General features: G+C 48.0%; 4 protein-coding genes, 1 long non-coding RNA gene and 1 pseudogene across 13 annotated transcripts in view; 3 read left to right on the plus strand and 3 right to left on the minus strand.

Moving 5' to 3' along the window:
* Window positions 1-12,792: 12,792 nt before the first annotated feature.
* On the minus strand, window positions 12,793-14,728 carry LOC143443622 (uncharacterized). The gene is made up of 3 exons (XR_013112757.1): window positions 14,128-14,728; window positions 13,410-13,634; window positions 12,793-12,965 (listed from the first exon to the last, which is right to left on the minus strand). It is a non-coding gene; the product is annotated as an uncharacterized LOC143443622 (long non-coding RNA).
* Window positions 14,729-28,505: 13,777 nt separating this feature from the next.
* Clec4f (C-type lectin domain family 4 member F) lies at window positions 28,506-39,203 on the minus strand. 2 transcript variants are annotated; one of them, XM_034512403.2, is made up of 7 exons: window positions 38,983-39,201; window positions 38,086-38,202; window positions 37,700-37,783; window positions 36,325-37,266; window positions 30,273-30,424; window positions 29,366-29,484; window positions 28,506-28,866 (listed from the first exon to the last, which is right to left on the minus strand). In XM_034512403.2, the coding sequence occupies exons 1-7, from the start codon at window positions 39,056-39,058 to the stop codon at window positions 28,701-28,703; spliced, it is 1,656 nt and encodes a 551-aa protein (XP_034368294.1). In that variant the 5' UTR covers window positions 39,059-39,201; the 3' UTR covers window positions 28,506-28,700. The 2 variants fall into 2 exon arrangements, with proteins under 2 accessions (XP_034368294.1, XP_076796085.1); XM_076939970.1 differs by lacking the exon at window positions 28,506-28,866 and adding an exon at window positions 28,868-29,066 and having other exon boundaries at window positions 38,983-39,203.
* Window positions 39,204-40,486: 1,283 nt separating this feature from the next.
* Cd207 (CD207 molecule) lies at window positions 40,487-94,735 on the minus strand. Of its 8 annotated transcripts, XR_013112471.1 has the most exons (16): window positions 92,431-94,405; window positions 84,731-84,967; window positions 80,429-80,728; window positions 80,091-80,216; window positions 77,759-77,839; window positions 74,341-75,618; window positions 72,011-72,126; window positions 65,250-65,366; window positions 65,041-65,157; window positions 63,045-63,419; window positions 61,938-62,089; window positions 60,457-60,575; window positions 59,277-59,667; window positions 51,336-51,490; window positions 47,594-49,272; window positions 40,487-40,744 (listed from the first exon to the last, which is right to left on the minus strand). XR_013112471.1 is itself a non-coding variant. In XM_076939975.1 (14 exons), the coding sequence occupies exons 9-14, from the start codon at window positions 65,332-65,334 to the stop codon at window positions 59,517-59,519; spliced, it is 999 nt and encodes a 332-aa protein (XP_076796090.1). In that variant the 5' UTR covers window positions 65,335-65,366; window positions 72,011-72,126; window positions 74,341-75,618; window positions 77,759-77,839; window positions 80,091-80,216; window positions 80,429-80,728; window positions 84,731-84,967; window positions 92,431-92,520; window positions 94,434-94,735; the 3' UTR covers window positions 58,873-59,516. The 8 variants fall into 8 exon arrangements, 7 of the variants coding, with proteins under 7 accessions (XP_076796090.1, XP_076796089.1, XP_076796087.1 ...); XM_076939975.1 differs by lacking the exons at window positions 40,487-40,744; window positions 47,594-49,272; window positions 51,336-51,490 and adding an exon at window positions 94,434-94,735 and having other exon boundaries at window positions 58,873-59,667; window positions 92,431-92,520; XM_076939974.1 differs by lacking the exons at window positions 40,487-40,744; window positions 47,594-49,272; window positions 51,336-51,490 and adding an exon at window positions 94,434-94,735 and having other exon boundaries at window positions 58,873-59,667; window positions 92,431-93,992.
* Window positions 94,736-94,797: 62 nt separating this feature from the next.
* Vax2 (ventral anterior homeobox 2) lies at window positions 94,798-120,911 on the plus strand. The gene is made up of 3 exons (XM_034511385.2): window positions 94,798-95,242; window positions 116,476-116,663; window positions 120,459-120,911. Exons 1-3 carry the CDS (start codon window positions 95,002-95,004, stop codon window positions 120,900-120,902), a joined length of 873 nt encoding a protein of 290 aa, XP_034367276.1. The 5' UTR covers window positions 94,798-95,001; the 3' UTR covers window positions 120,903-120,911.
* LOC117715912 (U6 spliceosomal RNA) lies at window positions 104,867-104,967 on the plus strand (annotated as a pseudogene).
* A 4,679-nt stretch (window positions 120,912-125,590) lies between the features above and the next one.
* Window positions 125,591-132,388, plus strand: part of Atp6v1b1 (ATPase H+ transporting V1 subunit B1) — a 17,029-nt gene continuing 10,231 nt past the window's right edge. The window contains exons 1-2 of the mRNA XM_076939977.1: window positions 125,591-125,823; window positions 132,136-132,191. Coding sequence (XP_076796092.1) covers window positions 125,706-125,823; window positions 132,136-132,191 — 174 coding nt within the window. The 5' untranslated portion in view covers window positions 125,591-125,705. The remainder of the gene's footprint in view (window positions 125,824-132,135; window positions 132,192-132,388) is intronic.

Here is a 132,388-nt window from a genome sequence, read left to right on the forward strand (position 1 = left end):
TGGAGCCTCCAGAAGAGTGGCCCTGCCCTTTCTCTGCAGGTCCCCAGGACTGGAAGAACTCCACACGTGGCAAAGGAACTTAAGCACGTTTACCCTCTCCTACTTGATGCTCTCGCAGAATTTGAATTGAAGTTTGCCCTGAAGAATGCTCTCCTCCTTTGGAACGTTTTAACAAAGACAGAAATGACGAGCTCCGACTGCTAATTGACTTCACTTGTGTGAAGTGCTGTTATGAAGCTTTGCTGTGACAACTGTCATGTGGAAACGTCCCCAAAGTTTTACTGTGTTTAAAAGTGTAAGAAATAAACTGCTTGATGTCAGACTCTGGAAGATTTGGCCCAGGGCTGGCTAACTAACGTAAAGCTGAACCTGAGTTTCATTTGACCTTATCCAGACTGTTTCTGCAGGCTGTGATGTGCAGGGCACCCACAGTGCGCGGCACGTGCAAACACTTGGAAATATGCACCGAGGAGCACTTTGGGTGTGCACAAAGGCAAGTGCTGTTCCACAGAGATAAAATACAGCCGTCAGAATGACTCCCTTGGCTCATTTAAAAGTTCCTCTCATACAGGACGTGGTCTCTATACCGTGTTCTCACACATCCCGGGCCAGCTACTTTCCACCACCTAGACTCACAAGGAATTGCAACTTTGAAGAATCACTTTGAGTAACGGATACAATTAGGAAAGCTGTAAAAGCACTAGGAAATGCTTCTCTGACTCAACACTGGAGCACTAGTGACTGCATGTGCTCAGAGACGATGATCTGGAATGGATTGACTCTGTGCAGAACTAGCCAGTGTACTGCTAAGACACCCGCAAGAGGAGTCCGCCACTGGGAAGGTCGGATTTGCTGATGTGGATCCAGCCTAGGGTAGGAGCCCCAGTTCCTGCTGAATGAAGAAGAGCTCTTCCTTGTTCAGTATGTGACAATAGTCAGGCCCTCCGTTCTGTGTGGGAATGACCATGTGTGTTATGTGGCACTATTCTCACCTGCAAAGAGAAAATGACTTGTCACAATTCCCAAGGGCTCTCAATCCCACTCTCTCAAACCACGTCAGTGAAGCCCCACCCACAGCAATGAATGACTCCTCCTTCTCCCTCCCTCAGAGTTTCACAACTTTGGCTGCTCCTATGCTTTGCTGGGTATTGTATAAAGGCACAGATGCTGGGATGGGTCTGGGATGTCCCTCGGCACATTCTGGGCCTAGGGTTGTCCCTGCAGCAGTCAGCAGCCAGCAGCTTGGGGGTCTTGAGGTGCTGCGGAAAGAACCCCATCCCCCCCGCCCCCCCGCTGCCTGCTCCTGTCCCCTCATCTCCTAGTGGACACATGGCTTAGCGCTCTTTTATCCCATGGTCTCTTCCATCTGCAAAGGACTGCATACATTGTGGACACATACGAAGACCTTAGATACATTCAGGCCCTCCACTGAGGAGCTCAGAACAGGACACAAAGGGAGTTGAGTCTTCCTCTGCTAAGAATTAGTTAATGAGTCTGGCTCCTTGCCTCATGCCAGTCTGCCTTCTTTTCCTGTGTGACAATGTCTCACTCCCTAAGGCTGGCCATGAACTTGTAGGAGGCCTCCACCCTCAGTTTGCAAATGGCTGGGATTACCACCATAAGCTATCACTAGAATGAATATTTCTAACTATCGCATCAAAACAAATCATTCAATTCAAAGAACCCCTGAAAAGCAACCAAATATGAAATCATCAAATTCAAGGTCACCAGGCCTTGCCAAGCACTGTTTCCTCTGTGCAGTGAGATGGACAGATGCTGACCCTGGATATGTTCTCGGAGTGTCATGGGAAGCCAAGGGGGAAGACGCAGTCTCAGATCAGGGAGGAGTTCTCATTCTTTACCAGTGTTCCACACAGGACTCTGCATGCTTCTGTCCCATGTCCTTTCACATAGGAAAGGGGAACTGACTGCATAAATGCTGTGGAACAAACACTGGGCAAGAGAGGAAAAGTCTGAGGTGACAGGGTCTGGTGTCCCTGAGCAGAACTCAGCATCATAGCCAGGGAGAGAAATGCAGTCACTGGGATTTTCTTCATGAGCCCCGTCCGTCTCCATGATGGAACCACAAAGTGGGCGTGGAGTTTCTTCTCCAAACTCTGGCTACAGCTGACTGGGAGCTGAGGCCATGGCCTTTGCTGTCAGCTTAAATTCATGGAGCAATATTTCTAGATATGACCATGTGGTTATTGTAAAGAGATTTGTGTGGGTTCACAGACTGAGTTGGCAAAGTCCCCGCTCAAATCAGGTAAACATCTGGGAGCTAAGTCGGAGCTAAGCGGGACAAACAGAGGAAAAAAAAAACCTTCTGTGTCTTTCTCATGAGACAGACATGTATTCTTTATTCTTAGTTCAATTCTCCAGGTCAGCTGGACTCTGGACTCTAAGGTGTGGTGGACATGTCTCCCTGTGTCACCTGGGGCTCTCACCTCAGACTAAGCCTCACACACGTGGCTTGTGGAAGTCTGTGATTTTCAGACAAGGACTGAACCAAATTGCAATGCTCGGCTTCAATTAGATACAGATGAGGCAGCTTTCCAGCACTGTGAGCCTGTGCAGCCAGTAATCCACACACTCCCACAATACAATGAAGGATCAGAAGTAACCTGTTTATCTGGGAGACATAATCAGCTAAGTTGAGGACCTGCCACTGTGGCTCTGCTGGGCTCAGTGCATGTATGCCTTCACAGCTGGAATCTGCAGCTGCAGCTTTTCCAGGCTGCGTGTGCACACAGATTGCCCTCCAGCTCCAGGGCCTCAAGGGTCTCTGTGAGAGCACTGCTATTTGGTTTGAAGCCCTTCCTTATTCAAGAAGAGGTTTTCATTCATGCAAGTTGGAAGAGAAGGATCAGCCAATACTTAGAAACTTCCAAAAAGGCCGGCCTGCTGGTGCACATGTGGGGTTCAGCATTTGCTTGTTAAGGCAGCAGGAACTCAGGTCGGGTCTATTCGGGTTACAAAGCCAGCAGTTACAAATGAACAACAATTTGGCTGAGATATTTAGGAGCTTTCTTTTTTTCTGACACAGTTGCAGGATTTCTCTTTTAAATCCTTTACATAAGATCTGGGTGTGTATTTGTGTAAACCTTTACATAAGATCTGGGTGTGTATTTGTGTAAGTCTTTACATAAGATCTGGGTGTGTATTTGTATAAGTCTTTACATAAGATCTGAGTGTGTATTTGTGTAAGTCTGTGATCTGTATGCATCGTGAGGATGTGTGTGTTCCTGTGTGAGCAAGGACACACAGGTGCTTGAGCACACCTGCAGATGGGAGCACACCGCCTGGACTGCTGTCCTTCCCTGGCCCTTTGGTCCAACAGTCTCTTCTGTGCTGCTGTGTCTGCCCAGCCAGCTGTGCCGTGAGAAGCTGGGGCTTCTCCTGTCTCCACAGCCCGTCTCACTTAACAGAACTTGGAATGTACAGGTGGCCAACCACACCCGGGTTTCATGTGCTTTCTGGAGGTTCCACCTCAGCTCCTAACAAGGTCGCTGCCAGTGCTTTACCCACGGGGTCTTCACCTCCCTAGCCCTATGTGAGATCTTCCTGTGAGGGTCTGCCAAGTGCTGAAAACATGATCTTATTTGACTGGGATTCTCTTGACTCTCATCTCTGTTACCTCAGAAGATTATCCGAGAGTCCGGCTTCCAGAGAACAACAGCACAACACCTTCCTTATGACGGGAGAGGGTTCAGTGTTTCCTTAATGTGCTGAATGTGATTCTTTACATTTCCACAGAGCTCTTAGAAGATGAGGGTCTGACTTCCAGCAAGTTCTGAGGAAATGGACTTGGCTTAACCTAAGTCAAAGGTCATTTTTACAAGACAGTCAGGGTGGCAGGACACAAAAGGACAGCACTCATCACACGAGGCTCTGTACCACAGCAGAGTAAGTGGGACCGTGGAAGCAGACGAGACTGAGGACATGGACAAGGGGACACAGCCTTCTCTGTGGTGCTCGGGGCTCCAGCCTTCAGATGCCTGTCAGCACTGCCTCACCTTACCCGTGAGCTCCAGTCTCACTCCTGTGTGGCTGACCCAGATGCAATGGGGACCACTTCTACACAAGTCTTTTCCAAGTCAGGATCCCCGTGGTGACGTACCTGGCCTTGTTGCCATCACACTTTCCCCAGGCTGAGTGGCTGATGCTGATGTGCTGGGGGCTAAGTCCTCAGAGGCTTCCTCTGGGCCACACCCCAGTGGTGGCTTGAAAGGTGTGGTTCCTACTGAAGAGGATTCAACCTTTGTAGATGACCATGCTGCACCAGGGCCCCCTCCCCGCTGTAATTTTCTTCACCATCATCCACTGGCCCAGCTGGATGAGAGCCCCCTTTGGCAAATCCTTCTGAAGAATGTTTTTGATATCTTCCCAGAAGTCAGCACTCAGTGCCACTGCATCTTCTTTCTTCTACAGAGAGAGAAAAGGATTTAGGCTAACACTTCAAATCTCAGGAGGAAAAGTCTAGTCAGCACAGAGATGACCAAAGTACAGTTCTGTTTGAGCTCAACATCTCAGCATAGAGTCTACGCTCGCATCTGTAACCCTGGTGCCATGGAGCACAGTCCCCAACCCCTTACTCAGTCAGTAACAGTAACTCAGTCTTCCCAGTACCCCACTGTAGTTTTTGGGATGGTCCTTGAAGTGGCTTGTATGTGTACATATGTGTGCAAGTGAGTGTGGAGCCTAGCCATTGAACCACAGACATCATTAACAGAGCACAGCACAATCCCAGGGTACAAACCAAAAGTGCCCAGCAAGCATCCTTGTCTCTGTGCTCCTCATACACTGACCTTCTCTGCCGGTTGTTCATATTCTATGGTGTACTTCTGTAGAAATTGGTACCTAAGGTTCTCAGCCCTGTTAAAAATGAAATTTACAATCTGCAACACAAAACCAAAAAGGATCAGACTCCACAGCCTCCATTACTACGAGTCCTCACTAGGCTCAACCATTTTTCCAGGAAGTTTTCACTGCACTAAGTTTTCAGATTACTCCCTAAATGCCCACCCATCTTAGTCATCTCTCCACATCCTGTCTCCTGCCATCCCTCTCTCCCCCACCTTCCGTTCCCATGCCCACCCATCCACCCACACCATCTATTCTGATTCCCCAAGGAAACCCATGTGTGCCCCTTAGACCTCTCCTCTTTATCTAGCTTGTCTAGATCCAGAGATTGTGGAATGATCATCATTTACTTAACGGTTAATATCTACTTATAAATTACATGTTTGTTTTTCTGGGCCTGGGTTGCCTCCACTAGGATGCTTTTTTTTCCCGAGTTCCATCCATTTGCCTGCTTATTTCGTTATGTTACTTTTCCCAAAATCTGAGTAATATTCCATTATGTAAATAAATGTACCATATTTTCTTTATCGATTCTTCTGTTTAGGGGCATCCGGGTTGCTTTTAGTTTCTGGTTATTATGAGTAAGGCTGTTATACACATGGTTGAGCAAATATCCTTGTGGTAAGATGGAATGTTTTTTGGGTATTTGCACATAAGTAGTGTAGCTGGGTCTTGAGTAAGATCGATTACCAATATCTGAGGAACCTCCCTATTGATTTCCTCAGTGGCTGTGAAAGTTTGCACTCCACCAGCAATGGAGGAGTGTCCCCTTGCTCCATATCCTCCCCAGCCTGAGTTGTCACTTGTGCCTTGATCTCAGTCATTCTGACAGGTATAAGATGGAATCGCAAAGTAGTTTTGACTTCCATTTTCCTAATGGTTGTGGGTGTTAAATATTTCTTTACATGCTTCTCAAGACTTTTCAGATTCCTTTAATGAGTCTGCATCACATTTTTAAAGTGGATTGTTTGGTTTGTTGGCATCTAGTTTCTTGACTTCTTTATGGAGTTTAGGTATTAGTCTTCTGTTGGATGTGGAGTTCGTAATAATCTTTCCCCTTTGGTAGGCTGTCACTTCCTCTAGCAGCTGATGGGAGCAGAAACAGAGACCCACACCCAGACATTGGGCAGAGCTTGGGGAACCTCACAGAAGATGAGGAGGAAGGATTGTAAGAGCCAGAGGACATCACAAGAACATGGCCCACAGAATCAACTAAGCAGGGCTCCTAGAGGCTCACGGAGGCGGACGCAGCAGCCTCTGAGCCTGCATGTGTCTGCACCAGGCCCTCTGCATACAAGCAGAGATGCTTCCATTTGGGTTTTTTGTTAAACTACGAACAATTGGAGTGAGGGCTGTCTCTGACTCTTTTGCCTTCTCTTGATACCTTTTTCCTCTTGCTGGGTTGCTTCATCCAGCTTGACAGGAGTACATAACCTAGTCATATTGCATCTTGTTATGGAAAGTTCAGTTGATATCACCTGCTCTTCTCTGAAGAGAAAAGGAACAACGGATGTAGGGGAAAGGGGAGGTGGTGATGGAGAACGGGATGAGTGGAGGGAGGGAGGCTGAGCTTGGGATGTATCGTATGAGAGAAAATATGAAAACTCAAAATGTAAGTAGAGAATTGGAACAGTTATAATGTCAGAAGAGAGAGAAAGAAAAAAATTCAGGAGAGCAGCAGCTCCTGCCATCACTCTCCTATGTATTGTTCGACAGAGGCAGTGTCCGCCCTGCTCCCACACAGTGCTCGCGATTGTGGCTTCTCCCTGAGCAGCTCTGTGGTGCTCTGGAGATATTAGGTCGGCCACAGACACAATGAAGACCCACCTTAAGGATGCCGGCTCCATGAAGATGCACCTTGTCCTTTCTTCTCCCAGTGGCAACAGTGTTTCCATATTTTCCGCCATTTGTCTGTTTTTCCAGAGTCTAAGGAAATAGAGCAGAGTGACTGAGATGTACAGAAAGTTTCCAAATGTCTGAATGAGGCCCCGGGGAAATGGGGCCTCTGCATGCAGGGTTCCAGAGATGCCAGAGTGAGAAGAGGCACAGCCTGAACCGCTCATCCCTTCCATCCTGGTGCCTGGAGAGAGGAAGGTCCACATTCTTCTATCAATGGGCACATTCAGCAAACACCAGCTGTCAAGAGGCATAGCTAAGCTGACATGGTTGCATCTTGTCATCCCAGCACTGGGAAGGCTAAGGATAGACTTATTGGACCTTCACACCCTTGAGGAAACATGAGGCCATGCTGCTGAACTTCAAAGCGGATCATAGAGACCATGAGTGGTCCCTCTCTTCCACTCCCAATAACAAGGTGGATCTTTGCTCGTACAGCTTCTCAGTGTATTGTTTCTCAGCAGGGAGCAACGTCGTCTCAGAGAGGATGAGGTAATCACTGGAGACACTGGGGGTGCTCGGTGCCAGGAGGAAGTGTGCTGTGGGTGCCTGTGGAATGCTGCACCCAGGGATCCTGCTAACCAGCTTCAACCCTCGAGTCAGCTCAAGAACCAAGAAAGACTGACGACCTTCTCACTGTGTCAGAAACTGCTTGAGAGTAGGGTGTGACCAGAAACTCAAGTGTGACAATCTGGTGCCTGGGAGGACCCATGGGTCCCAGGTGAGAGGGATTGTCTCTGGAAGGGGGAAGAAATGGGAGGGAGATGTTCTATGATTCAAGAGACTGCCTTCACCTTATAGAGTCCCAGCAGTGGAGAACAAAGCGTCCTCCCCCGCCACCTGGGAAATGAGCTGAGGAACCCGAGCTCACCTTCTCCTCCTCTGTGGAACAGGAAGGTGGTGAGCACACTGAACCCACACAGCCTTCTGAAGATCAGTGATCTCATGGCCAGGAAACCCCTCCCAGCTCCTGGGCATCTTAGGTTCTGTTTTAGCAAACTCATGGCTACCCATTCCCTTTGCCAGTCGCATAGCGCTCTTGTCATGGGGGCTTAGAGCTCGTTTCCTCGTGCCAGCTCTGCAATCTTGTGTTTACTCTGCTCACCCAAGTATGAACAGCTTGGAGACAGGCCTTACTGTGCTGAGCTACAAGGAGCACAGGTGGTCCACAGTCCTCTGGAGACAGTGTAGCTACAAGGGAGGCTAACCTTGTTCTTATACCACTCAGTATAGGACGAAGAGAAGAGGGATCTGGGCTCAGCCACACACCAGCATGAAGCCCGAGACTGGCTGCCTTCTGAAGGGAGATCGGGCAGTCAAAACACACACCAACACATACAACACCCTGCTCCCCTGTCAACTCTTGTCTACCAGGTGGGCCACGTGGGCACAGACAGAACTAAGTCTCATACTTCCTTATTTGTGACACCACCACCTTGGGTCCCCATGTCTTTGAGTAGCGAGGACAAGTGTGTGTATGAGAGCCCTGGTTAATACACTGACACTGTCAAGTTCCGTGCTGTCAGCAAAGGTGAGAAGCATGGACAAAAGCAGATGAGTGAGGGGTCAGTCATGGGAGGGAGATGAAACTGCAGGCTCTCACATTTAAATGCTTTATGTAAGGGGAAGTCCTCTTCTGTGCCACCCTTTATGACGGCTGGTAACTTGCAGATGATGGGCATTTCTATGGCTGACACAGCAAACACAAGGACAGTCTTGGTTGAATTCGAGTTGGTGGCCAAGTTCAGTTGAATTCTTCATTCACTCTCGTGGTGGGAGACTGAGACTAGACAGCTCTGAGAGGGGTGGGGGAAGAGGAAGGAGATAGCATTTAACCCTGCTCCAGCCATGCCAGTGGTCAGCACAGACGTGTGTGTCACAGACTGCTCCTCAGGATATCAGAGAAGAGAAAATAATGCAGTGACAACTCAGATGAAGTCAGTGAACAAATCCAGCCGGGGACAGTAACACGAAGGAAGCAGAGTGATGGAGCAGGCACTAGGGACATCTGTGACCTGGGGACCATAAGGCAAAGTGGCTCCTGAGGAGAGTTTGACTTAAACAAACAGCTTAGACACTGAGATCATCACAGAAGACTTGAGGTAGCTTGTTGGGCCTAACACGAGGTCTAATCTCCATTCCACCTCCACCCTTCAGTCATGTACACAGGTGGAGGGCACAAACAGGCCCTAGAGAGATTTACATACTAATGAGGTACCTGAAGGCCAGAGGTGGAGCCGATTAAACATTCCTCCCCAGCCCCTCCCCCCTTCTCCCCTCCCCTTTTAACTCAGGTCGATCCTGGGTTTGAGGGGATATGCATCCAGACCCATCCACGATCCGCCATGTGAATAAACCAGTTTTAGAAACCCAAGGGCTTCCTCGTGTGTTGGGGCTGCGCCACTATGAGGAACAGTGAGGAGCCAGAGAGAGGCTTTTAGTTAATGAACAGCCGGGCCCAACTTCCAGCTGGAGGAACCCAGAGCGTTCCCAGCCGACTACCCACAGCATGGCAGGAGGAACCCTGGGATCCCCAAGCCTTTTTCTCCACAATAGCTATGAGTGAGACACTTATCAGAGGTCTGCGCATAAACACAAACCCAGCAGTCACCACACACAGCCTTCTGCTGTCACCAAGGGAAGTAGGAGGCAACTCGGCTCGGCTGGATCCCAACTCATGCCTTCTACAATGCAATAGGAGATGGAAGCAAAAGGCATCAAGGCCAGATACCCTCATTAATTTAGTAAGTATCCATCATATCCAAGTCTGTCTGGGCACTTGAGAGACATCAAGGAAGGAAAACTCGGCTCCTGCTGTTTAAGGATGTCGGGGTGTAAGGCTGAGAGGCAGCAGAAGGAAACAAACCTTCGAGAGCTGTGAGCTCTGTGTACCAGAGCACTGCACAAGCCTGTCTTGACCTTTGCTGGGAACTCAGGGTGTTGGGAGACGTGTGATACATTCTGAAGACAAACTGGTCACAGCATTGGCCAGTGTGCTGTGAGCCCACTGGGGATGCAAAGGACGAGAAGGTGAGACATGAACCGGATAGGTTTCTGCCATTGCGAAAGGCCAGATCACACTGGATTGAAACAAATAAATGCAGGTTTATTTGGTGTTGCTCCTGGGCAGGTTCACCAGTCCCCAAAAACAGGGCAGAGACGTTGTCTGTCCTGGCTAAGGCAGGGAGATTTTATAGACCTTAGTTGAGGGGTGAAGACCTGTCAGCCAGGAACCGGGACTGTGCCCAACTATGGTCAAAAGCTAAGCCCCCAGGCTGGCTCTTGGGTGGGCTGGCCATGTCAGAAGGGTGGTTGCTTTGGCTGCCAGAAATGTGGAACTGGGCTTTTGGTGCCATTCCTTTGTTCAGGGAGCTGAGGTTGGGAGGAGGAGGGCAGACAGGGATTCCTGGCTTGTGCAAGGGTGAGCAGGAGTCCCAGCTGAAGAGAACCTGGGAAACTATGACATTATCAGGTAAGGGTGGGTGATATACAAGACTGAAGGGAGAGGGAAGTATGGTAGTGAGCGTTCTGTTGTGTAAAACAGCAAGGTGAGCTACTACTGAAGAGAAAGGTCTTACTTCAGCTCACAGTGATAGAGGTTTCAGTCCACAGTCCACAGTCCACAGTCCACAGTCCACAGTCCACAGTCCACAGTCAGTCCACAGTCCACAGTCCACAGTCCACAGTCCACAGTCAGTCCACAGTCCACAGTCCACAGTCAGTCCACAGTCCACAGTTCCTATGGATTTTTGTCCAGTGGTAAGTGTTATGCAAGGAACCCATAGACTGGACAAATGAGAGAAAGAGGGGTGCCAGAGATATATAGAGTGCTTGTCTAGCATACACAAGTCCCTTAGTTCCATCTCCCACAATATTTGGCATGGTGATACAGGCTCATAATCCCAGTGTTGGTGAAGTGGAGGCAAGAGGATCAGAAGTTCATGGACATCCTTGGCTACATAATAAGCTCAGGGCTGATGGGGGTATAAGAGACCTTGTGTTTAAAAAGATGGGGGGGGGTTACATTGTGCAGTAAGTTTCAGGTTCCTAGCTTTGTGAGCTGTCACTCATGCTGGAGTGAGCTTGGGCGATACAGCTGTCTTAGAATCATTTTCACTCCTGTAAGAAACCCCTTCACCCATACTCCTTTAAGTAACACCAATAACACTCATTTGTTCACCAAGTTGGACTTTGGTAGCATTAATATTTGGATCATCTATCTATCTGGGGTGAATAGGTGTGAGTGTGTGTGTGTGTGTATTAGTTCCCCAAGAAAACGTTGTTACATAACAAAAACCAATTTGGCTACTGTAGTTTCTGATAAATTTGGACAATATTTGCATATTATAATACTTAATGACATTTCTACTATTTGTTCTTTGGGTCACAAGCAAATACTTGTTCATAATTTCCAAAGTGCTTTTGTTTTACTCTTCTAAACACACACACACACACACACACACACACACACACACACACACACACACACACATATCAGGGTCTTACAATCTTTCTGCCTCCTCTGCCAAATTGCTCCCTGAGCCATGAGGGGAGAGTTTAGTGAAGAGATTCCATTTAGGATTAGGTTTTCCAAAGTCTCTCACTCTCTGCACATTGCCAACAAACTATTCTGTCAGTCAGTTTCAATTTCAATGTGCCTAATTTGTTTATCATCTCTTCAATTGAAACAAACGTTGCTCTGTTAACATAACTTTCACCTTTCCAATTAGTAATAAAAGGAATATTGACCTGTTTTCCATTATGGGAGGATTTTCAAAATGGTCAATACATATTGGTTTAAAATTGATTAAAATATGATCATCCCCTCAAAGATTTAACTAGTGATTGTTTGTTCACTCATCCATTCAATACTTCTGAATTTCCTGTCAGCTTACACAGGTCTACATTGCTGTGAATATCCTAACAGTGGATTTGAGGTATGCCCAGAAATTACTGTAGTCTCTGAGCAGCACACCACAAAAGCTGTCAAAGCAGTGGCAGCAGGCCCCTCTTTCCCACCACAGCCAATGGCCACTGCAATAAAATGTCTTACAGGAGCTGTCCAAAATGGCAGCTCCTGTCAAAATGGTGGCATCTCAGCCTGCAGCCATCACAGGCATTGCAAAAGCTGTCCACCGTGGCACATAGCCTTTCCCGCCTCAGTGGGAGCTGCCCCTCAGGAGCTGTCAGTGGCGATAACACCTTTCTTACCTCAGCCTATAGCTTTTCATGAAACACCACCGCAGGAGCTGTCACACTAGAGGTGTCCACAGTGGCAGCACCTCCTCTCCAGCCCCTCACCCTGCCCCCAGCAGCCTCACAGAGATGGTGCCTTGACAAAAGCCGACTGCATTGAGGAAGGACTTCTCACCCTAACCCATGGGCCCAATGCTGGGAAAGGAGAATGAAAAAAAAAAAGGCCACCAATCCCTGAGCTTCCCACAAAACCCCACCAATCTCTGAGCAGGAAACCCACCAATCCCTGAACAGAAAAAGCTCATCGATCCCTGAGATCTCCCAAGCTCAGAACTTGAAATCTCACCAATCTTTACTCTGGAAATGTCTGTCCTGAGACTCTCTGCCCCTCAGAAATCCTATATAAGCATTGTCCCTTTGTCCAGTTCCCTGCTGTATTCTCCCTGGAGCAGAGAGGGCATGCATCCTGGATTCCTCTCTTCATACCGTGGACCCTCCAATAAATCTCTTTCCTGAGATTTTTCTGCCTGGTGTTGATCTTGTTGGGAGAAGCCAAAAAGAAAAGAAGCAAAGAGAAGGAGCGGGGCTGAGGCTCCTGAGCTGCTCGGCTCAGCTAGGGATAACCTCCCCTGTGAGCGGCAATGCCTCTGCTGAGAAGGCTTCCTTCCTCTCAGAGCTGTGTGGTTCCTGGGCCTGTGTCTCAGGATGCCCTTCCACTGGGATACCATCTCCCCTCAGAGCTGTGTGGTTCCTGGGCTTATGAGTCCCACGATGCCCTTCCATACAAGCAGGAACACACTTACAAACCAGTGTAAAACTGATTTATTAATGGCTGCCATAATTACCCACAGTCTTTATTGCAATTCAGTCCACTACTCTGACCTCAGATGTCCTGTCCTTTGGTTGCACTTGTAGGTGAATCAGAGATTTCCTAGCAGGCACAGGAGGCTCTCCCTGAGTGCTGTGGCAGAAGTCTCGGACTTGAGTAGCTCTTTTCTCTTTGGTGTTTACTAGAACAAAATGCCATCCTGTCCATAGCTGTCACGACACCTGTTCCGTGATGCCAGTACAAATGGCTGCCGATGGATGGGTGTATTGATACTATTTTTTGCAATTGGCTGGGATTGTTTAAAATGTTAGCATGTATTGTCGGGTAAAAAGGCCAACAGAAAAATACCGACTCTGACTTGACGCCAAGTCCAAGACCAGGGCTAAGAATCCTATTGATCCCTGAATACAAAACCCCACCAATGCCTGATCTTGCCACAGAAACCCACTAATCCCTGAGCTTGCCCCAATCCCATCAATCCTCACCCTGGAAATCACCACTCTGGAACACCCCCCACACCAAAAGAAACCCTATATGTACTTTTCCTTCTGCTCGGTTCCCTGCTATTTCTCCCTAGGTCACACCTTCCCCCAACCCCCGACACACACACCAATAAATCTCTTACGTGAAGTTGGTTGTGAACTTTTGAGTTTGTGGTGATCCTTGACTCCGGATTGCTGGGTTACCTCTCCGAGTAGAGCTCTAACACTTCCACTAGGGAAAGCATTTCTTGCCAGACAGAACCGTGACACTTGCATTGTGGAAACCTTCCCCACAGCCAGAGCCTTTCCCTTCAGAGCTTCAACACTTAACGTCCTTCCTTCATCCCGTCACAAGCACATCCGTGTCTCTGAATTTAGATAAATTCTACAGTCATAAGGATGTTCACACAGTTGCAGCATTTTCTGTAATAGAAGATCAAAACCACAACCAAAACAAAACCAACTCCCAAACAGGCAGAGGTGTGTCACTATTGGACAGGTTATCAGTGAAATTCCTTGAGGCTTTTAAAACTAGAACAAACAAAAATGTGTGTATACATGCACCCACATATTGCATAGATATTCAGGAGATAAAGGGATTACTGAAAACTCTGAAAGCAGAGTCAGGAGAAGTAAAGGACTCATTAGTACCTGCGAACACAGTTGCAAAACCATCAATTGGGTAGGGCAGAGGGGAAAATGTCCTAAATGCATGCTTTTGAACAGAAAGAGAAGATAATCTGTGAAAGTAAATACATGAACAAGATATAAAATCTACATGATATACTACTTCATAAAGAATACACAGGAAGGTGTCTGGAGCAGGGTTGAGGATTTTTTTCTCCTTGTCCTGAGCATTACCTTCCATACCGGCGCTACCGGACTCCAGCTACAGAGGGCGCGGTGGTCCCACAGGCCAGCTGACAAATCAAGCAGTTCTGCAACACACACGCAACACTGTGCCGTTGATGTAGAACCTGCAGCGATTCGAATGTTCCTGAAGTCGTTGCTCTGACAGTTGGTGGCCGTGCCCGCGTGCGGGAGCTGGGCTGGGGGGCGGGGAGGTGTCAAGTCGCCCACACGAGCCTGGGACACAAGTGACCAAGCTAAGTGACCAAGGTGGGGGCTTGGACATAGTTGGCTGTGCCCCACCGAAGAAAGAGGGACAGAAACCACATCCCGGAATGGTAAGGCGCTCTGTGCCAGCCTCCGCAGCCGTGGGTCTCCATGGATCCCTTCCACCTCCCAGAGTTCTTTGCAACGCGCTCATCGCATTCTGGGGTCTCAGGTCTGTCCCGACAGGGCTCTTGTCTGTGGAACCCTGGCCAGAACAGAAGGACGCCATGGGGTGCGGCTGTGAGCACTGGGTCTCCTCTTGATCACAGGGACCCGCAGTGCTCAGGTTGTTATTTAGACACAGACTGCATGAAAGATCAGTCTGAGTTGTTAACTCCCCCCTATTCTCTGTGTCCTTTGCAGCTATGATTTTCTTCCCTGAATTGTCAACTTATGTGTTCATTCATATATATGTGTATGCATATATGTATGTATATGTATAAAGTGTGTATATATACACACACACACACATATACAAATACATGTGTGCATGCATATACATACATATATATGTGTATTATATATAAGTATACAAGTATATACATACAAATATTATATAGTCATATATATACATACATATATATATATATATATATATATATATATAGAGAGAGAGAGAGAGAGAGAGAGAGAGAGAGAGAATTCAGGGGAAGGAATTCAGTCAGAGCTGCAAAGGACACAGGAGAATAGCAGGAGAGTTAACAAGCAATGTTTATAACATGATTATATGCAAGAAAATATAATGAAGCCCTGTGTTTCGTATGCTAACTCTCTATATACATACATATATAATATATATACATACACATATATACCTATTTCACACGAGAGAAAATACTGCTTGTCTTTTCTCTGTCCCCAGTGCCATCTCTTGTTGCCCCTCCCTCCTTTTAGACCCTGTCTTCTTGTGACAGAATGCCCCATCTGCTGTTATGTCCTCTCTGTCACCTTAGGATTTGAAGCCAGGCTGTTTCACCCAGGATACAGAAGTAATGTCTGTCTCTTGTTTGAAGCATTGCTTATTGGTGGAGATTGCTGTACTGTTTTAGTGCTTTATATCTATTTTCAAGGCAAGGAAAAAGAAGTATAGGTTGTTTTTAGAAGGAGGTGTGTGCACTGAGTGGCAAAAGGGCAAAGCTGAGAGAAGGGAAATGTCATTCTGTTTTGGCTCCAACTTAAAGGCACCTTTGGTCACTGAAGAACACAAGGGCAACAAGCAAAATGGCTGACCACACTCCTCTGTAACAGGTGGGAAGACTGTCTCCAGTGGGCAGACCACACTCCTCTGTAACAGGTGGGAAGACTGTCTCCAGTGGGCAGACCACACTCCTCTGTAACAGGTGGGAAGACTGTCTCCAGTGGGCAGACCACACTCCTCTGTAACAGGTGGGAAGACTGTCTCCAGTGGGCAGACCACACTCTTCTGTAACAGGTGGGAAGACTGTCTCCAGTGGGCAGACCACACTCCTCTGTAACAGGTGGGAAGACTGTCTCCAGTGGGCAGACCACACTCCTCTGTAACAGGTGGGAAGACTGTCTCCAGTGGGCAGACCACACTCCTCTGTAACAGGTGGGAAGACTGTCTCCAGTGGGCAGACCACACTCTTCTGTAACAGGTGGGAAGACTGTCTCCAGTGGGCAGCAGATGCCTGAGGCTCAGTTTGCTGTTTTCAAAGTTCCTTTGTAAAAGGTGAGTGAAAGTTAATTCAGGATTCTTTCAGGAATCTAAATTCCCCTTGTAGAATGTTCTCAACCACGTGGCCCTTCGTTTTGGTTTTGTTTTTTCTTATAGCAAATGATTTGTAATGTCACTTTACTAACCTGAAGTCAGATTCCCAGGTCAGTATAATCTACATTTTTATAATTTCAAGGAAAGACCATAAGTAATTGCCCTATGATATAAAGAATAAACCAAATTTATAAAAATGTGTTTCAGTGTGTATATGTGTTGGCTACACTAAAAACATAAGTAGCATGTATTCTCTGGGTCAATAAGGTGGTCACTACTGCAACTCAATGAAAGTTAAAGTTGTGGGGAAGAAAACGTTCTGAATTTTTATGAAACCAAGTTATATGTTCAGTAATAGATACATAAGAACTTTTCCCCTGTACTGGCTAGTTTTGTGTATCAACTTGACACAATCTGGAGTTGTCACAGAGCAAGAAACCTCAGTTGAAGAAATGTCTCTATGCGATCCAGCTGTAAGGCATTTTCTCAATTACTGATCAAAGGGGCAGGGCCCAGACCATTGTGGGTGGTGCCATCCCTGGGCTGGTGGTCCCAGGGTTCTATAAGAAGGCAAGCTGAGCAAGTCAGGGGAAACAATCTGGTAAGCAGCACCCATCCATGGTCTCTGCATCAGTTCCTGCCTCCGCCTCCGGTTCCTGCCCCATGTGAGTTCAAGTCCTGACTTCCTTTGGTGACAAACAGCAATGGGGAAGTGTGAGCTGAATAAACCCTTTCCTCTCCAACTTGCTTCTTGGTCATGGTGCTTCATTGCAGCAACAGAAACCCTGACTAGGACAGCCCTGTATTAATGTTCACATTCTGAATTCATACAGGAGTGGAATGCAAATGAGCACAGAAATATATAGATGAATGTATGTTTCCATGTGTGCATGTGTATTAGGGAAGGCATTGGGGTGCATGTGTGTAATCCCAGCACTTCTGAGGCATGTCAGAGATTAGAACACCTAAGCCAGCCTGGTCTGCAAAGGAAACTCCCGACAACATGGACTACAGAAAAGAATCTGTTTCAAAGAATCCAAAATTCAGGCTTGGAGGGAGTAAAGGGTAAGAAGTGTAGAGAGCTCAGTGTGAATATCCAGTGCCTGTGTAAATGGCCAGGCATGGTTGCATGTTCCTATAACCCCAGTATCGTGGCTGAGGGGGAAGACAGGCAGGTTCTGATCGTTTGCTGGTCAGCTAGCCTAGCTAAAATGATGCCCTTCCCTTTCAGTGAGAGACCCTGTAGCAAAGTCACAGGTGGAAAACAGGAGAGGCAGACACTCAGTGTATTACCTACTTCATATACATGTGGACAACTGTGTGCACCCACTCGTGTGCATGACATACACACACACACACACACACACACACACACACACACATACACAACTTCCCCCCAAGTTACAAAAGACATTCACACTTACCTCAAAGTGAGTTTTCTTTCTTCCCAGCCTGGAAGAGAGATTGGGATGGAGCTTCCAGAAGTGTGAAACCTGCCCTTTTTATGAGTCTCATTGTGTGTTCATCTCATGGATCTGGAAGAACTGCATAATGTGGTCAGGGAGTTTGAACATGTGTTTATTCTCTCTCACTTCATTCTTTGACAGACACTTGAAGTGAAGCTTGTTCCTGAAGAGTGCTTTTCACCTTCGAATCTTTTTAACAAAATCTGATAATTGGTTTAACATGTATGAAACACTATCATGAAGCAGAGTCAAGTGGAGCACTTGCATCTTCTAAGAATTTTGGTTTTTAGTGTACATGTCTATATTTACACACGCGTGTGACTATAGTGTGTATGTGCGCAGATCTGCATGTACACATATATAGACTGAGTGCAGATTGAGTCTCTTCTCTCTCACTCTTTCCCTGTTTGAGAGGCCTCCTTTGAGGCAGGGTCTCTCCTGGAACTTGGAGTTGATGGGTTTTTCAGCTAGGTTGGAATTCAAGATGTCACACAATCTTCCTGTCTCCCTCCATCTTGGTCAGGAGCGGGCTCACAAGCACGCAAGGACACTGGGATTGTTCTCTGGGTGCTGAGGTCTGAACTCTGGTCCTCATGCCTGCATAGTGGGTGCTCTAAAGCACCAAACCTTCTCTTCATCCCCAGAACTCTGTTTTAGTGTTCTAAATGGTTCCACTGCTTTCCACATTATGCGATGTGAAGTCTGGCCTTCTATCATGGACGATTTTGATAGGGAAACTGATGGTTTCCATATTTTTATGGTTTTTGCTTGCCGTCTCAAATGGAGGTTAGGATTTTGAGACTGAGACAGGAGGATCATGAGTTCAAAGCCAGCCTGGGCTATATAGTGAAATCTTTTGGGGTGAGGAACAGGATTGGAGAGATAGCTAAGTCAATAAAGTTCTTACACAGTTCAGGGAGGAGTCTGGGTCAGTTAGAGATTTGTGACTCAAAAAGCAAGGTGAAGCGCTCCTGAGGAAGGACACTCAAGGTTGACCATAGGCTTTTCTGTGCACACTAGCACATGCACGTGCATGTGTACACACCAACACACACATACATGTTTACAAGCCAGCGCATGTACATGCATGTATACACACCAGCGCATGTACATGCATGTATACACACCAGCGCATGTACATGCATGTATACACACCAGCACATGTACATGCGTGTATACACACCAGCACATGTACATGCGTGTATACACACCAGCACATGTACATGCGTGTATACACACCAGCACATGTACATGCATGTATACACACCAGCACATGTACATGCGTGTATACACACCAGCACATGTACATGCATGTATACACACCAGCGCATGTACATGCATGTATACACACCAGCACATGTACATGCGTGTATACACACCAGCACATGTACATGCACGCACTCACAAGATCCTGTAGACACAAACGAGATGTTGGAGAGAGAAATGGAAATGTAATGTTTACTCATTGTGCCTAAGTACAGTCCCTTCTCCTCAAGTGACCTTCTGTGAGTATGAAACATTGTTCTCCTTCCCCCCAGCACCAGCCCCTAGTAACCTCCCATTCTTAGACTTTCTGTGTTGAGTGAGTGAATTACACCAAGTAAGCACTGAGGGTTCCTGAGGATTCTTTCCCCCAGCGTCAAACAATATAAGCACCATTTCCCTATATTGTAGGTCCGAGTGTTCTGCTGTTCACAGCAGAAAGTGCACAGTAAGTAAAACAAAGCACTTTTTAAAGAAGGAACAAGAGAAGTCTCACCTCGCTGTTGAAGGTGACGGACTTCCAGCCTGCTGCCTGGGTTCCTTTGCTGTGCATCTCTTATGACTGGGGTGACCCTGGGTCTATCCATCTGTGGGCATGTTACTGTGTGGGTTCTTTGCTGACACAGGCCCTTACTGTTAACCACGGGCTGGCCTAAAGCAGCAGAGCTTCTGCCTGTGCTTCTGAATGTCTCACCTTTTTTCTTTTTAACTCACTGGTGTAGCTAAACATTGAATGTTGTCAGGGCCTTCTTGTCATTTTGCAGTTGGTTCTTTCTTAAGTGTTTGTCCTTGCTCTTGAATTTTCTGTTTTCAACTGATGCTGGTACTATCTAAATTTTAATCATATATATGATTTGTGTGTGTGTGTGTGTGATATGAATATAAACATTTGTCACAACAATCAGATATAACTTCAGCAATCCAAAATAAGTTTGTGATATGTTTCCTTCTCAGTATTCTGCCTGCTTGCCACTTGTTAAAAGTTCCACAGTTAGACCAGTCACCATGGTTGAAATCCCAGCGCTTCAGAGAAAGAGATAAGAGGATTCTGAGTTGCAGGCCAGCCTGGGTGTGTGGCGAAGTGCTGTCTCAGAATCCCCTCATGATATATAATCCTATCTTGTAGAGGTACAGAGAATACGTGGCAGCTGAGTGCCCGGCCCTACAAGAGCATCTGTGTCAAGAGTGCATCACTCTGGGCACTCTGGTGAGGAGGTGACAGGCACACAGCGAGAGCTGAGGGTGGGAGGAGAGCTGTGACTGCCATGCTGGACACGGCAGGGCTGCACTCATGAGCTATGGGCTGACAGGGTCACAGGGCAGGGCCAAAGGGTCTTAGACCCTCCTACTTTCTTCTTGAGCTCAGAAGGCCAGGGCAGGACTCACCGGGTGTCAGGAGATGCTGTAGGGAGGAAGGAGATCTAGGTTCAGGATGGCACACAAGGAAACCCATGGTCTATACCCCTTTTACCCTTTCAGGAGGCCTAGGCAGGGCCCCATGAAGAAACAGGATGTGTGAAGGGTCAGACTGTGTGAGCAAAGGTCCTTACACCTGCTTCACCTTTTCCAGCTTCAAGGGGAGACAAAGGATGAGTCTGGGGGGATCGGGAGGAGGGGAGGACCCAGGAAGCTCCACCTCCTGCAGGTGTTGGCATCACCTAAAAACCTCCAGGTGCTGATTGTGAGCAGTGGGTCACTGCAGCAGTTCTTGGGTTATCCCGAAAGCTGGAATCATCAGGGAAGTCTGTTTCCTTTCACAAACATGGGCACGTGCCCACAGGCACATGAACACACACACACACAGAGAGACACACACTGAAGTGCCTGTGCCCAGGGTTCATGGCTCTGAGTTCCTGGATGCATGCAAATGTATACGTACACATAGCTACATATCCACGTTTACCCATGTTGTAAAGCTTTAAAAGAAATCTGCCAGAAGTGCTCACAGGGACATATGCCACTTCCCCAGCACCAGTAAAGTTCTGGGTTGATCTCCAGACAAACCTACCAGATCCGAGTTCACAGCTGCAGTAGCAAAGTGTCCCTGAGGTCCCTGGCGAGAGCTTCCCCTTGTTCAGGCCATACACTTTCTACTTGCTGTAACTTCTTTCTTTTCCTAGCTTGCCACTTTAATTGTGCTTCCAAAACTATTTTAACTATTTTTAACTTTTTTTTTAATTTCAACCTTCACTGCCTAAAGTAGGTCTGAATTTCTGGGCACAAATCATCCTCCTGCCTCAGGGTGCAGAATACGGGAGTCACAGAAAGGTCAACCCACACCTGCCGATAAAGAAATAAAAACTGAGATAAAATTAAGGGAGCTGCTCATCCACTCTGGGAGTTAGAAGGGATGCAGTAAAGAGCCAGCCTTCCTCTCTCTCCCTGGCTGCCCTTCCTGCACCTTCACCAGATGCAAGCTGGGGTGACTGTCTTGGTCACACCAGCAGCTTCACAGTGGGTCAAAAGTGCATCTCTGAAGGAACAGAGAAGGGAACAGACAGGCAGGCGCTGGTCCCTTCTCCCCAGGAAACAGCCAGAGATCACTTCCCTCACAAGACCCTTAGGTCAAACCCTTCTTGTTTTCCACATGGGCCCTCAGAGCCACGAGTCACAAGAATTTGCCAGCAGTGCATAGCCCTGTGTGTGCTTTGACCACAGAGGAGCTGTCACTCAGGCAGGGCTGGGAGACACAGCATAGGACGAGGACCAGGGAAGCCTGGACTAAACTGTGTGCACATTGTAAATCTCCGAAGCATCGTCTCCCCATCTGCTGAGGGCCAGGCTAGAGAGAACTCTCTGTGGAGTGAGTAGGGAGTCAGAAAGCCATCTTCAACAGTGAGCATGGGACAGGTACATGATGGGATCCATGGGATAGCTTGATTCTAAATCCATCCTGTATAGTAAATTGTCTTTAGAGAGAGGGTCTCATGTAGTCCAGGCTGGCCTTGAACTTGCTGCCCTGAAGGATGACTTTGAACTTCCAATTCTTCTACCTCCAACCCCCAAGTGGGAATCACATTCATGTACCCTAGGCCGGGTTCTATGCTGTGGCTCCAGTTCCCACAGAAGCCCCATGAGGGTCTTCTCTAGCTACTGCCATTCCACAGAGGAGGACACAGACATGAGAAGCTGGCTCTCCCAGCTACAGAGACTAGGGTGGAGCTGCACCCATCCTCCTTGCCTGGCACAGCTCCATGAGGTAAATTGAGTCTCTGATAGCAAAGACTGTTTCTGAAGCAGGTAATGTGGGAGCTGTGCTGTTGTCCAGACAGATGGACGGGGCCCAGGCAGAAGGTGGCCAGAGCACCTGAGCAGAAGGCTCTGAGAGCTGGGAGAGCCATGGCTGAGGGGCAGACTGTTCAGGTGACTTTTCCAGAGGTGCAATGAAAGGTGCATAGAGACTGCGTGAGGAGAACCTAGACTGCCACCTGAGATCTGCAGAAGACCTGAGAGGGAAAACTGCAAGAAAGGCAGGACTCTGGGGAGGCTCAGAAGGGAATTGGGGGCAGGGGAGAAGGCTCAGTCAGTAAAGTGCTCAGCCTCAGGAGCCTGAAGACCTGAGTCTGGATCTCTGAGTTCTACAGAAATTCAGGCTCCTTGTCTTCAACCCTAAGGATGTGAGGATGAGAGGCTGATACAGAAGGGTACCTTGGGTTTCAGCCTGCCTGGCCCACACGGCAAAGTTAGGCTACTGAGAGACCCTGGGTCAAACTGAAGGTAGAAGATGCCCGAGGGCTGACACCCATAGTTATCTCATGACCTCCACGCATGCACACATGCACACATGCACACACAAATGCATACTGGGGTGGGGGTAGTAGATACAGAACTGTGCCTTGGACACTGCAGATCACAGCCTAGTTCTACAACAGGAGAGCCACTAGGGCCTCCCTCTTCTAGTGCTCGTGGGCCTCACCATCTCCCAAGAGGATCCTAGGCCTCTTCCCTCCAACTGTCCCTGAGGCTTGCAACTTGGATTGGAGATTTGAGGGATAAATGGCAACTGAACTGCATCAGGAGCACCCTGTGGCCCACAGCAGAATCAGTAGTACTGGCTTCTATAACTGAAGGCAGGAAAGAGGGAAGCCACCTCTAATGGGTGTGTTGCCCACCCAGGCACTCAGGCAGGAGTCATCCTGAACCTAAATTTCAGGTTTGGACATTATGTATACAAACTTGCAGCCCACATTGTGAGGATGACTTGCTGGAGGATGGAGTTACTTCTTCCTCGTATTTGCTAACCTTCCCCCATCCTCTGTCACAGAGTCGGCAAGACGACTCAGTGGCCAAAGGCACTTGCTGTGCAAGCTTGACCCCAGTTCAACTCCTGGAACCCATGCAAAGGGAAAGAGAACCAGTTTCACAGGGCTCTCTTACTTCTACAAGCACACAAAGTAAATGTTTTGTTCATTTAATTCTGTTACGTTTTCTTTCAAAGTTCTCAATTTCTTAAGAAACTGCCCCTTATCCCCAGAAAACCAGTTGTGAGGTCCACAGCTTCTCTCTTTTAGAGTCATGTCCTCCCATCAATTTGTAGAACCCAAACTTCCATCAGTTGTGAGCTTAAGGCTGGGAGCCCTGGAATAACATCAGTACCACATAGGTGGTGGGCATTGCCACAGCCTGCTTGTACCCCCAAGCAGTCCATGTCCCAGACAGCATCTGAGTGGAGCTCCCACAGGACAGACAGGGTGGACAAGCACTTCGGAGTGACAAGCTGCCCACTTCCCCCAAGTCAGCTGAGGATCTGTCTCCTCAATGGCGCCAGTCAGTCTGGGAAGAATCTCATCCCTCTGCCTCTGTCAACCTCTGGAGGAGAAGCCAGCCTGGAACTGAGCACTGATCCTGGGGTATTGGCAACAGCCCTGTCCTCATTCCACCCCATTGGTTGTTGTTGTTGTTGTTGATGATGATGGTGATGGTGATGGTGATGGTGATGGTGGTGATGGTGGTGATGGTGGTGATGGTGGTGATGGTGGTGATGGTGGTGATGGTGGTGATGGTGATGTGTTGTTGTGGTTTGTTTTTCGAGACAGATGTTATCTACACAGCCCTAGCTGTCCTAGAACTCAGTATGTAGATGAGCTGGCCACAAACTCACCGAGTTTGTGACATTTTCTGTCAAAGTCCTCGATTTCTTGACTAATAAACTACCTCTCATCCTTACCAATTGTGAGGTCCACAGCTTCTCTCTTTTAGAGTCATGTTCTCTCAACAGTTTATAGAACCCAAGCTTCTATCAATTGTAAGCTTAATGCTTACAATTTAGGAGCCTGTCTCTGCCTCCTAAACTCTAGGATAAAGGTGTCCATCACAAAGCCCAGCTAGCCCCACTGTCTTTTGACAGTGAGTACCTGGAGTGATGCATAGCTTCTTGTACTCCAGAGTACCCTAGATATCTAGCTCACAGGGTCTTTCCTATGGGTCTACATCCTAACTCTCTTCTCCTCCCCTCCCTGCCACAGGACTGGCACAGTGAGAGCTGGGGTTGGTTCATTGTTGAGTCCCTAAAACTTAGGTACTTGGCCCACAGAACGACACAGTGAATATTTCTCAAATGAACGCATATCGATGTGAACTTCCTCAGAAGAATCGTTTAAAAGAAGTCATGGGCTGGAGAGATGACTCCGTAGTTAGATCATATACCTGCGTTTGTTACTGTTACCTAGCGGCCATGTGTAACTTCACCCTCCACGGGACCCAGTGCCCTTCTCTGGACTCTTCGGGCACTGCACTCAGAGGCACATAACCACACACAAACACACACATGTATTGAAAAAATTAAATGAATCTTTTTTTTAATTTACAGAAATTACTAGCTTGAGTGGAGAAAGCATAAATAAAGATGATGGGTATTTGCATAACAGAATGATAAGCTTAATCTAACTAATGTGATCATGGAACATCTATAAAAAATTGTTCATATGCTCAGAAAATGTCCCCGAGTCAGGACATTATTTAATAGTGACTCCTGATGCTACAGAGTTAGGAAAGCCCTAAAAGAAAGGATAGAAGTGCAATTAAGGGAAACTTCAGTTACTGAGAGAAGCGACTATCAGAACTCAAGCCTAAACAAAGCACCTGTCTAGCATCAGGGAAGAGGCACCAGAGAGAATCTAAGAGTCTGAAATGGGGAAGAGTGTGGGAAAATGCTGTCTTCTAGACTTGGCAAGGCCATTGTACTCACAAACCGACAGCATCTGTGGTTATCTGCTCAGGATCTACACAGGATCAAGCCATTCTGAGTTCTAGCATAGATGGGAGATTGTTTGGGATGCCCTCCTCACTGCTGAGGAACTCTCGGTAGCTAACGGCTGCTGGAGAACGGGAAGTCATTTTTACGGTAAGTCACCCATGATCCAGGAAAGAACCCCACACCCATATGCATGCAAGCTACCAGAATTTAAAAGACACGAAATAAGGTTGAGGGAAGAACTTATCAGTGTAAAAGATATAAGAAAAGATAACGAGGGGGGGGAATATAATCAAAATATATTATATATACATATGTGTGAAATTGTAAGTAATTATTTTTAATTAAAATATTGTGTGCAAATTTGGATGGATGGATAGATGTATAGAGAGGAATAAACAAGCCATTTGACTATGGCTATAGATGTGAAATATAGACAAATGAACTACTAGAAATTAAAGCTAGCAAAATATTGAAAGGATATTATAGCCAGGTATGGTGGTTCATGTCTGTAATCCCAGTATTGGAATCCTCAGGAGCCCGAGGCAAGAAAAGTTTGAGACTATACAGCTTATGGACTACATAGTATGACCCTGCCTCTAAAGAAAAAGGAAAAGCACATGACTATTCAAAATGGAAAGGATACTTCATCTCTCAAGAATGACTAATTCTGCCTACTGTGTACTGTCCCAGCAGGAGGGACAGAAGTTCAATGCCACAGCCACCTGCAGAAATCTGAGGAGGTCCCTTCATCTTCTAGGGAAAAAAAAAAAATCAGGTAAAACCAGAGTTTATGGCTTCAACACACACACACACACACACACACACACACCATGTCAGGTGAGCCAGTAGGAAGTAGAATTAGGCTTTATTAAAGCTAATAAATGCAATTATATGGATGTTTCAAAGAGGGACTTACCATCTATTAAAAGACAGGTGTCTAAGTGCAAAGAGTAAAAGAAAGAAATAGACAGTGTGTGTGTGTGAAACATGCCCAAGTGTGGATATGGGCTCAAGAAAGAATCACAAATAAGTGTGGCTGTCAAGTTACATCTCAAAGGATGGCTAAAATGTTGTTTTTCCTTTTCCCTTTGTACTGAGCGATATTAGAGGTTGTCTTGGATGGGGTTCCAACTTGATAAGTAGGACCACTAAGAGCAGGAGCCACTATGCTTCCACGAGGGACTTAGCAAGTTCCTTCATATAGAGGGACTTCGATGAGGTTTCTAGAGAACTGCAGGTGTGCAGCCAAGAACAGTCTTAAGCAAATGATAATCACGGTCCATTTCTTGATTCTCAACTGGCCTGGAAAAGGCTCCAATCAGACTCCTGAGTAAGAGGCTCCTGTCCCTAAGTTCCCTGTAATTTACTCTTTCTGCCATGTCTCAAAATGAAAAAAAAAATTATCATCATTTTGATAGGTTCTGCAACCCACCAAGAGTGATTGTTAAGTCCCAGGTTTAGTGAGAGACCTGGTCTCAGGGAACAAAGACAGGTAGAAGAGGACCCCTGAGGCTGAGCAGTGGTAGGGCACACAACTAATTCCAGCACTATATTTCCAACAACATGACATAGGATATGTGTTACCATTCCAAAAGGTAGGGAAGGGACCAAAAAGAAACTGCTTAAAATATATACATATAATTAGGTCACCAAATAACAAGGGAGATAATGCCCCAATTAGACAACTTTCCACCGAGTAAGACTTACCATGCCAGGAATGGATAACATCTGCTCAAGCCATTAACCAAAGGAGTCCAGTGGAAGCACCCAAACATCTCAGGCTATTGCCAAGGCTCTTAGTTGAATTTTACAAAACTGGTGATAAAATCCTATTGCATAACGCATAAGGAGAAAGACAGAAAGACAGACTTGTGGACCACCATACCACCCACAGACCTGTGGGTGCATGCACAGTGCACTGCACAGGTGGGTCATAGACACCTGCTTGCCAACATGCCATGCATCATGGATGGAGGATGTCACCCAGGGACCTGCCAGAGGGGTGGGCAGCCTGCAGCAGGAGCCACCACAATATGCAAGTGTTGAGTGGTCAGATGGGAGAGGGAGAAGTGGGCAGCTTGAGCATTGTGAGGAGAGATGAGACTGGAGACTTGAAGGTAGAGAGGAAGAGCTTGCTGTGAGTGGCCATTCCTGACAGCTGGAGCCATGGTGAGGTCCCATCAAGAACTGCGGCTGACGCTTATGTCTGAGTCCACGGCTAAACAAAGGGAGAGTTTGAATGCTGATGTCCTGACTCGTAACCATTGGAGAACATGGGATATCTCTGATCAGGGCAGTCACTGGGGACCACATGGATGTTCAGGGGCTGTGCAAAACTGGCACATCCGTCACTGAATGTGGCGCTCTGGGGAGCTGGTCTCATCTTTTACCTCTGGCAGCACACAAAAAAGCAAGTCCTGCACCTTGCCCAGGCAGCACAGTGGAGCTGACCGCGATGGCAGGGTTGTGGGTGAGCCAGCCCCAAGGCAGGAGTATGGGAGAGCCATCCCTGACACTTATCTGCTATGGATGGGGTGGCCCAGGTGTAGAGGTGATGCCCCCAGCTCCTCACTGCTTCTGGCAGTCAGGAAAGCTGCTCACAGGGTCATGAGCTCAGGAAAGCTAGCCCCTGCCCTTTATCAGCAGTAGCAGAGCAGGCCTGGGAGAGCAGGCCCTGGACCTCATCTGGAAAGCACAGCCAGGCTGACCCTAATGGTGGGGGCACAGGTGAGACAGCCCCCAAGGGTGAGAATGTGGGAAGACTGGCCCTGCCATTTGTCTGCCATGAGGTGGCATGGGTGTGAGGTGGTGCCTTCCCACCCCTTTCCCCTCACCTGACCTGCGGCCATCAGGAAAACTGACCACGGGCTCATGAGGGTAGGAGAGCTGGTCCTGCCCTTAACTGGCTGGAGCATTTGAGAAAGCAAGCCCTGTACCTCTCCTGAGCAGCACCGTAGTGTTGGCCCTGGTTGAAGTGGGTACGGGTGAGCCATCCCTGAGAATGAGAGTAAGGGAAAGCTGGCCCAACCACTTGTCTGCTGAGAGATGGCATGGGTACAGGGGTGATGTCCTCCCCGCCCCACCCCTTACCACCTATGACAGTCAGGAGAGCTGGCCCTGGGGTAATGAGAGCAGGTGAGCTGGCCCAGCCCCTCACAGGCTGCAGCACTTGGGAGAGCTGGCCCTGTACCTTGACTGAGCAGCACAGTGGAGCTGGCTCTGGAGGCGTGGGTGCAGGTGAGTCAACTTGAGGGCATAAGAGCAGGAGAGCTGACCCTGCCTCCTGCCAAAGGCAGCACTGACTTAGGAAGGGACTTAGGGAGGCCCTGTAGTTCCTGTGAAGCCCCAGCTGCTGTTGGAACTGTCACTGAGAAGTGTACCTGTAGGAACCGAAAGCACCTAGGGAAGGAAGGGCCAGTCCAGGGAGGTGTGGGTGTGAAGGCAGCTGCAGGGATTATCAAGAACCAAGTTTCTGTTCATTCAGTGAGTATTTATTGAGGGCCTATCTGGGCAGACATGTTGGGGCACTGAGGGGACACCAGCACGCAGGGCTTATCTTTAAGAAGGAGGGAAGCATATTTCAAATGGCAAAACAACAGGGCAACACAGGACACAAGAAGCCCTGAAGTGAGTTCAAGGCTGTAGGAGTCTCAGGAGGAAAGACTCAGTTCTGGCCCATCCTGGCCATAGACCAATCTGTGGACTTCTTGCACACCCAGGGGTAGGCGGACCCGCAGGCTATGTCGTTCCACAGTTTATGTATATGGACACAATCTTCAAACACCCCTCTCCCATTTCTCCAGTTGTCAGGCTGATTTTTCTCCCAAAACCTGGAAGAACATGGTTTTACTCTGCTGTACAGGGCAGTATTCTTTCCGCATGCATAAAGAGACCTCAGGATGCGGACAGGACTGAGACTAGAGGAGTCCTCAGAGTGGCCTGCTGGGTCTGCCCTCCCTCTGTTACTGACGATCTGGGGTCTGAAGGGGAGTCTTCCACAGAATTCAACACTTGGAGGAAACAAACGAATCTATGAAATCAGAAAAGCAGGAAGGCAGCTGGCCTGCTAACCCCAAGGCCTGTCCTTTCTAGAGGCCGTTCTACTGGCCTCAGAGGTCAACATACTCCATGTCATCTCAGATACCACAAACATTGCACATCACACACCATGCATGTCACACTCATCTATATGTATAAACACATGTATGTACCATACACACAACACACATACACTACTAACACTCACTAGACAGGACCATACACAAAGAACAGTGAATCCTGCCCAAGGCAGACAATGCCTGGACAAAGCTAGACAGAGGTTAGACTCACCCTTTGCTCTGGGCATAGTTGAATGATGTCCCATCCACCCAGCGCCAGTTGCCCTCTGAGCCCTGGTCAGTGAGCCCGATCCAATAGTACACACCATTCGTGATCTGTACCAGGAATGACTATGAAAAGGAGGCAGGGCTGTGAGGAGCTGACTCTTTGGACCATCCCTTCCCTGAACCCTAATCAGGGAGCCCATCTCAATTTAGGAGCTTCCAGAACCTTCCATGTCTTATCCAATCTCTAGAGCAGCAAGTAGGTCCCTCTGGGAAGGCCCCAACTTCCCCCATATTGACTTGTCTTCAATGGTCCTGCCCTCACATTTGAAAAGGGGTGTGACTTTGCTGGGACAGAAATCCTCATCCCAGTTTATTCTTAGGCGCACCTACAAGTCCTGGGAGAGCTGCAAGGAGTGGACAATTCTGCAGGTTAAGCCAAGCCAAGCTTAGCATTGTCCTCCATCAGCCTGTTGGACAGCATCTCCGTGGACAGTCCTAGATGCTTAGGAGTGAGCCTAGCTCCCAGAGGGCCAGGGTCTCCTCTCCTCCAGCCCGCCACAGCCACTGGGTATTTCAATCCAGACTGATGCCCAGAAAGGAAGGCTGGCAGGACTGAGGGAGAGTGACAGAGAAACACCGCCTACATTGAAGAGTGTCACGGGTGTCCTTTTTCTTCCCTTCCTGCTGACATCTGCTGGGGCCTGTAGGTCTTCCTCCTTCCCTGAGGAGGTGGCTGTAGCTGACTACATTTCTACCTCAGTACAGAATGCTCTTGGGAGCTCAGTAAATATTTGTTCCTTGCCTGATAGGAGCATGAGGGACTCTGCCACCCATTAGGAGGACAAAAGCTAAAGATTTTGTGCCCCTAACCATACCCCACTCTCAGCCTGCCCCAGGCCCTCAGCTCTGACCTGCTCCTCCTGAGAGGTCACTGAAGCCAGGTGTGCTCCCTGGGACACACAGAAATTCTCAGCCTCGTGCCATGACTTCTTGTCACGAGAAAAGTAATAAAAGTGTCCACTGAAGTACTTCCAGTCCTGCATGACAAGCTGGAGAACCTGATCTAGAACAAAGGTCAGGGAGAAAGGGTCAGGAGCACATAGTGTCCCAAAGCCAGCTCTGCTCTACCAGGTCTGACCTTGGAAAATCACAATTCCCAGTGCTGTGTTCCAGGAGCAAGGCTGGGACCCCACACCCCAGTCACAGGGCCCCATCTTAGCATCCCAGGGCACCTAGGTGTCCCAGTCACTCTGGGGAGTCTCAGCTTGGTCACCCATGGGCACTTTCTGAAGATGTCTGCTTTCTGATATTCAGCACTCGTCCTCTCAATGACTGTCACCAGCCATTTCCCCGTCTACTTCCAACGCTGCAACTTGTAACCTTTTTCACTTCCTGACTCCATCTCCATCCGCAGACTCCAATACACATCCACGTCCTCTGTAAGAATGTTCAAGCCGGAGAGAATGGAACAGGACGAAGGCGCCCTGGACATGTTTAAATTTGTGTATTAGATGAGGTCAGAGGACAGCGTGCAGGGGTCAGTTCTCTCTTCCCACCATTCGGGTTCTAGGGATCAAATTCAGGCTGTTGGGCTTCGTGACAAGCATTTTACCTGCTGAGCCACCTGGCCCACCCAGGAAGAAGGTACTTTTAATCAGGCAGAAACATCATGGCGACACAAGAACTGAGGTCTCAGAGAAAGATGGTGAGTGTGTGAAGTAGGAATTCTCAACACATGGTCCTCACCTGGCTATGCCAGCATCACCAGGAAACTGGACCTGACTATGCCAGCATCACCAGGAAACTGGCTCAGATGAACGTTCCCTTCTCTGTTCAGCCCTCAAACACCCTTTAGCACACACCATGGTTCTGCCAAGCCTGCGGGTGATTCTGGCACTGTCTGAGGTTAAAACAAGAGTGGACAAACTGCACCCCAGGAACCTCCTCTCAGAAAGTCTTACTGGACCACATCTGTGTGATATCCGTGGTGCTCCGTCAACACTGCAGCAGGAAGCATCTCTGTACGACAGAGACCCTACAACACAGAAGCCTAAAATACTGCCTATTTTGCCCTTAAATAAAAGGTTCAAGGGCTCAGAGATGACTGAATTAATGATGCTCCTGCTGCACAACCATGAAGGTCTATCTAGTTCAGTCCCAGTACCCACATAAAAGCCCAGTGTGCTCGCTGCATGCTGTGCCTATAATCTCAGTGTTGGGAGTGCGAGACAGCAATGTCCTTAAGTCCATTGACCAGTCTGCTTAATGGAATGGAATGAGAAACATCGTCTCCAAAAATAAGGTGGATATAGCTCAGTGGATGTGCTTGGCTGTTGTGCAGAAAGCAGTCGAGTTCTAGTCACAGTACAGCATAAACCACACTTAATAGGGCACTTCTGTAGTTCCAGAACCCAAGGAGGTGGAGGCAGGAAGATAAGAAGCTCAGGTCATCCTTGGTTAGATACCATGTTTAAAGACAGCCTGAGATATCTATCTCAAAGACAGATAGATGATGGATAGATGGATGGATGGACTGATAGATAGATAATAGATAGATAGACAGATGATAGATAGATAGATAGATGATAGATAGATAGATGATAGATAGATAGATAGATAGATAGATAGATAGATAGATAGATAGATAGTTGATAGATCAAGTGGAGAGAGGTTGAGGAAGACACTCTAGCCTCTATATACTATACACACTGAAGAAGGAAGGGAGGAAAGCTCAAAGCATGGCTGCTACTAGAAGCACCTAGAAGGTTTTCCTAAAGTTCTGGGGCCAGGCTGCATCCAGGTCAAAAGGTCTCAGCTCCAGAGTGTGGTTCATGCTGTACTGTGACTAGAACTTTTATGGTTCTTTTCTGGTGGGGGGAGAATGCACTTTCTATAGTATATCCCAAAGTGTAGAAGCGGTAGTTGCTGATGCTGTGGCAGAAAGCCAAAGGGAGTGTGAGGACAACAGGGCGAAGTGAGCAGAGGCGTGAAACAGGGAAGGCTTCCAGACGCCCATGTCATTCCCAGGACACAGACAGCAGAGCAGGTCCTGGGAACTGTCCACATAATCCCACATCGTCAGCTCTGCAGCAGCCACTCCAGAAATCACTTCCCTCCCATTCTCCAGTTCCTACAGCCTCTTTCACCTTGTGAGCTGCTGCCCACTCCACCCAGAGGAGGCACACCAAGTTTCCAACCCTCTGCTCCTGTTCCAGGTGACCAGCCTCCTCCACACCCAACCTCTGACAAGCTACCTACTCCACTCAGGCGCTCTCTCTCTCTCTCTCTCTCTCTCTCTCTCTCTCTCTCTCTCTCTCTCAATCTCTCTCTCTCCCTCCCCTCCCCCTCCCCCTCCCCCTCTCTCTCTCATCTCCTCTCTCTGTCTCCCTCTCTTTCTCCTCTCCCCTTCTACCCCTCCCTCACCCTCTCTCTTCCTTCTCTCTTTACCTCTCTATTTGCTGCTTCTCTGTCTTTCTCTCACTCTCAAACCAGATCTATCAGAATCTAGAAAGCCCATCTCAAGGGAGTTCACCAAAACGTTAGCAATGAATTTGAATGGAACACAGCAATATGCTGCAAGCTCTGTGGCTGTCTTCTCATATCTGCCTCTCCGTGCCTGCCACATGATCAATATTTCATATGGTCTCTTCTTCAGACACACTTCTAACCCCATGCGGCTTGGCTTCCCTTCCCCACCCACATCCTTTTCCTCATGGTGCACCTTGCTATACGCATGCAAACATCACCGTCCCATTGCTGCAACCAGAACCAACATCTCATGACCAAATCTATGTCCACAGCCTAGAACCAACATCCAAGAGCCTACAGCTCAGGCCTCTATCCTAGTCTACACAGTCTATGAATGACAGCCTTGAACCTCCACAAAGCATTCCAGATCCAGCAAGTGAGGTCTATACTTTCTTTTCCTTATCTCTGAGGGAGACTGGGAAGCCAAGCCTTGTAGGGAGTCTCCTTGCCACCCTTCAGCAGTTCCCAGCTTTTGGAAAAGGAGTTGCAGGCCCAGAGCCTTTCCCTGTCCACTGTGTGTCTCCCAGGCAGCCCGTGGCCTCTGGCACACTGTTCTCAAGGGGTCGTCTCTAATATTACTAGGTTGTAAGCAGCTTTTTATGGAGACTAGGTCAGAGCACTGCTGCAGCGTGTGTTTTTATTCATCCAGGTACTGTGTCCGATGAAGCCAACACTGAAGGCACATATGAATCAGCTGGAAAGCCAGGGTTCTGGCCGCCGCCGACTGCACACTGAGTCCACACCTGAGAAAGTTGCCCTCTTTTCCACAGGCTCCTCATCTGCTGGGAGCTTCCAGAACCCCAGATTCCTGTCCCCATGCCTATTAACGTGTTCTCTTGCCCTGTGTGCCTGCCATGCAGCTAACAGGCTTCAGAAGTCAGCCCCAGACCTTCTCATCTGATCTCTCTGTGCTGCACACGATAGAAGGGAAAGTCCTTCTCCTTTTCTTTGGCTCTTTTTTATTTCAGCCCCCGGTCCCTGCTTCTCCCCCTCATCCCTTTCTCTTGTCTGTGTGTCATTTCTGCAAGCCTGCCCTCATAGCCCACCAGGCTGTGATGGAGGGGACATATTTCTCTGTCTCTATGCCCTGACAGTAATGTGGGTCCTGGTGCACCATTTAAAGTCTTCTCATGTGTCAACCTGCTCGATCTGGATGTGAAACAATCCTGTTATCCTCATTTTAAATGTAGGATCTTACATATTCCAGGACATCCTCAAACTCACTGTGTAGGTGAGGTTAGCCTTGAACTCCTGATCCTCCTGCCTCCACTTCCTGAGTGCTGGGAACATCATGCCACCATGATGGTCAACCACTTTTTTAAAAAATTCATTCAGTTTTGTTTGTTGTGGGTTTTTTTAAATTTTTATGTGTTTGGGTATTTTATTGGCATATCTTTCTGTCCACCAAATAAATGCTTAGTGTCCTCGGATCTCCTGGAGCTGAAGTTGCAGATGGCCACCATATGAGTGGTGGGAATTGAACACTGGAAGTGTAACCGGTGTTCCCAACTGCTGGGTCATCTCTCTAGCCTTGTTTGTTTCTTTTTGAGACAGAGTCTAGCCAAATAGTCCAGGCTAGCCAGGAACTCACAGTGCTCCTCCTGCCTCCTCTGCCTCTCTCTCTGCCTCTCTGCCTCTCTGCCTCTCTGCCTCTCTGCCTCTCTGCCTCTCTGCCTCTCTGCCTCTCTGCCTCTCTGCCTCTCTGCCTCTCTGCCTCTCTGCCTCTCTGCCTCTCTGCCTCTCTGCCTCTCTGCCTCTCTGCCTCTCTGCCTCTCTGCCTCTCTGCCTCTCTGCCTCTCTGCCTCTCTGCCTCTCTGCCTCTCTGCCTCTCTGCCTCTCTGCCTCTCTGCCTCTCTGCCTCTCTGTCTCTCTCTCTGCCTCTCTGCCTCTCTGTCTCTCTCTCTGCCTCTCTCTGCCTCTCTGCCTCTCTGCCTCTCTGCCTCTCTGCCTCTCTGCCTCTCTCTCTGCCTCTCTCTCTGCCTCTCTCTGCCTCTCTCTGCCTCTCTGCCTCTCTGCCTCTCTGCCTCTCTGCCTCTCTGCCTCTCTGCCTCTGCCCCTCTGCCTCTGCCTCTGCCTCTCTGCCTCTCTGCCTCTGCCTCTGCCTCTGCCTCTGCCTCTGCCTCTCTGCCTCTCTGCCTCTCTGCCTCTCTGCCTCTGCCTTTCTCTCTGCCTCTCTGCCTCTCTCTCTGCCTCTCTCTCTCTCTCTCTCTCTCTCTCTCTCTCTCTCTCTCTCTCTCTCTCTGCCTCTCTGCCTCTCTCTCTCTCTGCCTCTCTGCCTCTCTGCCTCTCTGCCTCTGCCTCTCTGCCTCTCTGCCCCTGCCCCTCTGCCCCTCTGCCCCTCTGCCCCTCTGCCCCTCTGCCCCTCTGCCCCTCTGCCCCTCTGCCCCTCTGCCCCTCTGCCCCTCTGCCCCTCTGCCCCTCTGCCCCTCTGCCCCTCTGCCTCTCTGCCCCTGCCCCTGCCTCTCTGCCCCTGCCTCTCTGCCTCTCTGCCTCTGCCTCTCTGCCTCTCTCTCTGCCTCTGCTTCTTTGCCTCTGCCTATCTGCCTCTGCCTCTCTCTCTGTCTCTGCCTCTCTGCCTCTCTCTCTGTCTCTGCCTCTCTGCCTCTCTGCCTCTCTGCCTCTCTGCCTCTCTGCCCCTCTGCCCCTCTGCCCCTCTGCCTCTCTGCCCCTGCCCCTGCCCCTGCCTCTCTGCCCCTGCCTCTCTGCCTCTGCCTCTCTGCCTCTGCCTCTCTGCCTCTGCGCCTCTCTCTCTGCCTCTCTGCCTCTGCCTCTCTGCCTCTCTCTCTGCCTCTCTCTGCCTCTCTGCCTCTGCCTCTCTGCCTCTCTCTCTGCCTCTCTCTCTGCCTCTCTCTGCCTCTCTGCCTCTCTCTCTGCCTCTCTCTGCCTCTCTGCCTCTGCCTCTCTGCCTCTCTCTCTGCCTCTCTCTCTGCCTCTCTCTGCCTCTCTCTGCCTCTCTCTGCCTCTCTGCCTCTCTGCCTCTCTGCCTTTCTGCCTCTCTGCCTCTCTGCCTCTCTGTCTCTCTGCCTCTCTGCCTCTCTGTCTCTCTGCCTCTGCCTCCTGAGTGCTGAGCTTACAGCCAGCTGAGTAGCAAAGCCCAGGGAAGGAGCCTTGTCCAAAGTCTCATCATGGCTTCTGAAAGCAGCAGGTCAGATGCAGAGCCCTGCCCAGCTGGTGGTCCTCACGTCTTTCCTGTATATGGTTGTTTTGACGTTGGCTGGATTACAAGCCATCCTAGGCTACTCAGGCTGCCTTATCTCACTGAATGTGATCCTATCTCTAGTACCATCCTCCTCCCTAGATGGTTAGGTAAGCAAAGAGGCTAAAGGGTCAGAGGTCATCACCCTCCCCAGAGGCTGTCCCTCCCCAGACAGACACACACACACACACACACACACACACACACACACACACACACACACACACGTCTCTACTTACTCTGAATCATCTGTTCTTGCTTCTGTGCAGCCACAGCTTCCTGCAGGGACCTCAGGCCACTCTGTTCCCCCTGAATCTTGGCAGTGAGAGTTTTGGTAGCCTCCAGATCTGTTTTCAAACTCTGCATCTCTGCCTTGGCCTTCTGAAGATTGCTCTGTAGCATCTGGATGTTGGACTTCAAAGCTGAGACATCACTCAGGTCCCTTCTCAGAGTTTGTAACTCTCTGCTGGCATCTTTCAATTGGCCATTGACCACCTCAATCTTGGAGTTCAAGGAACCGGTGCTTTTCAGTTCAGCTTTCAACCCCTGGATCTGGGCATCTGTCTGCAACAGGTTGCCGTTTGCCTTTTGAGTCTGAGCAGTGAGTGTTTCCAGCTCTTTCTTTAATGAGTTCATCTCATCACCAGTCCTTTCCATATCATCTCTCACAGCCTGGATCTCAGCGCTAATGTTATCCATGCTGTGCTGGAGAACGCTCTGGGTCTGGAAGCTGAGGTCATTTGAACTCAGCAGACTTCCCCTCAATGCCTGGATCTCAGACTGGGCTTCCTCCAGGCCTCTGCCCAGCACGTGGAGCTCAGCGCTGGTGTTTTCTGTGCTGCTCTTTAAGAGACCTTGGGTCTGGGAAGTCATAGCATTTGCCTTTTCCAAATCATCTCTCAGACTACGGATATCAGCATTGGCCACCTCCAAGGAGTTTCTCAGAGCCTGGGTCTCCAAAGCCAAGGCTCCAGAACCCTCCAGCACATCTTTTGTCTGCTGGATGTCAGCACTGGCATCCTCCAGATGACCCCCGAGCAACTGCACCTGAGAACTAACATTGTCCATTCGGTACTTCAATATCTGTATCTCCTTGAGACAGCTGCTAGAATTCTCCTCATAGCCCTGAAGCCTCTGGAAAGCCTCTTGCAACTCTGCCTCCCTGTCAAATTGGGAATAATCTGAAAAGAAAAAACAGGAGGTACCATTGAGGTCTGTCATGTGGGGAAGCTTGGGTGGCAAATCAGAACATTCCTTAATGTTTCTAAGTATGGAACATCATATCTATCTCTATATATCTATAGACATATCTATAGATATGTCTATAGATATATCACATACATATATATGAGCACTGGTGTCATAGCTGTCTGCTTCCCAACTATTAACACAATGTGATCAACTACCTCAAGCTCCTCTGTTTCTATAGTGCTAGAACATTAAGGAATATTCCGATCAAAAAATAACTTTACAATATTTTTTAGGAGGAAGGTGGGAGCTGGAGCTAGGTGTGGGAACAGAAGCTGAAACCAGGGTCTGTGCCCCACACCCCACACCCACACCCCATGCCCCACACCCAGCTCCCTGCGGTGTGTCCTCACTGCAACTACTCACTGTCATGTCCAGAGTCGTTGGCTCCCAGAAATAGGGCTTTGAAGGAAAGATCTTCATTCTGCTCACGTCTCCAAGGCTGTGAAGCTGAGAAAGCCATTCCTGGGTCAGCTCAATCCATAACCCTGACATGATAGACTGCCCACACAAGCTGGGTTCCAGAGAGAGAGGAGCATCAAGGACCCCGTCTCCCCAGGTTCCCCTGAAAGCCTCTATTCTCCAGAGCCATCTCATAGTACAATAGGCTGTGTTGACTCCAGGTCTGGGCCTGGGTTGGTGTTAAAATGTTACTTCAGAGAGCAGAAATCTCCAGAAGACTGTTGTCTGGGTCCCTTAGGACTTTGGACAGAAGTAGAGTAAATTGTGGCTACAGTCACCTGAGAACTTACCCACCACAAAAAGAGCAAGGAGAGAGAAGAACACAGTCACCACCATTAATGCCATAATGGCCTGGACGTGCCTCAGTGTCCTGGGAGCCATGGGAGCGGCTGACATAGGCCCCAGTCCTGCAGGGGAGAAGCCAAGACTCGGGGTAAGAGTGCAAGGAGGGCCAAGACTGTTGCTCTTGACAGTCCCCCTGGCTTGTCCATTAGAGATGAGAACAACCACCATGCTTCTCACAGGGAGCTACAGGCAGGGAAAGGAAACATTCTCTCTGGACAGGCAACAGCTAAAGATCAAGGACTCACAACCTACAGAGGTTACAGTGGTGTCCTAGACACAGAACCAGCCACAGCGAGAGCATTGCTGTGGAAATGTGATCATAAATAAAGAAGAAAGTGAAGGAGGAGGCAAATAGGAAGGAGGCACATAGCAGGGGCCCAGACCTCCACGTTCCCGAGCCTGACCAAATCAAGCACTAGCATCCCTGGGGCGGATGGTTCCATTCCTGGAGGCTTCCACAGAGCTTGAAATGTTGTAGCTGTCCCGGGCCTTCTGGGAATTTTGTTAATAGCCAGGGAGGAGTGCACCCACTAATGATCTCAGAGAGCACCAGCCGCTGAGGATACAGGAGCAAGACCATATGCAAAGCTGGAATTCAAAGCCAGCCCCATCTGAACTCCAAGTGCACATTTTTCCTTACATTGGATTACTGTACCCAGTAGAGGGGCGCTGGGAGGTTTCATATAGAGCCTGGGGTGCTCAGAGTTCTGGTCCCCTGCTGACCCATTTATTCTGACCCATCTATTTACTACGGAACCAAGGCCTTGAATGATACAAATCTCTGGAGTGGCAAAGATGGGCTCAGAGGGCAGGGTATGGGCAGAAGCCCTAAATATCCTTACCTTGGGGCTGTAGGGAGACACACTGGTTGTCTGTCCAGAATCTAGCCATACCTCTGTCCAGCTCTGCCTCCTTCATCCTCCTGCACCCGTTCTTGCCACTGGTTTCTAAAGCCTGTCCTGCGAGCCCACAGCAGTGGGAGCCTGAAACACAGTGGGAACCTGAGATTTATGCTCTCCTGAAGTCATGACCACTTCCCAGCCCTGCCTTCTCCCTCTGACTCTGTAGAAACCCAATGTTACCACTGGCCCCTCCTCTTGGCGTTCCAGAGGCCAAGAGCCCAACAACCCTCTTCCCTTCTTCCCCTAGCTCCACACCAGCCTCTGCTTCAGAGCCACATAGCACCTAATCCCCTTCAACAGGGTCTGAGATCTGCACCTAGGAAGGGGACCATCAACTTCACAGAGGAAACATCCTTGTGGGGCTGAGGAGATGGCTCAGTCAGTAAAGTGCTTGCTGCCTAAACATGAAGACCAGAGTTCGGATCCCCAGCACCCACATCAAAAACTGGGCACAGCAGCATATGCCTGTGGTCACAGTGCTGGGGAGGTTGAGGCAGGGAGATTCTTACAGCTTTCTAGCCAGGCTGCCTCACTGAATCAGTCAGCTCTGGGTCCAAAGAGAAATTCTTTTTCAGTAAAGGTGGAAAGAGATAAATGAAGATGCCCAGCACTGGCCTCCGATTTCCAACAGGCTTGAGGTAGCGCACACCTTTAATCCTTGGGAGGCAGAGGCAAGCTGATTTTCATGAGTTTGAGGCCAAGCTAGTCTACACAGTGAGTTCTAGGCCAGCCAGAGCCACATAGTGAGACCCTGTCTCAAAAACCAAACAAACAAAAACAGTGCATGAGGTGGGAGAATTTGTAGGGGAGGCAAAGACCGGGTGTCTGCCCACTCTGAACCTTGGAACTTTACAGACTGATCACAGGAAAGGAGCTGACATGCTTCATATATGGTCGTTGGCTGGGTCCTAGGCCAGAGTTCCTACAAGGACTCAAGGACTCCTGGGTGATGGGGATCCTTGGTTATCATAACGAATTCTCTCTGAGCACACCTGAGTTCATTTGGTGAGATGACTCAGGTTCTCTCCAGGATAGCCACCTTATCCAGAAAGACCACACGTGATTAGAAGCCTCCATCCCCTTCCCTACTCTCAAACGTCCCTGTGAGAAGGACTTCACAGGGAGTCACAAGAGTTCTAAGCAAGGTAGGGTTCAGGCTGTAGCTCAGTTGGTAAATCACTTGTCGGACATACACAAGGCCCTGGCTTCCATCCCAGGCACTCTTTAAACAAGGTGTAGGTGTACACGTCTGTAACCATACAACTCAGGAGACAGAGACAGGCAAGGACCAGAAGTTCAAAGTCATCCTCAGATGACCCTGTCTCTCTCAAGCAAACAAACTTTAACAAGAAAATACAGAAGGGTCAATCTCACCCTCACTCCTCATGTACTGAAGTTTGCTGCTCAGGAGCTGCTAAACCTTCTTCCAGTCTTTCCATTGGCTCAGGCTATCCCTTCTAACAAACTCTAACAGTCTACCCACTGTTTACATATAGTTCTATGGTTTGTTCTAGGGAACCATCAAAGTTGAATGTCATGGCATTGGCTGTAAGACAGGCAGAAGAATGGGTTGCTTGGCAACCTACCAGTCACAGATTTCTGAAGTGGGGACAGTCTTGTAAGAGACTCGGAGCTCTCTGTCCGTGAGGTCTCTGCTATCTTGGGGAGTTAGCATCAGAACAATCAAATGATGGGTGCAAAGCTGCTGTTGGAAAGAAAGGATGTCAGGGGAATCCAGCTTGGTGTCAGAAGAGCAGTCAGGGAATAGAAATCAGGACCCACCTTCATCTAAGCCAATGCTTCTCACCCTTCCTGATGCTGTGACCCTTTAATACAGTTCCTCAGGTGGTGGTGACCCCCAACCATAAAACTATTGTTGCTACTTCATAACTGTAATTTTGCTACTGTTATGGATTGTAACGTAGATATTTTTTGGAGATAGAGGGCTGTCGTTGGGGTCGCGCCCCACAGGTTGAGAACCACCCACAAAGACTTCATTATTAGCAATTGTATCCATGATGGTGATATCTCCAGGTTTTCAGAACTAATTTAAAGGAAACAGAAAAGACTGGGTCCAACGTGCTGTTTCTGGATGAGAGCCGTAAACTTTTCCCAAGAGAGCAAACACCGCTTTGAGCCTGGCATTGCGTGGTGGTTTGAATGAGAATGGCCCCCATAGACTCACATATTTGAATGTTTGGTTTCCAGTTGGTAAAACTGTTTGGGAAGGAAGCAGGTATGGCCTTACTGGAAAAGGTGTGTCATTGGCAGTGGGCTTGGAGGTCCCAAGAGCCCATGCCATTCCTAGTTAGCGCTCTCTCTCCTGGCCTTATGTTTGCAGATCAAGATGTAAACTCTCAGGTACTGCTCCAGCACCACGCCTGCCTGCCTGGTGCTATGCTCCTCACCATGGTGGCCATGGTGTCATCTGCAACTGTGAGTCCCAATTAAAATGTTTTCTTTTACAAGCTGCCTTGGCCTTGGTGTCTTATTACAGCAATAGAAAAGTAACTAAGACACATGATACCACATGTAATTCCAGCATTCTGAAGGCTGAGGCAGGAAGATCACCAAGCTTGAGACCAACCTGGGCTACATAGTGAGATTGAGGCTAACCTGGGCTACAAAATGAGACTCTGTCTCAAAAACCCAGAAAAAGGAAATGAAAACAAATGCTGTTTGGGGGATTCTATTTGCTCATTGGACATAAGATGAGAAGGGAACTAACGCTTCCCAGGGGACAGTATATGGCAGTCTGCAGGGTGGTATTTCCGTCCCTGGGGGGAACCAGGAATGGAGCTAATCTTGCTACTTGCTAAGACACCCCTCCAAAGTCAAAGAGGAGCCTGACCCTACTCCCCTACCCCTGTTTGAGGGAGCTTACGACTCAGTTGATAGTGTCTGCCCCCCATGACGGCAGCTCTTGGTTGTCAATTACAAACTTGCAGATGCCTTGTCCCATGCAGACCGGGTGAAGCTTTTTGTTTTCATATTTAGTTCTGATAGCTCATCCCCATTTCTTTCCCCCAAATCTTAGAGAGCCACCCTCCTCCCACAGGCCCAGGGGCACTGACTGAGAACCCTGCAAGTCCAGTGTCTAAGAAGCCTCTCTGACGGTGGCAACAGAGATACTTTTGGGCAAGGACGAGTCTGTGTAATGGCACTGCTGTCCACTTAGTAGAAAAGCGGCCTGTGGAGGTGGATCTGATGGGTAGAGAGGGAATAGATGGCCTTCATTCAACTCTTTATGGGTGTGTGTGTGTGTATGTGTGTGTGTGGGTGTGTGTGTGTAAGTATGCAGGGAAGAGCAGAGCACACAGGATAGCCCAAAAGCCACTGCTGTTGACTTTTGATGTCCTGTCTATGAGGCTGGCCTTCTGTGTAGGAAAGACACCTCTTCTAGGTCTTTCATAAGTCCTGCCTGAACCCCCAGCCAGGTCTTTTAAGTCTCTGTCTCTTGGAGGTTAGAAGTCACAGGCAACGCCTTCCCAGGCATCACAGAGAGCGGAAAGGGCTGGTCTTGGTTTCTATTTCCCCACACACAAGAAAGGCCAAGCTGGACTCAACTCAAGAACTATTTCTCCTGACATCCTGAGAATCTGGGGAGACCTGAAAAGCAGAACTTTGGGGATCCCTTGCTCAGCAGCAGGGCGGAGTCTTGGCAGGAGAGGGGCATCGTCCCACAGGCTGTGACCACCAGGTGTCTTCTGCTTGCTCACCTTCCCTGTTCCCTCCCCTCAGTCCGAGGTTCCATTGATTGTGTTTTCTCCACAAAACCATCTGCATTTAAGGAACCCAGGATGCTGTTCTCTTCCTTGCTCAGAGGCTTCTCTACTCTCAGATAAAGTAAAGCGAGGGAGCCTTTTGCACATTAGTATGAAAAGCATCATCCAAACGTTTCCTGTTCCCCGTGCACGTTCCCAGAGGGCTTGCTGTTAAAAATACCTGAAAATTTATTCCAGTTTATTCATTTGTTTGCCTGTCTGTCTATCGGTTAGAAGTGCTGGAGATTGAATCCAGGACCTGTGCATAGGAAGCAAGTATTACACCACAGAGACACAGATCTGGTCTTAGAGATGGGTGAAGTCAGCAACCAGAGATGTGCAGCTTTGAACATCAACAATGCCAATACCTAACACATCAGAAATGGCCAGTTGGCCAACTGTGGCTTGGTCAATAGTTGATGAAGGACAAAGACCCACACAAGATTCCCACAGGTGCCTGTGCAGGCTGACATGGCTCCCTGGTTCAGGTTGCATGCTTAAGGTTTGCCTTGGCAACATCCTCCCCTCACCATCAGTGGAACTTGCATGACCAAGGCTGGACCAAGACCTGGCACCAGGAGTGAGAACTGGCTTGACCTATAGCACCCCTCGTCCTTACTTCCTCATAGCTTCCACATGGACCAGCATGTGACCCAGCCCTGGGCTTTTTTGTTAGAAGTCTTGGAAAACAGATCCCTTTCCCTCTGATGTTGTGAGGGACCAGGGCTGTGAGGTTCTAGTTTTGGGTCTCCATGATGCCCCCCAGCCTTGCTCCAATTTAAGACCATCCAGCATGGCTTCCACTTTTTGGTCACCTCACTCATCCTCCTATACTTTCTGGTTCACTTTCTTTTTCCAGAGAAACCCCTCCAGCTCATCTGATTCCCCTAGCTCATCTCTTCTCACCAGAAACAACCCCAGACCCCTTCATCCTGGTGTGCAACGTGTTAACTCTGCAAACCACACCTAACACAGTAAAGGCCAGCAGAGACTTACCACTCACATATACTCATAGTCTAGGGGAGAAGGGCACATCTGCTGAGCCCCACAGCATGACATCTAGGAACTCAGTCATCAGCAAGGCTTGGGAGGTGTATGGCAGTATCACATTGAGAGCGTGACACCCTGCCCTGGGTGAGCTTAGCCTGCTGAAGGATTTCCCAGCCTATCAAGGAAGGGAAACCCATAAAGTTGGTGTTATGGAGTTTGAGACCATGGAAAAAAGACCACCAGACTCAACTCAGATTATAATTAGCCAAATCTAATAAAACTGCTAGCAGAGCCTCAGTCTCTAACACAGATCAGAGATGGGCCACACAGAGGCAGGTGAAAGAAGGGCTTTTAATGGCAAAACCACAGGAAATCCTTGAGCATCTGCACAAGCAAGTTACAGAAGCCAAAGAGCTAGTAGTCAAGTTGGCCTTAACATAGTCCTCGAATGTTTGTTTAAGCAAGTTACAGAAGCCAAAATTAGTAGTTAGTCATATCATAGCATGCAGATGCTTATGTCACAGTGTACATGTCTGGGATCAAGGAGTCAGGGTTGCAAGAAACTCATCTCCCTGAGTTACATAAAAACAATATATTTTTTTTACCCAGGGCAGCACAAGAACTCCTTCCTTTAGGAATAACAAATCTAGTCCTCAACAGTTTTGTAAGACCATTTCTGCCAGAGAATCCACTTGCTTTTCAAACTGTCCTACGGAATCCTCGAGGCATTGTATATCTTAGTCTACTTTAGCACTTAGCTCTTGAATAGTCAAGGCTGATGTTCCCAAAGCAGCCACACCTGCAGTCCCTGCTGTCCCTAGGAAAGCTATAACTGTAGCTGAAACTGATTTTATTCTAACTGCCCCTGGACTTCACAGTGGAAGTATCCTCTGTATGCAGGCAAGTATTTTCTATCTTCCTCTTCAGGACACATGGACTGGAATACAGAGATTTTCTTCCTGTGGCCCTAATTCTAGAAGCAAGACCAAATATACAGGCCCTTCATGTCCCTAAAGAAGCCAGAAAATACAGCCTACTATGTTCAAATGTACTGGTTACATGAGAGTACTACAGGATAGGACTGGCCATAAAGGGAAGCTGAGTAATTCTAAGTTGAAGTGATTAAACAAGTACTTATTCCCTGCGGGTCTCCTAGGGTAAGCTTAGTAGTTTCCTCTGATTCACAATTTGAACTTCTTGGTGGGATTGAAGTTGGGGTGATAGAGAGATTGACCTCTACCCCCAAATATAAATGAGACTTGGAGTCTAGGCAAAACCAGCCATTGAAGTGGAAAATTAAGGGTTCTTTGGAGAGTCAGAGAATATGTTCACTCTGGATAAAGGGTGCATGGTTCCCTGGACAGTTCCCAATTTCAAACCTTTTTAGCTGGCCAAGCATAAGAGATATGTATCAAGATTCCCAATGTTAGTGTTAGCTGAGTCTAAGGTACAGAGGAGCTGTACATTTAGAGGCACTGGGGAGCTCATGTTACCCTGTTTTTCACCTTTTTTTTTGGCCGGTCTTGTTCACCTAGAGATGGGAATGGTGGATTCAAGCTACAGTAGCTGCTACCTTGACAGTGGGTTGTCAGGATCACAGGGTACAGTTCCTTCCAGGAAGGGTCCAAGGTTCTGTTGGGTAGATGGCAGATACACACCAAATCAACACACTGGGACTTTTGTGCTGGCTCAGTCAAATGTCATTCAGGCAGCAGGGGTGACGGATGACTCTGGATGTCTCCAGTTGTCTTCTGCCATGCCTCTAAGGACTTGGCAAAGGAATAATTAGACATTTCAATAGTCTGAGGTCTTCTCTTTTGTACTGTCTGGTTTTAAGTCAACTTGACACAAGCTAGAATCATCATAGAGAAAGAAGCCTCAATTGAGAAAGTGTTTCCATAATATCTGGCTGTAAGGCACTTTCTTAATTCGTGGTGGATGGGAGAGGGCCTAGGCCATAGTGTGTGGTGCCATCTCTGGCTTGGTGGTCCTGGGTTCTACAAGAAGGTAGGCTGAGCTACCCATATGAAGTAAGTCAGTAAGCAGCATCCCTCCATGGCCTCTGCATCAGCTCCTGCCTCCAGGCTCCTGCCCTGTTTGAGTTGCTGTCCTGACTTCCTTTGGTGATGAACAGCAATGTGAAAGTGTAAGCTGAATAAAGCCTTTCCTCCTCAGCTTGCTTGTTGGTCATGATGGTGTTTCATTGCAGCAACAGAAACCCTAAGATGCCATTGTAGGAATAAGTGGAGGTGGGTGGACAAACATTATTTCAAATGGTGTTAGCTTGTCCCAGTAGTAGGAGCACCAGATCATGAAAAGAACACCAGGAGCACCTCTGTCCACCACTTGCCAGTCTCTGTCCAGAATTTAATGTTTTTTAATGGTCCTGTTAACTCTTTCTATCTGTCCTGAGCTCAGCGCCTATGAATTCAGTGTAATTTCCTAGAGTTTTAACCACTTGGTAAGACATCTTGGCTGTGAATTTGGACCATTGTCCAATCCCAAAATGGAGAGAAGACTGAATTGGGAATGATCTCTCTTAGTAACTCCCTAGTAACTGCATTAGCTGTTTCTAGCCTACTGAAAAAAGTTTCTACCCACCCTGAGAAAGTATCTACAAAAACTAGTAAATATCAGGAGACTGAAGTTACTTGTCAGAGTAACTTCAGTAAGATCCAGTACTCAGTGTTATCAGAAATAAGTCCCCTTTCCCAGACATCCATAGGTTATGGGTTTCTTCCTCTCAGGTTCATCTGGGCACAGATAACGTGGTAATAGGTAATTTGTTCAAACCTCTCATATATATGGCCTAGGAAATACCTTTTTCTGATTAATTTATTCAGCTTGATTGACCCAAGTTATGTACTTTGATAAATTTGTAAGAGAGGGGATAGTCTCAGGGCTTCTGGTATGATAGGGCAGCTGTCTGGTAGAACCCACCAGTCTTCCATCTTAGTGGACCTCAGCTTTCTTTCACCTTGGTCTATATAAGATGCTCTTGCAGGTCTGACTCAGGCAGAAGGGTGAGAAACCAGGAGAAGCATAATGTTTACAGTGACCTCACTGGCTCTATGGCTGTTCTTTTTGCCATGGTATCAGCAAGTCTATTGCTTCAGGCTTCAACTGAGTCTCTGCCCTAGTCAGTGTTCTATTGCTGTGAAGAGGCAATTCTTATAAGAAAAAGTACTTAATTGGGGCTTGCTTACAGTTTCAGAGGTTTAGTACATTATCCTCATGACGGGGAGCATGGTAGCATCCAAGCAGATATGGTTCTGGAGAAGGAACTGAGAGCTCTACATCTGGATCTCAGGCAGTGGAACAGAGACACTAGGCCTGGCTTGGGCTTATGAAACTCCAAAGCCTCACCCCAGTGACACGCTTCTTCCAACAAGGCCACACCTGCCCCAATTAAGCTACATCTACTCCAACAAGGCCACTTCTAATGCTACTCCTCAAGCTTATATGTGAGCCTATGAGAGCCATTCCTACTCAAACCATCAGTCTCCCTTTTGGTGTCCTGCAGCCAAATATGTGTTAGGAGAGCAGAGACCTCCTCTTTGTTTTTCATCTCCTTTCCTGAAGAGAGAAACAAGACCCGTTCCTGGTAGAAAGCACCATGGGTGTATGTAGTGGCCAAGGCATAGTGGTTATCACTATACACATTGGCAGTACAGTTATTTCCTCATCTGAGTGCCTGGATCAAGGCTATCAGCTCTGCCTTTTAGGCTGATGTTCTTTGGGGCAGAGAATAGGCCCAGATTACCTCAGGGAGAGTCACCACACCCACTCCTGCATACCTGATCCTATCTTGTATGTAGTTGCTTCCCTTGGTGAATAGGGTCAGATCTTCCTTCCTGAGAGACTGGTCTCAGAGGTTCAATTGTCCATATTGCAGGTGGTCAATGCCCTGGGCACAATCATGAGCTGGCAGTTCTTCAGGGTCAGGACGGAAGGAGGCCAGGTTCAACACTCCAGATAAGAATCTGATTCTCAGTACTTGATAAAGGGTGAGGTATGTGTTCCCTGTCCAGGGCTCAGACACTCTCTGAAGGCGCATTCTCATAGAGTGAGGAGTGGTGACAACCAGCTCCTCTCCCATGCTCAGTTTATCAGTTTCCTTTAGCAATAGTGTTGTGACAGCAGTGGTTGGGCCACAGATGGCCATCTGCTGAAGCATGGCCTGGGCATTTAGATAAACAGGCCATAGGCCTTTTCAGGGTCTCAAAGCTTGAGTCAATACACCTTGTAGTCCCTGAGAGGAATACTGCAGGAGCTGTCAAAATGGTGCCTGTCAAAACAGTGTTGTTTCCTGCCTCAGCCTGCAGCCAGGAGCTGTCCACAATGGCAGCACCCCCTCTCCAGCCTCTCCAAGTAGCTCAGCAGTGCTAGCACCTCAGCCAAAGCTGCCTGCATCTAAGAAGATCTTCCCATCCCAACCCATGGGCCCAATGCAAGAAAAAGGGGTGAAAAAAGCCACCAATTCCTAAGTAGAAAAAAAACACTAATCCCTGACCTCCCCAGGAAAACCCACCAATCCCTTAGCTCCCCAAGCATAGGATTTGAAAACCCACCAATCCTCATTTTGGAAATATCTGCCCTGAAAAACTCCACACACATACATACCCCAAAGAAATTCTGTATAAGCACCACCCCTTTGTTTAATTTCCTTCTGTCCACTCTCAGGAGTAGAGGCAGGCTCTCCCTGGATTTGTCCTTCCAATCTCTTTTATGAAATTTGCTATCTGATGTGACTCTCTCATTGGAAGAACCCAAGGAGCAGTGAAGACAAGCAGGTAAGAAGGAGTGGGACTGAGGTCCCTGAGCCCCTCTGCTCAGCTGGGGATACCCTCCCTTGAGAGCTGCAACACGTCTGCTGAGGACACTTCCTCTCAGAGCTTTGTGGTTCCTGGGCTCTGTGTCTCAGAATATCAGGTACCACCCCAGAGCTGTAAGATTCCTGAGTACGCATGTCTCAGGATGCTCTTCCATTTTAAAAAGCAACATTTACACACCTTTGGTCATCCTGTGTCATTCATCTACATACAGACAGAAAGGCCTGGAAATGCCAGCCTGAGTGCTGGGGCTGATATCAAAACTCCATTGAGTTTTTTAAATGCCTCTTTTTCTTTGTTTTCCCAGCTTAGGATGCTATTTTCTCCTAGACTCTGGTATAATGGCTTTGTTATTTCTGCAAAGTTGGTTATCCAAACCTGCAGTATCTAACTGTACCCAAGATTTCTCTTCCCCACCTTTGATCCCATGACTCGGGAATATTCAAGATGACTTGGATCCTGCTCGAGGACAGAGTCCTGCTGCTTCTTTTTAAGCAATACCCCAGATATGTTACCTCATTGGAGCATAATTGGGCCATGTCAGATATATGGTAGACCAGCTGCTGAAGCATATTAGGCAGTTCCTTGGATTCTTGCTGACATTCTCTCAGGGTGCATTCAGTGATGAGGAGATCGTCCACATACTGAAAGAAAGTGACGTGTGGGTGCCCTTGTCAGTACTTAAGGAGGCTGGGTCTAAGGGCTTCATCAAACAGAATAGGGCAGTTCTTAGGCATCTATGATACTCAAGTCAAGATCAATTGGCCACTGGACCTTGATGGGGGGGGGGGGGGTCTGTCCATTCAAATGAGACTATAAGTTGGCTTACAGAGCCCTGGGGTAGAGAGAAAAAGGTATTTTTCAGGTACAGGACAGTGTGTACAGTTTTTCCTGGATCCAATAGGCAGAGTTAAGTGTTGTTGTTTGAAACAGTTGTAGTTTCTGCTCTCTCAGATCCTTCTTCTAACTCCTGAACGTATTTAATGACAGGGAACAGTGGAGTGTTCCAACTCCAACATGCCTGCATCTCTACAGAGGCTGATGTGCTTTCTAGTGCTTACCTCACCTTCTCTTGAGACAGGTACTGCTTTACTCTTACAGAGCTGAACAACAAGTGGTGGCCAATATAAGGCCAGTCTGGGGAAACTGGTTTTTGCCTGTACTCCAGAGAACATTAGCATTAATTCTGCTAGGAGGGGGTTGTCCACTCCCTGTTTTTCAGTATTACTTTTGTCATTTTATATTCTTCTGATAAGGTACAAGTAACCAGGATGCCTAAGTATGGACTCCCTAGGTCTGGGGTGGCTTTATTCTCACTGAATTTAATGGGGGCACCAAGTTTTCTCTGTAAGTCTTTCCAAATCAGAGGCTATGGACAATCAGGCATAACAAGAAAAGAATCAGTCACAATGCCTTATCCAATGTCCACTTCTCTGTTGCTGGTCCAAGTGTAGTTTCTGGTCCCTGTGGCCCCTTGGATGGTAATCTGTTTCTTATTGAAGGGACTGAGGGGTTGCATTAGCACAGAATGGGCTGCACCTGTATCCACCATAAACCAGAGTTTTGCCCCCTACCTGTCCTGTGACCCTGGGGTCCTGTCAGCTCATTAGTATGGTGCTCTGGCCCCATCAATACAATTCTGTCAGACTGAAGATTTACACTCCTTTCTCCTGTCTAAGTTGAAGACACTCATTCTTCCAATGACTGTTTTCTTTACAAAATTTACATTGGTCTCTCTTCAACCTGCCTCAAGGCTGATTTGATCACTTCTCTGAACATGGCCACCACTGTTTTGGCCAGCCTCTTGTCTCTCTTCTCATCTGGACCTCAATAGTTAAAATTCCTTTTAGCCATTTCTAACAACTATAACCAATTCAGCTTCTCAAACCCTTCTAATTTCTGTAACTTCCTGTGTATATCTGGGCCAACTGGGTGACAACAGCAATATTAACAGCCCGCTGGTTGTCTGGGGCATCCAGATCAATGGAATAAACTTCTGGTAGGCCTCCCAGAGGTGCTCCAGGAACCCAGCAGAAGATTCCTGATTACCTCAGATACCTTTAAGAATTAGTTGTCTTTGTAGCTGCAGCTCTCATTCCAGTCAGGAAGCCCCAGGAATAGGTGTCTAATGCCCCTGTACATTGATCAGTCCTGGGATCCCAGTTTGGTATTGCTGAGAACAATAGTCACTCAGCTTTTCTTTCTGCATTTTCCCCTGTTACCCTGCAGTTTTCCCTTTGTAGCCTTCCTGGCTTCAGCCATGACTCAATGCCTCTCCTCTGTGGTAAAAAGGATATCTAGAAACTGCTTAAAAATCAGCCCCCTTGGGTAAAGAAAACACTTCCCAACAGGCTGATGAGGTCCTGAGGCTTCTCAAAGGCAGAAGGGTTCTGGGTCTTGCAGTTATTCAGATCACTGGCTGAAAAAGAAACATAAACTAGAAAAGGAAGTTTGGGCCTCTGCTACCCATCAACCCTGTTGTCTGGCAGGGTGGGGGCCCACTAGGGAGTGCTACTCTAGGAGGGAGAAAAGCAGGGGTCTGGCTTCTCTCAGTTATAGCATAATCCAGCCCCTCTCCTGCTATGTGAAAGTAATGTCAAACCCAGAAAAATTCTTGGGACTGCAAAAGCATGGTCCCCTTAGACATCTGGGTCCTGGGCTGCCTGGATGTGTGGACTGTTAGGTACAGGATTCTCTTCAAACTCACCCCCTCCTCCTCTTCCTCCTCTTCCTCCTCTTCCTCCTCTTCCTCCTCTTGCTCCTCTTGCTCCTCTTGCTCCTCTTGCTCCTCTTGCTCCTCTTGCTCCTCTTGCTCCTCTTGCTCCTCTTGCTCCTCTTGCTCCTCTTGCTCCTCTTGCTCCTCTAGGACAAGAATAGAGAGTGCAGGCATTTTGCTTAGGTTTTTACTCAGCCTCTGACTCATTGACTTGACAACTAAAGCATAGGAGCCTTCTTTAAGGGCACAAGCCAAGGAGGTGGCGTCAGCAGTCAGTGTAATGCAGGGTATCCTTACACAGGGTTCCCTGTGACCACTGGTCAGACTCTCTTTGCTGTTTTCGGGTCAAATGACACTACATTGGGCCATCCCATATCAAAAGTGGCCCATTCTAGTTCACAGATAGGGAAGAGCTTCACAGGTGACATCTTAGCTCCATAGACCCCTTGAAGAGGTCCTTGAAGTGCATCAAATTAATTCTTGAAGACTTAGCTGTGTCAGTCTGGCCCCCATTTCTGCAACAAAAATTATAAACACATCAAAACAGGTCTCCTACTCTGTCCCTGGAGACTGGGTCTACAATTGCTTCAAATTTCCCCTGTATCTCTCCAAACATCCAGAATTCACTGATTGGCCCTGTTTTAGGAGCATGTCAGCCAGAAATTTTTACTTTTGCTGTGTTTTCATTTTGTAAATTGGTGGTAACCACAGGCTGGGGCTCCCCTCCTGGCCCCAAATCTATAAATGTGTTTGCCCCTGACTAGGGCTGTTCAACTCCAGGGCCTCAGAGTGTGGTACTTGCCCCTGCTAGGACCTATCCTGGACCCCAGGCCCTGAATCTGAGTTCTTCCTACATCTTGCTGAGGCCTCCAGATATTATGGAGCTTGAGATCACTGGGAAAAGACTATCAGGCTAAATTCAGGTTATAATCAGCCAATTTTATTAAAACTGTTAGCTGTGCTGTATAGAAGGGCATTCTTGACCTGCCAGAAGTTAAATAATGACACAGAGACTATTAATATTTATAGAAAGCGTAAGCATTTAGCTTGGACTACCACCTGGCTAGCTCCTCTAACTTGATTGTATTATTGAAGCCCATGACCCGCCATGTGGCTAGTTCTTTACATCTCTCAGTTCTGGTATATACACCCACCTCCCTGTCCAGGTGGTGAATCCCCTCACTTCTAACTATTCTCTTAGAGACCCCCTCTCAACCCAAAAGTTCCTCCTCTCCTTTTCTGCTTAGCTATTGTCCATCAGCTCCTTACTAAGCCAATATGTTAGTAGGTAGGGAGGAAGAGTGCTCACAAAATGCTGAGGCAGGTGATGAGCCATATGAAATAACAATACTGTCCTTCCAGTCTGGGCCCGAGCACTGAGCAGATCCCAGGAGGCAGCTCTGCCCCCAATCTCTAAGGACCCAGAGGAAGCAGGCCTCCCAGGAGCTCTAACCTGGGCAGTATCTTAGGTAAGCAGACAGCAATGCCTGCCCCAAACAGGGAGTAATTGGGACCCACCAGGACCCAGAAAGTCACTCCTGGCCAGGAGCACTGGTACTTTCCTGTCTGCACCTGAGCACTGAGCAGATTTTGGGCCCCAGCTCTTACCCCACCCCACAAAGTTCTGATACAACCAAGATAATAGGAAAGACAGGCTCCAGTCAGAGACAGGGCAGGTAGCACTAAGGAGATCCAGATGGCAAAAGGCAAGCACAAGAACATAAGCATCAGCAACCCAGAGTACTTGGCATCATTAGAACCTAGTTCTCCCACACAAGAAAGTCCTGAATTCCCCATATTACTAGGAAAGCAAGATTCAGATTTAAAATCACTTCTAATGATGATGATAGAGGACTTTAAGAAGGACATAAATAACACTCTCAAAGAATTTGAGGAGAACACAGGTAAACAGACAGAAGCCCTTAAAGAGGAAACACAAAAATCCCTTAAAGAATTACAAGAGAACACAACCAAACAGGAGAAGGAGTTGAACAAAACCATCCAGGACATAAAAAAATGAAAGTAGATACAATAAAGAAATCACAAAGGTAGACTACCCTGGAGATAGAAAACCTAGGAAAGAAATCAGGAGTCATAGACACAAGCATCACCAACAGAATACAAGAGATAGAAGAGAGAATCTCAGGTGCAGAAGATACCATAGAAAATATTGACACAACTGTCAAAGAAAACGCAAAATGCAGAAAGTTCTTAACACAAAATATCCAGGAAATCCAGGACACAATGAGGAGACCAAACCTAAGGATAATAGGTATAGATGAGAGTGAAGATTCCCAACTTAAAGGGCCAATAAATATCTTCAACAAAATTATAGAAGAAAACTTCCCTAACCTAAAGAATGAGATGCCATAAACATACAAGAATCCTATAGAATGCCAAACAGACTAGACTAATAATAATAATAATAATAATAATAATAAATAATAATAATAATAAAAAATAATAATACTTCCCATCACATAATAATCAAAACACCAAATGCACAAAACAAGGAAAGAATATTAAATGCAGTAAAGGAAAAAGGCCAAGTAACATATAAAGGCAAACCTATCAGAATTACACCAGACTTCTCACCAGATACTATAAAACCTAGAAGATGCTGGACAGATGTCATACAGACCCTAAGAGAACACAAATGCCAGCCCAGGCTACTATACCCAGCAAAACTCTCAATTACCATAGATGGAGAAACCAAGATATTCCACAACAAAACCAAATTTACACAATATTTTTCCACAAACCCAACATTACAAAGGATAATAGCAGGAAAGCTCCAATACAAGGAGGGAAATTATACCCTAGAAAGAGCAAGAAAGTAATCCTCTTCTAACAAATCCAAAAGAAGATAGCCACACAAAGATAACTTCACCTCTAATAACAAAAATAACAGGAAGCAACAATCACTGTTCCTTAATATCTCTTAATATCAATGGATTGAATTCCCCCAATTAAAAGACATAGGCTAATGGACTGGATACATAAACAGGATCCAGCATTTTGCTGCACACAGGAAACTCACCTCAGTGACAAAGACAGACTCTACCTTAGAGTAAAAGGCTGGAAACTATTTTTCAAGCAAATGGTCCTAAGAAACAAGCTGGAGTAGCCATTCTAAAATCTCCAGCCTGAGAACACAAAGAGAGGGACTCATGGCTCCACCTGTATAGGTAGTTGAGGGTGGCCTTGCCAGGCATCAGGGGAAGTGGATGGCCTTGGTACCTGAAAGTTTGGATTCCCTAGTGTTGGGGAATTTCAAGAGCAAGGAGGCAGGAATGAGAGGATGGTGGGCGCTCATACCTCCCTCACAGTAATTGGAAGAGGTAATATACAGTAATATATTACCCTCATAGTAATTGGAAGAGGGAGGATGGGGTAAGGGGTTAGGCATTAGTGGGAGTGGAGGGCCTTGGTGCCTGAAAGTTTGGATTCCCTAGTGTTGGGGAATTTGAAAGCAGGGAGGCGAAAATGGGAGGATGGTGGGAGCACACCCTCATAGAAACTTCCAGAATTATATGGATTAGACATGACAGAGTCAGGCTGCCAGAAGACTAGATTCTAGAGTTCAAACAAAAAATTATCTTGATACTAAAATTTGTTTGAGAATTGTATATTGCAGAATACATAGCCTTGGTGTATCTACTCATCAAGCAAGCTGAGTAGATCTGCTCGAACCTCTGATGTCCTGGAATTCCAGCTGGATGCAGTGAAGAAACAGCGTCAGAGGCTTATCAACTTACTCGTCCCCCCGCCCCTCTTCTAATATCTCAATGACCATAATCAGCTTGAAGAAGTTAATGAAGAGTTGGCACCCCTATTCCCTGGGCTAGGGGGCTGAGGTGGTTAATATTGAGCTCTCTTTCTAGGGGAAAGTAGTGGTTTTGTTGGAACAGGGAGGATTAGCTAGGATTTATTGCATAGCCATAACCTACTGGTAGAAATATGTATAATTGTTATTAAGATGAAGTTATAATTTCTTAAATGGTACAAAATTTACTTTGATTTCAAATTTAAGGTTTTCATTGGTATGAGCTTCTTATTGATATAAAAGTGAGGTGAATATTGTTACTCTCATAGGCATTGCGCCTGTATAACATATTTAGGAATACAAGGCTTAGACCCAGTTCTTCTTTAATTTTAACTGATTTGAGATGGTTAGACTGTGAGTTAAGGGCCTATAGCAAATTCATGACTTTGAGTTTATTGTTAGGGTGTTTTCTATATTTTATTTAGAAATAGCTGAGAGGAGTTAACAGACAACAGTTCAGATTACCTTACATGGAGAGTTGGTTTTCAAAACATCAGAAGTCCACAGAATTGATGTTACAAACATTTCTGTATTAATGTTCATTTTGATTAGAGACCTGTCTGCTCCTGACAGCTTCCTGTCTTGGATTCATAAGAAGAAATCGAATATCTTTGGAGTTATTCCAATTGTGGTGAGACAGCCTCTAGGCAAGAATTGCCTCTTTCCATCTACAGACAAATTACTGTCCAGAAAAGGACACACTTGTGGAATAGTCGACTGATTATATCTGCCAAGTCAAGAGTAATCAGCCCTTAATAATTCTGCATCACTAAGGTCTGTCAGATGATCCTGGGCCAGAAGGCTGAGGATTGGATGCTCCAACGTTTTGTAGCATAGGGACTGTCCAGGTGTTCAGCGGTCTGTATAAATTGGCTAAGTTTTAGAAGCTATGCTTTGTGCTTCCCATAATTTCAGTTAACTCAGTCATTCTGGATTTCTGATGGGGTTGAAAACTTATAGTCTCATAGCCAATCCTGGCTATTTACTTTGAGAGAAAAGATTTGAGAGGATGGTTTTCAGCTGACATTCATTCTAAAGCCAAGAAAAAAAGCCAGATTCAGAACTAAGTCTTTTAGTTAGGAGAGATGACAGAGGTTCTGCTTAGTTAACAAAGTGATGGACTGGGTATTAGGTCTATCTTGCACCTTACTGACACAAATTGGTATAGTTATTCTCTAATTGTATTTTGAGAGAAAAGTTTTATTTTAACAGGAAGGGTGATATGTAGGAGGAGCTAAGGTGGGAGGAGTATGGAGAGGAAGAAGAGGAGTAAGAAGTGGAGGAGGAGAAGGAGAGGAGGAGCTAGGTGACAAGAGAGAGAAAGGGGGGGACATGGAGGCAGATGTTCACATGTCTCTGCCAGTCAAAGATAGTTGATATATCTAGGTTGGGTATTGGGTTACACTTCTGATTGATATTGAGCATTACCAAACTTATAAAGCCATTGGTTAACATTTTTAAAAAATGTATAAAAGCAAAAAGGAGAAGGGGGCATGGGATAGGGGTTTTCTAGGGAGGAGAAATGGGGAAAGGGGATGGCATTTGAAATGTATATCAAATATCCAATAAAAAAAATAAATTAAAAAAAAAGAAATAACAATACCAAAATCTGGCCAGTACTCAGCTCTAAGCCAGTACACCAATCAACAACTAAATGTATAGAAACAAACTTCACATAGTGTACCCCAAATGGGCTGCAATCCCTAACCCAAATCAGAGACATGCCACATAGAAGTAGGTGAAGGAAGAACTTTTAAAGGCAAAAACCTCAAGAAGTTCCTGGGTGTCTGCTCAAGCAAGCTGCACAGGCCAAAACGCTAATCTGCTTGATCAAGACTAAGTGGTCAAGGCAGCCTTGAAATAGTCCTTGAATATCTGCTGAAGCAGGTTACAGAACCCAAAAATTTAGCAGTTAGACATATCCTATGATAAGAGGATAACAAACAGGTGGTCACGTCACAGCTGGACAGGGGTGAAGGAGTCAGTGTTGCAGAGATTTTATCCTCCAAGAGTTTAAGTCAGGGACAAAAAAGCTAACAAGCAGGCAGCAAAACAGATGCCTAGCACAAAATGGAGTTTCTATAGCCACTGAATGGAAGACAGCTGGTCCCATGGTGGGGTTCCATGGTGGGCTAGGTGGAGTACCTAGCTAGATGGGGAGTCTTTCAGCAGGTGGGACCTACTGGTAAAAGCAAGGGACATCAATCTGTAGGGTTCTGGGAGGATGAAAGATCTCCTGGCCCTAAACCCAAACCTATATCCTGGTGTTGTGGCACATAATTTTAGTCCCAGCATTTGAGGGGCAAAAGCAGAGACAGGCTGATATCTGTAGGTTCAAGGCCAGCCTGATGTACACAGTTAGTTCCAGGATGAAATAAAATGACCATGTGGAAAAAAAAAATCTTGTACCCTCTGTGTTCCCTCTTCTCACCAGCAGTACCCTGGTGATGGCTCTCAAAGGGGTTCTCTCTGCTGAGAATCCTCAGTGGAGGTCAGTTCATGCTTCCTGCATTCTCTTTGATTCCCCATTTGGTGGCCTCTATTTTCAGGCCTTTGACTCTGGCTTAGATTCTGGCTTAAATCTAGATACCCAGTCTTTGTAAAGAATGAGGACCTCAGGAAGGATCCCCTGGGAGGAGGGCTAGAGGACAGAAGTCTTGCTACCCAGAAGCCCCCTGAAGAAACTTATCAAACCTTACCTTATTTCACTCACATAGAAACTGAATATAAGCTGCCCTGCCTGCAGCCATTGGTTTTTCCAGAGACAGACTGCCCTTATTCTTCTTTTTTACCCTCTATCTGAGTGTACCCCGAGATTGCATGTTTTTTTCAGTTCACAGCGGTCACTGGGAATGAAAACAATCACTCCAAGGAAAGCTTTGAGCCAAGAGGTGTTTAAAGTAGACAAGGATGTCATAGCAAGAGGGGAACACAATGGAGAGGAGATGGAGATGACTGTGGTGGCCTGAGCATGTGATGGCCTGGTGGCAGGAGGGGAGCTGAGCCAGGCAGCTCAAACAAAACAGAGGACCTCAGCCCTGAACTGCACCAGATTAGCTCATTCAAGGAAAGGGAGATTCAGGCTCCAGAGAAAGTGGATAAAGAAGTGATGGAACATGGCAAGGACAGGGTGACCAAAAGCTGCTGTTCCCATGGAATTCAGCCAGACATGTGGGAATTGTGGTCTCCACTATGGAGAGCCTCAGAGCAACATGGAAAGAAGTGCTTGGTTATCCTAAAGCAAATTGCCTCCTCTCTCAAGATAGGATCTTCCATACCAGGCTGGCCTCAACTCACTGTGGATCTGAGGATAACCTTCAACTGGTGATTCTCCTGCCTCCACCTCCTCAGTGCTGGGATCACAGCTATGCACTAACAAACCTGGTCCTGTGGTCCTACAGATTAGCTGCAGGGTCACCAATGCCAGGTCACTTTACCCAGTGAGCCACACCTCCAGCCTTCCTATGTATTTTTTTTATACTTTGTTCTTTTGTCTTATAATTTAAATCTACAGGACTGAGGAGATGGCTCGGCAGTTAAGAGTATGCACTACTCTACCAGAAGGCCCGAGTTTGGATGCCAGCAGCCATATCAGGTTGATCATAAACATATGTAACTCCAACTCTAGGGGATTGGACACCCTCTTCTGGACCCTGCAGGGACACACGCACGCACACACACACACACACACAAACACAAGGAAATAGTAAGTCTTTACATTTATTTGTAATAGGCACATAAAAACAACATAATTTACATATTTTGAGAGTACCACGCAGTGTTCTAATACATGTTGTATAAATTGCATGATGGTTAAATTGGACATGTCTGTCTCCTCAAATACTGGTCACATTTGAATGTAGCTTTTTTTGTTTGTTTGTTTTGTTTTGTTTTGTTTTGTTTTGTTTTGTTTTGTTTTTCGAGACAGGGTTTCTCTGTATAGCCTTGGCTGTCCTGGAACTCACTCTGTAGACCAGGCTGGCCTCGAACTCAGAAATCCGCCTGCCTCTGCCTCCCAAGTGCTGGGATTAAAGGCGTACGCCACCACCGCCCGGCAAATGTAGCTTTTATATGGTCAATCTAAAGAAAATGTTTGGGGTACTGACCTGCCTCACCTGGGCAGCAAGGACTTCTACATCCTCTCCAGGTTCTCGTCCATTTGACTCAAGCTCCTCCAAGGCCCCCAGGAGCAGAGAATTGCCAGTCAAGACAGAAGGCCCCCAGGGTGTGTTTGGGACAATTTTCAAGCAAGAAAATCATAAGGTGCAGAGCAATCTTGGAGCATCAGAGAGAGAGACATCTCTTCAGCTGGGTCAGTTGCCCCACAGATGCTGATCTCAGGCCTGTCATGCGATTATTTGGATGTAGGGCCTCTTGCAGATGAAAAGAAATGTGTTGTCACAGGGAGAATCATTCCAGCACTTCAGGGCAGACACCCTGATATTGACACAGTGCTCATTGTTCCCTATGTTGTTGGGTTCACCGGGAATCCAGAACCTATCAAGTGAGAAAACAAAGAAAGACTCTGTGCACCAGGCAGGATGCTTGTGTAGGATGAAGGAATCCCTGAATCCCATCCACAGCGCCACACAGACTGGGGGAGAGCACATGCCTTTATGCAAGTACTCAGGAGGTAGAGGCAGGAGTATCAGAAGTTCAAGGTCAACCTAGGCTACAAAGCAATTTTCCAAGCCAGCCTGAGATACATGAGATGCTGTCTTTAAAATTGGTTATTTTAGAGGCCAGCAAGATGGCTCAGTGCGTTAGAGTGCCTGCAAGCAAAGCTGGTAACCCGAGTCTCAGCCCCAGAATCCACTGGTAGTGAAGACAGACCTGGACAAGTTGTCCTCTGACCTTTACATACATGCGACACATCCATCATGTACATAGTTAAATAAATAAATAAAGCTTTTGATGAGTTATTTTTACCCTGGTTTTCATCCTGGGTGCAATGTTTTGCTCCCAAACCTAAGAAGACCTAAGAGTTGAAGTCATCGTTTAACTCTAAACCCCCTCCTATGCCCCTGGCCCACATCTCTCACAGCTCTCATGAGTTTATACTGCATAGGCCTGGACTTGGGTCAGATCCTCACCCCAGCTAGGCAGAAAGACTTGCTGTCAAGCCTCATAAGACATGGAGGTCCCCAACAGACCCCAAGTACCCAATGAACAGAAACAGATCCGCTCCACTATGGTAGAGCCCCTGTGCTAGGATAAAGGCAAGGCAGAGCCCAGTGTTCAGCCATGGAGCAAGGCAGGCTGGGAAGGAGGGCACCAAGGACTCACCTCCCACTTTGCTCCCTATTGAATGACGTCTGGTCCACCCAGTACCAGTTCCCGTCACTCCCTGCCTTGGTAAGTCCAATCCAGTGTGAAATTCCGTCTGCTGCCTTGTAGAGAAACTCCTGTGGGGAACACAGAGTAAGTGAGCAGAGGCCCAGCTTCCACCCCCACCTCTGGTACTCTCTATGTATGCACAGTGGCAGCCCTGAACCTAATGATGCCCCATGAGAGTCGCAGATTTACAGGTGCACCATCTTCTCTCAGTGCTCTTCCTGGGCCCAGAGCCCACTTCTAATTCCTGATTGCTCTTAGCTTATCAGCTAATAAACTTGGAACTTGTGCTTTCTAGTGAGGGGCTGGAGAGCATGGGAGACTCAGCCTGCTGGGCACAGCAGCAGCAGATGCCTGCAATCCCTGCACTTTGGAGTCTGAGGCCAAGGGATCAAAAATTCAAGGCCATCCTGAGTTATACACTGAGACCCTGTGGAAAAAAAAAAAAAAAAAAAAAAAAAAAAAAAAAAAAAAAAAAAAAAAAACGCAGAAGATCCAGCTGAGCTGCAGACAAGGGGCATCAAGGGAATTGCCTAAATGTAATACCTAAATTACATGAGCCCTTAATTGTGCAACACACTAGAAGACCTTCCCTATCTTCCTGGGCAGGCACTATTTCATCAATTCACTTAAAGTTAGGCCTGGGAAATTTCCCTAAGGTTCCAGGGTAAGTTTGATTGAAAACTGTGACAGTCGGCTAGAACAGGCCCTGGACCATCATCTGCTTCACTCCTTCGTCTCTTAGATCTATAAACCTGTCTACATTCTGTATCACCAGGAAGGAGGTTTACGATCTCCTGGAGTATTAGTCACGGGGATTCCTATTTTCTGCCATGTGGAATGAGCGCCCCCTTCTGGCCCTCTTTGAAGTATGTGATCAGCTCTCCCTAGGGACATGGGAACAGAAATTACATTTTAGTTGAGGGCAGGAGCTCAATGCAGTTTGTTGTGTCCCCTTGCTTCAGCAACTTTGGATGTGTGTTGAAATAAAGCCTCCTTTGGCTTAGGTCATTGATACCCATATCAAGCAGACCCCTGCTATCCCTTGCAAGATGTACAGTATACATGAGAAATAAACTTTGGGCGGGGTGGGGTGGGTGGGGAGATAATAAAATGACCAAGTGGGTACGAGTACTTGCTACACGAGTATGAGGATCTGACTTCAAATCCCAGCAACCATATAACCCCAGCAGAGACAGAAGATCACTGGAGCTTGCGAGCCCATTAGGTGGTACTTGGGGAATGTGGGAGGACTAGAGCAGACATTTAGTATCTTCCTGTGGCCTCCACGTGTGCACTGGAACTCCACACACACATTCACGCACCCCCACAACACGCATCAGGTCATGCCCAGTTAAGGAATGGTTGTTAGTGCAGCAAGCTCCTGCCCAGGAGTGACAGACCGCTCCACAGAGCCAGATGCTTGCACTCACTTGTTCTGATTCTGAGGACACTGAGGTCAGGTGAGCTTTCCTGGAAATACAGAACTGCTCCGCACTGTACCAGGTCTTCTGGGTGCGTGAAAAGTAATAAAAGTTCCCCCTGAAGTATTTCCAGCCTCGAGCCACCATCTCCAGAATGTCACCTGGAAAACAGGGGCTGAGGTAACTGCGGTGCTCCGGGTTCTGCTTGGTCCTGTGTTCAGTGGGATCCTGGGGACAGCGGTGAATGAGTCCAGGCTCTAGAGACCTTGAGTTCCCAATGTCAGGGTTTGGGGTCCTCCCGTTAGGACCCTAAAAGTCTGAGACTTGTGGATAGAGCCTCTGAGGCTAGACAGGGACAGTGGCAGGGAAGGGAGATATGACAGGAACATGGGGACCCTCACCCGGGGCCCTGGCTCACAGCAATGAGCATCATGGGATTCAGCAGGGTAGAAGCCAGGTGTAACATGTGTTATATTAGTAAAATGTCTGTATGTGAGCTCAGTGAGAAGCTGCCCACTTTGTCTAGAGACAGGCTGGCCCCTGGCTCTGTGACAAGGAGGGAAGAGAACAGAACAGTCCACCCATGGGGAGAAGAAAGCTCAAGTTAGAACTCCAGCTGACTGTCTCATCTTCCCCAGTTTCTGCTGGATGTCTGTAAGCTCCTGATTTGATGACATCACCTTCCAGCTGCTGTTTGTTCCTTTACTTAAAAACCTTACCCTAAGGGACCCTCTGCTCCTCAGGGACTCTGTCAGAAAATCCATCAGAGGGCCTCAGTGGACCTTCCCCAGTCAGTTTCTGCTGGAAGTTTGTAATGCCCAATTTGACGTTTTGATATATCAATCTAACACCTATCTATCTGTCTCTCTGTCTATCAATCATTTATCCATCCATCACTTGTTTATTCTTTTATTTTTAGCTCACTATATATTTAATAAACTCACTCACTCAAAACCAAATGTGTGGCTATTTCTCAGGCCATACAGAATGCCAGAACAGACTATGTGTCCAATGCCTCTATGTTCTGCACCTTAGTGTAGAGACCCAAACTACTGCTCAAGACAGGTAGGGGCTTGTGGCCAGTGGTCAGCCTGCAGGAAGATCTCATTTACTTACTCTGTTCTTTGAGCAGCCTGTTGACATTCTCCAAGCTGGTCTGTAGTCCTTGGACCTTTGTGTTCAAGGCACTGGCTTTATCCAGATCTCTTTGCAGCTCTGGGATTTTGGCATTGAGGTTGTCAACCTCTCCCCAGCTCGTTGTTAATACCTGGAGCTGTTCATGGGCTAGTTTCATGCTGGTTTCCAAAGACAGAATCTGATAACGCACCCTGCTGAGGCTGGTGTTCACTCTCCGCATCTGAACCTCAGCATCATCCACACGGCCTCTTTCATTCTTAAGATCAGATCCCAGGGTGCTGATGTTGTCCACACGACCTTTCAACATCTGGGCATCACTCTTCACATCCAATATTTGGCCCAACAACCTGGGATCTGGATTTGAGACAGTTAAGGGGTCAGCTGAGGGGTTCCTAAGTCATGGAAGTGGAGTATAATCCAAAGAAAGGAGAAGATGAAGGATCACGCTTCATAAAGGACAAAGACAGTCCAAGGAGCTGCCACCTACTCTCCACCCATTCATTAACATACAGCAAGTGTGCATTGGGTGCTACCATGCATCAGGAACACTGGCTGGCACAGGCAGTGAGGAGACCAAGAGTCCCTGTGAAGAAGCAGAGGGAGAACCCAGCCCTGAAATTCCATAGTGTGGTCTGGGTAAACTTGGTAAAAAGGGTTCCTTTAGTCACCCCCTCATCACTCCATCTCTGGGTCCTCTCCCAGTCTATAAGTTAGTCCCCAGCCATCTCCTGTCAAAAACCCCACTACCAGATAGGGAAGTACACCCCTCCTTTGTCTGCCCACAGCCTGCTTTATGGCCATGAGTGGGGCCATATGCATGCAGACTCCAGAGCATATGGGAGGGGCATGAAGCTATTTCTGCTCTTCCTTGGCCCTATCTTTCATACTCTACTAAGATCATAGGCACAGGAACCAAAACTAACCGATAACTATCAAAGGAGTCCTATGGGTTGGAAGCTGACTCGGCAGGAAGAACATTTATCCTTTCAGAATACCTGGGCTTACTCCCCAGCATATACAGAAGCTCTGACTGACTATGACTTCAGTTCTAAGGAAGTCTAGTGTGCTCTCCACTCTTAGGGCACCAGGACATGTGGTGCACAAGCAAGCAAACAAAACACTCACATACATATATAAGATAAAAATTTTTTTAAAAAAGAGTCCTATGAGAAAAAAAGTATGAGAAGTCAGGAACAGTAGGGCCTGGTGGCACACACCTTCACTCCCCAGCACTCAGGAGGCAGAGGCGAGTGGATCTCAATGAGTTCCAGGCAGGCCTGATCTACTGAGTTCCAAGCCAGATAGGGCTACATAGTGAAACCCTGTCTCAAACAAAAAGTTAGAGGTGGGAAATAAGAGAAAAGACAAGACTAGTGGTCTAGGATAAGATCAAGGTCAATGACGTCCAGGAAGGGTGGGGCTGAGAATATGACCAGGCATGTAGGTCGTGAAAAGAGAAGACATGTCTCCCTATGCTCTCTAGAGACTTGGCAGAAGGAAGAAAGGTATGACTTCAGCAGAGGCCATGAAGCTTCTACAAGAGGAATAAGAAGGCTCCAGATATGAACATTTTCTTTGCCTGGACAAGGGAGTACAGAGACTGGGAGGTTTGCTGGTTTGGCTCAGTGCAGAACTAGTACCTAGTAAGTACCTAGTAAGATCACGAGAAGTCAAGCTCCCTGATGGGAACTAGTCACAAAGCTTTGACTCCAACAATCTGGGAGCTGTGAGTGGAAGGAGTCTCAGGAAGTCGAAGGCAGAAATAAAAACCTTAGTGATTATTTCCTGAAGACAGACAAGTACCCTGAGAACAGACACTTTCTAATGCCAGTTATAAGATCCCCCTAGAACCCAGGATGAAAGGGATAGCAGGCCAGCTCCTAAAAACATCAGGAGAGTTCCTGAAATGTCATAGACTTGAGACACCAAGGACTTTAGCAAAAAGGTTTGGAACCTCGTGGACCAGTTGACTTACAGAAAACAGCCTGAAGCACAATAGAGGCAACCAGCACCAATGCCAGACAGACGAAGGCCACGCAGATACAGAGAGGCTTCCTTAGAACTGGAGACAGATCTTGCTTGGGAGGAGGCTCTAGAAGGGGACAAAGAGGTCTGTTAAGGATCAGTGAAGAGCAGTGGTGGGCATGAGCACCGAGTGGGCATGGGGCAGTAGCCGGCACTTGCCTCGAGGCCAGAGAGAGATGTTCTGTTTGTCCACAGTGAAGTGCGCTTCGGGGGCCTCCCTCTCCTTCATCTCCACCTCTGGCATAGGAACTTCTCAATGCCAGTCTCCCCAAGGGCCTTTTATCCAGAAGAAACAGGAAATGAGTCAAGAAGCAGGTCACTTTGTCGTGCCCAAGTTCCCTGTTCTTGGCTTAGACGATTTGTCTGTCAGAGGCCACAGCTTCATTCTTTCGACAAAGGTCTGGGCCTTGGTGAGGAAGCCACCTGACTTCTTCCCTGGTACACATTTTAATCATCTTACCCGAAGGCTTTTCTTTTAAAGAGTCCTTCATGTCACCCATCATCATCATCTATCCACCCACCCTACAAGTGCACATTGAGTGCCTTCTGAGAGCTCAACCCAGGACCCCAGAGATGAATTTCTCAGTCTCTCACTCAGCAGCTTTTGCAACCTGACAGGATAATGCAGCCCGAGCAAGTAACTTACAGTACAAGATGGAGAACATAGCAGCGAATGAGCGTGCACTGTCAGCGTACACACAGGGAGCTGAGTGAGGGATGGGCACACTCAGGGTGTGGGAAACAGACTAACGGGATGCTAGCTTAAAGCAATGCTGCTCTGAACCTTCAAGAATGGAGCTGCCTCTTCCTGCTGCTCGTCTTGGTTCCCGCCATGTCTGTAAGGACCGGAATGTCCTGTCTCTGGACATTCCTGGTTAATTTTATCAACTTGGTTGAATTGATAAATGCCTAGAGAGTTAGTGAGGGGCTCCTCTGGGTGCAGGTAGGGGAGTTTCCAGAGAGAAGTAACTGAGAAGGGAAGACCCTCCCTGAATGCTGATGGTCCCATCCGATGGACCAGGAAACAGGCTTGGAGTAAAGGGGATGAAGGAGAAACCAGCAGATCTGGTACTCCCTTTCTCAGCTTCTATCCACCAAGATGTGAGCAAGCAGTCTTCTGCTGCCAGACAGGAGCCAGTGCCTCCTCATACATCTGGGTGGACTGTATCCTCTGAGCCATGAGCCACGGTAAACCCTTCCTCCTTAAGTTGCTTCTCGTCAGATATTTGACCACAGCAATGGGGAAAGTAACTAACAATCCAGTGCCCTGTGTAAGCTCAGTCACTCCAGCCCTCTACTCCAGGCCCTACAGCAACAACCTGGGGCCAGGGCCAGGAGGTGGAAGACAGTACAAGATCTGGACAGATGGTTCCAGGTATCCTAGGGCATTGGAAAAAAAAAAGAAAAGGCTGCCATCCAATGTGTAAGATGTCTGGTCCCTCCATCCTCTAGCAAGAAGTTGACTTGTTATAACAGAGACACAAATGAGGAAGGATAATGTGTCTATAGAGTGTAAAAATTGTATATATGCAATATAAAAATTGTATATGTAGAATATATTTTTAGCCATAAAGAAGTATAAAATTATGGCTACAGAGATGGCTCAGTGGTTGAGAGCGCTTGTTTCTCTTCCTGAGGGCCAGAGTTTAGCTCCAAGCACCCACATTATGTGACTCCAACCAATTGTAACTCAAGATTCAGAAGATCAAATACCTTCTTCTGGCCTCAGAGGATACCTATGCACACACACACACACAGAGGCATATGCCCAGTGATACATGAATAAAAACAATATAAATATTTTTAAAAGAATAAAATTATGTCATTGGCAGGAAAATGGATACACAACTACAGTGTATCCTATTAAATTAAGTTCGTTACAGAAAGCAAGTGTATGGATTCTCCCATTTGTGAATTCTAGATTTTATATAGCTACATAAAATCACATACATATATGCATACATGTATACAGACATACATATGACTTGAAAGTACAAGTAAATTTGGCTAAGAGAACCAAAGGTGACCCTCGCCTGCAGAAATCAGGGTCCCTAATGGTGAGGAGTGGGGTGGGAGGACCAGAGATCGAGGAATAAAAATGACAAAAACAATAGCTGGGACCAGGAAGTCTGACGTAAGCTGATGATTTATGCCAAGCAAGTTTATTTTTAAAAATGCAACATCCTATATGCTATTCACAGCAAAGTAAAACAGCAAAGGCTCGGTCAGACAGTGTTGGTGAGGAGAACATGGGATACCTCAGACACAGCTGCTCTAGGACTAATAACCACAGTCCAGGGGGAAGAGCTGGGTCTCCAGAAAAGACAACCTTGACTCCTTTGAGGCTCACTGGACCTTGAAGTCCACTCCTGGACAAGACACAGAACTAACACTTCCTGGTCCTTTCACCAGGGCCTCTGAGAAAGTCCTGGGTCAGTCTATCTGCCAACAAAAGGGGAGCAGTGGAAATGTCGAAGATCAAGAAAGGGAAGGATAAGAGGCTCTCGGAGAGTAGCCCAACACAGGATATACACACATACAAAAGCACTTGATTTCTTTAAGATGACTTTCTGTCGGGCATGGTGGCACAGGCCTTCAATCCTTGCACTCAGGAGGCAGATCCAGCAGACTGGAGCCCTCTTTATGGGAAGGGCAGGGTTGGAGACCTATTTATGGAAACAGGTTCATGGAGATGCCTTCTGACCTCTGAGCCAAAGGCTGACCAGCGTGAAAGGCAGGAAGCAAGGAATCCTGCTTGTGAGCCATCTGGGGTTTCAGGAGAAGTCCCAGGTCATACAGCTGGCCACCGGCTCCCCCAGAGGAGACAAACATGACAAGAAGATACCTCATCAGTTAGGAAACCAGTCCTCTAGCACTCTCAGGAGCAAACCAGCTCTAAGCAAAGAGGAACTCTGTCTTAACCTCAAGAAACTAAAAAATGACTCTGACGAGAGAAATAAACAACTGTGCCCATTTTCCTGTTCCCCTTTGCATATTCCTGGGGTTCTCAGACTTTCTACGGAGAAGGGGGGATCAGCCTGGCCACTTTTTCCCTTTTCAAAATGAGCCAGCCTTGTGCTTGGAGATGGAGGGTGGGCAAGGTTGACAAGAACAGAAACAAACAAGACTAAGGGTGTGGGAACAAGGCTCAGTTGGTAGAGTGCTTGCCTAGCCCTGGGTTTGAGCCCCAGCACTTCATAAACCTGACATGTAATGCCAGCCTTTGGAGATAGAGGCAGGAAGATCTCAGGTTCAAGGTCAGTCTTAGCTATGTAGCAAGTTCAAGACCAGCCTGGGCACATGAGACTTTATAGGGAGCAAGAAAGAAGAGAGAAGAGAAAAAAGAATGTGTGTGAGAGAGGGAGAGGGAGAGGGAGAGGGAGAGGGAGAGGGGGAGAGGGAGAGGAGGAGAGGGAGGGGGAGGGAGAGGGAGGGGGAGGGAGAGGAAGGGGGAGGGGGAGGGGGAGGGGAGAGGGAGAGGGGGAGGGGGAGGGGGAGGGGGAGGGGGAGGGGGAGAGAGGGAGGGGGAGGGGGAGGATAACAGTGCAATGAGAGGAGGTAATCAGACAGGTCAGACCTATCCCAGGCCTGGAGAGACCCTAAATATAATATGATAAGGACTCACTCACCCAGGAGACTTTAGATAGCTGAGTGATCCTCTGGGTGTGTGTTCCAGTATTGGTGACAGGACAGAGAAACAAAAGAGAGACCATTGGGTACAGGAGAGACAGCATGAAACAGGTAGCTACAGACCCTGCCCTAAGAGAGAGCTCAGGAGATCCGTGTCTGCCTCCACTACGCTGGGACTCCAGCTGTGCCTGCTTTTTTATGGGGCTGAGGCTCCACCTCCAGTACCAACCCTGAACAGCAAAATCTTTGCTAGCAAAGCCATTTCTCCAGCCTCTGGTGTCAGCATCCTTTAAGAAAGTGCTTATGGAAGAAATTGAGCATCCTTGGAGTTACTCCAGTTGTGTGGTAACAGCCACTAGGCAAGAATTGCCTCTTTCCATCTACAGACAAATTACTGTCCAGAAAAGGACACACATGCAGAATAGTCGACTGATTATATCTGCCTAGACAGAGTAATCAGTCCTTAATAATCCTGCATCACCAAGGTCTGTCAGATGATTCTGGGCCAGAAGGCTGAAGATTTGATGCTCCAACGTTCGGTAGTATAGGGGCTTTTCAGGTGTTCAGAGGTCTCTATAAATTGGCTAAGTTTTAGAAGCTATGCTTTGTGCTTCCCACAATTATAGTTAACTCAGTCATTCTGGATTTCTGATGGGGTTGAAAACTTATAGCTATTTACCGTAAGAGAAAAGATTTGAGTGGATGGTCGTCAGCTGACATTCATCCTAAAGCCAGGTTCAGAACTAAATGTTTTAGTTAGGATAGATGACAGAGGTGCTGGTTAGTCAACAAAAGGATGGACGGGGTATTAGGACTATCTTGTACCTCACTGGTACAAATTGGCATAATTATGCTCTAATTGTATTTTGAAAGATTCATTTTAACAGGAAGGGTGATGTGTAGGAGGAGCTAAGGTAGGAGGAGTACTGAGAGGAAGAAAAGGAGTAAGAAGAGGAGGACAAGGATAGGAGAAGGTAGGTGATGAAAGAGAGAAAGAGGGGGGAGACAGGGAGGCAGATATTCATGTATCTCCACCAGTCGAAGATAGTTGTTATATCTAGGTTGGTCAGTGGGTTACACCTCTGATTGAACAATTCCAAACTTATAAAGCTTATGATTAACATTATTTAAAAAAGATGTATAAATGCAAAAAGGAAAAGGGGGCATGGGATAGGGGTTTTCTAAGGGGGGGGGAATGGGGAAAGGGGATGGCATCTGAAGTGTAAATAAAATATCTAATAAAAAAAATGAAGACAAAAAAAAAGAAAGTGCTTATGGAGGAGCTAGGTGATGAGAGAGAAAGAGAGAGGGGGGCCAGACATGGCGGCAGATGTTCACATGTCTCCGCCAGTCAAAGATAGTTGATATATCTAGGTTGGGTATTGGGTTACACTTCTGATTGATATTGAGCATTACCAAATTTATAAAGCCATTGGTTAACATTTTAAAAAATTAAAGCAAAAAGGAGAAGGGGGTATGGGATAGAGGTTTTCTAGGGAGGGGAAATGGGGAAAGGGGATGGCATATGAAATGTAAATAAAATATCCAAGAAAGAAAGAAAGAAAGAAAGAAAGAAAGAAAGAAAGAAAGAGAAAGAAAGGGCTTATGGAAAGACCACGTGATGTTCCAAAACTTCTAAAAAGTCATGTGGAGTGAAAATATTCCAAGTTCTTTCCCCTAGATTCTTTTTGTTCTCCTGAAACAGAGCCTCACTGTGTAGCCCTGGCTGTCCTGGAATTTGCTCTGTAGACCAGGCTAACTTGAAACTCACAGAGATCTGCCTGCCCTGCCTCCTGAAAGCTGGGATTACAGGCGTGTGCTACACCTGGCTCCCCTAGGTTCTTGGAGCCCAGTCAGCAGCCCCAGCTGCCCTACCATGAAGCCACATTCCATAGGTTCTTCTCCAATTTAGGTCCTGTGTAAATGTCACTTTGATTCCACTAATCAACCAGAATGTTATTTAGAATTTCCTCCGCCTACAAGTTGTAAAGTTCAGATTTCTGCCTTTCAAGGAAACCCCGTCTGTCATCTGAAGTATGGCAGGTGACCCAGCTGGATGAGGAAAGCACGGTGACCAAAGCAGACATCGTCTTTGACCCAAAGCAGCCTATCACAGAAACCAGGGAGTGCTAATCGGATGAGAACTTGAGCTTTTCTCATTATTCGACTGGAGTTTATGGTATTTTAATATGAGGGTATATGCTGTGTGAGTTCTGCTCAGAAATGAAGAGGAGCAAGGGAGGAAGCAGCTTTGAAGGAGAAGTGGCAGGAGACAGTGAAGTTGCTCTCTAACCAGGACAGTTCCTCTCTCCTGGGTGCAGACTAGTGAAGTTAGGAGACCCTGAGTGCCAGAGACCTGGGTCCAGCTCTTCACTCTTCAGGGCTGACAAAATGAGCTGCTACTTATCACAAATAGAGAAGGACTTATCCGAAGAAATAGAGTGCAGCTTCAGCCAGCATGGAAAGATGTCATAGAATACCCCAAGGAACCCATAAGAGGGAAACTGACCACTTGACCACAGTGGTCAGGAGTTAGCACGAGGGTGTCTGCAAGGAGGAACCAACGCCAATGACAGCAAGAGGGCTGGCAAGGGTCCTGACATCCATTCATTCAGATGTCACACTGCTGTGGGCCAGAGTCCCCTCCTTAGCGCATGATGGAATGAGACCTGGTGGGCAGTGTATAATGACGTGGTATGTGTGACTCACGAGTGACGTGCTTTCTCAGGCCTCATGTGCGTCTGGTGAATAGTTACTTGGACCCTGATCACAGATGTCTGGCTTGCTGATCAGACTGAGTTTCCTGATGCCCAGAGTGGGCAAAATGTCCAGCTCTGTGTGCTCCAATTGCCATGTAGAGTCCTGAGTCCAAACCCAGAGAAAGAATGGGGCTGCCAAGACCATGGAATCCCACAATCATACATTTGTATGGGTTGTCAACTTGATAGGACTTAGAATCATCCATGAGGCCAGTGAGGTAACTCAGTGCTTTGCTATGTGCAAGCCTAGTGATCTGAGTCCATCACCAAATCCCATATGAAAAGAGTCAGATGTGGTGGCACATGTCTGTAAAGTCAGCATTTCTATAGCAAGACGGGAGACAGAGACAGGAGAATTGGCCAGCTAGCCTGGAGTAGACAGCACACCCAAACAAGCAAACCCCTGCCTTAACTAACTCTCTCTCTCTCTCTCTCTCTCTCTCTCTCTCTCTCTCTCTCGCTCTCTCTCTCTCTCTCTCTCTCACACACACACACACACACACACATTAGTAAGGACAATAACAATCATACCATATTTTTAAATGCAGAGGAGATACACGTCTGAGAATATCTGAGTACATTATTCCTCCAGAGCAGCAGCTCTCAACCAGTGGGTCGTGCCCCTTTGAAGTCACATGTCAGACATCCTGCATAACAGATATTTACGTTATGGTTCATAACAATAGCAAAATTACAGTTATGAAATAGCAACAAAATAATCTTTTAGTTGTGAGTCACCACACATGAAGAAGTGCACTAAAGGATCCCAGCATTAGGAAGGTTGAGGGCCACTGCTCTAGAGAATGAACTGAGGGGGAAGGCCTGCCCCCAATGTGGGAATTAATGTGAGAGTCACCTTCTAACATGTGGCTCAGCTACAAAGATGCTTTAGGAAAAGCCTGTGTCACCTGCCCTGACACGTGAGTCTGTTGCTGCTGCCTCTCTCTGAGGACATTAGATCCCTTCAGCCTTCTAACATGAACTCAGTACCGGCAGCTCTATGGGGAGCTCCGAGCCTGAGCATGGTTAGATTGGGGCTCTGAGCTGTGACGGGAGCATCTACAGTGACCCCAGCCTCTCTGTCATGTAGACACATTGTCGAACTGCCCAGATCCTCTGATGTAAGCCACCCAATCTTTTCAAGATACACATACCTTCTTTAGATTCTGCTCCTCCATGGTCCCCTAATACAACAGCCCATATCCCATCAGGATATCTGTCCTCTGCAAACTACAATCATTAGTACAATAAATTCTATAATCCCAACAAATGCCACAGTTGGATGGTGACTTAGGGGTATCTCTGTCACCTCAACGGTCAAGCAAAGTGAGATAAGATGACATGGGAGAGGCTGGAGAGATGGCTCAGTAGTTAAGAGCACCGGCTACTCTTCCAGAGGACCTGGGTTTGATTGCCAGCACCCGTTTGGCAGCTCACAACCAACCATCTGAACTTCAGTTCTTCTGGTTCTGTAGGCACTAAGCAAGTACATGGTGCACAGACATACATGCAGGCAAAACAGTCACATACATAAAATAAAATAAGAATTTAAAAATGAAAGCTACATGCAAGGCTGAGCACAGTGTGCTCCCCCGAAGTCACATGGATGACACAGGCATCTGAACATCTCTTGCTGCTCTAGCTCAGAGTTAACGATCTTGAACCAGAAAGGGGGAAGAGACATGAACCATCTTGTAGGCACAAAATTAGATGTCCTGACTCAATCTTTACCTTAGCTTCTCTAGAGCCTCAAGAGTGCATACCAAGCCTTGAGAGGAGGAGCCCACCTCCCACCCATCACTCACAGACCACAAAACGCATTTTCAGGGAAATTAAACTTATCAGAGCCTTTCAGGTTTCTCTCATGACTTCTGTGTGCTGGGTCCCACATAGGGAATAATTTTCTCCTCAGACTGTCCAGTAATGAGGCCTTCTTCAAATGCAGTCTCTAGGGAGCAGAGACGAGTCTCTAGCTAGAGACTTAAGATCAAAGGATTGTGACACTGTCAAATGCCATCCAGGGGTCACAAAGTAAGGAAAAGATGTAAAGACCCCAGGATGAGATTGAGCCCTGATCTCCTGAGCGTTTTCTAGCCTCAGAATGCACTGTCTGTTTTCACCAGTTCCACCAATAACAGATATTTGCTGGCTGGAGGTTCTGCCTGTAATCTCCAGAATGGAGTGTTCTTCTTTGCTGGCCACAGAGCCTGCCTGCCCCACAACCACAGTGCCCTATGTGAGTGAGCATGCTTCCCCACCCTGAAAGTGGCCCATAGTCACATTTTCAAAACAGGTGACTTGCTCAGGGAAACCCCCTGGGAATCAGGTACTTCCCTGGAGCAAGATCTACCCAGACCACAAAGCCCTATGCTTGGCCACCAGAGACGTAGTGGGAGAATGACTATGTGTCTACAAGAAACACAAGTTCCTTTCCATGGGTAGGACAAAACTCTAAGCATAGGAAGATGTTTCTTGGCTCTGTGAAGCCAGTGGGATATGTAGCAAATGTACAGCAGGACCCAGCAGAGGTTGAACAGAGGGTAGCTGGGCAGAACTCCTTGTGGAGGGCCATCCTATATGAGGTTGTAGCATCTGTGGGAGCTGAAAGTTTTGCAAGCATCTCTATAAAGACTACCAAGCTAACATGTGTAAGAATCCTTCCTTCCCACTGCCCTGGCTTTCCCGACTATACTGTTGTTAGGGTTGACACTAGTGACTCCATTTTGATTCTGATACCTTCATGCATTCTTCCCAGAACCTTTCAGATCTAACTGTCTTGATCTGTGACTCTGGCTTGGGATTATAGAGTCTGAGGGTAAGTATCCTCAGTAACAGAGGCGAAACCTTTCGAGGAACTTTACCAAAAGCCTGTGAATTACAAATTCCGTGGTGCAGCTGATGTGGTCCAGCCTCCATTCTTTCCTGTCCTTCCGGCCTCAAGAGGTCCCGTCCTGTGCATGCTTGCCTGCTCCAATCATGAGTTCTTCATTGCAGAGAGCATTCCTGCAGATCTCTGTCTGACACAGTGGTATATGTGTATAATCCCAACACTCAGGAGGCTGAGACAGGAGGTTACAAGTTTGATTCCAGCATGGGCTACAAAGTGAAACACTGTTTTAAAACCAAGAAAGAAAGAAAGAAAGAAAGAAAGAAAGAAAGAAAGAAAGAAAGAAAGAAAGAGAGAGAGAGAAAGAAAGAGAGAAAGAAAGAAGAAGGAGTCTGTTCTTGAGCCAGGGGATTATTTCAGGACACATCCGCCAGGAAGCAGATGTCAGGGCAGGATTAAACAAACGTTAAATGTGTGGGGCATGATCAGCACAGGTATGAAGAAGGCTGACAGCCAGGAGACTACAGTGTCAGTCTGAATTCCATGAAGGTTGGAGGAAGGGAAACCTGTGAGAGCATTTATCCCAGGCTACTGTCTGCTTAAGGGCTACAAGACAACTACAAAGGACACCCATGTGCTGGTATGCACAGCTGGAAACAAGTCAGATTCACACACGGCTCGACCCATTTCTCACGTTGCTCTGAAACATCTTGTCTTTAAACACAGATCATGTCACTGTGGAATTCACTTCTCACAAATCTCAGCTCCGGGTATTCAATCTGTATTGTTTGACAGAAACAAGACTGTTCCTAATCTCTTGGTGTGCACTTTTTCTCCATGACCCATAGATGGCGCCATCACCTCTGCATGGACACAGGACCCAGAGGCTCTGAGTGTTTTCACCAGGATCAGGAACCTGATCCTCTGCAGTAAAGTACAATTGTAACTGAATTCTGAGATTAATGAAAGAAACTAGTGGGCTGGGGCCGGGGCCGGGGCTCAGTTGGTAGAGTAATTGCCTATCACACATGAAGCCCTAGGTCCAATCCCCTCAGCCCTGTGCTGATGCACTCCTGTAATCCCAGCACTTGGGAAGCAGAGGCAGAACGATAAGGGGTCTAAGGCTATCCTCAGCCCACAGTGGGGCTAATACAGTGTGGGCTACAAGGGAATCTCTCAGGAAAAGAAAAGTAAAAAGGAGTGGGTCATGGTGGCATGCTCCTTTAACCCCAACGTTAGGAAGGCAGAGGTAGGCAGGTCTCTGAGTTCGAGGCCATCCTGGTCTAGAGAGTAAGTTTTAGAACATCCAAGGCTAAGAGAGGAGAAGGAGAGAGAGAGAGAGAGAGAGAGAGAGAGAGAGAGAGAGAGAGAGAGAGAGAACTAGTGAGAGCAGTAGTCATGTGACCTCCTTCACTCCCTAGGCCATGGCCCAGGATATTTTAGCAAATATTGAAGCTGCTGTGAAATTTAGCCCCAGGATTTGAATGTGAGAGGAGAAAACCAGCCCCTACAGGTTGTTCTCTGACATGCTCATATGCATGTACGCGCGCACACACACACACACACACACACACACACACACACACACGTGCACACAATAAGTAAATAAATATGATTCAGTTTCAAAAAAGACCTGTTGCTGGTGGTCTAGAAGGGCCCATTCTTCAGCAATCTATAAAGATAAGACTGAAGACTGGGAAGGAACCAACTAGCCTGATGCTCGGATGCCAGAGTCATTAACCCCAACACCTCCCCAGCTGCTGTGCCTTCCACCCAGATTGGCGCAGGCGGCTGCCTCTGCCACCCGGCCCTCCTGCATGTAGTTTGTCCATTGTGCCTAGCTATTCTTGGATCATTTTGTGCTGTGTCTTGTCATCTTACCCTGTCTGTCTCCCCTACAGAAATTTGTATGGCCTCTGTGAGAACAAGAAAGTCAGGTCATGAGGCCTGGGACTTTATCACCATAGAAACACACACACACACACACACACACACACACACTACTCAGTGTTCTTAGGAGGAGGATTCTCTGACATGAACATACACTCATCACCCTCCTCCATCCCCTTGAGATGACCTGGAATTGGAGCGTGTACCTGGACCTCACAACAGATGCAACCATCAATTTCCAGCACCACCCAGAGGGCCTGTGGTAGGTGCTGGTGACCAGCAATGAGTGTGTGACCACTTCCCAGGAGGTGGGCCACCATGCCTGGGATGCAAAGCTGGAGCTCACAAGTCAGCACTAGGGGAACCAGGAATGTTACACACAGGGTTGTCCCTTCTAAAGGAAGGGTGTGTGTCCTGTCTTCTGCCCAGAAGGCTGGGAGCTAACCTGGTTAATCGCCTTTGTGCTACCTGCGTGGCAGAGACCACACTGGATCCCCCAGACACTTATCATGAAGTGTCAATCTATAAAACCTTTCTTTATGGGAGGTGTCACATGTAGTCAAGCTATAGAACCCATCTTTATGGAAGATGTCAGATAACTCTACAAAGAGTTTTGATGTACTCATGTCTTGAGTTTTACTGTGCATACAGGATTGTGTTGCTATTACTAGGAAAAATTTCACCAAATTGTCCTGTGTTTAAACATGCATAAAATAAACCTCAGGGGTCAGACTCCTCAAGTCAGAACGAATATCAGTGACTTAGTCTGTGTGGAACCCAATTGCCTTCTTGCCTCAGATAGTTATTGTGCTGTCTGTGGAGGTCACAAAGACCCCCGCAGCTTGAGTCAGGGGAAATTACTCCCATGCAGAGAAAGAAGAGGAGAGGAGGAGAGAGAGACCAAAATATCTGGATTATATATAGAAGACCCTCTAGGAGACGGGCAGCCCAACCCCTGGGCTAGAAAGTTCAGGGTTGGGGCAGGGTATGCCAGGTAGGGACTGAGGGATGCTGGGGGAACCTGGAGGCCCGGTTTCCTTTGGTCTGTAAAATATACACTTCAGTCCCCTGTCCTGGGTTCCCAAACCAAACACCCAGTGAACAGTCGGCCTCACAAAAGAATCTCCTCTCTCCAACAATTGTTACTGTTTAGAACCCTGAGGAAGCAGCCTTGTGAGTCCCCTCCTGAGTCCCCTACATCTCCCGCCCCGCAGGAGAGAATGTTTCCACTAGAGGGAGCGAGAGTCTCTCCTTTCGCGGTTGGAAAACTTGGGAAAACTTCTTTGGGCTCTGAGACACTCCCTGAGTAGAAGACTCTGGTCAGTCATCTTGGCTCTGTCAGGATGTCCCAGATGGAGCTGGCTGCTCTGAGAGCTGCTATATAGCCAAAGAGCTAAGCAGAGTTGTGGTGATTTGAATGAGACATGCACCCATGGTCTCTGGCATTTGAGTACTTGGTCCCTGCCCGGTTGGTGGCACCATTTGAGGAGGTTTAAGGTGGTACAGCTTTGCTGGAGAAAGTATGCAACCAGAGGTGGGCGTTGAAAGTAAAAAGGCCTTACCTACTTCCAGCGGGCTCTTCCTGCCATGCTTATGGTAAAGGATGCTATTTCAGCTCCGTAATAGACTGTTATTCTCTGGAACTGGAAGACAAAATAAACCCATTTGTAAGGTGTCTTGGTCATAGTGTTTTGTCACAGTAACAGAAAAGTAACTAAGTCTGGGATGCAGGTCCTCACTGGCCCTCAGTGCCTGGCTCAGACCACAGGCAGAGTTAGCGCCCTGAGCCTGTCCCATCCTCTCAAGCTCCAGCTCCCTAGAGTGTCTTGGAGCTGGACCTTTACTCAGAGAAAAGAGGAGCTGCCCTCAAAGCCCACATGCAGTTTCCTGGCATCTCACCTCCTCAGAGTCCCTAGTACCCAAGAGATAGCATCTGCCTGGGTCTCCATTCACCCGCAGCTGGGGGTCAACCTGAGACAGGGGACGACGCCACTGTAGTGATACATTATTATGAGAATATCTTGTATGTTGTAAAATACTGGAACTTTTGCCAGACCTCACAGCCCAGTTAATAATGTATCTTGAGGTCACACCTAAGACCTAAAGACTGCTATCCTACTGTGTACTTAGCGTCTTTGTTTCACCTGCCTTTAAGAGAACAATGTAGGAGCTGGGGAGGTGGCTCAGTGGTTAAGAGCACGGACTGCTCTTCCAGAGGTCCTGAGTTCAATTCCCAGCAACCACATGGTGACTCAGTAACCATCTATAATAGGATCTGATGCCCTCTTCTGGTGTGTCTGAAGACTGAAGATATCTGCATTGTATTCATATAATATATGTATGTATATGTGGAAAGAGAGAGAGAGAGAGAGAGAGAGAGAGAACGACGCAACGGGATTCCCCATGTAATCAGCTTTTACAACAAAGTTAGTGCATAGCTCTAATCTTAACTTATACTCTCCTATGTCACTGATTCATCAGTTGTGTGTGTGTGTGTGTGTGTGCATGTGTGTGTGTGCATGGTAAGGTAATAAGTGCTAGAAGCAGTAAATCAGTTGAAAGAAACCCTATACAATAAATATCTGCCATTTTTCAGTTGGAAACAGCATATAGGATTCAGCACAACCAAGAGAGGCATGGGGTGGGACCTGGTCTAGGAGACAAGGCTGCCTCACTGGGAACTGGTGGGAAGAAGCACTCCCCTTTCAGGAGAGAGAGGTCTTGAGAATATCTACAAGGTGGCTTTATATGGCTGTCCAGGGTCCAGGAAGCCTGGAGCATTGTCTGCCCTCCATGGCTCAGAGTCAGAACCACACCCAACACAAGCATCCGAAAGAGCAGTTTGGCTTTGCTCACTTTCCAACTATGTTTAAACTCCCCGTGCATAACTTGTAAGCTGTACACGTGGAGCCTGCCAGTCCCATGGACCGGGGAGAATCTTCTCCTCCTCGGGTGAATGTCCACTTGCACACTCCACACACCAAGCCACAGGGGCTCATTCCTGTCAGTAGATGGACGGACGGACCCCTCCCTGGGGCTCCCTTCAATGCATCTGAGGAAGTGCACTCAACAGATTCCAGAAGCTTGAGGCCTCCTCCACCTGGCCTGCACATGGCCACCTATTTCCAGCTTCAAGGACTCCTCCCATCTCTGACGGAGTGCCTGCTGCACACTACAGATGTGAGCGTACACGCACAGTCACGGTCTTCTAATGTGTGTCTCAGACTACAGACACCACTTATGGGAACCAATCTACAGAAACCCTGGCATGGGTACAAAGATATAAAACTAAGGATGGTTATGGAAGCATCATGTGTTTGTATGTGTGCTGCGTGTATACATGCGTGTTAGTGGGAAATGCCGGAGATGTTCATTCACAGAAAAATAGCTTAATACTGTATGGGGCCACACAAGCTGTGCATTTCTATACAGCTGACAAAAAGCTTTTCAAGACACTTTAGTGGGGCAAGGATCTGGAGAACAAAATGGACGGTCTGATTCTGTGTAGGTTTCAAGCAACTCTAGGCCCTTCCTGGCTGCAAGCCCAGACCTTAGAAAGCCAAAGACTACTAGACATGTTGTGAAAACACCCAAGACTGCCACAGATTAGAAGCAGGGAAATCCAAACAACAACAAAAGCTCCTTCAATGTTGATTCATTGAAAATGGAAGACTGGCGGCCACAAAGGGGACATGTACATTGAACCCGTGCTGCCACCAGGGTTCAGGGACATTTTGGAAATGGGCAGAAAGACTATAAGCATGTGTGGGGATGCAGAGTGGACCAGTGTCTTCTGAACATATCAGGACCTCGAACTCACAGCAGCTCTGCCCAGCACAAGACCAAGCCAACCAACATTCCAGTATGGACCAGGGAAAGGCTCACAGCCCTTACCTCTAGCTGAGGACGCATTCATAGTTGAAGGCTGCTAATGGAGAAGTCAGTGTTGTCCCTTGTAAGCTGGCCATGCTCCACCAGATGGCTCCACACTCAGGAGTATGTGGAATGCGGTAATGGAGCCTATAGGCCAGGAGAAAAAGGAGGAGGAAGAAGAGGGGAGTGGTATCATGAAGTCTGAAGGGGAACTAAGAGGGGGAGGGGGGCTTCACAAGAAGTTAGAGGAGAGGGGGTCAACGGAACCAAAATACATTGTATACATGCTTGAAATTCTCAAAGAAACGGTCAAAAATCTAAGAATAGGAAAACACAGGGGAGGGAGTTGCGGCTCACACCTTTAATCCCAGCACTGTGGAGACAGCGGGTCTCTGTGAGTTGGAGGCCAGCCTGGTCTACATAGTGAGTTCCACGACAGCCAGAACTTCTTATACATATTTGAAGGTGGAAAAGAAGCTGGCAAGGGTGGCGGAACAACCCTCGTGGACTGCTGAGTCAAACATCCCCATGTCTTGGACCCAAGGGGTTTGCTCCTGAGCTGACATCTCGGATCCTCTTCTGCAGGTAATTAGGGAAGTGTACATAAGGAGGCTTGTGACGGTGATTTTTGAGACAGCAAGAGTGGAGCCTTTTTTTTCCTGGAGAACAATAAAAGGGAGCGGTCCCGCTCAACAGAGTTACTCTGCAGTCCGGTGGAGAGGGTGTGATCTTTAAAACATTTCCCTTCTGAAAAGTCCCTTCAAAAGCCAGTGGGTGGGGACAAACCTGGCCAGGTTCCCCACCAGGAAGGGCGTGTGCCACAGCAACCAATTGCAGAGTCATTGGCCCAGTGTCTGGAGTGGATGTCTAAGCCCTGTTCCCAGTGGTCTCTAGGTGAGGAATGGGGCGGTAACAAGAACGTAATAGAGGGGAGGAGCCAGCTTTCTCAGCACCAGGTAAGAGTGGCTAAACAGAAAAAGGGGAAACGGTAAGAGGGGGGGCGGGCACAGTAAGGGGGCGGGGCAAGGCGCAGTGGGTAGAGCGCTTGCCTAACCTGCAGAAAGCCCGAGATCCAGCACTGTATAAACTAGGTGTGGTGACTCACGCTTGTAATCCAAGTGCTTGGGAGGTGGAAACTGGAGGGTCAGCTTTTTAAGGCTCTATAATACGGGGCCAGCCTGACCTACATGAAACCTGTCTCCAAAAAGAAGAAAGAAGGAAAAAGAAAGGAAAAAATAGGGTGTCAAATGCCTTTAATCTCAGCACTCAGCCGGAGGCAGGTGGTTATATATAGTGATCCAGGCCAGTCAGAGACACACAGGGAGAAGGAGTTGGGGTGGAGGGGGAGGAAAAGGAAAAGAAGGAACTTATGGATCTTAGGCAGGAACTTATGGATCTCAATAAATGAAACTGTGTCCTCAGGCTCTCCACTCTGGGAGGACTTGCACCTGCATCCCAGTAGTATGTCCAAAACCAGATGGAGTCTCTGCCTTGTAAATCATTACATTAGAGGGCCAAGACTCCTTTGGGGAAAGACATAGTTGCATCAAAACCATGGCTGCATAGGTACAGAAAACCTCATGAGAAGTGTGGATCTCCTGCTAGAAAGTAAGGGATGCCAGAGATGGGGCAGAAGCAAACAGGATTTGTCTGTTTGTTTGTTTGTTTTGGTGCCTCACACATGCTAGGCGAGTGTTTTCCAGGGAACCACAGCCTGGCCCCTGGGGTTTCTTTTCTTGGTGATGGTAATATTCTAAAAAGATGGCTTCATGATTCTGAGAGTTTGCTGAAATCCACTGAACTGTGCACTTTACAACTATATGACAAGTAACTCAAACCTCAATAAAACTGTCACCAAAAGAAGGATTAAAAACAACCTAATGGGACTCCAACATTGGGGAAAATTAAAGTAATAGTTGTAGTAACAAGTCACCTGTTTAGCACACAGGAATCCATCTGTTCAAAATCTCAAAACTCTTCCCCAGAAAACACAAGTTAATTACAAGGCAAGCAGCATTTTAGGAGAAAGCCTGTTTTCTCCCACTTTCTCTCTATTGCTGTGATAACACATCCTAATGGAAACAGCTTAGGGGAGATGGCTCACGATGCCGGGTCACAGGTCATCATTGTGGAAAAGCCACCATGGCGGAGCTGGCCACATCACATCCAATGTGGAGAGCAGACACACACACACACACACACACACACACACACACACACACACACACACACACACACGCAGCCTGCTCAGCTCAGCTCACTTTCTCTGCCCTTTACAACTCTAGACCTAAACTCAGGGCAGGACACCACCCAGATTTATTCTGGGTCTTCCCACATCAATTAACATGATCAAGACAATCCCTACTAACAAGCTGCCTGCCCAACCTGATCTAGGTCTCTAATCTCCTCTCTGGCGATTCTAGGCTGTATCAAGTTGACAATTAAAACTAACCACTATCACCTTCAGCAAAATTCCATCTGTCTCTCCAATGGTCAGGTAACTTCTCCAATAATGGGCAAATCACATCCCACCTGAGAGGACGTGGTGAGAACAGGTGGTTTCACAGCTGTTCCCCCACAGGTGCACGGTCTGAGTTCAGTCTCAAGGACTCCTGAGAAAAATCCACTCCGAGGGTCATTCTTCCGGACGGCTGGCCATGAGGCTCTGGCAAAGACTGTCCTTAAACCTCTCCAAACCAACCAGGGAGAAACAGTCACCAAATACAGACCTAAGAACCTGGATCCACACATGAGAAACACTTCCAGCACACTAGTGGCAGTAACACTTTTGTTTTTGGTTTTTTTTTTTGCTTTTGTTTTAGTGACTGCATTGTGACCCCAAAAGAATGTCTTTGCTTGTTAGGATATAAGGGAAAGCATTGTGAAGGGACTTATTCACAAATAGGTCAGGACAAGGGTTCTCTGGACAGCCCTTTTCTGTGTTGGGTTACCTAAACTAAAAAAGAATAGCAGAGGCAGGAAAATAATCAATTCTCAGGCTGCTCTGAGCTATGTAGTGAGACCTTGTCTCAAAAATCAATCAATTAATTAGAAAACTAAAATGTATGTAAAGACTGGGTGTGTCCTTCAAAATTACGTTGCAAAGAAAAACAAAGAAGTAAACGAACTGTTTCTAGCTAAGAAAGACTAAAAGGATTTTAAAACAGAATGCAACGGATAATACTGGATTAAAATGTGGGCCAGGAAAAAAAATTAGACTAGAAAGGCTATCATTGGGCTAGCTGATGAAGCGTGAGCACGCGTGGAAGCTAAGTCAACCCCTCCTGCGTCTGCTCCGGACACTGAGATGAGGGAAATTGGCACACTTGGGAGGCCACACTGTCTGCAGTTTTCTCTCTAGCACCAACAATATTAACTGCACACTCATCAGGGAAGAAACAGATAAACTGCTGTGCTGGGGCCTTTTACTATTCTGGTAACTTTTTCATAAATTTGAAATTTTTATTTTCTTATAACCCAGAGTGGCCTCAAATTCAAAATATGACCAATGGTGCCCTTGAACTTCTGATCCTCCTGCGGCTACCCTGCCAACAGCTAGAGGACAGATGAGTTCCACCTTGCCCCAGGGAGCTGAGACAGACATCCCAGGGAGCTGAGACACATCAGGGAGCTGGGACATCCCAGAGAGCTGAGACATCCCAGAGAGCTGAGACACCTCAGGGAGCTGGGACAGATATTCCAGAGAGCTGGGACATCCCAGAGAGCTGAGACACCCCAGAGAGCTGGGACATCCCAGAGAGCTGAGACAGACATCCCAGGGAGCTGAGACACATCAGGGAGCTGGGACATTATGGAGAGCTGAGACACCCAGAGAGCTGAGACATCCCAGAGAGCTGAGACACCTCAGGGAGCTGGGACATCCTGGAGAGCCGAGACACCCAGAGAGCTGGGACAGATATTCCAGAGAGCTGGGACATCCCAGAGAGCTGAGACACCCCAGAGAGCTGGGGTAGCAGGAAATCTTGTTATAAAAACAAAATAATTTAGGCATACACTGTTTCTGGAGTCACATATCTCCTGTATATGTGTCTGAGAGAGACTCCTACACACTTCTGTTTAGTGATACTGTGAGTTTCTGCTGGGTTCTGGTTTTTTAAAACCAATCTTAAAATATTAAATTTAATTTTAGTTTAAAAATTTAAAAATTAGTCTTAAAACACATATACATTCTCATTATGACAAAATTCAAATTTATTAAATTGTTTACACTGTACCCTGTAGAGGAGTGCACAACTGTCACCCCCAGCTTTGGATGGTAGTGCCTAGAGGATCAAGGGTCCCAGACCAGCCTGAACCCAGACAGTATCTCAAGAAATAAAAGAAAGATCTCTTTTAGCAAGACCCAAACCACAATAATCTAATGATACTCTTAACCTTTAAGTCCTACAAATACCAAGGGGTGAGATCTATTTCCTAGTCCCTTGACCAGGATGTGGCCAGGGTGTGGCCTTCCATGGCTTTTCCATGCTTGCTCTGAAATGAACCCACTACTATAAAGTGTCCCTTTGCAAGCCCCAGAGCCAAGAGTCTGCACCAGCCAAGATCCCTAGGTCGGCTCCGGAATTTCCCCTTTTCAAACACTTTCTCCGAGATTTATCCAAGCAACTGTGTTCACCTCTGAGATGGGGGAGGGAGCTCACCTCTAGCTTCGGTTGGCCGCTCTTCCTTCTCCCTAGAAGGCTCTCTGTCTGTGCTCTGTTCAGGGACACCCGGCATAGGTTCGAGTTCAGAGGATGTCTTAGAATGTGGTCACAGCGTTGGTGTCTGAGATCCCGACTCTTGCCGAACAAATTCCAAAGTAAATGCCTCACCATCCCCTTTAGAAAGCAGATCGGTGATGGTTTCTCCACAGTGGAGATGTCTCTGTGCTGTTGAGCCTGTAAAATAAATATCCGAAGGCTCTGTTCTGGGTGGAGAAGGCCGCAGACAGGATGGCTTTAGTTGTAAGCTATTTCAACTGTAAGGTCAGTTGCAAAAATAAAGAAGGGACAGAGAAATGGCTTAGCGCCATTTCCTGTCGCCAAGCTAATGAATGATTAGATCCATCCCCAGAACCTATATAATAGTTGGACAGAGCCCATTCCCAAAAGTTGTTCCTTAACTCCAGGCTTGCAGAGGTGCATAAATGTACACACACAATAAACAGATGTGATTTTTAAAATACTAGTTAAGGGCGCTAAAGGGATGGCTCAGAGGTTAGAAGACCTACTCTGGCTTCGACGCCCTCTTTTGTCACCCACCAGAATCTGCGCGCTCCCGCCCGCGCGCGCACGTACACACACACACAGACACACACACACACACACACACACACACACACACTAATGAAATGAATCCTTTAAAAATTACTAGTACACTAGTTTGTTTGTAAAAAGGAAAAAGAGAGAAAAGAAAGAAAAAAGAAAGGGCTAAATACTTCCACGGTAAATTTATTCAAAAACAAGGATGCGGCGGCGGGGGTGGGGGGTGGAGGGAGCTCCAGAAGATCAGGGAATAGCGGGAAAGCGATGGGATATTTTCTTGCCATCAGTCCCATTATTTCTGCCTCTGCAGCCGGAACTGTGTGGGCCGGTTGCAAGCCGTGATGAGAGTATGCCCGCCTAAGACACGGAGAGACAGTGTCTTCAGCTCCGGGCGTTTTTCCAATAGAGAGATGTCAGGCTCCGTGGGACTGGGAACCGAGAAGGGTATTTACACTCGGACCCGAACCCTGCACCAGCCGGTCCATCCTGGTCCGCTGCTCTGTACCGATTTCGAGCCTGCACCCTGCACTTCCATGACCAGGGCCTGCAGTGCAGAAGCATCCGGAGAGGTCGCGGGAGCCGCCCGGGGACTCACAGCCCAGGCCTCTCCCAAGCCACCTCCGCCTTCCACCGCTCCCTGCCACCTCGGTTTCCGAGCTTTTCCCAGTCCTTGGAGAGCTGGAAATGTGAAACTTCTCCCCTGCAGGGATCCAATAGGGCTTTCTCCGTGAAGGTAGCCTGCCCAGAGTCCAGATTCGCCTTCGCCGCATTTCAAAAACACCAAGTCCATCAGCGCACCCCCACTCCCCTGGCCTGCACAGCGCGGGAGGGAAAGAAGAAAAGAAGCCCGATGCCAGGTCCCAAGCAATCGCCAGCTATTGCAGCATGGGGGCCGCTGGAGTTGGCGACCCGGGAAAGGTCACCACCATCCGAGTAGACATCGACGGTTCATCCCCATCCCGGCTGCTTTGTCACCAACAAGATCAGGATTTCGAATTCCACGGCGTCTCTACGTTTGTTCCCTGTGAAAACTCACAAGTCTTTTGGAGAAAAGGGAGGCTTTTGGAGAAAAAGGAGGAATGTACAAACGTTCGAGTCACTTCTTTCCCTTTCGGAAAGAGAAGATGTGGGCGGCTCAGATGCTCCCAGCTCTCCCTCGGTACTGCAGGTATTCGATCTGGGAGAGAAGGGTGCGATTCTTTTATTGTCTCTGAAGTGCTCTCCCCCCCCCCCGATTTGACCCACATGGCCCCCCATGCCAGGAGGAGGAAGAGACTCTTGAGAAGAAAATTCTACCTGCGTGGGTCGATGTAGTTATCTAGTTGAAAGGAAAGACATAGTATAAAAACAAAGAGGTAGGACTTGGTGAGACGGTGCCTGTGATCTCAGGAGTTTCCACAGGCTGGGGCAGGAGGATGTCCATGAGCTGGAGGCCAATCTAGGCTACAGAGTGAGGTCCTGTCTCAAACATAAAGAAGGAAAAAAAGAAAAGGTTAAAATGTAAAAGAGAAATTCTGTCTTTCAGGTGGGCACACGCTCTACCGGGAGGCTCGAACGGGATCCTGTAAATTATTGCAGACAAGCATGGGTTCCTGTTGCGGGTCTCTCGTCCTTGGCTGGGCGCTTCAAACCTGTGCGGCTCCCTGCAGATCGCCTGAGCCAGCCTTTGCCAAGGACCTTGACCTAGCACGGACTTGGTCGCCACGCTTAGCTCCCCCTGACCTGCTTTTGAACCCGCTAATCCACCCCAACTCTTGCCCCGACGTTCACTCCACGCGCTAATTCCCGCTGCCCCACAGCCCCCACTCCCTTGGCCCGAGGCTCTGAAGGGCAACACCAAGGCTCCACACGGAAGCAAAGAGCCTCAGCTACAAACATCCCTCCTCCTTGGCTCCCCTTAATTTAGTTCGTTTTTTTTTTTTCCAAAAATAATAACCATACAAATACCAATCTTCCTGAACGGAAACGAAACTGGCAAACTGGTTGTCCGGCAAAGCAGTGGTCAAAGTGGCTGGGAAGGGTAAGCCAGAATCTGGTGCCCTGCCAAAGCCAGAAAGGCTGGAAGAACCGCAGATACAAGGAGTTCAATCCACATTTCAAGGAGGGAGTTTTCTGCCTGAAATGGCACAGGAACACTGGGATGCTAGTGATGGCACCTGAATCTGGAAGGACTCCCTATTTGCCCTTATATAATTCTTTATATCTAGTATTTCCATACACGTATGTTTTAATCTGTAAAAGTAAAAACTGGTTATTTTAAAAGTTGGTGAAATTAGATCACACCTGCACACCTGTCTCAAAGTGTGGGTCTGCAGGTTTGCTGGAAGTTGTTAGTTAGATCTGTTTCATAGCTGAACAAAGCTTAGACAAGTAGCTTCCTTTCTGGTTCTCAGAGATCGGCTGTGTAAATGTGTCTTGTCTTTCCAAACTGCTAAACTAGATACTCTAGCCTTGACTGGTCCACATCTGTGAACCACCTGGTGGCCCCACCCAACCAGGACCTCTGAGGTCTCCCGCTTTGGCTCTGCCTCACACATTACATTTGGCTGTCCAGGGCAAAGCTGTCGGTAGATCTCTAGAGATACATGTCTAACCGAAAGATGAAGGTTTTTCTGGAGCGTGCAGCTATTTCCAGAGAACTGGGAAAGTCCTTGGGGGCTTCATAGAATAAGCTCCTTAAGCTGCAACTGCAATGAGGGCTCGACGACGGCTGGGAGTCTTCAGGCCTTCCCAGGAGGCTCAGCAAGCACCTGCAAAGGCGGCCATGCTGTTCTTCAACTCCACATATTGGAAGTCACTTCTCAGAGTCACAAAGGATCCTGTGTTCTGTCCCCAGTGAGACAGGCTGCAGAGGGGAGCTCACCCAAGGCTAAGGTTCTCCAAAATTTCCCCAGCCACGAGGCTTTGCTCCCTCCAGGGAGCAAAGACACCTCAGGTTCTCCCTGAAGCAACAGGACTTCCAGATCCTCAGTGCTGGAGACATGGAAGAGGGTGGTTGGTTGGTGGCCTTGTTCAGTAGTACATTCCTTCATGTGGACGCAGGGTGAACAGAGAGGAAATTTGATCTGTTATTCCTGATAAACTTTAGAAGCAAAATGTCTCTGCAATGTCTCTGTCCCATGAGAACCAACCATTTTTAAAATGCTGGTTTACCAGATTCATTCAACAGTGACAGTCCACAAATTTAAAGACACAGAGGGATGAACATGAAAGACACTGGCGCTGTTTCTAGGCTCCTCCCCAAAGGTAGACAGGGGAATAGTATGAGCAGTTTATCCTGGGCTCCAAAAAGCACCTGAAAACTCTAGCCTTAGGGGCTATTACTTGCTGGGGGCAAGCTCTGCCAGCACCCTCTGCCCCTTCTCTCAACAAAAGGGTGATATCTAGCTGCCTCCTACAGTGTTCTCCAGGGCTGGGAAAGGCTACAGGATTCATGGATAGGTGGGGCGTCTCAGGCTTGGAAACAGCTGAAATCCAGCTCCCATGTGGACATTGAACTAGAACTACAAACAAGGAAAGATGGGTTGCAGTTGTGCCAGGTGTCCAACTTGGATGTTGAAGAACAGGGTTCTAGTTTGGGCTTCAAAGCTAATGGCTCTTCTGAGAATCAGGAACTTAAACCATGCTGGATTGCTGGGCTGAACTCTTTCTGTACTTCTACCTGGGGCAAACACAGAAACAGCCGAGGTCACGGATGAAGCCCTTCCTTGTCCTCCTTGGCTACCATAACCTCCTCTGGAGGAGGAAGGGAGACCATCAGGAGGCATGGTGTGTGCTTGCCTTTTCATCTGAAAAATACACACATCTGTTCCCCCCAACCCCGTGCCAAGGGCTGCCAGGCGTGGGAGTCGGTGATCTGCACAAATTAATCAACCTGGGATAACAATTCCAGGGGTTGAAATCAACATTCCCATTAGATAGATGGGGACATTGTGACACAGAAGCTAAGCAGCCCATTAGTGACTAGTTGGTGACATTAAAGATTAGCCAAGACCCACAGCTCTGAATCACTTCTCCAGCACTGTCCTCCCTACAAGCCCAGCAGCTCCACAATCCCTCCTCATTGGACAGAACTGGAAAAGGTGATTCCAGAAGGTGACTGAAGGCACATAAACCAGGTGACAAGCAATGCTTCCCTGAGCCTCCCCTCTGATTACTCCTTAGAAAGTTCCTCTCCTAGCTGAGCTGCTGACTGGACACCCAGAGTCAGTGGAGTTCAAATGTTCTCACCTAGGACGTAGAAGAAATTTGAATGCAGTGTACAGAAGTGCCACTGTCACACAGTGGATGCAGTTGGTGTAGGAAGGAGTGGACCGGACCGCTGGTATACACTATACACAAATGAGCCTTGAAACACACTGAGAGGAAAAGAGTCCAGCCACCGGTGCACTCACTGTAAGATCCCCGCTCACCCCAAACAGGCAAATCCATAGTCCCAGGAAGATAATAGTGGTTCAGGGCTGAGAGGGAATGGGGGCTTGAGGGGTGAGCTTCCCTCCCAGGTCTCTTGTAGCTCAGGCTGACCTTAGACTTGCTATGAATCCAAGGATGGCTGTGAATTCCTGGTCTTGTCACCTGCATCTCTCAGGAGTTGGGATTACACACAACAGCACAGCCTGTCTCTGAGGTCTCGGAATTGAACCCTGGGCTTTCTGTTTGCTACACAAACACTCGATCCAGACAGCATCCTTAGCCTATGAAACTGCTTTAATGTTTGTGATGGTGATGGCTGCACTTATCTGTGATATCCTGAAGTCTGCAGAACTGTACACCATAAACAGGTGAGCTGTGTGATATTTGACTTATATGCCAATATAAGCATCACTGTCATGCCACAGCCAGCCCTGGGCAGCCTTCTGGCTAGAGGCAGGAACTCAGCAGCTTTGTAAAGTTGTCAGCTCCTTGCTAGAGGACTGGCACATGGGCAGCAGGCATTGGCTCACTCCAGAACTCTGACAGAACTCTGGCTAGGTTTCCTTCATGAGCTGAAGGAACAGCCTGGATGCCCACAAGAGACAGCTTAGACAGGTCAGAGCCGTACCTATGGAACCCAGAGAGTGGGGAGTGGGGATCTAGCATCAGCTGACTGATGGTTACCTGTCCTGTGGCCTACAGTGCTTCTGCCACTGATCAGTTAGCTAGTTAACTGAATAGTTAACTGAGTCTGCTTCAGTTCCTGCTCAGCCTCAGCAGTGACCTTTTGAGTTCTGCACCGTTCCACTGTCCTACAGCACGAGGGCCCAGCTCCTTGCACAGCCCCAGGTCACAGACACATCATCACCATCTCATGTTGCTTAAAATATGTCCATAAGGGCTGGAGGGGATGGCTCAGCGGTTAAAATTGCTTTCTGCTCTTTTAGAGGACCTGGGTTCAGTTTCCATCACTTACTTTAGTGGTTTACGATCATCCATAACTCTACTAACTCCAATTCTAACAAACCCAACCCCTTCTCCTGACCTCTGCCAGCACCAGGCTCACACATGGTGCGCAGACATAAGTGCATGCAAGGCACTCATACATAAAATTAAATCTTTTAAAGAAAAGTATATGACACTACACATGACAAACACGGAATGTTTAACTTTTAAAAAAAAAAATATCTTTGTGAACATGAAGAGGTTAACCCAGGAGGAGGCTAGGCATCAGAGCGTGAGATGCCCAGCACATCTCTGTACCCACAGGGATCTTTCAGAGAACTCAACCCCCCCCCCCACCTTCCTCCTCATTCAGCATGGTTACTCTGCTCAGAAGCCACCAGCTCCCTGTGGGAATGGGATAGGCAGGATATGGGTCCTCCAGCAGCCTGCTCCTGCAGAGATCTGGCTCCCAGATGCAAGGCTAGAAAAGGAAGTGAGGGGTAGACCCTTAGTGAGGCCTGCCTTATCTCTGAGCCAGGACTAGGTCTACAAGCAGTTTTCCCTGCTCACCCCAAACTCCAAGCTCCCTTTAGTAATGGGAGAACTCAAAGTGGTGACAAATCTAAGCGCTGGATTCTCTGGGGACAACACAAAAATACTCCTCAGAACCTCCCCAGAGACATTTGGGAGGACTTCCAAACCTGGAAAAAGCCAGGCAGTGTGCAACAGGCTAAGCTCAACACACACGCCTGGAAGATGAAGTAGACACACACACACACACACACACAAACACACCCCAGCAAGAGGGAAGCAGCAAGCAAAAACTAGTCTGAGCTGGGTCCAGGTCTGCTGTCATCATATCCTGTCTTTTTGCTCCACCATCTTTGTGTTGTAATTTCGGCATGTAAGAAACTGTGAGTTTGATCTCCAGCCCTTCATAAACCCTGCATTTAAAAAAAAAGTGATGACACACCTATAATTCCAGCATCCTAGAGGTGGAGGCACAAGAATCAGCTACAGAGCTGTGAGTTTGAGGCCAGGCTGTGCTACTTGAGTCTCTGAAGAGGAAAAGAGGGTTGGAGAATGAGGAAGAAGAAAGGGGGTCGGGGAGAGGGGAAGGGTGAGGGCGGAGGAGAGGTTCTCTAGGGTTGTGGCCAGGTTGGTATGTGAGGCAGCAGGCAGGCACCGATCGCCCCGAAAGAAGAACATAGTAGGGGTAAAATCCAGACCTCCTCGCTCCCTAACTTAGATGAGAAAAACCTCCAGCAACCTGAATTCACACCAGGCAGAACTCATAGACTCGGCCTGTTGCTCTGGGAGTAGAATGGATCCTCAGAGCCAAACCCTACCCAGTCCACAGGTGCCTCCCTTCCCGGAGCATACTCAGACATCCAGAAAAATCCAACACCACCCACCATGGACTGTGGCACTCACTGGCTAAATAACTATACAGTAGTGCCCAGACTTCCTCTGCCAGGACAGCACTAAAGAATGGAGTCTGAGTGCAGAGACCAGTGGCACCAAAGAACCAATCACCTGAGTGCTTACAGAAGACCCAGAACAGTCCAAACTTCCAGACCCTAGGTTCAAAGCACTCTCCAAAACTATCAGCCTCCAGGAAGGATGGTCCAGCTCACTGGGGACTGAGCCCAGAAAAGGCTCCTGGAACAAGACTTGACCTCCTCCATCAGTGAAATGAAGATTTAAAATCATGAAAAGAAGCTGGTGGTAACGCATACCTTTAGTCCCAGTAGAGATAGATCTCTGAGTTTGAGGCCAGCTTGGTCTACAGAGTGAGCTCCAGGACAGCCAGGGTTACACAGAGAAACCTTGATGGGAAAAACCGAACAAACACAACATTGTGAAAAGAAACAACTCTGCTTTTGTTGGCACAAAACCAGCTTCCTGGGTGGCAGGGAGCCACTTGGGTGGAGGGTACGAGGTCTAGCTGCCTCTAGCTTCTTCAGCTTGTTTTTCTATACTAGATGCAAGGCATACTTTTAAAAACTGAGAAAGCCAGAGATGAGATAAATGCAGATGGCTCATGTAAGGTGGCCAATGTGTGGGGCACTGGCCCTGTGGGGGCTGCTTTTGAAGTCCAACTACCCTCCAGAGAGCAGGCTAGGAGGGGACCAGCGCAAGAATGAATGGCCACTTTGCCCAGGTCTCAGCTGGGTCACAATTCTCTAGTTGCCTTAATTAACTATGCAAAGCACTAATGCTTTCTCAGTTCTCTCTCTCTCTCTCTCCTTCTTTTCTTTTCTTTTCTCTTCTCTTCTCTCTCTCTCCCTCTCTCTATCTTTCTCTCTCTCTCTCTCCTCTCTCTCATTTTCTCCCTCTCTCCCCCCTTCCCTCCATCTTCTCCTGAACAACCAGCAGGTGGACTCCAGGCACCTTCAGTTAGTCCACACTGCCCCCTCTGCAGGCCCTGTTACATTCCATGGAAGCCATCCCTCCTCTATTGTCTGAGTTAAAGCATTCTGGCTGCATCTCCTTCCTTCTCCCACCTTTCCTGTCTTCTTCCTCCCTTCCTTTCTCAGTTCTCTCTCTATCCCTCCTTCTTTTCTTTTCTTTTCTCTTCTCTTCTCCTCTCTCTCTCTCCCTCTCTCTCTTTCTCTCTCTCTTTCTTTCTCTCTCTCTCCTCTCTCTCATTTTCTCATTCTGAGGGCCCAACAGGAATCCTCTCTTTAACTCTTTTCTTTCCTTTTCAAACACTACAGGAATCAGTGAATCAGTGAGAGTCACCAGGTCACTAGTGTACATCTACCGACCTCCCCTTCGGCCAAGGACACCTGGGGTTGGACAATACCCAAACCTCTCTTCTCTCTCTCTCTCTCTCTCTCTCTCTCTCTCTCTCTCTCTCTCTCTCTCTCTCTCTCTCTGTCTCTCTACACACACACACACACACACACACACACACACACAGCACAGACCAAAGCACTGACTGAGTCCTCACACCCCACACCTGTTCACCCTCAGAGACAGACCCCCACACGCCTACCCTTGGTGGTCACAGACACCCTCAACCAGGTCTTGGGACCTCCTGAAGTGTCTTGGCTTGGACTCACACCAAGCATTTGGCTCATCCCTAGTACCTGGTTTATTCCAGATCTGCAAGTGGAAGAAGGGGAGAGTCTGGGGGATTGAGGGATCGATCGGGATACCGGCCTTAAAAGAAGGAGCCATAGACCCTCGGTCACACACACACACACACACACACACCTTCTCCATCTTTCCCCCAAACTTCTTTTAAAGTTGAGCCAAGTACAATGAGACTGGTCTCCACACCTCCTGACGCTGTCTAAACAAACAGAGAAGACAGACTCTGCAGAATGTGTAGCCAAGAAGACACCTCAAAGCTCCAGGCTCCAGTCTAGGGCCCCGTCCGAGGCAGGCACTTTTCTCTGAAAGTGCGAGAAAAAGCCCGAGCTCAGTCTTATTCTCTAAGTGTCAGTCCCGGGAGTAACAACCTCGGAGCTTCGGGAGAGCCCAGTGATTGCTCCTGGCAGAACAACCTAGCGGTCTGCCTCTCCAGATCGGCACCTCAGCCTGGCTGGGGACAGTGCCTTGGCTTGTCTGGCGAAACTCGAGGGGATTCCCACAATAGGTGGCCGTTCTGTGTGCCTGAGTGTGAGTGTGGGCTTGGCTGGGGGACGGGCGCCCTGAACCCCAGGCTTACACACCACTCTCCACCCCACCCCACCCCCGACCCCACCGCATCAAGTTCTGGAGCCCAGCAAACCTCCTGTTTTCTGCCGGGTCGAGCCGGGTCGCCTTCCTTGAACTCTGGGTCATCCATCAAGCGGAGCCAGCATGAAAGCTAGGTGCATTTCCTTGGGGATACAGGGAACAGAGAGAAGAGGGGCAAAAGGGACCAATGGATGGGGAGTAATAAAGTTTATGAGAGGGTGTGGGGCGGTCTTCTGTACCACGGGGCCGTCCAGTCTCTCATTGCCAGGCTCTAAACACCGCCCCACGCGAGGAGGCGCGAAGACACCGCCCCCTCCCCCTTCCCCACATTTCTGTTTCCCTCTTATCCCTCCTCCTTCTCCTCTTTCCCTCCCCTCGCCTCTCTTCCCCTCACTCCCGCCTCCTCTTTTCCTCCTCCTGAACAGTCTCCCATTGCGCTGCGACGCCTTCGGGATCCACCCAGAATCCTAGAACCCCAGCTTGCGCCCAATCGCAGACGGGGGCGGGGCCTGTAGGAGGGGCGGGGCCGTGGAGGAAGAGGTGGGGAGGGGCAGGGAAGGACCTGCTACCCCGAGCTAGGACTAGCGGCTGCTGTGGCCCAGGCAGCAGTGGCGGCGGGCATGGGCGATGGGGGCGCGGAGCGGGACCGCGGCCCCAAGCACCGGGAGGAGCCTGGTGGCCGCAGCGGGCGTCAGGGAGAGCACCGCGGAGCGGAAGATTTGCGTGCTGACACGGGTAGCGCGAGTCCGAGGGAGATTGCTGGGACCTCCAGCCCTGCAGGCTCCAGGGAGAGCGGAGGGGACAGCGACGGACAGCCGGCGCTCGGTGAGACAGACCACTGCCGCCGCATCCTGGTACGAGGTAAGGGGACAGCCGCAGCTTTGATTGCCTGGGCCACCAGGCTGCCTTTCCTGGGGCCTCCGAGCATCCTCCAGCGTCCATCTCTCAGTTCATATACTGGTTCATTCATTCGGCAGTTCATCCTGTAAATACTCCGAGTGCCTATTGTGTGCGGGACACTGAGCTGAACGCGGGGGACAAAGCAGGGGGCTGGAAGGAGTCCTTGTTTCTCCGCCCTGCAGTTTGTCCTGCTGGGCCGGTGCTCTCTCTCTAGGCCCATCCGGGCTGATTGTATAGTAAGGACATGAATCAGTTGGGGAAGCCCGACACCGAGAGCCAGGGCCTCCGCGCCGGGGTTCTCAGAACAAGGGCGGAGAAAGTCACGCGCGCGCTGTAGGGACAGGATTGGGAGGGACCCGAGTGGGCAGCTGCTGAAGAAGGCTGGGCCACGCAGGCGGTCGGATGGCTTCCCCGCCTCAGCCTTGTTTCCCAGCACCTGGCCTTGCGTGGGCTGATGCTCAGAGATGGCTGAGTGGCAGTAGGGTAGGCTGCCCTGCCGCGGCTCCGCTGCTCCACTTCCCACTCGCTGGGACGCCGCCGACTTCGGCGCTCCTCCGCCTGGCCTGGCTGACGCTTTCTTCCTCCGCTCCACCCGCCCTCACCCGGAGTCTGAGCCCCTTCACCCCCCACCCGCCAATGCGAACTTGCATTCACAGCATTCTCAAGCCCATCGTTCATCCAGCTCCAGGCTCCCATTGCCAGTATCCTGGGTCTGGGCCTCTCCCAGGTAGATACTTGGAGAAAGAAGTCTCAGGTCCTGCGGTCAACTGGATCCCAGGCCTGAGGCCTGTTGTTTTCCGCCATCCTGGAGTTTTGGATTCACTCACTTGGCTTCCCCTAGCTGCCTCCCGCAGGCCTCAGGAGGCCACCGACTGTAGCCAACTTTCTTTTACCCAGAAAAACCTAGGTTTCTCTCACCCAAGTCTCGAAAAGATTGTACAACTTTCCTGAACCCCAACACCACCACCGTGTGAGTGGCCCTGGGGATCTGAGACCCAGCGAGGGCAGGGCATGGAAGTACAGGAAGCTCTCTTGAATTGAGACGCCGCCGCCGGCAGGAACCCTGCATAAATAAACACTCCTGGGAATAGGTGTGGTCATTAGAAGGTTGGGTGGCTACTGCCATTCTAGGGACCCGTTTGGTGGTGTAAGGCAGTTATACCACTAGGAATCCCGGCAGGTGTGAGGACTTACGTGGGGTTAATATGAATTCCATTTTGTCATCTGACGTGTTCTAAGGGCAAGGAGTGACCACCAGTTGAATTTCGTTGAGGAAATCTTCAAGGCTTCCAAAAAGGAAGACACAGCCTGTATGACTCTTAGGCGACTGACTCTTGCCAGTGCTCTGCACTAAGAACAGGCGTTTCCCCTGGTCAGGATAGCTGAGTTCTGAGCCCAAACAACACCCTTCTCCATTCTACCAACCTTTATATAAAACAAATAAATCTTGTTCACGGGCATCGGTGGGATTGTCTCTGGTGCAGACTTGCAAAGGTGAGAGTAAAAAGGCCCTCCATCCTCTAGGGTAGAGCCATTTAAGTCAAGCAGAGACATGTATGCTGGTTTGTCCAGGTTCATCTTCAGGGGTATACTTTTATAATGTACCCTAGGTAATTCCCTAACATTTGTAAAATATAATGGAAATATTAAATACTAATACAGTTATCCACTGGACTGAAAGAAAAAGCAAATGCAGAACTCGCAAATCCCTTTGCCCCTCCCCCATTTAATGATGAGGTTGTTATTACAGGCCTGAAATGCCCAGGACGTCATTTACCGCTAATCCCTCCTGGGCAGGGTCACCCGTGTCAGTCACTGCTCAGTTACTCGAAGCCCCACCACAGCTAAGGGTGGAGGCTTCCATAAGTAAAGCCAACCAAACAGTGGGGAAGGCAAGCCTTCATTGTCCAAAGTGAACAGCCCTTCCGTCATTCTGTAGCCCATTTTACCCTGTCCTCTGGTCCTCCGAATCCATCTCCCCTCATATCTTCTAAGGAAGCCATTAAAAGGTACGAGGGAGGAGGGAGAGGTTGCTGTGGGCAGGAGGCTCTCCTAATGACCCCACCCTCTCCACTTCTTTTCACCCTCCTTCCCACCTCTGGGTGCGGGATTGGTTGAGAGTGGCTTTTAGTACTGCAAAGGCCAAGCACAGCTGGAGGCAGAGGTGAGCAGAGTTGGTGCCTCACCTCCTCCCTCCATGATGATTTCCTCATCTCCCGGAAGCTTGCTGAGGATCCGCAGAGCACAGAAAACACTATGCTCGCTCTCCATAAACGTTTGTGGAAGGAAGAAGTGAATAGCACTAGAGTGACCTACTGATCCTGTCTAATAGATGGGTTGGTGTGATTTGTTAGTCAGAAGCCTCTCTTAACTACCCCCCCCAGCACACAGACAGACAGACAGACAGACAGACAGACAGACAGACACACACACACACACACACACACACACACACACACACACACACACCATGGCCCCAGGGAACGAGTTGCTGTGGAAAGCCAGCAGTTTAGAGGTAAAGAAACAGCTTATAAAGGAGACTCAGACCATCTTGCAAAGAGAGAGAGAAGGGGGGGGGGGGGACTGAGGCCCTCCTCAGTCCTCTGAGTAACCCTGCTTGGCCAATGTCTCAGATTTCCTCTAAGAATACAAAGCTGGGAGCCTGGGAAGGCCCCCTGTTCTGCTCTCACCGTGCCTTCAAAATGGAGGAGTTATCTCCAGCCGCTGGTATAATTACTGTGCCACCAAGATGACTTCCATAGTGAGGCTTCCTCCAGAACGTCACAGTCTCTAAGGCATCCCTTGTGCTCATCCCCTGGTTGGGGGTGGGTGGGGTAGTGTGGAAAGAACCTTTTGTTTTGTCTTGGAAGGGGCTCACCAAGGCAGTCAGGAAGCCCCCGGAAGGAATGAGGCCTTCAACTCTAATCTCACCCCTCAGTTCGCCAACCCTAAACTGAGTCTTTTAGAGGAGCGGGATTGGGACGGGCAGAGGAAGAGGGAAAAGTGTAGTTCACAAATCCCTGCAATTGGTAACCCAAGCCTGCCGCCACCTTTGCCTCAGACCCTGGTGCTTTCCGTAGCAATCCGGAAGAGAATTCAACTGATTTTGATACATCTGCAAAGGCTCCACAGTTTTATGGTCAATGCCAAGAGACACCAATAATCTGCTCTGTCAGGGGTGCCACTTGGAGCCTGCTGTCTCCTCAGCAGGTCTCCAAACACTAGTCAAGATGCCCCTTTCCCGCCTCCCACAGCCTTTGCAAGTTCTGTCTCCGGTGGCAGATCCTCCCTAGGAGCACCGGTCATCCACCCAGGTAGTCGCCCACTCGGCTAAAACGCTCCGGAGCGGAAGCTGGACACATGAGCCACGGGGTCCCCCGAGAAGAGCGAGCCTTTGACTTGAAATAGCTTAAACCGTGACCTGTGCACGATTTGGCCGTTCAAAACCTTCAGCCAGCCGTGACGGAGCAACCAGAAGAATGGTCACTTGGAGCTGGCCCCCGAGCCTGGGAGACCTCCAGGCTTCAGGCCTGGTCTTGCTGAGCAGGCGCTGTGCAGCAAACCCCAGGCCGCGATCGACTGCAGCGAGCTGGGCAAAGCCCCCAACCAATCCTGGGTCTCTGAGGAGGTCTCCCTATCTCAGTCTGTTGATACATTCGGAAAGCTTGTCCCCCACACGCCCGGAACATATGTTGAGGGCTGTAGAAGAACCGTTCAGAAAATCGCACGTTGGGAAATTTTGAAGTTTATTTTCATTTTTATTTTTTTTTATTTTAGTATTTGCGAGGAGACCTTTTAAATTTTCTCAGTGATTGCTTCGTTTTATATTTCGTTTCACCATTATTTCGTTTGTGGATGATGGCCGAAGACCCGCATTCTCACCACTGGTCCGTGTTGCCCTTGGTTTGGGTCTGTATTTCCCCCTCTATGTTCTAACCACCCTCCCACTCCACAGGAAACTGAAGCAGGTGGCAGAATGTGGCATTGTTTCCGGCTCTTCCGCCCAAGCCTCATTTTCAGAGAACTGTGGGGACCAGTTAAAGGCTCTGTTCTCTCGAGCTTTCTTCTCCTGCACAGTCACGGTGGATCCCCACATCCACGGGACCCAACGATTGGGTGCTGAGGACAAATCTTTGGAATGCTGTAACTGGGAGTGTGGGTCGGTGAGGCTGGGGAGATCGAGATGGGAGATGTAGGCGGGCCCGCCTCCAAACTCATCCTCATGATTGAGCATCATCCATGAGATCCCTTAGGCCTAGCCGCCAATGCTCAACTGCCTCTGCCTCGGGTTTCTCTCCTGATTAGATACATTTCTCCCATTCCATTTTAATCGGGGGCGACAGGGGGAGTCTATGACGTTTTTTGTTTTGTTTTTGTTGTTTTGTTTTCCTTCTTTTTTCTGTTTAATATGAGAAATTGAGAGGACCTGATTCTCCTGCGATCCGGAGACTGTGAAGGCTCCTGTTCTGCACCGAAGGTCTGACGAAAGGCGCGGAGGCCAGCAAGCCCTTCCTCGGAGACCCAGGGAGTCGGGCTTGGCCTCCTTTGAATCCGGAATGGCGGTTAGGGCTCTTCCACCTCCTGCAGACGCCTGGGACTTCCAGCGGCCTGGACACTGTATAGAGGGGGGCAGCGATCCTCGGGGATCTGGCCTTCCTGGCCAAGGATGAACGCAATCGAGTCCAGGGCTCGAGTTGTGAGCTGAAGCCGGGTGTCCTCCTGAAGAGGCAGTGCCCTCTCAAACCCTTTGCACTCAGAGCTATGCTCTCCTTTCTTCTTGGCTCCTTCCACAGACACCAATGTGCACCCCTGTGTACTTGAATGATCCAGCCTACATTGTATCTTAGCCTGGAGATTCGCTGTCTCTTAAGACTCATGGCCGCAAAACTGTCCCCTCACTGGACTCCTGCATCGAGCGGCGAGGGAGGGAGTGTCAGGAGAGCAGGGGCCAGACTCCCGGATTTCTTGAGTGCCCGTAGACACCGAGTAGAAGGTGAACACAATTTGTACTAAGCCCGAGCCATTTTTCCGTTCTCAGCTCACAATAGTCACTCAAACATTTGTCAAATAAATGAAAAAAAAAAAAAAGATCATTTGTTACTATTACCTATTTTCTAGGCATGAGGCGGTTAGTGACCACTCTCCCAAACGAAGGTTCTGAAATTCCTTTTTATTTTGGCGTTACACATTCGTGTGGACAGGAGCACGCAACTTAGCTGTTAAAATAGGAGATCGACCGCATCTTATTTTTAAATTTTCTAATTTGAGAATCGCTAAAAACTAAGACTGAACAACCTTAAGTTTTTTCGTGTGCACCTCCTGTGTACCTGCGCACGCTTGTGTGTGTGTGTGTGTGTGTGTGTGTGTGTGTGTGTGTGTGTGTGTGCACGGACTCTGGAATAGTAGGGAGGACCCCACCCTCAGGCCCAGCTTAGGCAGGCCATACTCAACTTCATGGACTGGCAGGCTTTCATTACAGAACACACACTTAACAGGAAAACAGAACCCGAGGCGGCAAAGCCCCCCAGAAGCCACCTCCCTACCCGTGTGCCCTTCCAGGCTCCTTCCCTATGTTATTTTGAAACTCACCTTTAAAATTTTTAAACCGCCGCCGTAGGCGTTTGCAGTTCCAACAGCTCGGTGTCCCTTGACCATGTTGTAAGCTAATTATGTAGCGTGAGAAGGACCTGCACTTGGTCTAATTTAGTATAAATACAGTGAAATGAATTCCTGAGGCCCCTGGCTCGGTGTAGATTTTTTAATGTTTCAGTGAAGTAAGTTCTTAGCAGCAAAAGTGCTGACTTGAAAGACTGACATAATATTTAAAATATTTCATTTAATTGTCAAGTGGGGAATTCATCTAAACTTTCTTCACACATACCTGTTTGTTTGTTTCACTGGTTTTTTTCTGAATGCAGTGCACGTGCACGTGCACGTGTGTGTGTGTGTGTGTGTGTGTGTGTGTGTGTGTGTTCACTCTTGTGAGGTCAGAGGACAAGTGTCAAGAGCCTATAGTCTGAGTCCTGGGGAAGGAACTCAGGTTGTTTCCCCCCAGATCTCTGTCTAGAATCTGTTGAGCCTTCTCAGCATCCCCCAACCCCGACTTCCCTTTTAAACCCAAGGTAAAAACCCTTTTTTAGCAGTGCCCGGAGGTTGGATGGCAGCCATTTTATTACCTTTATTACCTTGTAATCCACTCTTTCAGATCTATACATTTGTGTGTTCTTGCACATCTATACAGCTATCTGTTGGTTTTCCTTCTGCTACGTTTTAGATATAAAGAGCCCTTGCCTGGATTTAACAAATGTGTGGTGTTTCTTTGGATGGATGGCTGTCACATAGCTGGTGCACTATTGATGGGCATTGGGATATTGCTATCGCATGCATGCCACAGTAAATAAACTTGGTTGTTTAGTTATTTCCACTTGATGGATATATTCTTTGAAGAAATTCCTCAAAGTGGGTTACTAGGTCAAAGGGTGTCTATGTTTATAATTTGAAAGATAATTCCAAACTGCTCTTAGTGGTGACAATTTACATTCCTACCAAGAATGCAGGGCAGTTACTTTCCCCACATCCCTTCTGCCTCTTTGCACCCCAGGTGCTAGGCAAGCCCCTTAGGTTCTGAACTGTTTTCCTGGCCCTTTCTCTTGACTTATTTTATTTTGTTAAGTTTGTTGATTTAGGGTGAGTTTGTTCTTGCTAAATATTTTACAATTTTATTCCTCTCTGTCTCTGCTCTCTCTCTCTCTCTCTCTCTCTCTCTCTCTCTCTCTCTCTCTCTCTCTCTGTGTGTGTGTGTGAAAAGAGGTTACTGGACCCCCTAGAGCTGGAGCTACAGACTATAGACAGCTGTGACCTGGGAACCACCATTTAGTTCTTCGAAAGAACAGTATACTCTTTCTACAAGAGAATAATATATACTCTTAACTGTTAAGACATCTCTCCAGTTTCTGGTTTGGTTTTTACATTTATTTATTTATTTATTTATTTATTTATTTATTTATTTATTGCCTGTGTGAGTGTTTGGAGGTCAGAGTCAGCTCTCTCTGCTTTGCAGAACCAGGGGACGGAACCCAGGGGAAGGTCCTCAGGCTTGGCAGCAAAGCACTTTGATCAGCTGAGCCATCTGCTGGTCCCTGGTTTTGGCAGTTAAAACAGTCTGTGTATGTACCCCAGGCTGGACTAAAATTCATTATGTAGCTAAGGTTGAACTTGAATTCTGGATTCTCTGTCTCCATTTCTCCATTGTATGTGAGAGTTATCACATTTGGCCTGTTTGCATGTAGATAGATTATTCTGCAAAAAAAAAATCTAGAAATTCACACTTCTACCTTTGCCCATCGCTTTACATTGCGGATCTTTGAGAGTCTGAGTAACTGGCGTTTAATTCACTTCTTTGTTAATGAAGCTGCCCGGCTTCCCATGGCTCTGCAGCTGATTGCTGACTCTGCGTTTGACAGTGTTTTCAAATGCTCCCCTGGCTCTTGGCGGTTCTGTATTAGTCTCCCCGTTGCTTTCAGTGTTACTGTGGCTGTTCTAGTTTATAGCTTGCTTCTCACTTTTGTGAGAGCCTTTGCTTTCTGAGACGTGTGATGATCATAAAGTCTGTCAGGCTAGTCTGCCATGCCACATATGGAGAGAAGGCCCTTACTTTCCTGCATGATCTGTGTCTACTCCAAGGGTGTCTCTAGCAACTGGAAGAAAACATAAGCATGTGAGTTATGTCTGCAAAATCATGCAATGTTTTCACAAACTCCTTTTCTCGCTTAACAAATATTGTGTGGAAATATATCTAGAGGGCTTTCTTTCCTTTTGAATAAATTATACATTGTGCCATTGTGTGTCACTAGCATGTTGTTTTTAAACTAATTTCCTATTGATGGGTATTCAGGTTAGTTGTTTTTCTTTTTTTACAATGCTAAAGTGTGTGTGTGTGTGTGTGTGTGTGTGTGTGTGTGTGTGTGTGTGTAAAATGAGTGGGAATGTGGGTGCACATGCCCTGAGTGCCTAGTGCAAGTACATGCAGAGGTCAGAGCAGGACAAGACGTGTTGTCCTCTATCCCTTCCTGTCTAATTGCCTTGAGACAGGGTCTCTCACTGAACTGGAAGCTCGACATTTTGCAATTTCTGTCAGCCCCGCTGGCTGATGAGTTCAGATCCACTTGTCTCTGCCCTCGAGTGCTAGGGTTTCCGGGCACAAACCAGCTTTGCTTTCTTTGTGGGTGCTGGGGACTCAAACTTAGGTCCCTGAGCTTTCAGAACAAGTGCTCTTGACAGCGAGCCATCTCCCCAGCCCCAACGCTGCATCTTAATTTAATCAATTAGGCTTTTTAAGAAAAATCTTATTTTGGAAAATATAGTAGCAGGTGAGATCTTTCATTATATTAAAGAATCATTGCCTGGGTTTTGCTGTCATTTTTGTTTTGCTTTGTTTTAAAATAGTGTCTATCCCTGAACTTGCAGTAAGTCTCCTGCCTCGGCCTCCTGGGTGCTGGAGTTGCAGGTGGCCCCACCATACCTGACATAGAATCATTAATTTTTGTTGCAGTAACAGTACGCTGGTTAAATTTCTTAGAGGAGTCTTTTGTGGGTGAAGTAACATGATGTTTTGTTTAAAAATATGGCCACACCAAAGAAATAGAACTGTCCCTTCCATGATGACAGTGAACACCGGGGACAGTGCCATCTGTTGTACGGTTCTCTTTATTTCTGTATATGTTTGAAATCATCATAACAAAATATCCACAATAACTGAAATCATTTCACAGGTCATGGAATGGTTACAATTACAAGATAAATTCTTAGAAGCAAAATGCTAAAAACACAACAAAGCCATTAGAGGTATTTATATATTTTCTGCTAAACATTCTAGCTCATGTTCCCAGCAAGCAAAAATGCACACGTGATCACGGCTTCCTCCAACTGAGGTCATTCTTTGGCTTTTAGAGTAAAATCTTTTCAAGTGAACAAACAAACAAACAAACAAACAAAACCACAGTTTTCAACTGTTGGTGAGGTTAGATCTGCCTTACTCCGTATTCTGCATTTTAATTTTTTCCACTGTGCATTTAATTATTTACGTGTTGAATTGGCTTCTGTTATTTTGAGTTTGGAAGAGCATTTTTTTTTTTAAATTTAAGATGACTTATTTTGTGTGTATGAGTGTTTTGCCTGCCTGTGTGTACGTCTGCCGCCTTCAAGCCACCGTGTGGGTGCTGGTGGTGGGACCTGGGGCCCTGGCTAGAACAGTAGAGCTCTGTGGCTGACCCTCTCCAGCCCTGAGAGGCTGTTTGCACACTGAGGAAACAACCCCTCTGTCTGTGGCTTGTGTTGTGGACTTCCCTCGAGCCCTTTTCTTCTTCAAATTTTTTCTGAGACTTATTTTGTGTGTGAATCAGAGTTGAAACTGTCATCACATCTAATGATGTCTCCTTTGGGGATTCTAGATTTTAGTCCCTGATTAGACATGGAGGGAGGGAGGGAGACAGGGAGAGAGGCCTCAGGAAGGTGGAAATTGTGGAGGGATGAATGAGTTCCACACAGCCACGTGTAGACAATTATCACTTGTGAAAATGGCACTGGGCGTGGCATCAGCACACACATACAAAAACTGGAAAGCACGGGGATTACCATGGCCCCTGTGCAAGGGTGACATGAACATTTGTAAAGCATTTCATATTTTTTTAGAAAAGGAAGAAAGAAAGAAAGAAAGAAAGAAAGAAAGAAAGAAAGAAAGAAAGAGAGGGGAAGGGAGGGAGGGAGGGAGGGAGGGAGGGAGGAAAAGACACGGGTGCTGGGCAGCTCAGGGCCCACACACACCCTCCCGGCTTTTGTCCTCACCAGGGACACCTAATGCCATGCAAATGCTCTGCTGATAGTCATTAAACTGCATTGCTGAGGAAATTGTTAAGTAAACATTTTGATCTGCATTCGTTTGAATTCTTGAATATGCATACAAGCACACAGCTTAAGAGTCTGTGAGCTTGCTGTGTGGCGCAAGCCTTTGATCCCAGCACTTGGGAGGCAGAGGCAGGTGGATTTCTGAGTTCGAGGCCAGCCTGGTCTACAGAGTGAGTTTCAGGACTGCCAGAGTTACATAGAGAAACCCTGTCTCAAAAAAAAAAATAAATAAAATAAAAAAATAAAAAAAGAGTTTGAGAGTTTGGGGTGAAGCTTGGGAGGACCACAAGAGAGAGATCACTTATGCTGTGTGCTCAAGGAGCTGGGGGCTTCCTCACCACAGGGTTGTGGGGGGTCTGCTTCGCAGCAAACTAAATACTTTAAAAAAATTATACAAAGGATGGCGAGAGAAATTTTCCTTCTCTGATCAACTTCTAGTTTCAGAGGGAGCAGAAAAGGAGGTGTTTATCCTGTCAGAGTGCTTCTCGGGTGTGGATACACAGGAACTCACAGGGAGTTTACTGTACAAACAATACACACAAACACGCACATGCGTACACACCCACAAACCTCACACATCCTTGCTGTTGCTCTTGGCAGTGTCTGGTGAATGTCTGTCCAGGTTAGTGGATGAGGACAGTCCTCATTCTTACTAAGGGCTCCAGAAATGCCAAAGGCCACTCTCCCATTACCAAGCCTTTGATACGGTTTCTTGTTTGTTTTAACAAAACCACATTAGGATGAATTTGACTTCATTAAACTTCCAGTGTTGCTTGAGGACAGAAAGCTCGCCAAGGGTTCTAGGAAGGACTTCATATTTATTGCTGTTTGTTTGCTTGTTTATTGGTTGTGTTGGTTTTATGTGGTACTGTTTTTCACACCAGAAATGGCTCTCCAATGCACACTTTGATCCTAGCACCAGCCCAATCCCTCTCATTAGTTCCCTCCCTTCCCTCCTTCTCCTCACCACCCCACTTCCTGTTTCTCTTCTTCTCCATGGTTTTCAGTGTATATGAACAACTCTAGAACGTGAACGTGAGAGAGAACACATGTCCCTTTTCTTTGTGATTCTGTTTTATGTCATTTAACTTCCACTAATACAACAACCTCCAGTTGCATTTATTTTCTAGTAACTGACTTCTTTAATTTAAAGCATACTTCTTTAATTAAAAATCCTATTTATTTATCTCTGTGTGCATGCCTGTGCATTCATGACATGCCACAGTACTTGCGTGGAGGTCAAAGGAAAACTTCCTGTGAATCTGTTCTCTCCTTCCACAGCATGGATCCCAGAGGTGGAAACCAGGTCACCAGACTCCATGGCAAATGCCTTAACCCACTGAGCTCTCACTGGCCTCCGATTTAATTCTTCTTTATGGCTGAATAAAAAACTCCATTGTGTTACCACATGCTATTTATCTGCTCACTGTTTCACTGTTGATGGACACCTAGGCAGATCCCAGATCTTGGCTATTATGAATAGAGCTGCAGTTGTTCCCACCCCCCCCCCCCAGTACTTTTCATATTGTATGGATTTGTGTTTCTATTAGCAGCTTCAGGGAACCTAATTATCCCGACTCTCTAGCCAGCAGTTTCCTTGTATGAAAAATAAAATAATAATGTTTCAAAAATCTTAAAGCCTCTCGAGCTGCTCTCCTAGTCCCTTCCCATTTTATCTTCTTAAAAATGTGTATTTATTTATTATATATATATACAATTTTATTATTATATAATAATATATTATTATAATATATTTAAATAAATCTATAATATTTTAATCTTATATTTATATATAACAAATATATATAATCAATATATCAAAATATATTTATAATAAATACAATAATAAAATACTCAATAAAGCATAATAATTCTATAACATAAAGTATAAATAATTTATTATATGTGTAGGAGTTTTTCCTGCGTGAATGTCTGTGCACCACATGTGTGTCTGGTGCCTGTGGAGATCAGGAAAGAGTGTCAGATAACGTGGAAGTAGAGCTATGGATAACTGTACGCTGCCGTGTGGGTGCCGGCAGTCGTGTGGCGATCAAACCCAGGTCATCTAGGGGAGCAGGCAGCACGCTTAACCACTGAGCCATCTCGCCTCCGGACACTTTTTGTTTTAATTAGCCACTTGTGTTGCTTCTCCTCTGGATAACTTGTTCAGTTTTCCACTGGAGTGCCCAGCTTTGGCCCTGGTTTTGAGCATCTGGGTATATTCTGACTCCAAGACTGTTCTTCTGCACATTATGGATCTCGTCTTGGGTTCTGTGTATCACTCTCTCACTTCCTGCAGAAGCACTTGTTCATAAGTCGTCCAATTGGTCTTCGTTTTCATTTGCATTTTTTTTATTTTCGAAGCTCTATTTTTCACATTTAAGTGTTAATGCATGCAGTGTCAGATGGATGGATTTATTCTACACAATGAGCTAACTGTGAAGACCCATGTCTTTAACAGTCCTGTCTTTCCTCCAACCAATTTGAAATGCCATCTTTGCAGACACTCAAGATCCCCAAGGGCCTGCGGCTCTGCTTGAAGGCTCTCTTTCCAGAGTCACGCCGTTCTAGTAACTCTTGATTTGTGATAGATTTTGCTGTGTGATGATGTAAGAATTGTCTCGTGTGTGTGTCTGCCTCTCAAGTGTACCACCACATGCAGCTCTAGTTTGATGATTTGTACAGTCATATAGTCATTGACCATGGTGACGGGTCCCCAGAGCCTGGGATAATGATTCTCAGTGAAGCACCCATGGTGGAGGGGAGCAGAAGCTATGTGGATTTGTTGTCCCTGTGCTAGGAAGCTGAGACAGGAGGATCCCTGGAGTTTACTGACCGACAGTCTAACCAATCCATGAGCTCCAAGTTCACTGTGAGATTCTATCTGAAAATAAGGTAGAAAAGAACACAGGAAGATACCTGGCATTAACCTCTGCCCTTCACACGCCTGAATATCCATGAGAACACACACACAAAGGCATTGTCATACACATGAAGTGCACACACACACACACAAAGGCATTGTCATACACATGGAGCACACACACACACACACACAAGCATTTTCATACACATGGATGAAGTAATTTGGCCACGATTTCTCCCTCCCTTACATTTCTCCCTCTTTAATTATTCCCATTTGTTCTCCCAGTCTATTTTTCTTCTACATTTATATATATATATATATATATGTGTGTGTGTGTGTGTGTGTGTGTGTGTGTGTGTGTGTATTCATGCATCTATATAATATATATATCCAGAGATGAGGAAAACATGTACTATTTGTATTCTGAACTTGGCTTATTTCAATTAATACAGTGAATCTGTTTCCAACCATTTTCTTGCAGACTTCATACGTTGACTCTTCTCCATGGCTGCATAAACTCCGTTGTGTATATGCACTACACTTTCTCTGTCCATTCAGCTGTTGACGGACAGCGAGGATAAATAGTGCTGTAACGGAACTGGGTAGACAGGTGTCTCTAACGTATTAATTTTGCCTCTTCCTTTTGAAAGACTTCATCTTAACTATTTAAAAATTCCCCAGTAAACTTGAGAGTGAATTTTCCACAAGGAATTTTTATAGTGGCAACATAACATTTCTGGATGAAGGCAGAAAGAATTTTATCTCAGTTAGAAGTCAACACATTAAAGCAAAGTCTGTTGGTATACACCTGTAATCTCAGAGGCCGAAGCAGGGAGACTGCTGAGTTCCAGGACAGCCTCGGCTACATAGCATAACCTTGTCTCACAAAAACAAAATGAAGATGAACAACAACGAAACCACTGCCAAACAGCTTCAGGCAGAAAGGGTTTTCCTGGATGAGGTAGGAAGTGAAGCCAGGGAGCCCTTCAGGGTCCTGTGTGAGAGGGACCAGAGGAACCCTGTTTGGCCTGGAGATTGGGTTTGTAGCTTCCTGGCTTCTTTAATTATCGTCTCTGCTCTCATTGTTAACTTGTCCAATTTAAAACTATTTTTTTGTTGTTGTTGTTTTTGTTTTTTTTGAAACAGGGTTTCTCTGTATAGCCCTGGCTGTCCTGGAACTCACTCTGTAGACCAGGCTGGCCTCGAACTCAGAAATCCGCCTGCCTCTGCCTCCCAAGTGCTGGGATTAAAGGCGTGCACCACCACCGCCTGGCTAAAACTATTTTTTTAATTGAAATAATTAGGTATATTTAAAAATAAATGCTTTTATTTTTAAATTTAGACATTTAAGATTTAAAAAATTTAAAAGTAATGTAAATGCATTATTTCTCCCCCTTCCCAACACAGGACCTCTGGAAACAGAACCTTATCTATGTCATTGATCCCTGTGTCCTCAGACTCTACAACTGATACACTGATAAATATGTATTGAATGGTTGAATATATAAGATTGTCTTTATTGACATAAATGAGATAATATTGTACTATTTTTCAACAGTAGTGTTTTTTCAATATATTTCAAAAATATATTTCAAAAGTATAGTATTTTTTTAGATTTATTTAATGTATGTGAGTACACTGGAGCTGTCTTCAGACACAACAGAAAAGGGTATCAGAGGCCATTATAGATGGTTGTGAACTACTGTGTGGGTGCTGGGGATTGAACTCAGGTCCTCTGCAAGAACAGCAAGTGCTCTTAACTGCTGAGCCATCTCTCCAGCTCCCTAAATGTGTTCTATGTTACTTTCTTGTACTTAGTGTCAGTTCACATGACTATTACCTCATTCCTTTTCACTACTATTAGATATTTTATAGTTTGGGGCACAGTGTGTTCAGCCATTTTCCTGTGGGCAACATTGAGGATGCCTTGAAAAAAAATTGTATTGTTATTGTTACAGGGTCTCTTTGTGTAGCCTCTGTCTCCTGAGCCGCCACTCCCAAGATACCCTTTTAATTTTTACCATTTTTAATTCACCAATTTTTAAAAGATTTATTTATTTTATGCATATGAGTTTACTATAGCTGTCTTCACACACATCAGAAGAGGACAAAGGATATCATTACAGCTGGTTGTGAGCCACCATGTGGTTGCTGGGAATTAAACTCAGGACCTCTGGAAGAGCAGACAGTGTTCCTAACTGCTAAGCTATCTCTCCAGCCCTTAATTCACCATTTTGTAATTGATGATTTGCTCACTTGAAACTTAATCGTGTGAGGAAATTTTCACTTAATCTTATTCCAAATAAATAATTTGTAGTCACCAGTATACTTAAGTTTGCTTACCACCACAGGTCCTCCTTTGGAATGTCCCTTACAGGGTGGAGGAATGGCTCAGTAGTTAGGAGCACTTGCCACTCTTGTAGAGGACCTGAATCCTAGCACCTATGCATGGCTCATAACCAACTGCTTCTAACTCCAGCTCCAGGAGCTCCAACAGCCTCTTCTGGCCTCTATGAGATGCACATTCAGGGTGGAGTGGTGGTGGTAGTGGATAGCTCTAGACTGTCCCTACCCATAGCCCAATTGCTGTGCACACATGTGCACACAGTGAGTGTACCCTCCATCCTCGTGCCCTCTGGCACTGACACTTGAGCACATCCCATTTCTGACATAACCACAGTCCACTTATTTTCTTTAGTGTTGTAGTATAGTACACTTTTGCACATTTATTTATTAACTGGGGGAGATATATGTGAAGGTCAGAGGACAATTTTCAGGAATTGGTTCTCTTCCACCATGTGTGTGTATTCCAGGAATTGAACTCAGGTCATCAGGTTTGGCAGCAAGCCCCTTTACATGCTGAGCCATCTCTGTGGCTCTGAAATTGAATGTTCGCTTGAGCCTCATCTGAGCCATGTAAAATCATTGTGTGGTAGTTATTTTTCTGTGATAAAACATCAGGACCGAGGCAACTTAAAAGAAAGGATTTATTTGGGCTTATGGATCCAGAAGGATCAGAGCTCATCACCATCCTGGGTATAGCAGCAGGCAGGCAGGACAGCTTGCTTGCAAACTGAGCCCTCACAACTTGGACTGCAATCACTAGGCAGAAGGTGTGTACTGGGGACTCTCAGTGGCTCTCCCAGTGACACACTTCCTCCAGCAAGACTACACTCCCTAGAACCAAACACCACCACCTACTGGGGACTAAGTATTCAAACCATCTGAGCCCATGGGGGACATTTTCATTCAAATTTAACCTACACATGGGTTAAAAGGTTCCTAGTAGACATTAAAATAAGTTTTGAAATGGCAGGCCTGTCTCATGTGCTGTTTTAAATCATCTTACAACCACAGGGTAACCAGAGACACAGGGGACCATTTCTGTCCTCTCTCTCCATTGATGAATCTGTGCATTTGGTGACAACACAGTACCCTGGCTTTGTTGTTTGTTTCTGTTGTGGTTAACTTCATATTTTGAAATCCTTATGAAGCCACAAGAAGTTGTACAACCAGTGCAGAAAGATCCTGAGTATCCACCACCCAGCTTGGCTTCCGCCATCAGGAACATTCCCAGCACATTATCAAAGCCAGAGGACAGAGTCAGGCCCGGTGCTGCACACATGTGATCCCAGCACTCAGAAGCCATGAGCAATGAGGGTCAAAAGTTCAAGACCAGCTTGGGGTACATAGAGAGTTCCAGGCTAACCTGCATTTCAGGAGTTTTTGCTTAAAAAAAAACACACAAAGCAAAACAAAAGACAAACAAGAAAATCACATAGAAAACTGTGAAGGGGACAGTCTGAGAAATAGCCATAGACCTCCCTAGCTCCGTCTCTTTGTGCTGTCCCTCATTGCTGCGTCTGTCACTCCTGTGATTCCCGTCACTCTCATATGTTCATAAAGTGGCTACAGTCCAGAAGCGTTGTCTCCCCACAAAAGGGCTTTTTCCTTGCTTTCTTAAGAAATGTTAAAGATTTATTTTATTTTTAATTCTATGTATGTCTCTGTGTGGTATGGGAACAAAAGTATAGGTGTCCCCAGAGGCTGGAGGCAGGTCCCTTGCAGGTAGAGTTACAGGCAGTCTCAAGTTCTGACCTGGCTGCTGGGAACCAAACCCAAGTCCTTTCCAAGAGCAGCAAAGGTTCTTAACTGCTGAGCCATCTCTGTCCTGGAATTGTACCTTTGTAATCCAGGCTGTCCTTGAACTCACAGAGATCCACCCACTTCTGCTGGAATTAAAGTCACACGCACACCAGCACTCCTGGCCTTCCAGGGGCTTTGCAATGCTCCCTTTGTCAAATCCCTGGCAATCACCACTGCTCTGCCCTCGGCCTTCCTAATTTGTCATTTTGATGATATATAACCAGAGAAGCATGTGTAGGTAACATCTGAAGACTGTTTTCTATTTGTTTTGTTTTGCAAGTATGTAAGTGTTTTGCCTGCTGTGCATCACATGCATGTAATGCCTGGGAGGGCCAGAAGAGGGCATCAGATCCCCTGGAACTAGAGTCACAAATGAGTGTGCTGAGATTAGAACCCAGGTCTTCTGGAAGAACAACCAGCGCTCTTAACCATTGAGCCATGACTTTATCCAGGCCCAGCTTCTTCACTGCTGAGCAGTGTATCATTGTATGGTTTTAGCATCGTTTTTCCAACCAGCCACCTGCTGGAAAACATCTGATTTCCTCTTGGAGGCCAACAAAAGAAAATTTGGAGGCTGGAGGTGTAACTCAGTTGCTAGAGTACTTGTCTATCATGCACGATGCCCTGGGATCAGTTCTGAGCACCAAACAAACCAGGTATGGTGGGATAGGATATGCTTGGAATCCCAGCAGGATGATCAGGAGTTCAAGGTTATCCCCAGTGCTTGTGGACAACCTAGAATCATGCAATCCATCTACAAAACAAAGCAGGTCCTGGAGAGATGGCTCATCAGTTAAAGGTAATGACTGCTCTTCCAGAGGACCTGGGTTCAAGTCTCAGCACCCACATGGCAGCTCACAACAGCCTGCAACTCCAGTTCCAGGAGATCAAATACCTTCTTCTGGCCTCCAATGCAACACGTGTACATACATGAATACAAGACAAACACACACACACACACACACACACACACACACACACACACACACACACACATTAGTTGTTTCTTTAACCATGGGTTAGTTTCCAGAGTAGCTGAACCATTTTACTGGGAATCCAGCGTCTGCATCCTCAGGCACCTGTGTGGCCTCCAGTGTTCTTCCTCTTTTCTCCCTTCCTCCATTCCTCTCTGTGGCATGTGCCTTTCTCCCCTCCCTCCCATCACAGCATTTGTAATTTCTTCTAAGAGCCGCACCTCCCTTGGCTCTAACTTGCTTCTTCTAACACTACTGATGTAGAACAGCTATCTCTGTGCTTCTATGTGTGGCTTGATGCCTGGTGGTGGGTCAGGGGTTGCCATTCTTGTGACCTTAGTCACCCTCAGAGGTGGCAGTGGATATGCCCTGATATGGCTTGACCTCATGGCGTTCAGGCTCAGAAACCTCAGGGTAGTTCATGGGGCTTCCGGGAAGATGTTTGAAGCCTACATTACCAAGCATAAGCACCCTCCCTCCTGCCTGTTCCAGTGGACACACTGATCAGACCCACACCTTTGCTGACAGGTTCTCTGAGAGTTGGAAGGAAACCTTTGGTCTCATCTTACCGCTGGTAATTGTGGAAGCTTAGCAGAGGGGGAACCAGCCCTTTCACAAGGTTGTCACAAATGCTGTTATCCTGGAATATGGAGAGTACTGGTCCTGAAGTGCTAAGTGGATCCAAGAGGCCTGTGGTTCCTGCAACATCCCACTAGGAAGACCTGCATCCATCAAACATACTGGGCTCTGAGCCTGGGAGTGACCTGGGCTGGCAAGGTTCAGAGAGGGAACAGTTCTGTCTCAGTAATGATGTCCTTTCACCCATCCCCACATCACCCCCACCCTCACTCACCTGCTTCCAGGGATGACTGAACATGAAGGTGAGATGGATCAGAACCATCGATCACCCTGAGGGTTGAACATCCACGGGGCAAACAGCAGCCATAAGGTCAGGGCATGGGAGTCGGAAGGAGCGGCTAAGGCTACCTTTCTGGAGCCAAGACTCTAAAAGTATGACCACAGTCCTTGCTGGCTGCCAGGCAGGCAGCATCCCCAACAGATATTCTGTCATGTGTTCTCCAAAGGAGCAATGGGCTTCTCCAGAAGATTCCTTCTTTACCCATTGCTGACTCTTGTGAGACTTGTCAGCTACTATATTAAGGATGGCCCACAGGGTGTTCATAAAGTGACGCAGGGGTAGATGGCAGATGTGGTTTGCATGTTGGGGACTGAACCTTGTGCCTACAAGGCAAGCTGCTCCACTGACCTACATCTCCAGACCCTGCTTGTTGCTGTTACTGTTTGTGGAGAAAGGCTCTCACTATGGAGCCTAGGCTAGCATTGAACTTGAGTCTTTCTGCTAATATCGCCAGTGGTGGGATTCCAGGAGTATCCTACTACCCTGGGTATAATCAGGGTGTTTCTAGGGTTTATTGAATACTGACAGTGGGACCTTCAGGGAGTTACTTAAAACTTGCTCCTCATCTGTAAAGTGGGGAAATGACAGTTCCATCTCCATGGAGACACTGGGAAAGTTTAAACTTAAGATCAACACCAAGCCTGGGGGAGGGTCTTGTCTATGTTATGACAAGAGTCACTACTCTGTTAGCCCCACCCTCACACCTCTGGACTCCTTCACAAATCTCCTGCTTTTAAATCTTTTAAAAAGATTTTAATTATGTGTAAGCATCTGTGGGGACATAGGTGCTCATGTGTATGTTTTACCCACGAGACCAAAAGAGAGTATAGGATCCCCCAAAGCTGGAGTTATAGGTGTTGTGAGCCTCCTGACATGTGCTGGGAACAGAACCCAGGTTCTCTGCAAAAGCAGCAGTCGGTTTTTACTGCTGGGCAGTATCTACAGTCTCATCTCACCCTTCTTAGGACTTAGCACATAAACCAGTTTAGGAGTAGCTTCCCAGCACATAGCAAATGCCACCTCTGCGCCCCCTGGCGGAAGTGGGGGTCCTTATAGTGGCAGGAGGTGGCATTTGCAGGGTCTTCCTGAGCAAGAAGGGCTGCCTAGCTGCTAAATTGTTGTCCTTGTTGTTTGCTTGTTTAGTTGGTTTTGTTTTAAGGCAGGGTCTCTTACATGCCAGGCTGGCCTTGAATCTCTGGTCCTCCTGCTTCCATTTCCCAAGAGCTGGGATTGCAGGGGGGCAGCACCATGTCCTCCTGATGTGGTGGTAAACTTTCCAGGCCGCTGCTCCTCCCTTTGTGGGGAACTGTGGCTAGTTCCCTTTTGTGATTGATGGATCCCACAGGTACAGTGCTGCCTGATTCACTGTCTGATTATTGCCTAGGCTAACAGATTTCACGTCAGTCGAGGGGAGCTTAGATCAAAGCATCTTCCCTTTCCCAGTGCTTTATGGAGCTCTATGCTGATGGTGATCATGGGCGGAGGTCCTTGGTTCTTTAAATGAACTCCAAAGCACCGGAGAGGCTGTGAAAGCACACTAAAGCCCGAGGTGGCTCAGCAGTCCAGGGACACAGCAAGTGGGATAGTTCCTGGCTGAAAGATAACCAGAAGCCTAGCAAGGTGGTACAGTCCTTGGGCACCTCCTGGGGTTTTCAGTTCCAAATCTGCCCTCTTGATCACTAACCTCCTTATGAACCCCAGGAGGGAGTGGGGCTCCGTGTCTCCAGAAAGCCTTCTATGACTGGCCGCATTGAGTTCTAACCTGTCTTCTCTGGACTTGAGAGCTTGCTTCTGCTTTGTTCCGGTTGCTCCTTACTCTGCAAAGAGAACAGAATCCTGGCTGAGCCATAGTGAGTCCTCTCTGCCCAGGCCGTGATAGCTGAACTGACATTTTTGTTAAGGATTACTCACTCCTCCTGCTCCCTCTCTCACCCCTTCTCTTCTTCCCTCTTTCTCCTCCCCTCCCTTTCCTCATTCATATTTTCTGTCTCCCTCTCTCTTCCTCTCCCACCTTTCTCTCATTCCTTCTCATCTATCTATCTATCTATCTATCTATCTATCTATCTATCTATCTATCTTCTCTCTACCTATCATCCATCTATCCATCATCTGTCTGTCTGTCTGTCTGTCTATCCATCCATCCATCTCCATACTCATTACATATGATTCCCTGCATGGGTTGCTGAGGAAGCTCAGCTCAGAGAGGCTCAGCAAGTCCTCTGAGATTAAGTGTTCAGGGTCCTGAAGATTCCTGATAGAACGTTATCCGGCCATGAGTTCATGGTCAAACTGAGCTACATAGTGAAACCCTGTGAAGAAGAGGAAGGAAGAAGAGGAGAGAAAACGCAGATGTGAATTAACCTGGCTCCCTTTGTGATCCCTGCAGATGCCAAGGGAACCATTCGGGAAATCGTCCTGCCCAAGGGCCTGGACCTCGACCGACCCAAGCGGACCCGCACCTCCTTCACAGCAGAGCAGCTGTATCGGCTGGAGATGGAGTTCCAGCGCTGCCAGTATGTGGTGGGCCGAGAGCGCACGGAGCTGGCCCGCCAGCTGAACCTCTCTGAGACGCAGGTGAGAGCCAGGCCAGGCTTCCACCATCTGGTCCCAGTGACCTCCTTCGTGTGTGGTGAACACCATATACCTGGGAACTCCTTGGTGTACGAGGCCAAAGGCTGACATAGAGGGGCGTGGCTTGAGAGGAACATACACATATGAGGGAAAAACTTAGAAATGCAGGTAAGACAGAGCCAACAGTGCCAACAAGAGGGCTGGGCTGAGAGTGGAGGCACAGGCCTGTAATCCTAACACCTGGGGATGCAAGGAGAGGCATGAAGGATTGGAAGCCAGCCTGGACTACATAGTGAGACCCTGTAACACAATTTAAAAGATAAAGAAGAAAGGAAGGAAGGAAGGAAGGAAGGAAGGAAGGAAGGAAGGAAGGAAGGAAAGAAATGGGGAGATTCCATGGGTAAAAGTACTTGTTGGAAACATAAAGATCTGAGTTCAAACCCCCAGAACACACATTAAAAGTTGGATATGAGCACCTGTAATCCCAAGGCCCCATGTGGAAATGGGAGACAGAGAATTAGATTCCCCCCACACCCATCTTGGCACAGGCATTTGCGGTATAGTGAAAAAGCAAGGAAACCCTGTCTCAAACATGGTGGAAGACAAGGACCAACACCCTAGGCTGTCCTCTGACCCCCCCATGCAGACCATGGCTCACATATGTCCATATTCATACACATGGATATTCACAATCCACATGTACAAATGGAGAGGAGAGAAGGGGCAGGAGAAACAGTCAAGTCTCAATAGAAGGGGTCATTTATATGCAAGGAGAATGGAAAGGCCATAGAAATGGGGACAGTCAAGGTGCAGGGAGTGAATGACTTAGGACCTGTCTTAGTCACAGTTCCATTGCTGTGAAGAGACACCATGACCAAGACAACTCTTATGAGAGAAAGCATTTAATTGGGGCTGGCTTACAGTTTCAGAGGCTTTAGTCCATTTTCATCATGGACATGAACATGACAGCGCACATATCACTGGAGCAGTAGCTAAGAGCTATATCCTGGTCCACATGCTGAGAGAAACACTGGCCCTGTCTTTAGCTTTTGAAACCTCAAAGCCCACCCCTAGAGACACATTTCCTCCCACAAGGCCACAATTACTCCAACAAAGGCCACACCCTAATCCTTCTAATCCTTTCAAATAGTACCACTTCCTGGTGGCTACATAAGCCTATGCGGATCATTCTTTTCAAACCATCACAAGAGATATTGCCAGTAAGAGGTGCCTCGGGATGGTGATCAACTGGCTTCCAGGAAGCAAAAATTCCAAGGAGTACCAGGCACAATGGCAGGAGCCTGCAGTCCCAGGTTCTTAGAGGCTGAGGTAAGAGGATCATGACCCAAGAGTTTAAGACCAGCCTAAGCAACCCAGGGTGAGCCCAGATAAAAATAACAAAGGATTCTGGGAAGAAATGATCCATGACAGACCTCTCTCTTCCTCTCAGCCCTTTCTCACCCTCTGTTACCTTCCCTTCATCTTGAGGTAACCGAGTTCTTGTGTAAAGGAAGGGTCAGACCCTCCTCCCCCAACCGCAAAGAAGAGCTGGTATTTTAACAGTAACATGCTGGCTGGGGTGTGGCTCCGTTGGTAAAGTGCTTGCCTAGCTTGCATGATGCTCTGGGCTGGAATCCCAGCACCGTACAAACTGAGTGTGGTGGTACACACCTGTAACCCCAGCACTCTTGAAGCAGAAGTAGGAGGGTCAAAAGTTCAAGGTCATCCTTGGCTACATAGTGAGCTGGAGGCTAGCCTGGGCTACATGAGAGTGTGACTCAAACCCCCTAAATAAATATGCTCAGAGGAAGAAATGAGAAAAGATGAGGTTTGGGTGAAGGAAAGGTGAGAGGCTGGGTCAGTGGTTCTCCACCTAAGCTGAGGACAAGCTGCCAAGCCCCAGTGGTCACTGGGACATCAAGTAGCTTTAAAAAGTGCCACTCTGGCTCTTCAGCAGTTGCCTTCAGTACCAGTGCCTTGCCCCTGCCCTAGAAGTCCAGAGCAGCAGACTAGAGGCACCACTCTAGCATAGGAACAAAACAAAAGCCACCGTCCACACTCCAGATTCAGCATGGGCCCATGGCCTTTAAATGAATGTCTAGCATCGTCCTGCATTCATTCATTCAGGAGATTGAGGCAGGAGAAAGCAGAGTCCAAAACCAGCCTGGGTGTTGTAGGGAGACTTTGTCTGATATCTAAATTATTAATATTATTTTTATTTTCTAAATGAACAAGCCTTAGAATTGAGCACTAATCTCAAGCCCAAAGAGATATTCTTCTGGGATCAGGGGTGGGGGCTAGCCCTGGAAACCACACCCTCCTCTATTGTGGGCCTTGGTAGCCCAGCACAGTATCAGAACGTGAAGCCACCGAGTATTCCTTGAGATTGAGGTGTCCAAGATTTCAACCCTCATAGAAGCTCTGCGGGGCACTAAGGAGCCCAGTGGGGGCAGGTAATGCTCAGGAAACCCCACAGGAGAGGGCCCTGGCCCTCCAGGAGTCATCCAGCAATGGCTTCCTGGAAGAGAGACAGAGTAGAGCCAGAAAGAATCAGTAGAAGAGGCAGAAGAAACTGAAGGCTTCTTGGAGGAGAAGGGATGGTTCAGGGGACTCTGAGCCTCATGAGGCAGCCTCTGGAGGCCCTGGGACTGATGGTGGAACAGAGACTCACCAAAGTTGGAAGTGTTCTACCAACACATTGGAGTTTCCTGGAGATCCTGATGCCTCCATCCTGACCCAACTCTGATAGAAAGTTTCAAGATGAGCTCTGGGCGCTAGGGTTTACAATGTACACAGGAAATTTGTGTGTAGCCAGGCTTAGGAATCCACATATGATGACAAATGAAAAGCCAGGTCCCAGTCCCGGCCCAACCTTTCCCCAGGCTTCTCTCCACCTCTAGGGCACACCTGCTGAGAGTTCACCCATGCCTTCCTCTCCTTCTGCACACAGAAAAGGGCATAGTGGGGCCCACCGGTGTTCTGCATTGGCCACACCCCTTGTCATTGTCACTCCCCTCTGCCCACAGTGGCTTTGTTCCTTTCCTAGCACAGGAGTCATGACGTTGGAGCCCTTCTCTCGTGGCTGGACCCGTGAGGGCCTATGAAAGCCAGCCAGGATGTGAAAGGCTCCTGGCTCTTCACTCCAGGCCTCTGGGCCACTGCTCCTGCTTTTCTGCTGCCATATGCTGCCCCTGCTCATGTATGAGCAGTGCGTGTGACACAGGGTGTGAAGCTCAGTTGACAGTGTGTCATGCACAGCATGCACAGAGCCCTGGCTTGTATCCCTAGCAAGGTGTACAACCAGATGTGATACTATAGGCCAATAAAGCAGCACTGTAACCCCAGCAGCAGGTTCAGAAGTTCAAGTTCGAGGCCAGCCTGGGATACCTGTCTAAATAAACATAAATAAATAAGTAGCCATTAGTTGCTTGGCTCGGGTCACAGTTTAGAGGCCTGAGACAAGGACAGTTGGGAATTACCTACACATAAGTGATGTCTAAGACCAGCCGCCTGGCTGAGAGCAGAAGACCCGAAAACTCTACCTTCTGTAAACCAATCTGCGCCTGTGGGCCAGCACCAGAGCAGTGGTGAAGGGGTATTTATACCTTGAGCCTTGACTCAGCTCCTCAGCACAGCCGGGTGTGAGAGGACACTAACAATCTGCTCTTCTTTCCTCCCCTGCCCCCCCTTCCCTGGTGCCTCTTTACCCCACCTGAACTTCCTCCCCTTTTCTCTTGGCTCCGCCTCCTGCCCCTTCCCTTTCCCTTTCTGGCTCCCCTGTGTGCCCTCTGCCCCAAGGTGAAGGTCTGGTTCCAGAACCGCCGCACCAAGCAGAAGAAGGACCAGAGTAGAGACCAGGAGAAGCGGGCATCCTCCTCTGCCTCCGAGGCCTTTGCCACCTCCAATGTTCTGCGGCTTCTGGAACAGGGCCGGCTGCTCTCCGTGCCCAGGGCTCCCAGCCTCCTAGCACTGACCCCTGGCCTGCCAGGCCTTCCCGCTAGCCACAGGGGCAGCTCCTTGGGTGACCCCAGGAACTCCTCCCCACGCCTCAATCCAATGCCCTCGGCCTCAGCGTCGTCCCCTCTGCCACCCCCGCTGCCAGCCATCTGCTTTTCTGCAGCTCCACTCCTGGACTTGCCTGTGGGCTACAAACTGGGGTCCTCGGCTTTTGAGCCCTACAGCAGACTAGAACAACAGAAAGTAGACAGCCCTGGCCAAAGTGACAAGAAAGCTGACATTTAAGAGTCCCATCCCCGTGTGACACTGAGTCCCCAGCACAGCACTACCCCAGCCTCCTGGCCCCCCTGTGGACTATACTGAGCAGGCCTGGAAGAGGAAGGGTGGGCACAGCATGCGCCTCTCCACCTGCCCTCAGCTCAGAGACTGAACCAAATGACTTTGGTCCTAATGTACTCTCTGATGTGTGAGTGTATGTGCATGAATGCGTGCGTGTGTGCGTGCGTGCGTGTGTGTGTGTGTGTGTGTGTGTGTGTGTGTGTCACTGAAATAAAGAAGGGAACTGGTCCCAGCATCACCAACTCACTCCCTTCTGTCCCTGTCCTCAATGTGTAGCAGAACGGGATCCTCAAAAAGCAGGGGTAGGCACCGGGGCTGGCGTCCACAGTCATGGGTCCACCACAGTCAGTCATGGGTCCACCGTTAACAGCTTCGTTCAGGTGCCACAGCCCTGCAACATCCAGGCTCTTCCTGGTTAAGATGCTCCTGTGTAAGTTTTCCTTTCAGACTTCAAAATACTTGTTGGGGTGGGCAGTAAGTCCTTCAAGGGAGTGAATGGTACAAGGTGACATCAGAGGGAAGCCAGAGCAAGACTGAGGCCTGGAGAGAGGGCTTGTGCAGCATGAAGCACTCAGGAAAACCTCATTTTCGCCAGATCGCTTCCATGTAACTTTTGTTCGTAGTAATAATTATAGATTCTCAGGGAGCTGTCCACCCACTGCACCACTGACTCTTCTAGTTACCGTGACAATGCGTGTAGCAGAAGCGAGGTGAGGAAGGGTTTATTTTGGCTCCTTTATTTTATTGAAGATGCAGTCCATCTTGGTGGGAAGGCATCGCCACAGATGTGAGGCAGCTGCTCACACTGCACCCTCAGTCAGGAAGCTGGGGTGAAGGCTGGCGCTTAGGTCTCTTTCTCATTTTTCTTCAGTCTGGGACCCCAGTCTGAGGGTTGCTGTCACCCACATTCAGGGTGGGTCCTCTCTCCTCAGTTAAAACCCTGGAAATGCCCTGACAGATGCCCAGAGGTATGTATAGTGGGTGATTCTAAATTCCATCAAAGTGACAATTGGTTATCCATTATCCCCTCACTGCTGACTTGGCACAGAACCATGTCACTTTTAAACAACAGTCTGTACCTTGAGCTCTAAAGTCTTATGTAAATTTAAGACGTGTTTTGTCCATCTTTTAGAGTTTCTAAAGTCTTCACAGTTTCACAGTCGCTCAAAGTGTGGAGATTCATACAAACTCAGACAAAATAACTGAAAGACCTTTTTTAAAAAAAAAAAATTACATGCTTTTTTTTTTAAATGTTTCTTTTTTTTTTTTTTTTTTTTTTTTTTTTTGAGACTGTGTTTCCCTGGCTGTCCTGAAACTCACTCTGTAGACCAGGCTTGCCTCAAACTCAGAAATCCACCTGCTTCTGCATCTTGAGTGCTGGGATTAAAGGCGTGAGCCACCACTAGACACTTTCAATACATGTTGGCACAGAGTACATTTTCCCATTCCAAAAGAGATGAATGGGACTTGTCATATTGTTTCATTGCTGTGAAGAGACACCATGACTAAGGCAACTCTTAAAAAGGAAAACATTTAATTGGGGCTGACTTACAGTTTCTGAGGTTCAGTCCATTATCATGATTTGAAGTGTGGCAGCACCCAAGCAGGTATGGTTCTGGAGAAAAAGTCCTACATCTCCATCTGTAGACAGCAGAAGGGGTCTGTCTTCCACAGGCAGCCAGGAAGGAGGAGGCTCTGATTCCACACTGGGCAGATCTTGAGCATAGGAGACCTCAAAACCCGCCTACACAGTGATGCACTTCCTCCAACAAGGCCACACCTACTCCAATAAAGTCACACCTTCTAATAGTGCCACTCCCCATGGGCCACGCATTGAAACTCATGAATCTATGGGGGCCAAACCTATTCAAACCATCATATAATAATAATAAAAAAAAAAAGACTGGGCCAAAGTAAGACCAGAATCCAGAAGGGTAAATACAAATCTGTAGCTCTAGCATCTGGGACCAAGAATCCAGAGAGAGATATCAAGGTGCCAATGGGCTTGGATAGCTCTGTCCCTTAGTTCTGCCACTCACAGCACATGTAGGCTAACTTGACACTGTGCCTACAGCTCTCCTCAACAGACACCAATGGCCCTACCATTTCCATTATAACTTAAGCTTTTCCCTCACAGTTTCATGCAATGGCTTCTCAAGGCCTCCTTGCAGGGGATTCAAACCTGACACACATGAGCTGGCCTTAACAGCTTTCTAGAACCTTGTGCAAGCCTCCACAACCATGTAACTCCTACACTTTATGCCTGTAAACCCAGCAGTGTGTGGATGCTGCTGCCAAGTTCTGCTGTCAGCCTGACATATGGTCGGGTCCCTTCTACCACAGCTGGAGTGGCTCTGTGCTCTCCAGCAGCCAAAGATCAGGAAACTCTTAGGGGTTCCTCAGTGCTGGCTCTCTCCTGTCGAATGAATTTGCATTTTCACAAGTTGGCGCTTCTGATGGGCATGCTTGCCTTCTGAGCCCATTTCCTATGGCCCCAGAGCACAGTGCCATGGTTCTCTTTAATGGCTCCAAACTCTCTTACAGTGGCAGCTGTTTCTTGACCCTGCTTTGGCTGTAACTCAAAACTCATGCTCTTTGAGAAACTGCACACATCATGTCTTTGATGCTGTCCCTCACTGCAGACCTGCAGAAGAGTGATGAGCAGGAACCATGCTACAGCCTAAATGCTGTCCTTGAATCACTTTTCTATTGCAGTGATGAGACACCACATTCAAGGCAATGTACAGACGAGTTCTTTGGAGCTCATAGTTGCAGAGAGTTAGAGTCTATGGCCATCATGGTAGGGTGTGTGGCAGCAGGCTGGCAGGCATGGTGCTGGAACAGCTGCTGGCAGATCCACAAACAGAAAGAAGCAGAGACAGAACACTGGAAATGATGCAAGTGTTTTGAAACCTCAAAGCCCACCTCAAGTGCCACGCCCCCTCCTAATCCTTCCCAAACAGTTCCACCAACTAAGGACCTAGTATTCAAACATATTAGCCTATGGGGGGACATTCTCATTCAGACCACACACCTGCCATGAGATTTCCTCTGCAAAACAGATTAGTCCATTAAACTCTTCTTACACCATTCTAGGGCTGAAAAACTCTTTCAAATTCCTCTCATGAACCAGTTGCAGAGGCCCAGAGACCACCACATGATCAGGTTTATAGTAACAGCCCCACTCCTGATAGCAATTTTCCAAATTACTTACTTCTTTGTTGCTATGACAAAGTATCTGGTAGAAAAAAACTTAATGAAGGAAAAGTTTGTTTTGGTTCATGGTTTGAGATTGCAGTCAGTGTTGTGTTTTATAAAAATATATATATATACATATATATATGTATATATATATACATACATACACACACACACACATATATATATATGGAGAGAGAGAGAGAGAGAGAGAGAGAGAGAGAGAGAGAGAGAGAGAGAGGAATATGTTGGTGGATGTGTAGTCAGGTGTGGGGGAAGGGGGTGCCTCTGCAGGCCCATGCTAAGGCATCCCTTCCCCCTGAGGGGCCAGCCATATGATGGTATAGTACAGAATAGAGTTTATTCAGGGCATGGAGAAGGGAGTTCTGAGGGTAGTAGAGGCAGAGAAAGGGATGGGGGAGGGAGTAAGGAAGGGAGAGAAGGAGGGAGAGAGAAGAGAAATAAAGGAGTAGAGGCCAGCCATAAGCACATGGAGAGAGGGGGGAGGGGAGCAGGAGCAAGGGGACAGAGCATGAGCAAGAGAGTGAAGAGGGGGCAAGTAGCCCTTTTACAGTGAGTCAGGCATACCTGGCTGTTGCTAGGTAACTGTGGGGCAGAGCCTAGACAAAATGCAGTCAGTATGGTAGGGAGACTTGGTGATGGTGGTAGCAGTAGTGGGGGGAGTGCTGCCTATATTTTCTAGATGATTCTAAGTCCTGTCAATTTGGCAGTCAAAGTTAATCATCACACCTAATGACCCACAATGGTAGCATTTTTAATATGTAGCATAATTTCACACACAAAAGTAACACTGGGACCACGGGCATAAGCTGACATCATTTCTTCTGCTATGTAAACTCATGGAAGCATGCAAAGAGGAGTCTGTTCCTTTATAGCCACAGACAGCCCCCAGCAGAAGAGTTAACAGAATAGGAGGCTTGGGAGGAAGAGCAGAGACCTGAAACAGACCAATGCTGGGGAGAGTGGCAGGGAAGACAGCACAGACTGATCCAAGGAACATGGCAACTTCCTGTCACTGGCCAGGAGGTGACCCCTAAGATGATAAGATGATGGAACTGGAGAGGGAAGGGTGTCCAAATGTGGCTCAAGACAAAGGGCACAGGCTGAGAAGACGACTTGCCAAAAATAGGGCATGAGGAGACCAAGGAGCCATATGGTTGGGGACAAGAACTTGTTAAAAGAAGGAGACGCTGACGCCACCTCACTATGGCAACTGTGCTGAGGGATCTCCAGGCACAGAGGCTAGAGAAGGTGCTGTGTGCCTTGTTCTGTCCTTTATTGCAAGCTTTCAGGACCTAGTGGGGCAGCCACTACAGGCTCTGCTCAGCCTGTGCCTGAGAAACTTTGGGAGCTGGTGCGTGCCAGCTTCCCTGTTTACAGTCAACCTGGCAGAAAAGAGGAGGGAAGCAGAGACATAAGGAAGGGGAGGGGTGGCTGCTGGCACAGGCTGAGCAGCCTGCTCCAGCTCCAGCTGAAACTGAAGTCTACCACCAGTCTTCTCAGGCACTGACTCCCAGCTCTCAACACACCATGGCCACAACAGTAGACAGCAGGGCCTCGGGATTCACTAGCAATCGCTGCGACCCAGGCACGGCCCGAGAGCATGTGCAGGTTGTGACCCGAAACTACATCACCCACCCCCGTGTCAGTGAGTATTCATGTCCAGCTGGTGAGGAGAGTGGGCTGCTGGGATCGCTGCTGTTTGCCTCAGAGAAGGGGGACCAAGACCTAGGGAGGAGATTGGAGCTCTGAGTCCAGAAGAACTGTGCAGTATCACCTGCACATGGGTCACCTCTGCAGGTGGCGGGCGAGATGGAGGTCCCCAGTCAGGCTGGCCTAGAGGAGAAGGTTGAGTAGCAACTGTTATCATCAGGATCCTAAGGTCCAAAGTCCAGAGAGAGCTTGAGAGATCAAGAGAACAAGAGCAAAAGCGAGACAGACAGACAGACAGACACAGACAGACAGACAGACCCAGACAGAGATAGACAGCTTGAGACTGAGACAAAGGCAGAGACAGAGGGAGGCAGGGAAGGAGGGAGAATACAGGTGGGCATGTATGAGTGAGCAAATGTATCTGTATAGTGATGTGTATAGCAGTATAGTCAGTGGGCACTTACTTGGCTTGAGGAATTCAGTATCCAGTGTGTTGTGCCAATGGATGCCTGCATCCCCTTCTAGGGGGGAGAATGTCTCCATAGAAACATGTACTAGAAGGGCATTCTCCACTGGGGGAAGGGCACAAAATGTGCAGCAGCATGTCTGTGCATGCTGGTACACACAGGGTGGAGGTGAGGGGTGTGTGTGCGCGCGCGTGCGTGCGTGCATGAGCACGGGTGCTTGAATATAATGTACACGTGTAATTCATGCTTACATAGAGTGTAACTGCAGTAATGTATGTATACTGTTGGGGTAAGAACATGTATTGGTTCACACATGGTGTGCCTTTCTCATCTGGTCAGTAGGCAACTGTGCCTGGTCTGGAGGGATGAACCATGCCAGTGTCAGGCACAGAAAACCTGGCAAGACCCACAGGGCCAAAGACACCCCTCATGTTCTTGTCCAAGGTCACTCTCTCTGGCCTGGTAGTCTCGGCAGCCCAGCTCTCTGGAGTAAACCAGCCTGAGTGGCCCCAGCTGAACAGGGCCTGAGACTCCTTGACAAGGTGTGCTGGGGGAGGGGAAGGAGCTAGACACCCTGACTCCAGGGCCACCCAACCCCACAGAGGAGGTGCAGTATACATACAGGGCACCCATGGCTGAGCTCAGAGCAAGCAGATTGCCTTTCAGCCTTCCGGGAACACAGCCCTGGGTGCTGGGACTAGCTGAGGCTGACACAGACACATTGTGCACCAACTAGGAAGAAAGGGTGCAAGGGGGTGGGCCAGGTTTCTCACAGAGGCCAGAAGGCCCTGCCTTATGTAAACACAGAGTCCAGAGATAGCCCTCTATGCAAAAGCTCCGGTCATGAGAGCCGGGAAATCAGAGGAGAGAGGGCACCATTGTCCCCAGGTTTAGAGCTATCTGATACTCTGCCTCACAGGCTCTCCCACCTGCGGGCAAAGGAGAGCTGCCAGGTTGGGTGGGGCAGGAGTCTGGACCTCCAGGCTCAGCTTTCCCTCTGGAATGTGGCCTCACAGGGATCTACAAGGATCTCCTGGGACAACCTTGGTGTAGCCTCACCTCGCCCAGCCCACCACTTTCTCCTCCAGGTGGGAGAGCTCGGGCTGGAGCTGCCTCTCACCAGTTCCCTCCTGCCAGGAACGTGTTTATTGTCAACACCCTGTAGGTTCTGACCCCCACCCCCCACCCAAGACAATAAAACCATGTTCACAGTGACACAGCAGAGGCTATGGAAGGATGCCCTCCAGGTTCTGCCATGGTGCCATCACCTTACCACAGGCTGAGAGTCCACACAGGATATCCCTAGAGGCTTGGCCAACCCTCCAAGGACACCCTCCTAGCCTGGGTCAGTCTAGTTTCTCATTCCCCTGCATTTATCTTGGGTACCTGGAGACGCTCTTCCTGGGAGATGTGGTGAAGAGAGTCTGTTGTCCCTCTTAGACAGGTAGGCTGTCTCCCTTGCCCTCCTCCCTTGCTGCCAGGCATGAGTCTGGCCATCACAGGGCACAACTGTGGTGGAAGAGTGTCTTAATGCTAGACTGAGGGACAGAGCTGGCCAGAAAAGTGGGGGCAGAACAGGGTTGGAACTGGACATGAGTGCTAGCAATATCCACCTTGGGAAGCAGGGCCCTCCTTGCCTGGTGGAGCTACCCTTACTCCCCCAAGGGTCTCTGCTTATCGTGGAGGTGCAGCTTCATGGGGTCCATGGGTAGATATGGAGCTTTCATGGGGGTGGGGGGGTACAGCCTGTGCAAATGTGCAAAAGGACAAGTTGGAGGGATGGAGCCGGGTCAGGTCATTAACCCAGAGTCAGAGCCAAAGGGGAAGGAGTTACAGTGGGGTCCTAATAGGCAGGTTTGATTCTAAGACCCATCTTCGAATGGTGACCCCTCACCCAGGCCCCCCAGCTTGGATGTGATGGAGGAGCAGAATCTGCTGCACTAGGGTTGCCCCAACCCTGGCCTCCAGCCTGCTGGGGGGAAGGGATGACGGAGGTGGGGGTGGGGGGGCGAGACTAAGACAAGACAGTGCAGGTGTGGCAGGGCCTGCACTAATTAGGGCCTCCTGGGATCCCCGCTGAGCCTTTCAAGGGAAGGCTGCTGGGCTGTGGGGGTAGGGAGCGGCTCTTCCACCCCGCAGCCCCCAAAGCAACTCCAGTGTCAGAGACAATGGAAGGGGTTGGACAGGGAGGAGTCTGGGGAAAGCCCATTGAGTGAGTGCCCTGAGGTCAGAGGAGCTCCTGGCAGCTCATCATCCTGTTTCTTTCTTCAGGGTCAAGTGGGACATCCCTGGGTGGGCAGTAGCCATAATCCCTGAGTGCCCCAGAACCACATTAGTTTACCTCTCCATGCAAGGGAGACAGTCAGGGTGCCCGCCAGCCAGGGAGATCTTTGGTGCTGTTTCCCTTTGCCTGAGTCCTAACTGGACAACCCAAAGCTAAGTGTGCTGGCATGTCTGTATGTCCAACTCTCAGGAGGATGTGACAGGAGGAAGGCCACAAGCTTGAAGTCAGCCTGGGCAAGAAGAGTGAGTTTGAAGCAAGCCTGGACTGTGAATGCCATCCAACTGCCACTAATCAAGGCAAATCAATGGTGACTCAAATGGAACAAGAGTGAAATCTTATCAGTCTCACACTCACACACACTCACACACACACACACACACACACACACACACACACAAAACCAATAAAAACAGAAGGTTCTGAGGAACAGTCTAGTCTCATGTTGGGGTCTGCAATCCCTCAAGGTGCCAGTCTGGGGTTCCGGGGATTTTCAAGGGGGGAGGGCGAGGTTGGGTAGAGGTGCTGTGGGAAGCAGGCAAGGGCACGGCCTGAAGGGCTTGCAGTTGAATAGAAACTGGTAACGTGAGTAGCTTTCAACAGTGGGGGCTCCATACTGCAGAGAGAGTCTTCCTCCAGTCACTCTGCCTGTCTAGAGCTGGGTGTGCAGAGATGACTCAGACACCTCACGGGGTCACCATGTGGTCTGGACTGAGCAAAGCTATGATCTCCCTACCCGAGTCCCAGAGGGTCAGGCAGGCCACCAGCATTGCTCCCGGCTCTCCTTCCTCCATCACATAAGCAGGGTGCCCAGCCTCTAATCTCTAACCTCCATCTCCAGGTCAAATTGCTGGACCTCAGGGTTAATAGAGATTTCACAGGGCAAACTGTGAAGTCTTGAAGTTGGGGAGCGGGCTGTCACAGAAGAAAGCAGAAAGGCCTGTCTTCCAAGACTGTGAGACTGGAAGTGACTCTTTGGCCTTTAGGGCTCTCTTCCCTCCTGAGACAAGACACTCTGACCCACACACCCTGCAGCCTCTTGACCCTAGGCTCACTGCTGTCTTCCCCCAACTCCTCAGGCTTGGAAACACTCACCTGCCAGTCTGTTTCCCCACCCTGGCCCGGTGCTGCTCCTGGTCCTGCCTCTGCTGGTCACCAGCTTCACTCTATACCATTTCATAGTGTATAAAATTTCATCAGAACGTATGCCACATGGCCCACCACCACCCCCCCTTCTATACATATTCTTTCTTGTCTTTTCCTCTGTGGTCCTCAGAGCCAAAAGCTCAAAGTGTGGCTCCATGCTGGGCATCAGGGTTCTCATTTGGTTTGGGACTAAGGTGGAGATACCTGTTGGTTCTGTGGGACACATGGGAATACTGAGCTCAGGCAGCCAGTTAGCGCCTCCCAGAACTCAACCAGCCTTATGCACTGCCTTGTGTCTGCCTTGTGCTGAGCACAGCAGAGGTCATTCCTGACAGCTCTCCCCTCACTGGAAGCCAGCCTAGTGGAGTCATGAATCATCTCCAGGAATCATCTCCAGCCTCTCTTGTCCCTCAAGGCACTGAGGAGCTAAAACCACTGGGCTTCTTTCAACTCTGCCATTGGGCACTTTCCACAACTCCCTGGGGCTGCTTGGGAGACTCCCCTAACTTGAGGGCATCCCCTACTTGAGAGTGAGCGCCCAATCTGCTCTCAAGTCCATCTCACTGACCCTTCGTCTCTTTTGCCTACTGGTTTCATACCTCACCTGATCACCTTGGCCTCTGTGAGGCCCACCATCTTGTTCTTTACCTCATTGGCTGGCCTCCAATCTCAACAGCCTGTAGTTCCCTACAGTTTCCGTAATGCCATGCTCACTCTGTCCCTCCCAGTGGGTAGTAGGCCTCCATTTAAGTGATTGTTTATGTGCCGTGATTAATGGCAGTTGGATAGCTTCAACAGAAAGGAAAGGATGAGGAAGAGAGGGCAGAGTCCCAGGGAACAGGGAATGGCAGAGAGGGAGCAGGGCCTGGGCTGGTCTGCAAGAAGCCCTTCAGTGGGGGACATTGTGGGTTTCTTCCAAGGAAGGTAGAGGTGGGAGAGGAGAAGGAAAAGGACCCTCCAGGGAGATGTGCCTGATGATGTAGTAGTGGTCCCCTGTGAGACCAGGTGCCTCAGGAGGAGGCTGAGGGGAGCCACTGACCAAGGCTGGCCGAGGGACAGACCCAGGACAGGGAGCTGGTCCTTCACTCCAGGAGGGGTTTCTTCTGGATGCTGCCTCTGATAAAGGTAGACCTCCTTCAGGGGAAGGGAATGGGCTATCCTACACTGGCCACCTAGGCTCAGCCTTGAGTTTTGCATAGTCCTTACACTGGGAGAATCCTTGCAAAGGTCAGCAGAAGACTGGCTTTGCACATCTGTTCCTTCTGGTGCACCCACGGCGAACACAGCTTAAATGACTGGGAGGGCACAGACAGGGACATTGGCTTCTTCTGGGGCTGGGCATGCTGTGAACCAGTGTGGGCTGATGGGGAGCACAGTGCAGGCCCTTCCCCAGATCTGCCACCAGTATGCCAGTGACTCTAAGCCAGGCTTTTCCCAGTCCCAGGCCCATTGTGCAAACCTGACCTCTGTGGTCTGTGAGTGACCCAGTCCCTTCCCAGCACCCCATTCATCTTGTCTGGCTAAATTACTTGTCTCCACTGTGTTACTGGTGCACCCCAGAATCCCCGAAAGAGAGTAGCTATGGTATTCCCTTACACAAGGGACCACAGCCTCCTCAGTCCCCGAGCTAACCTAATGTCAGCAGGACCAAATGTAGGCTTCCTGGCTGACAGTCCATGGATCTTACCCTGGGAGTTGTGGTGTGTGTACGTGTGTCTGTCTGTCTGTCTGTCTGTCCATGTATGTGTATGTACTCTTCTTCCTGGTAACACCCCTCCCTCCCCCACAGGATGCCCAGTGAGCTGGTGGGACCTGGCCAGAGATTGGTGGAGGAAACAGGGCTACAGCACCCCTCATCCCACAGAGCTCATCAGAGCAGGGTGAAGGGAGGGCAGTGGGGGCCTGGGGAAGGGTCCAGAAGGCCACAGCTGTGGCCCAGAACCTTTTGGAAAATTTGAGTGGAGTTGGGAAGAGGGAGTAGAAAGGGTGGGGGTTGAGGCCAGAGGGGAAGCCCATGGGGTAGGGAACTCAGCAGGCTTGGGCAGGCCTCTGTGGAGGCCTCTGCCCCCTTGCCCTCCTCCAACATCGTGCAGGTGTCGAGACAGTGGGGGGTCTGTGGCAGGGGCTTGACCCTTACAGCAATGGTGGCTGGTGCTGTCACAGCTAATGACCCTGATGGCCCAGGCTGAGGAGGAGTGGGGGGTGCACAGAAGGCAGGAGACAGAGGATGACTCTCTGTCTCTCTCTCTCTCTCTCAAGATTTCTCTCTCTCTCTCTCTCTCTCTCTCTCTCTCTCTCTCTCTCTCTGTGTGTGTGTGTGTGTGTGTGCGCGCGCGCACATGTATATTCTCTTAGAGGTAGAGCACAGTGGGACTTAAGGGTGAGACCTTCACACACTCCTCCCCTCCCCCAGCCTATAGGACGGTGTGCAGCGTCAACGGGCCTCTGGTGGTGCTGGACCAGGTCAAGGTAAGACTCTTCAGTCTCTCTCCTGGCCCCTAAGCTATATTCCGGGTTTCTTTTAAGCTGTCCATCCAGGGACGTTGTCTTAATTCTTTTTAATTCTGTCGCTCTGCAAAGTTTCTTCTTGTCCGTGGGAGGCACCCGGGGCCCAGGGCTGGGCAAGTGGCGGCTGGGGTGAGTGCTGGCCCTAGGAGTCGCGTTTT

Source organism: Arvicanthis niloticus, chromosome 9 (genome assembly GCF_011762505.2).
Source record: "Arvicanthis niloticus isolate mArvNil1 chromosome 9, mArvNil1.pat.X, whole genome shotgun sequence".
NCBI lineage: Eukaryota > Metazoa > Chordata > Mammalia > Rodentia > Muridae > Arvicanthis > Arvicanthis niloticus.

What these genes read in the sequence shown, in the direction of transcription:
- Clec4f (XM_034512403.2), bottom strand. Translation starts at nt 39,058, where the DNA reads ATGAAGGAGGCAGAGCTGGACAGAGGTATGGCTAGATTCTGGACAGAC. An exon ending in CCTTGCTCTTTTTGTGGTGG is followed by an intron (nt 37,784 to 38,085) that starts GTAAGTTCTCAG and finishes TGGCTTTCTCAG; the next exon opens with CTTCACAGCCTTGGAGACGT. An exon ending in CAACGACTCTGGACATGACA is followed by an intron (nt 37,267 to 37,699) that starts GTGAGTAGTTGC and finishes TTTTCTTTTCAG; the next exon opens with ATTATTCCCAATTTGACAGG.
- Cd207 (XM_076939976.1), bottom strand. Translation starts at nt 65,334, where the DNA reads ATGCCAGAGGTGGAGATGAAGGAGAGGGAGGCCCCCGAAGCGCACTTC. An exon ending in CATCTCTCTCTGGCCTCGAG is followed by an intron (nt 65,158 to 65,249) that starts GCAAGTGCCGGC and finishes GTCCCCTTCTAG; the next exon opens with AGCCTCCTCCCAAGCAAGAT. An exon ending in TGTGCTTCAGGCTGTTTTCT is followed by an intron (nt 63,420 to 65,040) that starts GTAAGTCAACTG and finishes TCTCAAATCCAG; the next exon opens with ATCCCAGGTTGTTGGGCCAA.
- Vax2 (XM_034511385.2), top strand. Translation starts at nt 95,002, where the DNA reads ATGGGCGATGGGGGCGCGGAGCGGGACCGCGGCCCCAAGCACCGGGAG. An exon ending in CCGCCGCATCCTGGTACGAG is followed by an intron (nt 95,243 to 116,475) that starts GTAAGGGGACAG and finishes TGATCCCTGCAG; the next exon opens with ATGCCAAGGGAACCATTCGG. An exon ending in TGAACCTCTCTGAGACGCAG is followed by an intron (nt 116,664 to 120,458) that starts GTGAGAGCCAGG and finishes CTCTGCCCCAAG; the next exon opens with GTGAAGGTCTGGTTCCAGAA.